General features: G+C 38.5%; 5 protein-coding genes across 10 annotated transcripts; 2 read left to right on the top strand and 3 right to left on the bottom strand.

Annotated features, from left to right (window-relative positions):
- Positions 1-24,766: 24,766 nt before the first annotated feature.
- rgma (repulsive guidance molecule BMP co-receptor a) lies at positions 24,767-37,820 on the top strand. The gene is made up of 4 exons (XM_067502151.1): positions 24,767-25,445; positions 30,953-31,068; positions 33,084-33,601; positions 35,727-37,820. Exons 1-4 carry the CDS (start codon positions 25,432-25,434, stop codon positions 36,429-36,431), a joined length of 1,353 nt encoding a protein of 450 aa, XP_067358252.1. The 5' UTR covers positions 24,767-25,431; the 3' UTR covers positions 36,432-37,820.
- A 2,200-nt stretch (positions 37,821-40,020) lies between these two features.
- On the bottom strand, positions 40,021-65,103 carry chd2 (chromodomain helicase DNA binding protein 2). Of its 5 annotated transcripts, XM_067502297.1 has the most exons (41): positions 64,922-65,102; positions 63,529-63,595; positions 63,321-63,384; positions 60,547-60,592; positions 57,028-58,925; positions 53,611-53,845; positions 52,867-52,953; positions 52,656-52,717; positions 52,102-52,218; positions 51,633-51,809; positions 51,321-51,460; positions 50,991-51,216; positions 50,805-50,905; positions 50,654-50,695; positions 50,340-50,518; positions 50,039-50,163; positions 49,713-49,929; positions 49,534-49,623; positions 49,214-49,404; positions 48,913-49,101; positions 48,362-48,524; positions 48,044-48,196; positions 47,178-47,249; positions 46,618-46,767; positions 46,373-46,521; positions 46,190-46,286; positions 46,009-46,101; positions 45,528-45,701; positions 45,198-45,367; positions 45,004-45,045; positions 44,727-44,866; positions 44,496-44,634; positions 44,238-44,388; positions 43,992-44,114; positions 43,751-43,873; positions 43,173-43,313; positions 42,886-43,002; positions 42,430-42,708; positions 42,157-42,340; positions 41,766-42,012; positions 40,021-41,656 (listed from the first exon to the last, which is right to left on the bottom strand). In XM_067502297.1, exons 5-41 carry the CDS (start codon positions 57,171-57,173, stop codon positions 41,374-41,376), a joined length of 5,514 nt encoding a protein of 1,837 aa, XP_067358398.1. In that variant the 5' UTR covers positions 57,174-58,925; positions 60,547-60,592; positions 63,321-63,384; positions 63,529-63,595; positions 64,922-65,102; the 3' UTR covers positions 40,021-41,373. The 5 variants fall into 5 exon arrangements, with proteins under 5 accessions (XP_067358398.1, XP_067358399.1, XP_067358400.1 ...); XM_067502298.1 differs by lacking the exon at positions 60,547-60,592 and having other exon boundaries at positions 64,922-65,103; XM_067502299.1 differs by lacking the exons at positions 57,028-58,925; positions 60,547-60,592; positions 63,321-63,384; positions 63,529-63,595; positions 64,922-65,102 and having other exon boundaries at positions 53,586-53,718.
- Positions 65,104-73,636: 8,533 nt separating this feature from the next.
- st8sia2 (ST8 alpha-N-acetyl-neuraminide alpha-2,8-sialyltransferase 2) lies at positions 73,637-85,891 on the bottom strand. 2 transcript variants are annotated; one of them, XM_067502303.1, is made up of 5 exons: positions 85,352-85,891; positions 82,519-82,659; positions 82,180-82,335; positions 79,562-79,855; positions 73,637-76,686 (listed from the first exon to the last, which is right to left on the bottom strand). In XM_067502303.1, the coding sequence occupies exons 1-5, from the start codon at positions 85,444-85,446 to the stop codon at positions 76,374-76,376; spliced, it is 999 nt and encodes a 332-aa protein (XP_067358404.1). In that variant the 5' UTR covers positions 85,447-85,891; the 3' UTR covers positions 73,637-76,373. The 2 variants fall into 2 exon arrangements, with proteins under 2 accessions (XP_067358404.1, XP_067358403.1); XM_067502302.1 differs by having other exon boundaries at positions 82,180-82,437; positions 85,352-85,889.
- A 3,676-nt stretch (positions 85,892-89,567) lies between these two features.
- On the bottom strand, positions 89,568-121,768 carry slco3a1a (solute carrier organic anion transporter family member 3A1a). Its single transcript, XM_067501943.1, has 10 exons — positions 120,852-121,768; positions 115,132-115,588; positions 97,027-97,125; positions 96,668-96,940; positions 96,172-96,336; positions 95,883-96,081; positions 93,815-93,983; positions 93,134-93,306; positions 92,978-93,042; positions 89,568-92,003 (listed from the first exon to the last, which is right to left on the bottom strand). Exons 1-10 carry the CDS (start codon positions 121,008-121,010, stop codon positions 91,651-91,653), a joined length of 2,112 nt encoding a protein of 703 aa, XP_067358044.1. The 5' UTR covers positions 121,011-121,768; the 3' UTR covers positions 89,568-91,650.
- A 14,726-nt stretch (positions 121,769-136,494) lies between these two features.
- Positions 136,495-138,354, top strand: si:dkeyp-59c12.1 (Ras-related and estrogen-regulated growth inhibitor-like protein). The gene is made up of 4 exons (XM_067502915.1): positions 136,495-136,631; positions 136,749-136,802; positions 136,880-136,956; positions 137,297-138,354. Exons 1-4 carry the CDS (start codon positions 136,583-136,585, stop codon positions 137,720-137,722), a joined length of 606 nt encoding a protein of 201 aa, XP_067359016.1. The 5' UTR covers positions 136,495-136,582; the 3' UTR covers positions 137,723-138,354.
- Positions 138,355-144,179: the final 5,825 nt, after the last annotated feature.

Genomic DNA, 144,179 nt, shown 5'->3' with positions numbered 1-144,179 from the left:
AAAAAGTCAGCGTGGGAATAAATTCAAAAGCACAATCTTTGGACAACATAAACATGATGCAAATTTTGCCGTCATCATCACAAGCCTTCCTTTTCCTCAAATCCTGTAATGATATTCGGTCCTAGAAGCTATTTACTCCAGCCAGCCAAGCTGCACACTGAAGTCACCCAAATACTTGCCGGCGCCCCAGCTCTGCTTTTCCAAATGAGTTTTCATTAGCATAATGGTGCGTGCGGCTGCTTGGTGATTTCTTTTAATCAACCCCAGAGTCACTGGTAATTAGTAACAGACGACTAATGGATTCTGATGGACATTCTAGGCATCCTCTGACTTATCATTGGCTGATTGGATGCTAAGGGAAATACCAATGGAAGCAGCAACTGGCAAAGGTATTTATTTCATGGGATTGTAGGTGACTTAAAATAGGTCAGCATCCATTTTACAACAACTGAGTGTCAGCACATTTTCACATTTTCTTCAACCTCGGTCATTTTCGCTCAGCACCGGTTGTCTTTATCACACATTTTGCTCATTGGATCTCAGATTTGACATACACATAATCTTTCTCCATAAAAAAAAAAAAAAAACCTCCTCTGATCCAATTGGAGGAAATTGACATTCCTTTCACAGTTTCTATCTTTGACTGTGTCACACAGCTTTGTTTCTCCACAGGACATGTGGTGACTGGAGATCTGAGAGGTAATCGGAAGAATAATACCCAGCAGTGCAGGGATGCAGAGCAAAACACTCAATGCTTCTGTAGAGGGGAGGGGTGTGTTAAAATTCATAGGATGAAAAAAGGAATCAAGCACAGAATACATTACACAGCATCAACTGTTCCAAGGACAGGAAAGGTCAGTCTGCTTGTCTGGAACACTGTCTAGCAGTCAGTGGGACTGGTGAGACCATTGTCCAAGAAAAATCAGGGATTAAAGTGACAAGCTCCAAATCCATTCACATAATCTGTGATGGCTTCACTGCATCACCATCCACATATGTAGTATGTATCTGTCCCCTGACAGCATGTGTGGGCTTGTACATACAGTATGTAGCACAAGTGAGCTACTGACCAATTATTCCTTTCAAAATTACAAGCCGAGCTACACACCCGTGCTCCTCTTCAATCGGCTGCTCTGACCTTTGGTTGACAGAGATCATGTACCCTGCAAACAGGGAGCTTGTCTCCAAACTAATCTTTCCTGAGGCTGAGATTGATGCCGTCCAGGACTTAGTGAAGACATATTCTCAATACAGACGTGTTCTCTCAGCAGAAATTTAACAGGATGTGTCGCAGCAGGATTGCAAGTTACCAAAGTTGTTTAATCACGGATTGATAAGAACAATAGTTTCCCTGGAGACGAGACTACTACGCATTTAGCTCCCAGACATGCAACCACCCAAACATCATTCTCTGTCATTGTGTTTGCTTATGGGCCTACTGTTTCTTAAATATACAAAGATCACTAACACCTACGCACATAGAAACACACATATAAACACACACAGAGTGCCCAAACTTGACTGAAAAATTGTAAAGCCTTTGGGTTTGCCCTCCATCTGTCGCCCTCTAACCCTCAACTCCAAACATACAACTTTTTTTTACTTCCTCAAAGTGTCTTGTTCCAAGTTATGGCAAAGAGAGATTAATTTCACACTGAAACCCCACCCAGCACATTTCTCCCTCCTTCCCAGGGACTCAGTATTTCAACACAGGCCGGGAGGCTGGGTGTAAACGTGAGTGAGAGCCACACCCCGCAGCTGTGCACCTGGAACTGCTCCCATTCCAGCATGGCAGTGAACCCGCACACCTGTTCACACCTGAGGCCTGCACCTCTGGACTGCCACCTCTGTGCCTGCTTTTGTTTCATCCATCAACTCTAACACAAGCCTGACACAAGTTGAGCGAGCAGGTGGTGAAAAAAAAGGTGTCAGAGATATTCATGTCTTATAATAATGTCTGGTATGTGTGGTAAGTGCTATGAACCAAACATCATATGAAGCTGTCAATGTCAGGTTTCCTTCACTCACTGTACAAACTATTATTGGTCTCACCCAGCCAGTTAAGCCAGTACTGAACATAACATGGTAAGGATTTTATAAAAATGGTTTAATTAATTTCTGCCTTTTAGAGCCATTCAGAATAAAACAGGCTATTACTTTTCGGCAATGCATTATCGTGTGTGAGCTATTTTATCAAGAGCGCTTAGGAGGAGCTGAAGTCAAAGCCTTGGGTGATGTGTTGGCTTTAACAGAGAGGCAGAGAAGTACATTTAAGAATTTAGTTCTACATTTTGGCATCAGATTTCTAATAAGACATCTTTGCAGAGTAATTATTTGATATTTGATTTTGATATTTCGTTGTATGTGTATCTATTACACCATAATCACAGCATTTTGATTTATTCTTAATTTAGGGAAAAAATATCTATGGTAAAATATCCTAAAATCATCTTTATTTACTTGGTTTTTAAGTCATTATAGATATTCCAGGGCCTCTCTCAGGTCTTATCATATGGTTAGGAGCTTAAACTTGAAATTCTGGTTTAACTTTTTCCATTAGAAGATACAACTCAAATAATGCTTGGTCATAAAGTGGTAATAGTTTCAACAATTGCAAACTCTGCTAGAGTGCGTCGTCATGACTATCTGGTTGGTTGGATTAAATATGACTGAAAGAGGCATTTCGCTGTCAACACAAACAAACAACGCAACAGCCTTTATCAGATTTGGATTTAGAGTCTTATAAATTTTGATTGCATAAAACACCTGACATGACACTTTTTGCAGCACCACCCTCCTCCAACCAGTGAGACGTTGAAACAGAAGAACAGACCTTCTGTATGTTATGTGAAATAAGTTAATATGCAATGAATGTTTACTAGCAATACTAAAAATACTAATGTATAAAATATATTTTGTTAGCACGTTTTTTTGTTTCTGTTTGTTATGAATCCTTTTGGCCACCTGTCAGTAACACATAGGGGTGACAGTGACACTTTGAAAAAACATCACAAACACACTTTACTAATGACTTCACTACTCCAAACAAATCTGGGAGGTCTGAGTGTGCTCAGTTGCTCCACAGCAGGGCTCCCTGCTCTCCCTCATGCCTCCTGACAGGTATCACATCAGACCATCTGTTGTGTTCTCTCACTAGTGTTTTACTTTAACAAACTAGATGAAATTAACAGGGGAATTGGCTGCATCTGAAAAGGATGACCTCCAACATGCACACACACCACAGAGAAACACTAGAATAACACAACTGTGCATACACATTTTTTTGTTTATTTCTTTCAACTTGCAGCCAGTTCTTTAATGTTGCAGGAAAAAAAAGAAAAAACAAAAAACACCCAGACAAGAAGCGTAAACTTTTCCTGTTCCTTTGTTCCACATTTCATTTTTGTGGGGGATTTTATTTAATTATTTGTTTGATTGTTTTATCAGTGAAAATACAAGTAAACTTTGTTACAATTCAATATATTGTTACAATACTATACATTTAAAAAATGTTTTAGCATGTCCTCAAAGTCTGGCTTATGGTTGCATTACATCTCTCTTCTGCTTTTAATCATAAAAATGTTTCACCACTGTGGTTTTACATGTTTGATCTTAGTGCCTGATCAGGGGAAAATAAATATATAATATTTCACTTTGCTCCAGTTTCTAGTTTCAGGACTTTGCCTTGAACTCCAGTTACTGACGGGGACAGAACTTGGAATAAATATCTAAACAATGTCCAAAATGGAATTTAGGGAAATATAGTCAGTTTTCACATGGAATTTGAATGTAATAAGGCTCCTGTTCAATATTATTGACATTTCAGGGTCAATAATAAACTTAATAAGTCACTGCTTTTTAAAAAATATTCAAACATGCCCATTTATGCATATGTAACTTAATTTGATGTTCCTCCAGTATTATGCTGATCATTTTGTGACAGCTTTTCTAAAAAAAAATTGTATAGCTTGTTGCGCCGTTTTTATGTGTTTAAAATTGAATTAATTGTTGTGATTGCAACATTGCGAATTCCTGAAGGGACTGAATTCTTTATGAATAATAGACATTGTACTAGACACATCTGGAATCATATAACTATACAAACAATAAATAATGAGATATACTTTTTAGTATTGTTTAATAAATTTAGCCTGCAGTTAAAACCCCACATTAGCTCTGTTGCTGTATTTTCCCCTGAAGGGCAATACAATATTTCAAAACACTGTATTTACTTTAATGCAAGCAGTGGTTGATTATTTTAGGTTTTTAGAGAAAAAAGTTGACTCTGTATTTTTGCCTAGTGCATAATTTCACTATACATTATTACAGACCTGTAAAATTGTATCTCCCTTTCTTCTTTTAAACTCTACTGTTGCTGCTTAAAAAATATTGTGACAGCTTTGATTGTTGTCCATCATGTGAAAAAGTTCAAAAGTTAATTATCCCCAAACAAAATACATGCAAATAATGAAGGTACATCGCCAATATCTGTTTTTAGTTATTCCTTATTTTCTCAAAAGGGCATATTGGTTTGATTATCTTTTTGATCTAAGTTTATTAGAGAATAAAGCTGAGAAAAAAGCAAAAAAACAATAACGTCAACAACTCTGGAATGTCTCAACAATGAGCGCTGTTGTCAGTTTGAACGTCAGCCATGCGACTCTGCTGGGAACGGATGTATCTTTCCAGAATGGCACAATTCCTGCCGAGGTACCTCCAAAAGGAGGCCACCTTTCATTCTCCCCAGTCTCTAAGAATAACAAACATTCTCTCTCCATTCTGTTTGTATCTGACCAGTGCTCAGTGTTAGCCAAGGCTGTCACTGGTGAGAGCCTAATTAGAGGTCTGAGACTGCCCTGAGGGCTTATTTTCTACTCCATGTTTTGGGGGGCCAGTTGCCAAGCACTGCCATGTGCATTGAAATCATTAGCAACTTTCTGGCACTGTCACTCTGAGACTCTAAATACTTTAATTCTCCATGGTTGTCTCTGAATTGATTAGTTGGTCATCCACAAATAACAGGTTTTTTTTATCTAAGCAAGCATCAAATGCCAATATCTAGCTAAGTTTTACTGTTTATGCGGATGTCATGTTAAAACTTCAGCTGCTCAGGTATATTTAGCAGAAGCAGCAATTTTATTATTCAATTTATTTTTATTAGACATTTTGAAAGATGCCTCTAAATCTGGCTTTAAACAGCTAAACATGTTTTACCTTTATTTGCATGAGCTGAATTCAGAAACGTAACCAAATGCACATACATGCTGGAATGTTTGTATTATCATGTAATCCACTTTGAAAGATTTATTAGTTTACTCTTTGCCAGATTTAGGTTATCTTATTCGAAGCTGCTAAAGTAAGGGGATATTTCACAAGGAAAATTTGTCTCAATAATATTCTAAACATTTGTACTTTATATGGCACACATCTGCTAAAAACATTACTGAAATACAATATAAACACAATAATAATAATAATCATGATGATGATAGCAATATAAACCAACACAAATAAAACATCACTGACTGACGTCAACCACAGATACTTGACAATCTACATCATTATATCAGTGAGTAGCAGTGAGCAGAAGACAACTGGAAAGTTCAAAATAGACACAAAACAGTAGTGGTCTCCTGCAACAAGTGGTCATAGTGAGAGACCACCCTCATAGTCAACACAATGACAAAATCGCACTTGTTTTCCACCAGTATAAAATATTGAAAAATTCCACCTAAAGCCTGTGCTGCTTCAGCTGCTTCAAGATACACATACAGATGCTTGCAACATACCATTGTGTTTCCAATGTTCTAACCCATTCCAGACCTCAATTGCTTATTGATTTAAAGATTTTAGCTTCTGAGGTCAGTAATTATGATGAATGCAGTGTTTTACTGTAGCTAGGGATTGTAAATCAAAGCTACTTGTAACCTTAAATTGCCAGATTATCATGACAAAATTGGACATTCCTGCAGTGTTGATAAACACCAAGCAAACCTAACTACATTTTCTGCAATTAGTTTTTTCTAGATGACGTAAAATTAAACAAAACATAAACAACAAAAAAACTCAATTCGATTAAGTGACGCAACATACCCAAACTAAATATTGAACCTTTCTATAACATATTCAAAATTACAATGTGTGCATTAGAAAATGTAGTTTTGTCAGTGTTATTTTATTGCAATTTGGCTGTTTAAAGCATCATTTCATGTCCTTTCAAAAGGTATTTTGCTTTTGGACAAATTCTTCTGCCAAACAAACACATGCAAATGTGAATGTACCTGGAACCAGCTATATCTTTGCAACACTCACTTATTAGGGATACACTGGGGTCAAAATGTGGGGTTGACTCATGTTCAGTACATTTGAGGTCTCTATTTCCAGTCTGACATAGCCTCCTGGATTTCACTGTGAATTTTCAACTGCCAAAACCTGAAACATGTAGAGGATGTGGATGTGGATTGTGTTAATCTAACAACATCAAATAGGTTCAGCACCATGTAGATAATCAATATTCCACCCAACTGTCATATGAATGATTAGACATAAACATTAAATGCCAGTCACTCAGATGAAATGTAGGCTAAATGAAACACCACTGAGATAAATAGAAGGACTGCGAGCTTCCAGAAAACAAAAGATTAATTTGATCTTAAACATGACTTCTTTTAAAACCACCAGCTAAGTGTTCAATATAATAAAAAATTAAGGGAATTCTGCTGAGAGAGGTGAATGTTATTGTCAACACAATTTGAAAAAGTGTGATCAAAATCATATACACTTTTAAATAATGAATTGTTATTACGTATTAGGCATTAACCAGCCCATATAAAGGACATATGGAAGCACGACCTCGATATTGTAACATCAAACAGGCAGAAAATGGACAAAGGCTACGTTCACATGACATGCTAAAGTGGCCCATATTCCATGTTTTTGCCTTTAAGTGAAGCACATCTCATTCCTCCATAGAGGTGTGGACAAATTTTTGTTTCAAATCAGATCTATGGCCACTTTTGTAAATGGTCCTAGGTCTGATTTACATCCGATCTTTTAAACGTGATCACAATCAGAATAGTCACATTGCAATTCATGCGTCTTTTTAGCTTCTAACCTCAGTTAACATGTGTACATTGCCCGTCATCATCAGTAAGCACGTGATAGAGATATTACTTTACCTGTTATATTATATTACTGTTATTCATTATGTTTATGCACCAGCCTTCAGTCTACATACTGTAAAGAGGTGGAATTAAAGTCAAGTGTTACAGTTTTTATATAAACATTTGTAAATTAATGCATTACAAAAATGTTTGTATTAATAGCATTTAACAGATAACAACATGGAGGTCTTCTAAGTGCAAATGTACGATATGGGTTGAACAATAAAACCCCACACTCTGACAGAGAGGGGGGCTTTGGAAGAAAAGCCCTGACCTTTGGCTGTCTACAAAGCATTCCCTAAACTATGGACCCATTCAAGTGAGGTTCTTCAGAGGTTTTATATGTGACCGCCATGCAGAACTCACCGCAAATACTAATATCACCCAGGAAACTAATTCTCTGTGCGACTGCCAACGAGCTGTCGTTACTCTTCAACTGGACTGCAAGACGAGTCTGGAGCATTCACTGCCTTGTTGTTTAGGTGCTTTGTTCATATGTAAAACATGTGCTCTGTATTTTTCTGTCCTTGTTACATACACACATACACACATATGAAACTCAAATGTCATATCCCCATCAGTGTAGTTTGTAAATCCAGTTGGTATTCTTGGCTTCACTCCTCTGAGCGTATCTGTCTCCAGTACAACATCTGTTTAACAGTCCTGTCAGCTGGAACAGTGGATAATCTCTAATTCTTCCAAATGTGGCACAAGCCGTGCATGACGCTGGCTTCGAGTCAGGGAGTATAAGAAAATACATGCACATCCAAGCAGCTCTGCCAGGGTATAGATTAACTGCATCTAGCTTTTATTTATGCATTTGGATGGTACTATCTGAATTTAACATTATCAGTGTTCCTTTGGTGGTTCAAAACATAAACAGTGAAGTTCATATTTAATTTATTGGCCAAAATGTTATTTTTAGTGTAGACCATATTTTATTTTTTGAGGTCAGTCTAGGCTGTCAGTTACCTCAGATCTTGTGGAAATGGCTGTTAGAAATGATCAACACGTTTACAACTCTTATCTGCTCATTGTGTTTGTTCAACCTGCATACTACACCTAGGATCTTGGATTTAGTTGGTGTTTTTATGATCCTTATCAGGTGTGACAGCTCTTTGTCGTGATGACCTTTATGCTTCACAAAGTCTTCAATTTAATCTACTGCAAACCCAAAAAATGTATAAAGACAAAAATATTGGCAAATAAGTGAGAACACAGGAGGATGTGCCACCCATGCCTCTAGTGAACAGCTTGATTAAGATCTAGCAACAGCGCATTTGCTCACTTGAGGCCAAGATTTATGTTATTATTTCTTTGCTCCACTGGGAAGGCAGAGGAGGGCTTGGTGTAAACACCTAGAGAGGGCTTTCACTCTCATTCTGTGCAGGTGAGAAGCACTGGCACCACTCACTCCACAATGCACCTCTGCATGAAGAGCCCCCACCACTTCTCACTGGGTTCGAGGGTCACTATTTTCCCACCAGGCAAACTCTTTTTCAGCTCATATAAGATGGCTGCATTATGGCCTCTGAATGAGAATTGTAACTTTCAATGTGCATTCCACTGGGTATCTGTTATTACAGAGGGCTAGTGAATAAGAAATCAGCATCTCTATAAAACGCTTTTTTGGCACACAATCTCCCCTCCCTCCTCCTAACCCCATCTGCCTTCCCCCCACTGCCATTCTGTGAAGTTAGGAATCCATAGGAGGTTTATTTCAGATGCAAGCACAAGTGTGAGAACACTAGGGCTTGGGAAAAAAAATCTTGCCTTTGGCCTGAATAGGGGCATTTCAAAAACCGGACGTTTTTTCAGGAACTCCTTCAGCAACAGGCCTTGTCCTCTGTCAGCTGAACAAAACATTGCTGCCATTCAAGGAATAAAGCTTCATTACTGACTAATTTGATTGAATGTTATTGTTGCAAAACATTTGCCTCATGTAAAGTCTTTTCCCCTCTGATATTTATGTTCCATCATATCAGGATAATAATTGTAACAACCCTATCCTACCCAATCTATTAAATATGTTTCAGGCTTGACAATGTTTGAGGGCACAGATCAGAAGCCGTGTCCATAGCTGAAGCTCTGCTTAGTTACTGGTGCTCAGAAATGAAAAGAGAAGTCAGTCAAACAGCGATACCCAGCCGTTTCATTCAACTCTGCTCCCATTTACAAATTCTACAAAACATCAAAGACGGTCACTGTCAGAGTTTAATCAGAGAAAGGAACACAGAAAATGAAAAAAAATTGGAAAAGTCCCTTTAAACTCAACATAAATTTGGCTTTCATGAGGAATAGTTCAACTGTCACACACATGAATAGTGCATTGCATTCAAAGGTTCTTGGGTTACCTTGTTATTTTTCATTTTAATACTTAATATTTAATGGGACTTTTCTATACATGAAGTAGAGAACATATAAAAGTTTCCTTCAACCTTATTTACATGCAATCTTTCTGCTAGTAGAGTCCATATTTCTCTCTCATAAAAAGCCCACTTCACCTTATAAGCAAAAAGAAAATTTTGTGCTGACACCCTGATGGTATTTTCAGAAAGGAATTAGCAGTAAGCAATGGATCAAAGGCTGTTATTTGCAGAGGCATTGCCAGTGCAGCATAATGAGACGAATTCCATAACCTTTTTGTAAAAAACAGTCTATAATGTCAACCAATGCAGAGATGAAGATTACAGCAAAAAAAAATCTTTGGTCTATTTTTGCCTGGTGGCTTTTGCTCATTTGTGTTCTGTACCCAAATTTAAAGACTTCTAATTAGACCATTCAGACTTCAATGATAGAAAGGAGGCTTTCAGTAAGCCTGTTGCATAATCACCTACAGACTTTACATTTTAATGTTGCTGATGATAAAAAAATAACAAAATAACCTAATCTAAGAGAATCCTGGACAAATTAACTTTACCAAGATCATCTGGAGTAACGAATGAATTTGAAAATGAAATACAAAAAACATGCTTGTGTTAATTTCCAGATGAGCCTTTAGTTTCTCGATGAATTGAATCAATGCATTGTAACTGATGTTGTCTTATTGTGCTGAGTATTACAACTTTCCGGGAACAAAAGTCCCCGGAGATAAAGCTGACAGAACTCCAAGAGTGCAGGGAACATCGTACATTTGTGTTTCATGCTGTCTACTTTGTCTGATTTGTGTCTGTCATCTGGAGCTTCAGCATGTTGGAGTAAACACCACAAAAAAAGCATGTGAATCTTTTCCCCATTTAAAAACAATGTACTTCCACAACTAAGGGTGGTGTTTGTCAATGAAATACTAAATATTTTAGGTTAGAAATTCCCAAAGTGCCCAAACAAATTTAACTAATAAGCAATAATTATTTTCATTCCTGGTTAATGGAATAAATCATTTATGATGTAGATATAGTTAAAGCTGCCGGTTCTAATTTTTTCAGTGCCCCAAGGTGATTTCAAAGGTCTTTTTTATTGCAGTCAAAAAGCTAAAGTTGACTAAAGTTGCTAAAGTTCACATTTGAAACTAAGCCAGCTTAAAAGGGTGACTTTACAATCTTCCGTTTGCTTTCCCTATAATATACAGCACTATTACTGTTTCTACAGTAGCTAAAAAACTCTAGATGACGTGACAAACTTTTGCAGCTAGAAGAAAAACTCCAGTTTGTGTAATCTGGTGGATTCCTGAAGAATCAGATTAACCAAGGTTACAACAAATGTAGTATGAAAAAACAAATAAAATCATCAGAAATGAAAAAGCTAGAACATTTTGATCTAGGGTAGAGAGAGGGAAATGTAATACCATTCAAATACAGCAATGCTTTAAAATGTTGCAGTTGTAGTTTCTCTTTTTCTGCATTAAAATGATCCAAAATGTGGCTTGACTTTCACACAAATCATAAAACTAATAATAGTGACCCATTTAAACAATCCATCAATTATCTGTAACTGCTTATCCGGTTTAGGGTCAGGGGCCGACTGGAGCCTACTGTACAGCTGGACAGGTCTCCAGTCTATCTCAGGGCCAACACAGAGAGACATAACGAGAAAGACAACCATTCACAGTCACATTCACACCTCTGAACAATTTAGAGTCACCAATTAACATACAAGCATTTGTACATTTGTATATACATTTATTTATTGTAGAAAAATGATCCAATCCTACTTGTTTGTGTGCCACAATTCTTTGAACCTGTGCCAGTGTGGCCACTTTTTGGAGCAGTAAATTCAACAATACTTTTGGTGATTGTTTATCAGATCTTCACCTCAGCTTAGAGGGATTTTGGTGCATTCCTTCTAACAGCTTTAACTGCCCAATGATATTTTCTTGTAGGAACACCTTTTACAATTTAGAATTCATAGGTCCAATTAATGATGGCAAGTCCCAGGCCCAGGGACAGCAAGTCATAAAACTGATACCATCAGCAGTATTATGCCAATATCCACTTTAGTTTCTTAGATATTACTCTTTGGCCCAATTACAATTCATAGTTTACACCCCTAATTTACAACCCTAATTTAGTTAGATAACTTTAGACATTTGATCCCTAACTGGCTTACTGAGATACTACAGATTTTAGGTAATCAAGTGGTTAATATATATTTTTATTGACCAGTTAAAAGAGAAATACTGACTTAATAAATAAGAAGTTGAATATTGTTAGCTGAATATTAACTAATTAACAATTAAGCTGACTCAAAGGTATTCAAAACATAGCTGTTAAATTTAATTTGTAAATAATCCAGATCTGATTTTTATTTTATTTTTTTACAGAAATGGTTCCTATGGATTCTCTCATTTGAGCACTCACATTTTCACTACCACTACGAGTTTTATGTCTCATGAAGCTGCAAATACCCCTTAGCTTTCAGAAGCAAAAGCCCCCAAGGATCAACAATAGAGGACTGAAAACATGGAAATTTTGTTATTTCGCTTTCAAGAGGATGAAACCAGTGACTGTTTAAACTATTTAACTTGATAAATGCCTAAAAGAATCTAATACAATAATCCCCATTATTGTTATTTTTCACTTGATCAACGTTATCTCACCTTTAAAATCTTACACTTCACACATACTATCTCTGAACTGTTGTCAACTGAAATCAATCTCTATGGCAAAGTACAAATAAATCCATCAGAAACAAATTCTACAGCATTTACTGTCTCTACACTTCACATTCTTGCTGTTATGGGCTCAGCTTTAAAACACCAAGCTAATGGCATAAACAGCGTTTTGGGAGGTCTATCACTTTAATTAACAGCGAGGGTGAACATGACAGCTGTGATGGCAAGGAGTAAGCCAATCACAGGTGCTGTGTAGGGCACAGGGAGGAATGTGAGGGAGTGTTTGACAAAGAGGCCATGTGCAGAAATAAGATGACAGGTGGTTGGCCTGATCCAGCTCCAGGCTGCCAAAATGACTGCCTCTGGGAGATCCAGAGGAACACGGCAGAGTTAATATAAATTTTAACATTTAAACATTTAAATGTGTTACCCTCTGCATGTCCAAGTTTAAAAAAGTAGAAAAGGTTGTGTTAAAATTCATGAACAGAGGGCACCAGGTGACCTGTGACCTTAAACTTTTCTGGAAATACAGTAATATAAATTTCTTCATACAGCTTTCACCTAACTGCATTCGTAGACAGTTTCATGAATGCAAAGTCATATATTGTTAGCTGAATATTAACTAATTACCAATTAAGTTGACTTAAAGGTTTCATCAGGCATTCTAGAAATAACTTACAAACTTAATCCGATTTTATTTTTTAGCATACCTAGACATATAATTTTAACATTCAAATTTTCACTACCACTATGTTTTTTTATGTTGGAAGGAGCTGCAAATACCCTATAGCTTTCAAAAGTAGAAGCCCACAAGGTCCAACAATACGAGACTGACCTGTAGCCATGAAAACATTTTTTGAAAGGAATGTGTGTCTCTGAGTATAGGACCATTTGATTCTAAACACACTGTAGACAATCAGTTGTTTAAGTCATAACAAAAAAGTGAAAAGATTCATTCAAACTGTTACACTAGCCTCTATGGTATAAAGAAATGCTTACACAGAAAACTGGCGCCTGTGACTTGCACACAATAATAAATGATATAAATACATTGTTAATTCTAATTAGTTTTGTCTGTTTTTGGAATTATTGGGACACATTTTTCTAAAAAGAAAAGCCACTTAAGTTAATAGATAGAACATAATAGTGAAATGTAACAACCAGATAAATTAAGTAAAAGCATATTTCTCTATGAAATTTTGTTAAGCACAGTAAAAAGTAGCAGAAAACAGGAAATCTCAAATAAAGTGTTTGTACCTTAAAATTGTAGTTACTAGGTAAAGTATTTTACTTGTACTTTGTACATTATATCACTGCAGAGCATCGTTATTTCCTTAACCTGCCAGTAACACCAAACTAAATACAGTTTAAAATGAAAGCATGGGGGCAACATTAACATTCATGCAAGGGCTTTACCTAAATTTCACTCACTATTCCATATACATATGTGTGTGTGTGTGTGTGTGTGTGTGTGTATATATATATATATATATATATATAGTCACCCATAGTGAATCAGCAATTTCCATTGTTATATACCAAACAAATGTTTCATTCTAAGTTTATTGTCGGTGATAAATTTGATCAGTGTTTGAATCGTGGATTACATTAACTCCCTGGAAACCTACCAGATACCTGCTAAGCATGTACTTAAAAAAAATCCCAGGGGTGAACAGATGATACGAGTTTTTCTTGTGGGGATGCATTTATGTGTACATGTGGTTGTGTTCTCATCCCTACCAGCATTGTTCCTCCATATCACTGTAGATGTTCTCAGTATCAACTAAGTTTCCACAGCATTGCTGCTCTCTGAGGAGCCGTGCATGCTGGGGCCTGTTGCTTCAGCCGACCGTTCTGACACATACAAAGGTGCAGCTCATCCAGGCTTTATGTTGAGGATTAAGAGAGCAGATACACTGCAGCCACAGAGAGAGGCATTCAAAAGTGGTGCTTCCGTTTTCTCACACAGCCTAACATTTGAAACGGCTGGTGAATTCCTGATAATATGACACAGGATTGTCCCACGTGAGGAAGTGAAAGTATCAGCAGAATCATGTCAGAGAGCCTAAAAAGTGAAATCTAACTACAGTACATGTAATAAGAGAGTCACCATGAGGGAAAATAGTTCAGCTAATCCGGAGTGTCATTAGCAAACAAAGTAGAGGGTTGGAAAATAATTTAACTAGCCTGACAAGTAAAGGGTTTTATCACTGAGTTCACAGCTGTGCACAAAGGGTGTCCAGTTGTTTCTAGCTGGTTTTTGACCAAAGAACAGCATGAGCCATCAAGTCCAATAAGTTTTGCACACTTTTATGTCACAACCCAGAGGTTAAGAGAACTGAGCTGAGAGCAGGAAAGGATTAATGGCCTCTGAACCATGCTAAGGTAAAAAAAAATACTGCAGAAATGGCCTAAATTGCAACCTAAACCTCCTTTATTCTGAACCCAACTTTGTTTAGAAACTGAACTGCATTTGGGCTTTGGTCTCTGCTTAAAAGGCTTTATTTGTTCACTAAATGTTTGCAACTGTCTTCACAGTTTTATTGACGATGCATTATTCTCGGCTTGATCGTATATCATTCTGCAAAGTGTGTAACCAAGAGAAGCTTGAGAAAAGAGAACTTAAAAAAAAAAGTGGCATGAAAGGACCGATTAAGCAACAATAAAGACTGATGTTGTCACTGCATGCATGGCTGTCATTATAATGGATGATTTCTAATGTCTACACCAAATAAACCTTTTTCTCCAGTGTATTTACTTTGCTTTACTTTGTGTGGATAAAAGCAAGAATCCAGCTACTTGGATGGCAGTGGCACTGTAGATCACTGTGAGGCCTGTCTATGCTCATCTGTCGATCCTACAGCTCCCTTTTCATACACTCTTCATGCTTTCGCTATCTGTCTTAGTCTTTTCTGCCTGCTTTTATTTGAGGCGTTCGCCTGCGTGGTTCCATTTGGACACCATAGACAAAATTTTTTCTACACTCCATTGTGTACAAACTATACTGGCTGACAGTTGCCCCTAAGGAACCAGGGCTTTCGCTCTTTTTCAGTCTGCTGCATTGTGACAGATGATTTGCAGGTGCAAAAAGAAGGACAATGTTGAAAAGGTATGTGTCTAAGTGCACGTGCAAAAGGAAGATCCTGAGAAACAGGTAGAAAGCAGAAGGAAGTAAAATACTCTGTAACTCGGGATGTTTTAGAATAATGTACATGGGTATTTTACTGGATGTATGTGTGTCATATGTCAGCGACTTGAGAAAAACAGAATACAGGAAAAGTGAGAATTCTGACAATAAACTGAGGTTTTCATTCTTGAACAGCTTCTCTCACTGTGACTGCTTTAAATCTTAGAAAAGTAGTCAATACTGTCAATCACTACTGTTATAAAGCAACAGAAGACAAGTATGGGCAAATCCTCCACTGAAGAATTCTTGGCTCTGGGATCTGAAAGAAATTGTTTCTTATCTAAAATGGCAGAGTGATTTCAGATTTCCTATGCGTAGGCTGCACTGACTGGTTCAGAGTTCTCGATTTACTTCCAGTTTTCCACATACTGATGGTAATGCCAACGTGTCACAAACAAACCCGAAAAGGCTACAATATATTCAGAATTTACTATAGGTAAAATATAATCTCATTAGATATTAATCTGCTCTTGTCTCATCTTGTTTATTTGTGAATCATGCACAAATATCTTTCTTAACCCCACTGTGTTGGGAGTGGCAGTGTTCTTCATTAGTGTGAAGCTGAGTCTTGAACAAAAGACGCTGAGTGTCTGACTGCTGTTACCTCTGAATCTGCTGCAAAGATACAGCTGGGATCACAAGCGCAGATCACCTTACTGTGAAAAAGAGACTGATAGCAGCTGGAAAGCAAAAGAACATGTGTCAGCCATCTGGAAAAGTAACCCAAAACATTATGCATCCTCTGTGCTGAGACAAAGGACTCATTTTGCTTTATGAAAAAATCTTTCCACTGCAGCTAAAGCAGAAACCTGGTTTGTAGTTAGTTACAATACTACTGTTATCAATACAACAAATTTTAGTTGTATTGCTCCCTCAAGTCTGCTTCAAATCACATCATAAATGTATATTCCCACGTTTGTTGTGCCTAAGCTTGTACCCTCCAACTTGGCTACAGACTGTACTGCACACTGAATAGTCTGCAGTCAGCACAATCCAGCTGCTACTAGCCGCCATCTAAAAATTTGAATCTGGCAGTTTCTAAGAGCTTGCTTGCTAGTGAAGCTAATGCATTTTCCCAGTCAAAATTGAAACCAGTTTTAAAAATCTTCAAGGCTGTCCTGTTTATTATGACTGTGTGGAAGGAGATGGAAGGAACTAAATGATAAAACATGTTATTCATTCACCTGTGGGGTGAAATGTAACAGCTGTAGCTAATTTAATGCTGTCACCTATTATTTACAAGCAGAAATGTTTGTAAGGAGGAGCTGGGGTGGATGGATGGGTCACAAAGCAATGGAGTTTGAGACCACTGTAAAACTTTCTGTTGCTTATTGCAACCAGTCATGTAACTTTCACCAAACATTTTAACTAAACCTAAACATGCGTATTTAGTTCCTAAACCTAACCCTGATGTCTTTGTGTCTTCAGCAACCAAACCACCGGCTGCCATTTTGGCACCATTTTAGGAGACAGCATCTGGAAATTTGTGACCCGGTGCCAAGAGCAGTGCAATATCAACAGGTGGACGGGTTCTTTCAACAAATGCTTCTGGGGGTCATTTTAGAGGGTAGGGACAAACAATGTACAGGGCCATTAAGACAAAAGAATTTGATTCTTCGATGATCCTTCTCTAAACAAATTGTTTAGTCCTGAGCTCAAACACAAACACCACATTTTTGTGTCTTTTAATCCAAACGCGGTCTTCCAAAGCCAACATGCTGATTTCAAGTGGGACATGAAACAAACTAGCTGGTATAATGTGCTGGCGAAATGTGTCTGAAGGCAAAAATATTTAGAGTTCTTTATAATAGCTCATTACTCAAATGTTTGTTTGTGTAATAAACCGATTGTTTCATTTCATTTCATTGTTTCTTTATTTTTTATTTTTTGCAATTTATACAAAAATTCAAAATGTAAAAATAAGGCTGGGTAGGAAGGCCATACAAAATACAGAAAGAGCTAAATGTTTTTATAGTTGGCTTTCTTTCCACTCAAAAGACAGATCCAGATGTGGCACAATAAGGTGATGTTCTCAAACTAACATGAATTAATACATAATGCATTTCCATCACATTTTGTTTTGTAGATGGTATCATTTTGCTGCAGCATCCTTGCAGTAATTTAATTGGCACCCGGCTGGAATATCAAATTGACCAAGTACTTATTTTTATGTTGGCATGTTAGTAAAACAGTTGTACCAAGACTGATTTATTCTTTTTTTAAGGCAAGTTACAATGACAATCCCTTCGAGTGATTCCTCCATCTTTAAGAAAGACATGAACAACAAATGTTAACATGGCTTAACCCAAAGTCAGTCCTTAGACAAGGTGCACAGGCTGCTGATGTAATTCCTGGCAATAATTTGTTTCAGTCAGCGGACAACTGAAGCTGAATGTTAATTTCCTCTGAAATAGCAGGACAATGCTTCAGCATAATGGCAAAAGATGCTGTAGTGGTGTTGTTGAGGTACTGCAGGGTAGTAGTTGAAGATGAAGTCTGGACCTAAGAGTCAGGATTTAAGGTCTATTTAATGCCAAGACACTTCATGGCAGTTTAAAATCCTTTCATGTCGAATGGTACAACATGGAAGAGTTCATCAGAGCAGTAATCATTTGCAATCAATATTTAACCTTATGTAGAAATTTAAAGGCTATTTATTTTCATATTTTTCATTTGGTAGTGCAAAGAAAACCACTTCCTTGTTTCCTTATCTGCAGCCGAAACTGCAAAGAGACAATTTTCAGATCTCCATGGATCCTCACACCTTCACTGAAGTCTGCTTCGGCTCCTATTAGGTGGCTGGACATGATAGATATGTGCTAAGTGGATGGCTGGGAGCTTCCAGCTGACAAACTAGAGGCAACGGTACAGCCTTTGTCTCTCCTGCTGGCAAAGACAATGCCAACTGTGTTCACTGGAAATTTTACTTCCTTATCAAGAAGTTTAGAATCTGTGAACTTGATCTTAAAAAACAACATTTAATTAGTAATATTTACTCCCTGCTAGTTATGCAATCATCATTTAATGTGGATGCACTTCTTTATTCTCTTTAAACATGCAAGATGTGTGATAGCAGTTTCCTGTCATGGATATTGTCAGTTACTGTACCTACTTGCCTTTTTAGATTCCTCTTCTAACCTTAAAGCTAATTTGGAAGCTCAGTGTCTCAGTGGTTGCACAGGTCAGGAAGAGTGCATTTTGTTTAAGAGCATCACAGGACTTTTGGCTAATAGTATTTGTTGTTGCACATTACACAGTATAGCATAACCGTTTTAACAATTGGATTAATTTTATTGGAAGTGCTTTTTGTCAAGATTAGTCTGCTTTCTTTTTCCAGCAAACGTTTTAGGTGATTTACATGTCCTAACAGTTACAGTAAGTGTCTGTCAGGACATGTGATAGCTCTTCATAAAAGGCAACCTATTTTATGTATTATGTCATTTGTCATATTGTGGAATTCAAAGGTATGTTTCTTTTTCAGTTTGCTTTGATTGGCACAAATGAAAGGAAATGTAGACAATATGTGGGCAAGTAGAGGCATACAGGCTAAATCAGACACTTGCTACATTAGCTATGAAAAAAGCTTTACCATCTTAAGATTCCTACTCTTTTTCTGACAAAATGAAGTTTTACTGCAATCTCACAGGCTGTAAATAATTTGCTAATATAATTTCAACTGTACTGCATTTTAAGTGCGCCATAATATAAGTCTCAACATATCATAACAACTCTTTAAACGAGAAACTTTGGATCACAAAGGAAGTCAAAGACTGGATTTTGGTTTTCAATTTTTTAAAACTGTACCGTTACAAAGACATAACAATGAGGATAAAAAGGTAGCTACTCCTACCCTCGTTTTAATTAAGGTTAGCGATGAGAGGATCAGCCTGCATGTTGAGACAGAGGAGATAAAGTTAACGTAGCCCGAAGGCAACTATGACTCACTGATGTTATTTTGGCTCTGACATTGGGATTTTTTTTGTTTTGTTTTTTTGAAGGGGTTCGAGTCTCCTTCTGTTTCACAACTTTTCAGGAGATTCATGCTGTGTGAGGGGTTAGTTGTCAGTAAAATATCAACAGCATCCATCATCGTTCCACTGTTCAATAAACACCTGAGCAAACACCATCTCCTCTCTCCATTGCAGGACTCCATAAACTATAAGGGCAGTGCCATTCTGCAGGGCTCCACACCGCTGAACTTACTGTTAATTAACCTCAATGCATATTAAACACTATCCTCAAGCTAACAAATCAACCCTTTATGGCTTATTCAGTGTTTTTCTTTTTTCACTTTTAAGGTCTGATCCAATTAACCTGCTTCTACTGCAACAGTCGAGACAGAAAAATTACAGTATCATTATACATTTAACGATCAATAAGAGAATCATTTAGCCCTTGGGAAAGGTCTACTATCTACTGTCTATTGAAAGCGTGGGGGAGTAACTCTTTTTTGTCTGTAATTAGACGTCCATGGGCTCTTCAATTAATCTGAACCCAAAGCGCTGACATTTCCACAGCTCATTAATGAACCACAGCACACTTTGTAAAGATAGAGTGGACTACAAGGCTAAGCAGTTATGAACATGACGACGACATTCAACAATGAGGCCTTGCATCTTACAGCACAAGAAGCATTTCCAGATGCCTGGGAGCATCTAATTGGAAATAGCTCCATCTTTGGCCTGCTAGGGAGATACATCTTAATGAGCTTCAAAAGAATAATTTCTAGCTGCTACCTCTGAATTCCACTCTTCAACAATTTTAAGGAGACTATAAATGTTTCACCATGGAAATTATCTTTTTCCAGGCCCTAGAATTGCAAATTCATTTCCCTTCACTGGCTGAGGATACAATTATGCTTTTGGGGGATTCTCCTAAACTTTTATCAAGCAATTGAACTGGGAATTGTGCCTTAGATAAGGCTGCCAATTTACATTGCAAGCAAAATCTACTTTACTGCACAGATATAGGAATGACTCCAACCTTTAATGTTCAGTAATAGCCATATTTGGGGAATTAGTGTAATAATGAATGTAAAATGGACTAAGATGTGGTAAGCACCTATCTCAGCTGCAAAACTTTAATATCAGCATGTGTGGTCAAAGTAATAGAGAGGGAGAACTCAAAGCAGCTGGGGCTAATGGTGACCCATGAAAAACATGTGAGCCAACAGAACTTTATATTTATTGTATAGACTTGTTAGGAATTCATTTTAGATTATGCATTACAGGATTTGAGTTGTGATATTTCCTCCAAGCAACATACATGCAGATTCATACTAAATAATAGACATTACAGTAAATACCAAACACTACAGCACGTTCTTATTCCCACTCTGAGGAATCAGCCCGATTCCAGTTTCACAGAATCCCCGGTGAATAAAGGCTGCAAGATGATTTTGGGCTGCCGATAAGTTGCTTGCACCTGCAAAAACTTGAGCTTTTCACTGCAGCTATTATGACGAGACAGGACAAAAGCAGGGTGAAGCCCCTGCAGCTGTACACACAGGACAGCACTGCAGGACGCTAACAAAGTTCAACAACCAAGCAGTAGAAGCTGGGACATAAAAGAGCTGCAAAAAAATGAAGATTTGCTGTTTATTTTCCAACACAATATCCCCAGGTGGTGATGGTAGCATTCACCTTTAAATGCACATAATACAAATAGCTGGACTGACACTGTGAATGAGCTTGTTTTTGTTATCATCACCCTGCATTTACACAGGTCAAGGGCGGATAACTAGAGATGAAGGGAAATATTGGTTCTGGTAGCTTGTTGTGTTGTATCTCTGCAGCATAGAGATACAACAGTTGCAAACACTGTGTTGAAAAAGATGAATGTAATGAGTTTCCTGAGACAGAAGTCTCCGTTTAAAATTAAAATGTAATCCCTGTATTTTAAGAACGAGCGATTCACATCACCTAATGTTTCTAATTTGGTTTACTTACAGTTAAACATGGTGCCCCTATTTTCATTGTTTATGTAAAATGGAAAACAAAAAAAAAATGCAGTAATTGTCTTTATGACAGTGATGACAAATGTAGACATTATGCCAATATTTTTGATTAGATTAAAGAGTAATTAGTTGGGACTTCCTATATATGAAATTGCCAGAAACTGTGAACCATATCCAATTTTATATTCATAAACTTAAAATTCTGATATTCCTTTGGTTTTGCATAGAATTTTAGAAGCAGAAAAATAAAAAAGGCAGCTGTATTACTGAGATAAGCCTCTTTTTTGCATGCATTTACGGCATCTTGCATGATAATGGAGTCATGGCCGTTCACCAGCATAATTTTTAAACCCTGTCAGGTGCAAAATTGTGATGATCATTCATGGTCTAAAACTGTTATTCATTCACTAATGTTCCTCCCTAAAATTTGGCTTGATGTGTTGTGTCTTTCATTGAGATTGGTTCTGTTTAGCGCGGAGCTAATTGTTTGTCTCACAGTCTCTACACACTGTCTACTTCAGTTGATGTCTGGAATTAAGCAGTGTGCATAATTTGTCACTGGACTGCAGTCTGGGTTTTAAAAAGGAAAAAAAGTAATTCACCTTCTCTGCTTAAAATGAAAAAAGAGATTCTATAATGAGGACTTACACATTCAAACAGGCCAATGTGAAAGCTTCCCCTATTCATATCGTTACTGACTGTGGCAGCAATTCCACACAGTGTCTGACCCCCACATATCACCTACTAATAGATTATTTTGAATTCATGCTCACACCTTATTATCAAAGACAGTGCTGCTGGATACACCATCTGCATTTTAAATGCCAATCGTGTACATGAAACATACATCTTAGTCTATTTGTATTTTTCAATGAATAGAGTCTCTCAGGTTTCTTTTACATTAAATAGGATTTTTAAAGAAGAGAAACCTAACAGGGCTTCAATTTTAATACCAAACACTGCTCTTAAGGCATAAGCGGTGGAGAAGTCTACAAGATGTGCTTCAGTTTAAAATTCAAAACAAAACATTTCTGAAATAAATCTTACACGCTCCAAAATATTAAATATATTTGGAACAGTAACAAAAGAGAATTAACCTTTTTGAATCAAAACCAATAACAGTTTATGTGGAACATAAAAAAAAATCGGAACTATCCCTTTAAATTTTTTTCATTTAGGTCATTATAACTTTGACCTGTTATTGGGAAACCACTTGTTTTCATTTACAGCAAAATTTCTTAAAATCCGGTATGTTGACATCAAGGTCTTTTCTTATCTGACCAAAAGTTAAAATGTTTTAGACACATAAGACAACTTCACAACTAAGAAAACCCACCCAAGTGCAATTAGCGACGAAATCAACACCAACATCTCTCAAGTGATACAAAAATCACAGACGGTGGTTTGTGTTCATGTCAAACTGTCAAATGTTCCTGAGCTTTCCAAAGCCAATGCAGTTCACAAGCTAATTGTTTTGCTGCAGGAGCTCAGGAGGCAACTGGAAGGTCAGTAAGTACATATGATGTTTACTAATCCATGTCTCAGAAATACTCCCGCTGACCACTGACCAGTTCACCACATGTTTTGGATAATAACATCCACTCCCCACAGCTGTTAAGCCATCTCCTTAGGGATGTCGGGAGAAAAAATTATCTAGTGCCACATAATCATTATTTTCTAACAAACCTGAACTGAGCTGAGCTACAAAATGTTCACTATAAAAACAAAATAGGTATTAAAACCTGGTCCGTGCCCCTGAAATCATTATTATCCTCCAACAAGAAAACAGTGAACTCTCAATACTACAGAGGGGAAGTACAGCATGTGATGATCTAAAGAAATCTCCAGATGGTGAGGTAAGATTTGAATGACTCTTCTGCATCTGTTGAACTAACCATTTGTGGTTTATGATACATCACCTTACAGGAAGGTTTGAGTGAGTCTGTGTTTTCCAAATATATTTCGATATCTATTTCTATATGACAAGGTTTAAAACAACAAATTCTTTGTACCATTGTTCTTAAAGGAATTTTCTGCACTCTGGCAGATTTTCTCCTTCTGTCTCTCTATAGCTTGTGTTTTATTTGCTGAGGCAGTCTGACCTTAACAGATTTTCATAATGGACTAAAAAACAGGCTACTAAAGGAAATCACAGAGACCCCCAAGAGTAGGCATTACTGGATGTTTCTCTCATTTGTTACTAAAATAGTTAGCTGACTGTCACTGTTTAAATGAAGCACAAGCAGCACAAAGCAAAGAAACTGCAGCAAAAAGCTAATCTGTTTTATTAAACCAGTGATATGTAAAGATGCTTTGTTGCGTTAACTCCCCATAATACATGTACCTCCGCAAGTCACTGTGTGCACCAGCTGTGTTTGAGATGGGGCCAGCATCCGGCACCTCTGAAACCATTATTTTCACACTGGGGTGTCACTCCTTTATGTTCTTCTGTTACATCACTGTAAAATACGCTGCCTCTCAGTGGCCATCTGGAGAGGGCAGGTCCGGGCTGTGATAGTAAACGAGTGGATTACAGGGGTCAGTTTCGTGCGGGATGCACAAAGGTATGATGTAATATGAAAGCTCTGCGCACCAGCTTCAGGCAATACAAAAATACAGCTACTGGATTACTGTTAATAGAAGGTAAATTTAGAGGCTTATAAAACAAGGTTTTAACCATTAGCTCTGTATTTCTGCTCTATTGTGTAGGCTAGTTATCAGCCTGGCACACAATAAGAACAAGGAACTGGTCATTCTGCTGCTTCACTCAGATACTGTAAGTCTCTGCTCTCCCTGGTGTGATGGATTTTCCTGAACAGAGAGAAAGTAGAGCAGAGAGCAGCAGTTATGTTGTAAGGAGTGGAGACTTGAAAACTGGAGAGGAAGGGGGTGGGGGTGCTGTGATGGTATTTTCCTGCATGCAGTCTGATCCTAAAACACAGGTGCAGTCTCCATGCAGCCCTCTCTGCCTGTGAGCATACCCCACCCCCTCCTTTTGACTGGAAAGTGTTTGTCCATCTGATCCTCCGATAAATCCTGATTATTATGGATTTGTCTTTTTCCAGCCTGTGATTTGCAAAGATGAGGGACTGCTAATGGTTGTCTGTTCAGAGTGTGCGTCTGACAATGGGGCTATTAGCTGGCAGTCAATGTTACAGTTGAACAAATTAACATCTATACGAAGTAGTACTTCGACTGTTAAACACTTTATTTCTGCAGTCAAAAGTTCGGAGTTTGCATCCAATTGCTATAGAAACACGACTCAGAAGGGCAAATTTTCTCACTTCCTGTCAAGAAAATGACATTTGATTAAGTTAAAGCAATGCTGACAAAGCAGGAGTTTCGTTTCACTTGCTGTAAAAAAAAATAATAACACTGTACTATTTTACTCTGGCTGGTGTTCAGTGCAGCTGTGACCTGTTCGGACTCCTCTCCTCGTCTCTGAAAAGTGAGAGCAAAAAGTAGCAAGAGGGGGTTCACAGCTGAGGTTTGGGGCTCCCAGCGGCGTCATGCAGAGTCGATCATTGTCTCCCTAACACTTTCTAACTAGCCAGTTCACAACATCCAGAGAGCGGATCGGTCCGTACGCAGCAGCAGCAGCAACAGCAACAGCAACAGCAGCAGCAGCAGAAAATTTGCCCTCAGGGTTTTTTCTCCCTGACGTCGACCTCAACTAACAATTTGGATTTAATGCGCGGATATGAGCAATTACTGGACTTAATCTATCATAATGTCTCCCTTCCGATCGATTGATAGTCCAATGAGTTAAGCAATGGCTCATGAGATCTGAGTCCACCGGGTGCGAGAAATGTCTGTTTAAACGAACTAAAGAGAAAAAGAGGCACTTTCGTTTCACTGCAGAGCAGCGTTGGAGAACCTGGTCGGTGGACATCATGTACAGCTTGGCGGATTGTACGCACAGAAAGCCACTGAATGCGTTTGATTTCGGATTACTGTGACACACAGGACGCGTGTTTCTTTTTTAAGAGGCTGGGATTTTTTTGGAGTCTGCTTCTTCACGCTCCTGTTCGCTGTCCTCCGGGTTCCTGCAGGACTCCAGAGTCGCGGAGAGCCCATGCAGTCGCTAAGGTTGGTTTGTCTCGTTTGAACGGGGCTTACTTTGAATTTTAACCAGATTATCTAAGTTTCTTTTTCAGCAGGAGTTCTGTCAGTTTTTTGCATCGCTTGCTGGGTTTCCAACCATATCTCTGTTTCTTGAAATATGTTTTTCAACCAGGGGAGCTGCAGTATTAAGAACTTGATCCATTTGCTAGTGTCACGAGAAACTGATCGAAAACTCTAATTGCAAATGCAATTGGTCACAAAAAAAGGCAGTGGATCACTTCGTTGCTTTTAAATATTGGAGGATACAATTCATATCGTGCAGCAATATTACATTTTTCACTACATTGTTAACATTTATTATATGAAGCCTATTTTCAGCCAAAAGTACCGCTCAAGCCAGTTTTCATGAAATAACGGAGGAGTGCAAACGAGCAAATGCCTGCTGGCTGCAGATTTTCACCTTTTAAATCCTAATTGCTTGACAGCTGTAATTAGACCAATAACTGAGCTGTCTACAAAGCTCAAATTTAATGACAGGTTTGGGTGTCCTCATAATGCCATGTGCGTTTGTGACATGATTTGAGGTCTCGTATCAGAGCTCCTAACAAGCGCCATCTGTTGGAATAGACGATCAGTCCGCTGTGACTGTCAAAACAGATGCTAAGAAAAATGTTGAGGCAATGGTGCATGGTTTAACACTGCACACGAGACATGATCAAAACTATATTACTTACATTTTGCCATATATCATGCCGACACTATGTCTGCTGTAATTCCTTCAACAACAGTTTTGACAGGTGATAGCAGACATTTACAGCAGCACATCATAAAACCTGATTGGATTATACCTGCTGGATTTATGGGGAGATTTTATTGTTATATGATGTCACCTTTACCTGTTACAACAAGTAGAACACATTGCCTGTAAGATGTCTCTGTACATATTTCCTCATTTGTAAATGGTTTGTGATTTCAATACATGGCAAAGTAAAAATCAGTCAAGCCGTAATAATACTGATATTCAAAAAGCCAAAGTATAGGTCACAGCAAAGGACATGTAATTTATATGATTATATTGCCGCCTTAATTTAGAAATAAGGGCTGCAGCCAATGCTCATTTTTATTGGTGATTAACCTACCTCTATAAAACTCAAGAAAATAGTTTTAAAAAATACACAAAAGATGTGATATCATTGTGTTTTGACCTGAAGAGATAAAAAGATCCATTTAACAGTGATATAAAACAGAAATAAAATCGGTGCTTGCATTTGAGAGGCTTCAACCAGACAATCTTTGGCATATTTCCGGGATAAATTATTAATTATAAACAAAACAGCTGGTGCATAATTATAGGTCTGTCCACTAATCTATTAATCAACCAATTGTGTAACTACATGTGACGGTGATTAGATATTTTGAATGCAGAAAATGAAATAAATAGCACTGTTCTAACTAAATAATGTATTTTATACTTATGCATGTACTGTATTTTGTCATTGTCCATTTGTCCAAATGAGTGCAGTCATGCTCAAACTTATATGTCACTGACATTTAATAACAGATTATAAGCCATTTACCATTTCCCTATAAACATCCCATAAAAGTGACAAATCAATTAAATGAACAGTTAACCAAATATCTTTGGTTTGCTGATTGCTGATAACTTGTTAGCTGATTCACTGATTTAATGGGGGCAAACCCAGTGAAAGACATGCACATTAACATCTTTGATTTGATTTTATTGTACGTCTGTCTGTAGTCACTGTGGCTTACATCTTGGTCTGTCTGCACTATCTGGAGCTGATGTACGCATTTATTCTTTCTTATGCTTTTCTAACCAACGCTTGAATCAATCATATATAGGGATACATCAAAGCTCTTACAGTGTTAGTAGGACCTGACTAGGATTTTAAAGTCCTAACATTCACAGTATTGCTGCTAAATCCCCAAAATGTTCAGCCGCTGTCACTCATTTCAGATGTGAATGCCTGATATTATTAGAGCTGGGAATCGGTCTCCAAAGGGCCACCCCTGTTGAAAGTATGTGTAGGCTCAGACCTCATTGTACATGAACAAATCCATCATCCACGAGGGGGACAGCAATCACAAAGACGTTCACGCTCTATGGAAAAATACTGTAAAGCCAGCTAAAACCTGTGTATGCAGTCATCAGTCTGAGAGTAGTATTGCTTAAATGGCAGTAGCTATGTGTCATCTGACAGTTGAAATCAAAAGAGGGTGTATTATGCCTTTTAGAGGAAGTCATCATTTCCTCCTCTATTGGTCAGCAGTGAAATGTATTCAAATCATTTAAAGCAACATGTAATTAATACTCTTGAATGTCCAACAGCCTTAATTTGGCTGAATTTGAATTTGAAGTGAGGAAATAGACTGATAAAATGTACCTGTCCTCACATTTACTCAAAACACCCCTACCTATCTATTGTAATACACTTCACATGTAAGCACAGACTTTTAGATGTGACAATTTCATGTTTTGCTTTGGGATTTAAACTACTGCCAGTCATTGTATTACGGTGCATCCAGAAAGTATTCACAACCTTATTTCAAAATGGATCAAATTCATTATTTTCCTCACAATTCTTCAAGCAATACCCCATAATAACAACGTGAAAGAAGTTTTTTTTGAAAATTTTTGAAAATTCTTTGCAAATTTATGAAAAAAGGAATCACATGTACATAAGTATTCACTACCTTTGCTTAATACTTTGTTAAAGCACCTTTAGCACCAATCACAGCCTCAAGTCTTTTTGAGTATGATGCTACAATTTTAGGCAGTTCTCCCATTCTTCTTTGCAGTACCCCTCAAGTTCCATCAGGTTGGATGGGGAGTGTCGGTGCACAGCCATTTTGAGATCTCTCCAGAGAATGCTCAAGTACATTTAAAGACTTGTCCTGTAGCCACTTCTTTGTTATGTTGGCTGTGTGCTTAGGGTTGTTCTCTTGTTGAAAGATGAACCATTGCCCCAGTCTGAGGTCCAGAGCACTCTGCAATGGGTTGTCATCAAGGAGGTCACTGTACATTGCTGCATTCATCTTTCCCTCAATCCTGACTCGTCTCCCAGTTCCTGTCGCTGAAAAACATCCCCACAGCATGATTGTGCCACCACCATGCTTTACTGTAGGGATGGTATTGGCCAGGTGGTGAGTGGACATGACACTTTGCCTGCAGGCCAAAGAGTTCAAATAGTTTTGTTTCTCATAGTCAGGTGGGCTGTCATGTGCCTTTTACTGAGAAGTGATTTATATCTGGCCACTCTACCATACTGGCCTTATTGGTGGAGTGCTGCAGAGATGTTTGTTCTTCTGGAAGGTTCTCCCCTCTCCACAGAGAAACACTGGAGCTCTTTCAGAATGGCCATCCGGTTCTTGGTCATCTCCCTGACTAAGGTCCTTCTCTCTCAATCGCTCAGTTTGGCCGGCTGGCTCGCTCTAGTATGAGTCCTAGTGGTTCCAAACTTTTTCCATATACAGGCCACTATGTCCATTGGGACCTTCAATGCTGCAAAGATTTTTCTGTACCCTTCCTCAGATCTTTGCCTCGATACAATCCTGTCTCAGAAGGCTACAGAGAATTCCTTGACTTCACAGCTTGGTTTCTCCTTTGAGATGCACTGTTATCTGTGGGACCTTATATAGACAGGTCTATCCTTTTCAATCTCATGTCCAATTAACTGAATTTCCCCCAGGTGGACTTGTAGAAACATCTCAAGGATGATCAGTAGAATTAGGATGTGCCAGAGCTCAATTTTGAGTGTCATGACAAAGGCCATGAATACTTATGTACATGTGATTTATTTCATTTTTTATTTTCAATAAATTTGCAAATATTTCAAACAATCTTCTTTCATGGTATCATTATGATGCAATGTTTATAGAATTTTGAGGATGATAATGAATTTGATCAATTTTGGAATAAGGCTGTGACATAACAAAATTTGGAAAAAGTTAAGCGCTGTGAATACTTTCTGGATGCACATATAATAATGTATATGTATATAAGTGAATTGTCTGTTTTGCAAGTGACGTTTTTCAGAAGTGACGAGGACTGAATCTCCATCCAGGGCTGTGGCTAGTGACTATTAGTGACAAATTAATTTCTCAATCAACCGTAGTTTTGACACAAAATAATTGCGTCAACACTATGGTAATGGATGTAATGATGCAATCACTTGTTAGGCAAAAATTTCAAAACATTTCCTTTTTACCATTGTGATTTGATGCTATTTTTATTTGTCTTGTGCCTCACTTTGTAGGCCTCTACATTGATCCAATATTAAGACTGACATATCTGGTATCACTGGAAACCTCCACTCTGAGATATAAAAACAATTTGGATTTAAATGGTGGTGCGCTGGCTGCACAGCACCATCAGCGGTTCTGTGGGGTTTACAAAGTTCTCTTGGCATGCAGCCACCATTTTAGTTTGATGTAAATATGACCTAGCTTCACAGGTTTGTGACAATTGTTCCATTTTGAGATAAGCAGGAAATTGGCCTCTCTGTTTACGACAAAAAGCCACAACATTAAAACCGCCGGCCCGACGTTGTATAGGTCTCCCTCTGCTGCCAAAACAGCTCTGTCCCATGAGGCACAGACCTCTGAAGGTGTCCTGTATTGTGCGGCATCAAAATGGCACCAGCATATCCTTTTGTGGCAATTGTGCGTCCTGGAGCCATTTCTTCACTAGGTAAACCACCTGGGGAAAAAACCTGGCTGTTCGCATAATTTAAAAGAAATGTGAGCCTTCAGGGACCCATGACCCTGTTGCTATTACACCTTTCTGGGGCCACTGATACTCTGGTCTACTCCTCTAGCCATCAAACTGGATCCTTACACTTGCCGATTTTAGTTGTATGCAACACATCATCTGCAACTGTCAGCTGACTAACAGGTGCCATTGTATTGAGAAAATCAATGCTATTCACTTGAACAGTGAGCGGTTTTAATGTTGTGGCTAATTGGGCTTGTTTTCCTTCTCTGCATGCTCTGCGGGGTGGAGGACACACTGTTTTCCCTTCAGGTTCGCACCTCCACGGTGTTGGGATTCGGTTGTTTGCAGCAAATCAAACCTTGCTAACATGGTAGTTGTGGACTAACTTACCACTTTTGTAGGTCGGGAAAGACTCAGTCGAACAAGTCTGCACATTGAGATGTAATTTGAAACTAGAGGAGAGAGGGTTTAAGGGCAGAGCAGGCGGTCGTGATTGGTTCAGTGTGTCCGCTGGCTCTCGGAGGCTGCACCTTCTCGACACTCCCTAAAAGGAAGACAGAGCGCCGGGCTGCTCTCAGCCGTTGGTCCCGCACTCAGCGTTAGCTAGCTATGCTAACTGTGCTCCGGCGGTTCACTCATACAGAAGAGAGCAAAACAAAAAACTGCTTCATACTTGAAAGTGATGAGACGACGGGACCGACCTCACACTTCTTTTATGGACTTTATGTGTCTTCCCGACGAGGAATTAGCGACCCTAACTTTTCTCTTCTGTCATTTCTTCACCCGGTTTGACCAGGGAGAGGAGTGAAGTGCGACCCCGAGCTGGATGGATTGTTATGGGGAAAAGAGGAAGACCCTCGGCCCTTGAAGTGTGCAGAGTCCTTGCCGTGTTTCTGTCACTCTTCCCCTCCGGTAAGAAAGAAGTGATTTTCTAACTAAATAACTTCTAAAACAGCGGATAACTCCTGAAAACTATGAGAATATAGAGAAATAAAACTTTTGACAAGCGACAGAGGTCCCCCGCTCGGTTCTGGGACCGTGGACGGTAACGGTTTGCCCACCGGGCGCCTCAACAGACCTTACAGCGATACTCATGTTTTAGCAGGTTGTTCTTTTTTATAAAATGATAAATCAACATTAGCCTCCATTAGTGAGCTACGCAGCGCAAAAATCAGGTCACTTCTATTTGTTCCCCTGATACATGGCGATTTCCTTAAGAGTTTTTCATCTTTGGTACCGAAGTTGCCAGTTTGAGTCCATGTTCATACATACAAGTGTTTTAATGATTTCTACTTTACGTAGAGCTAACTAGTATATGTGACATGACGGAAATTGTTTTAAAAAAAACAAGCTAAATGTCTATAATACGCCGTGGCAGTAAGTCGGAATCCCACCAAACTCTATGTTTAAAAAAAAAAAAAAAAAAAAAAAAAAAAAAAAACGATTCAAATCTTCCAAATCACAGAAATGTAGGTCGAAGCTCTTCCGTGCAGACTTGTGGAAGAAGTATTAAGTATTGGAAAATGTTACGCCAGGCTTAAATTTGAACACGCTTGCCGTTCAAGTGCATAATTGGCTTGGTTTCAGTAGTTGAAATTGGTTTTATTTTATTTGATCGAAGAAAGACAAAACGGAATGTTCTTCTGCTCCTGCTGCAGCCCCCAGACCCTGTTTTTGTTGGGGGGGGGGGTGCATGCCTCAGCCTCAGCCTCAGCCTTTCGCACGCACTGCTTAAATGCAAGTATTTTGGGTTTGACTAAGAAAAAAAATCAAAAAAATCGTGTTACCCTCAATAAAACATAAAGAACATATTTAGTAAATCCGTAGTCTCGTTTTAAAGCCCACCAAAATTTTCCAATCATTTCAATTGGAAAAATGTAGGATTACTATAACAGTATCCTAATATATTAGAAACTATTTTTTATTTTATTGACTATAGGGTGACTTTTGCAGTGGAGACACCACGTTCACCTTGCATGTTTACCAAACCCTTATCAATTTCCCTCTTAAGTCACTTACCATCAAACAACACAGTGATAATGCACTGATAGTTGAGATCAGAGATTAGTTTAGTGCGCTCTATTAAAAGTGTGTGTGTGTGTGTGTGTGTCTGTGTGTCTGTGTGCCTGTGGTGGGGGGTGGTAGGATATTGTTTCTGAAGTGCGACTTCAAAGTGTTGATATGACCTCCCACCGTGAGACACATTGGGTGAAACCTTTCACAAGCCCATTCAGATAGATGCTTTATTAGCTTTATTAGTTGAAGGTAATACTAGTTAAACATGGTGTTGCAACAGGGCATCCTGAGAAATGTTTGAAGAACATTTGTGGAAAGAGTTGGCCGGATGTGCTGTTAACACCAGAGACAACAATCTACAGTCAAGCCGCATTTGTTATCACTAAAGGTGTAGATCAAGATACCAAATGGTATTTTTAATTGTGCATAAACCTAAAACCACGGAGTGTGACAGGGAAGTACACTTCTCCCCGTTAAACAGAGTGGCTGCCTTATCTACATTGACCTAAGGGAGGTGCAGAACTGGTTACTAAATACTAAAATACATTGTTACATAAGTGCAGTGTGTAGATTTTTATAGATATAAGTTGTTATTTCAAAGTGTAAAATTTAATGTAGACTATTCAAGAAGGGTAAGACCTTATTTGGTGCTGCAGCCAAACAACCATGCTTTTGTAGGCATTAGACATTAGTTGGCATTTATTAATTTATCATTCTTAGGTGGCAGTTTTTTATAGTTCTTGATAACTCTAATTTTAGACTGAGCTTTATGTAAATTTGCGGGTTTCACTTTCATAACAGTCAGTGTCAAGTCTATATATAGCTTTGTCTGTAGGCTGTCATGTTTCTAAATGATGTGGTGGCCCTGGTTTTATTTTTTGTTTCAATGGTGTGTGTTCCCTCCCTGACAGTGAGCCTGCAGTGCAAGATCCTCAAGTGTAACTCCGAATTTTGGGCCTCTACTTCGAACTCTGGACCGGAGGAGGAGTTTTGCACAGCGCTGCGTGCGTATAACAGTTGTGTACGCCGTACTGCACGTACCTGCAGAGGTGACCTGGCATACCACTCTGCCCAACATGGCATAGAGGATCTAATGAGCCAACACAATTGCTCCAAGGAGGGGCCAACATCCCAACCACGTGCGCGGACTCCACTTCCTCCTCCACCCCCACCGCTCCTCCCTGACAGTCAGCAACGCTCTGATGGCCCAGAATTGTGTCATTATGAGCGCAGTCTTCCACGCAACGCATCACCACCAAACTATACCCACTGTGGCTTCTTTGGAGACCCACACCTCCGAACCTTTGGTGATGACTTCCAGACGTGTAAGGTGGAAGGAGCCTGGCCGCTCATCCACAACAAATACCTGTCTGTTCAGGTGACCAACAGTCCAGTGGTTCCGGGGTCTCCGGCCACTGCCACAAGCAAGGTGGGGGATCTGCATTGCATGCATGTTTGTCATATTAAATGTTTTGGTTTTAAATGTTCAAAAGGCAAAAACATTTACTATTGCATAAAAAAGCAAATAGAAATTCCAATAATTTAGATTTAAACTTGACTAAGTTAGTCGAAGACTAATTTCCTTTTGATTGCCCAATCAGTTAACCAACCAGTCAGCTAACCAATTATTTCAACTCTAATTTAACGTAAAATTGTTCTGCGTCAGTGTGGATTGATAAATTGATTCATGGGTCTCAACCTGTTTTGCGCCATTTGATATTGTGTATGTGTGAGTTTGGACTGGCTGCCAGATAAATCAATAGCAGTTGGAACTTGGACTTAGCTCTTCTTGATAAAGTTTGTGGAAATTGGCATTTTTAACCTTTTTTATTTTTAAGCTAAAAATTGAAAAAAATTATAAAAGTATTTGTAACAAAAATAATCTTTAGTTGGTGTCCAAGTTGTAGTGATGTTACATGTAGTTGCTGTTACAGTGTTTTCTGTTTATTTCTTTAGTTGATTGTCATTGTGACAGCAGAACATCAAGCTGCTTTTACATGTCTCCTCATTTTCATGTGGTCAGACTGTGAGCTGTGTATGGGAGCTGTTTTTCTGTCAGGCTGTGGATTCTGGTTAGTGTTTGGATGAGTTCCACAAGAACAGAAGAAGCCCAACCTAGAACAATTGCTAAGATCTTGATAAGCTTTATAAATGATATGTCAGTATAATAACAGTAGTGCTACATCAAACAGGGCTCCATTTTCACTTTTCACAGTGAACAGATCAGGCTGGTGCTTGGCCTACTTAGAGACTAGTCCATACTGAGCATAGTAAAATGTCTGTGCAGGACTAGATATTTTCTCTTTAATATGAGATATTTTCTTTACATAGCTTTATTAGCAGTGCATGCCTCATTATTTTAATGATTGTCCTTGAAATGGCTTTCACTAGAAATGTAGGTTATGAACAGAGGTAGGAAAACTTTTCTAGTTTGGAAATTCACTTTGAGTTGTTCCAGAGAGCAAACTTTTGACTATGTCACTAGACTATCCTAACTGAAATATTTAGACTGAGGTATAAGTGGACTTTGTCCTTAATCACATTAGTAGAAAGTGTAATTTGCTGTAATCTAGGCTTCTTAATGATACTCTATTAGGCATTTGTGGATTTTTTCCCCCCCTGGCTTTTAAAGTAATGCCATTTTTATATTGCTGCTCTTGGAAGCAAAGAAGACAGCTTTTTTAAAGATCTTGATTTAGAACAAAGGGAAAACAAGGCAGCAGTCAGTGCCACCTGTGCAAACAAGGCCCTTCTGGTAAAAAATCTGCATTAGCAGAGCTCTGTGTTAGTACATTGCTCTGGCTACAGCAAATAGATCTGTCTGGTTATTTCCATCTTTATTCTCATGGAGGGATAATGGAGGCATTTTTCATTTTGTTTGTTTTCATTAAAAGCTTAAGACATGAATCAGGCGAAAAACAGAAGTTAATGTAGGTGGGGAAATGTTAGTTGTGGGTGAGGGGATTTGAAACAGAACTGGTGCAGCAGATGAATTGTCTAGCTCATAGAGTATTCTCTAGACTTCCTCTGTCCCAAACGAGCAGACCTTAGTCCCCAGGCTGTCCTAGTATCATGCTCTCACAATGGCTCATTGGTGTCCCTATGAAACCAAGCTTGCAGAGTCCTGACGAGTCTCACTTAATTAGCTGCAGAGTATATCGCTCTGTCCTGGCCCCACGCCACTCCCTGGAGCATAGTTCTGGGGTTCACAGGCAGGTTTTTCAGCACTATGAATGGATCGTCTTTGTGTCTGCAAACTGAGGCCTGATTTTACATGGCCCAGACTCATGTTTTTTGAGGGAGTTTACCTTGGCCTCCCCCATGTTGGGCCAGTGCTGAAATGTGACACTTAAGTGGGGTGGTGTGGCAGATGGCACATATTGCACAAACGTGTCCTTAATGCAAAAGTATAAACACATCCGTTTTTAAATATGTTTGCTGCAGTTTACTAGAATCAGAAAAATGCAGGGGGTACCATCAGTGTACGTGCATTTCAAAGAGATGGTCAAGTGTGCAAAATGTTCATGATATATTTCTTGTCTTTCATCCTATAGCTGACGATCATCTTTAAGAATTTCCAGGAATGTGTGGACCAGAAGATGTATCATGCTGAGACAGATGAACTGCCAGCTGCATTTGCTGATGGCTCAAAGAATGGAGGGGATAGGCATGGAGCGAACAACCTGCGTGTGGTGGAAAAGGTACCTGGGCAGCACGTGGAGATTCAGGCCAGGTACATTGGAACAACCATAGTGGTTCGGCAGGTAGGCCGCTACCTTACCTTTGCGGTGCGCATGCCGGAGGAAGTTGTGAACTCTGTGGAAGAAGGCGATAACCAGGACTTGTACTTATGCCTTCACGGCTGTCCTGCCAACCAGCGTATTGACTTCAGGAACTTCAAGGCTCGAGCAGCAGAGCCCCACGGTGCAAGCAGGACCAGAAGTAGCCCCGGGACACATGGCTTTACCTACCAGTCCGCAAAGGCCAAGTGCAAAGAGAGGCTCCCGGTAGAGGATCTGTATTTTCAGTCCTGTGTGTTTGACCTCCTCTCATCTGGAGACATTAACTTCACCATGGCAGCCTACTATGCCTTTGAGGATGTAAAAATGCTCCACTCAAATAGCAAAAGATACCACATCTTTGAAAAGGATGCTTTGATAAATAATGCCGCACGGGGAGGCAGAGATTTACTTTCTCTTTTTTTCTTCAATCTCCTTACTGTCTTACTGTGGATTGAATGTTGCACAGTTCTCCAATAGTCCCTTCACGACAATATCCTGTTGGTAGATCTGTCAGTGAGTGTTAGAGTTCCATCGCTGTGTCGCACATTGGCTCCTCTCTCCTTCTTTGGTTATGTGATGTGACTGGTGGCTTACCAAAAGGGTTATTCGAACCCTGAAACTCATTTCAGTCATGTTGTCATGTCTTCAGTCTAATGACAAGGTGAGGTTCAACCACCTATCATCACATGTATTTAGCTGGTTCTTAGGTCTAGTCTTTGAAGAGAACAGCGGTGAGAGAGCTCAGCTACTCCAGAGCTCAGGGTATCCACCTGGGATTAAATCCCACATTCTTACTGGGACTGCATGCCTATGGGAAGCCGGACAAGATGATCTTTTGCAGAAAGAGGGGTTTGCTGATCTTCCCTCCCCTGATCCCCTCATTGGTGCCAAGCCAGTGAAACTCTCTGTGGCTCATGTGGCAAAGCGAGAGGACCTGACAGGGGCTTTTGTTAACCTAAGGCCAGAAGCAGCTCTATGTTTGATTAGTTTCCAGCTTTGGAAAAGCCTGAGCCTTCTGGAGGAAGCACTCAGCCAAAAGGACGTCAGAGCAGCGTCTCCAGTTGTCTGCAGTGGAGATTAATGGGTCATATTGTTAGAGTGTGTGTGTGTGTGTGTGTGTGCGTGCGTGCGTGCGTGCATTAGTACAATATGTGTGCAAAATTCAGCGTCTGTGGTTAATTTAGTGTGTTTGTGGGTGCAGGAGTTCCCAGAACGTGAGATAACAAATCTCCAGTGGGAGCAATGTTTCCCATGTCTTTATGTTGTACCCAAACTTTCAGAAATAGAAAAGACAAGGCGCTCCACAGTCTGGTCAGATGGACTCTCTCAGCCAAGTAATAATTCCCAAAAGGGAATTGATAAAAATAATCTTTCATCTGTACATCATTTTCAGTGTCAGAGATTCTTTCCCTACATTGTTCGAGCTGACCCAGTGATCAGACAGTGTTTGTATTGTAGGTCTGTAATGTGAATGTATCTAACAAGGAAGCAAAAGAACAAACTTCTTTAAGGGCACCTCAGCCTTTACAGAATGTAGATCAACCCATCAAACTATGTCACCTTGTCAAGAGCACTCTGAATTTCAATCTCACTTCAAGTAACAGTGGTGTAGATACTGTTGGTACAAGTTGTAAAGACATCAGCTCCAGTCAGTTCAGTGTTTTACCAGTGTGCTGACCTGACTCTAGCGTACTGACTAAATGATAAGCATATGTGTGTAGATGTGATTTCATGGCTTAAGTCATTGCCAAAGAACAAGCCCCTGTGCCAACATTTCTTCCACCAGCTGAATTGTCATTATTCAGCTTTAAACAGTTCACTTTAGGGGGATGATTAATTTAAAAAAAAAAAAAAATAATAAAATAAAAAAATAAATAAATAAATATATATATAAATATATATAAATATATAAATATAAATATATAAATATATATAAATATATAAATATAAATATATAAATATATATATATATATATATATATATATATATATATATATATATATATATATATATATATATATATATATATATATATATATATATATATATATATATATATATCTCTTGTGTTTGTGGAGTGCAGAAAAACTACAGTAGCACACTGTAAAGGCAGCATTTGTCTCTGTCTTTGCAGACTCGACTTTGCTTTTCTTGAGTTTCATGATGACGCTCCTCGCTAGGAGAGGTTTCCATTTAAACGTTGGCTCTCACCTGTAGTATCTGGTAATGTGGAAGTCATTTGTGTAGATACTGTTAGTACTCGGGCACCAATCTACAGTCATTCATTCTTTACACTGAAGTATTTGGCAGGCCTTACTACTGCTATTTGGAAGTGTATTGTTGCAGTTTGAGAGCAACAAAAAAACATACAAATGATTGTAATGTGGAATCTTGTGTTAATAGATGTAATTTGTATTGTGAGTTTTACAGTATATGGTTCTATGTGTGTAATTTGAGATTGTACACATGTTTTGTGAGTTGTTGAGTTGTATATTACCAGTTGTGTTTTGAATTTATCACTCCAGTTTTTTGACATAAGATTATTTGGTGAATGTGAATGTTTTTTTGTTGTTTTTTTTTTTTAAAGGGATTTTGCAAAATACATGAACAGCACAGAACTAAATAGTCTAACACAGCATAAACAGACTTTGAGGAGATGTTGGTTTTCATCACTTGTTGCTTACTTGGTCCAAGATCAAGTAAAACATCCTGAATGTGGTCCACCTTATCTACAAAAGGGAATGTGTTCTGGGGTGTTTATGTTTTTGAGTTTAAAGCACTTTATGTTTTATTTCATTTAGCTCTTATTTTGTTTGAAATTCTGTCAGACATGTTAATAACAAAAGACAGAAAGAAATAGCTGAATGGGAAATTTCAGAAAGATCAAACTGTTTTGTGTGTAAAACAAATGTGGTGCCACAGGTCAGCTGTTTATATTGTAAATTATTTATTGAATAAAAGAAAATGTCTTGTTAATGAGGTGCTCTCTTGTCTTATTTGCTCACTGAGGGCATTTAAAAGGTCTTTTGGGAAAATTGCCTTATCTTGATATAATATGCAGTGTGTGACTGCCCCCTGCTGTAAATACAGTGAGATAACTAACAAATGGACTTCGTCAAAGTTCTGGACCTTTTCTAAGTCAAAGGTTTTAAAAACTTGTAGTACTTAAAAATTTTAGCTAAGTTCAAATAATAAAACTGTGACTAATCAGTGTTGGGAAAACAAGGACTAGAGTCACGGCTACTAACCGTGTCCTTTCTGAAACAGCCAGGCTCAGACTTCTAAAGATGTTGTCTTTACAGCTTAATGCATTCCTTGCCATGATTATAGCCATGTATGTTTATGCTTCATTATATTGAAGCAAACTAGGAAATATTTGCTCTACGTGTTTAGATGTCATCGATGTGTCTGCGATTTGAAATATCAACATTCAGTAAATTTAAAGAACATAACCTTTGAGAATTGTATCCTTACATGATTCATGCTGAATCAATTGTACCATTGTAATTTTTTTTCCCCCAATTGCATAGGAGTGTTAATATTAGGATCTGATCTATTGTCAAGTTACAAAATGAGTGAAGCAGCTGCTTCTGTTATCTCTTAAGACCTTTGGGGCAGTTAAGATGCGTGTATGAACATTTGCATCATTTACTGTATAATTTTTACATAAGCAGCCATGAGTTTGAAAATGTTTTTGCAGAAATAATTTGGAAAATGTTAAATATGCTTATCAGACAATTTACTATATTAGATGAGGGTTGACCAACTTCCATTGTGTAACAAAGTTTATTACATATGTACAGCACAGTTCTCATGAAGAGTGGCTATCACAAATATAAATTTAGACTCTTTAAGAACATTTGATACAGGAACTGGAGCTTGCTTAATGTGGAAGAAAATATGTGCTGGCTGTAACAGGTCAGCTAAGTGCCCCAGACAAAACACAAATTCTTGATATTAAGGTTTGTATTTTTCCCCTCAAATCACAGAACCACCTGACAAATTACCAGAATTTGTGGTCCCTTTACCGATTTTCACTCAAATATGATTTAGCAAGTCGGAGCGTTTTCCTTAAAATGTTGACTGTTTAATACTACATCCTGCATGAGTTAGACTGCAGACTGTTCATGAACCAATATACAGTATGATTATAATACATACATAAATAAGGCACAAATGGAGAAGCAAAACAAAGGAGGGTCAAAGTGAGACCACATTTGGCACAGGAAAAGGGTGAACAAAGGTGAAACATATTGAAATGTGATCAGCAACTTCCTTAAACTTTTACAACGTACCAGCAACAAAACAACTGAAGTATTGCTAAATCACAGATTAGGAAGGAAAAATGTTTTAATCACATAGTATATTCAGACATAATTTATTACTTACAAAGATGGAACGTAGGCATATTCATGAAAGGACACTGGAATACTATTCTTAACCATTATAATACTTAAAGGCAAAAAATAAAGGATTGCTCCAAGTCGTAGTGTAATGAACCTTCACACAAGTTGTTACATAGAATACTGTTGTTAAGCTTCCATTTCATCGAGACTACTCAGAAGACAGTGGTTAAAGTGAACAAAGCAAAAAGACTGCAATGATTTATACAACTACACAATGACAGAAGCGATTATTTGTACATTTGAGAATGTGAATTTATTAAAACCATTTTTGAACTTACTGTGGACTGTTGTAGAGGAAACATACTGGCTTGAGTGATCATTCAACTTTCATTTCAAAAGATCCAAACCGTCCCATCATGCCACCATTTAAACCCACATGGTGGTTCTCTTTAATTCCGTTCAGCTACATGTTCATGATAAACATTTTAAAGGTGCAGATTATAACACATTACACATTCTTCTGTACGGAAATCTTCCAATGACATCATTTGCATGACTTAAAGCTAAACACACAAAAAAGTAATCATAGTAATAATAATAGTGTCCATGTCATGGTTCCTTTGGGAATAATCCCATACATTTACCATTCAAAAGGCCAAAACCTTCAGGCACTTTTAGGATTGAAATCAGTCATCAGTTTATGTATCCTAGGTTCTCCTTAGAAAATAGTCCATGGGACTAAGCATCAGTAAAGCATTCCACTAAGTCTTACCATGACTGATCAAGTCAGTTCATTTAAATAAAGATGCTTCTTTTTGTTTAGTTTCATTTTGAAGATGACAAGAGGAAAAAACCTCTTCCTTCAGGAGACACATTAGTCACAGCCACAGTCACTGGGTAAAGAAAAAAAAAAAAGAGCAAATAGTTTGGTTTTGCTGGTAAAGAGGGTACATGTTGATTCCCTTTCCAACTGTGAGCTTATGACTGGCAACACCAGACTTGTCCATCAGCAGCAGCATGTGGCTTTGACTCTGGAGAAAATACCTAGACTAATTTCTGGTTGTGCTGGACTTTACGTTTTTCTGTTCCAGCTCGGGTCTACTACAGCGTTTGGATCTACAGGTCGCTCAAGCGGAGAGCGGGAGTCCTGGGGAGATTTCTGTGCCTGCGGTGAGCGAGGGTCCAATAGTGGAGGAGGATTGTCAGGGTGGAAGGGCCTGCTGTAGTGGTCTGGCCCAGGTGGAACTGCTGGCCTGTGCTCTGGCATCCTCCTGAAGTCCTGAAGAGGGCCTTCTCGTCCCTGGTGGTAGGTGGGACAAAATTCATCAGGTCGTCTTCTTTTTGGGTCCGGATGTCTGAAATATCAATAACGGCAAGGTTTCAAAGCAAAGTTTTGACAGCATGAATGTTGTTTTGTTTAACCATAAGTACCAAAACATATCTGCAAGTTTGACCAGCTCTCACCTGTCGTAGTAGGGTCTGTGGCCCCTGTGGTCCCGATCGTTACTGTACTGTTCATATGGCCTTTTTCGAGGGGAAGTGTTGTTGCGATAATTGCCTAAACTGCGATACCCATCTCCATGTGAACGTCGATCACCATAGTGATCCTTGTAACGATGACTATCATATGGATGATGTCGGTCTCCCTGCCACGACTGGTTGCTGTTGCCGGGGTAACCATATTTTCGGTCCCTCTGCCAGTCTCCTCGTTCTGTAATGAAATAAGAAATGTATTAATTAAATGACCAATATTTCTTTTTCCATAATGAAAAGTGTGCTACCAGTATTTGCATAATTGTATGTCCTATATTCCCCTGCTGGAAGAGATTTCTGTGCCTTACAAGCAATAACATACCATCGTTCCCGAAGTGCCGCTTGTTAACTGCATTGTAAGGTTCTCTGTGATGTCCATGGGAGCCCACATGAGACGCGGGCTTAGAGGACATTTGTGTACCCGAAGAGTCTCTGCTTGAGCCCGAAGGTTCTGGTCTGAAAGGTTTTACCTTCCCTGCAGAATCGTCCCTCTTCTTCTGCTCCTTCTGGAAATGTCACAGGATAATTTTAGTGTTGTATACATATGAGAGACCATGTTCATTAGAAAACCTGGTCAACAACTCGAGCAACTTGCCTCTTCTTCATGTGATCGCTTCTTCTGGGCCATTTTGTAAAGCTTATGGAGCTTCCGCGCACTGAACTCTGTAAACTTTGATACAAAAATCCAGAGGTTTCTTCGCCAGTTTTTGACATGTTCAGGGTCACTGTAGGATTTAAGGCACTCTGTGATTCGATCTCCAATCTTCAGTAGGCATGTGCGTGTGTGTTGGAGCTGCTCCTGGTCAGACAGTCCCTCGTCTGGTTTATCCAGCTGCTTCAAGGCCTTTTTTACTGGCCTCATGCGCTCCTTACACTAGGCACATTCACAGTTCGCTAGGTTAGGTTAGGTTGGGATGACGATTTAAGAAAACATTTTAAAACTTCAACACAGACATAAGTGTGCAGCCAATGTCTTCTTACACATTACAGATAAAAGTCCACTGGCTTAATCCTTGCCCATAAATAAAAGTAGGGAGTGATAGAAACTCACAATACTGAAAGTGTCCTGGTCAAGTTCATCATCCTCCTTCCCTTCAATGGGAATCGGCTCCGACCCTGCTGTAATGTGAACGGGGCCTTGAGTCTTCTTCCCTTTTGCTCCTTTTGCCTGAAAGACAAAATACTAGACATTAAGGCAACAGTCACTTTCTTTTAAGTGCAATGCAAACATTTTGTGTATTGTTACAAAGAAAAGCTTCATTTGTTTTAACCATGCAAAAATTTTAAAACACTGAGAAAAGCACAACTGTTATGGCTAAGAATACATCTGTGAAATACCTTCTCTTTTCTTGGCTTTGTACCCTTCTTTTCCTTGTCCCCATCCTTCTCCTTCTTAGGAGTTCCCTGTTTTTCTTTGTTCTCTTTGTTATCCTTTTTCCTTTGTCTCTTCTTGGAGGGGGACTTCTCTGTTCCATCATCCTGCTCAAACACAAGATAATAAAATAAGCAATATAATACATGCTGCCCATACATCTACTAGTTCTCCGAATTATACTTCTATTAAGAGGCAATTTTGAATAGGGTTCATAATCTCCCTTTCACCTTTATGGTATTTAGCTGCAGGTCCGCAACTGCAAAGGCTACTACTAAATCGAATTTTGACAAGGTTTACAAATAATTACAAAAATACTTAGTTTAGCATGTGTGTAGTTGTTCTTGTTAAACACTACTACTCTGGAAGCTGCCAAGAGGGGGAAAAAAGCAGTCTTCACCTAGCCCCTGTTTGTGTTACACATCAGTATCCTAAACACAACCTACAGAGAAAACCCATGTATTTTAAGAACTGCAAAACCTGCATACAGCATTACAACTCAGCCTGGGCACAACAGGTCACACTGCATCATCTAACAGCTGACCTTGACTTCCCCCTCCTCAGATGGGTTGTCAGACAAGCGTGGGGAGGAGATGTCATTGCCTTGCTCATCCTTAAAGATTTTGTTCTCCTTTTTCATCCGAGGCTTCCTCTTCTTCACTTTGACCTTTAGAGGAAGATATTGCATGAGGGATGTGATTGGGGGGTTTTTGTGTGTGTCAAAGGCAAATGTCATGTTATGAAAACAGTACGCATGAGTTACTCTGTGATTAATAGCAGCATACCTCCTCCCCTGTTTTAGACAAGTCAGTATTGTCTTGTTCTTTTTTCAAAAGCTTAAGAAGGTACTCAGCTCTCGCCTGCAGCTGCTTAGCCTGAGGCTTCTTGCTTGGGTCATCTGGGAGAATCTGTTTGAAAATGATGCAAATGTTGGTGTTATCTTCGGATAGACAAACCAGTTTTAAAGAAGTGCTGATGAAGGTCTGAATGCTATCAAAGGCAAATGGTAAATTTACTGCTTTTTTATTTACCTTGTCGGCCAGTTTAAGGTCAGGATCTGTCTTGATCAGATCCCAATTGCCAAAGCCATGTTCATATATGCCAAGTAAGAGCTGAATGTCATCTTGCACCTCCCACTCTACATCAAAGTGGGCAACCTTCACTCTGCACGTCAGCTTGAACCTGTGGGAAGCAGTGTTGTCAGATTAAATCTACAACACAGATGCACATTTTCTGAACATCTTGAACATAAGACAAAGCACTTCCATATATTTGCAGTGGTATCTTACTTATTCCTTTCAGCCGGGTTGGAGGGCACTGCTTTGTGCAGAGGCTCAAACTCCTCCTCATGCTGGATGATTGACTTGGCATTGACCTGCACTCCTGAGATCTTGATATTGATTCCTCTCCGTTTCCCAGGACCTTTGGCTGGAATAATAATAATAATAATAATAATAATAACCACCAATATATTTTTGTCCTGGGAAAAAAAAAACTCCAAACAAATAAAAGCAAAATACCTTCAACTGGGTTCTCTTTAAGGTGTTCCTCATGCTCCTGCACTGCAGCCACACAGCTAGTATGAATGAGTTCACCAAGTCTCTTCAGGTCTGCTATGGATTTGTCCACTAGCTCTGAGTCTCGAGCGATTGCTTCTAACCTGGTTGCAGAAAAGAGCACTTGACTAAATGGTACATCAGATAACTTGTTTGCTCATATGTCTGCAAATGATTTAAGACTATTAATAAATGACCGACTGAAATGATAAAATCACTATTAAAATCACAGTATGCATACCTTTCAAGTGGAGATCCAAATTTCTTGTATGCCTTAATGAACCTGTAAATGATATTGTCAATACATTATTAACTGTGACCCTAAAAATACAAACAAACAAACACTAACTAATACAATTATGCTTTACTGCACAATACGGACAATATTAAAACTAAGCCAAAAAAAAAAAAAAAAGGCTCAATGAATATTTTTACCTCCGGATCTCAGCATCTGTGAAACCCTCCACATTGTTTTTGCGAGCTCTGGGTCTGCCTCTCTTCTTTGGCTTCTTGTCATCGTCACTATCATCTGTCTCGCTCTCAGAGCCCGAGGAGCGGTGCTTCAGCTTGGAACCCACATCACTGTCACTGTCATTAGCCTGAGCCTAAATGACACAAAAAGAGGCAAATGCAAAGTAGCAGTTAAAAATACATCATACTAAATCAAAAATGTCTCAATATGTAGGTAGGGCTGGAATAAATAACAGGGATTAGGTCATCAGTGCTAGAAAAAGGGAAAATGTGTCATTATCAAATAAATCTTACCCTCTTATTGGAACTTCTGCTTCTAGGCAGCATGAAGATATCCTCCATCTCCCGCTGTTTCTCCTCCTCCTCAATTTTGCGTCGTTGTTCCTCTGGGATAATATCATCCCATTCTCGCACTGGCTTCTCCTCAAACTCTGGTGTGGTCTCTTCCATGCTAGAGAAGTTAGCCACCTGAGGCACCGAGAGAAAAATAAATAAATAAATAAAAGGGCAAGTTGAAGAATAGGCCTGATACTGGCTTTAGTTTAGGTTCTTTAAAGGTGATACTGAAATATAATTGCCATGATATTTATTTCAAAAGAACTGTCTGAATGCATAGTACCGGTAGGGACGCACTGCTCACAACATTAGACATTAAGGTGACATGTTGAAATTCTACAACCTGCTCCGTGTATATGTGTATGTGTGTGTGTGTGTGTGTGTGTGTGAGTGAGTGAGAGAACTATAATTTAACAACACAAAATTGTAGATACAGTACTTTGAACTGAGACAGAAGTTCATCTGTTGCACTTGAGCCCGGGTCACTTTCTCTTGTTTCAGCCAACCTCAGGATCTCTTCAATATCCATCTCCTACGAAAAAAGAAACTGTTATATAATGGTGGATATTTTGAAAAATTAAGCCAAATTTTAATGTAAGACTATTAACTTATTATGGTACCTGTGGTTCAGACTCCTCTCCTTCTGCCTCTTTAAAAAGATCCTCTGCACCAAACTTAAGAATAGCTGTCAATTCTTCTTTATTGAATGGGTTTGAACTGTGAAAAAAGTGGAAATGTTGACTACACAAGATTTCAGTACGTCAACGTTAAAATTCATTTAGCAAAAAGCGGTGGCATATTACTTTGTGTTTCCTGAGTTACTGTCCAATACAGTTCGACCAGTGGTGTCCATTCTCTGAATGACAAGATGGTCCAAAACCATCTTTTTCTTTGCCCTTTCTATGATGTCCTCCTCCACTGTTGCTTTGGTGACCAGTCGATATATATTCACCTTTGAAAGAAATGTACAGATATGTTTTATAAAATAACTCTACAAATCATGCAGCATGAATAGAATGGCAGCCATAACCTGAGTCAGTGAGTTTACCTGTTTCTTCTGGCCAATCCTGTGAGCCCTGGCTTGTGCTTGCAGGTCATTTTGAGGATTCCAGTCGGAGTCAAAGATGACTACTGTGTCTGCTGAGGCCAAGTTAATTCCTAAACCTCCAGCTCTAGTAGACAACAGGAAGCAGAAGTCCTAGAAAACAGATTAAACCAACTATAAATCTCATGAAGCGAAACACCATACCAATTTATAGTAAATATACCATGAACTCTGGGTACTAATAAGAACAAACAAAATAGGTGAATGGAAGTACAAAATGTAACTGAACAATACAACCTACTTCCTCCAAGAAATCACAAAATCAAATTTTTTACATCATTACTTAAAATAGCTGCTTCTGTTTTCAAATAACATAATCCGAAAAAACTAAAACAATTAAAAATGTAGTATCATCCCGTTCCCTTGAATGATATTGATAACATCTGAAACATCACGTAACATAAATATATTATTTATTTAGTGCAGCATGAACAGATGTTTAGGGGCTAATCAAAATTCCACACCCTGTTAGTATCAGCAGTATTAGGTTATGATATACATACCTCTGAGCCTTCTGCATTAAAGTGGTCAAGTGCTTGCTTTCGGATTTCTCCCTTTATGGAGCCGTCCAAACGCTGGAGAAGAGAGTGTCAAAGAGAGAGATTTAACCTTTCATTTCCTAGGAAGCTACTTGCTCTAACTTGGCATCACTCTGCGATTGTACCTCGTCGACATGCTCAGAGAGATCAAAACAGTCTACTGCAAAGATTAGGTCAGCAAAAAACAACGAAAGTCGGGTGACTTGCAGGACCTGGTCTTCAGCAGAAAATAACTTGATATAAATAACCACATGAACTCTCAGCTTGGCAGAGTACATGTGCACAAACACTGACATCTGATCCTCGTCGGAGTCAAACCAGCCCAACACAACCACCCTAAATGCCCCTTCACTGTAAGCACCAATAAGGACGCCAGTCAAAAACTGAAGTCTGCCTCCATTATCAGTCTGGTTATGCAGTACACCCTTTCTGGAAATACTGATGCAGTTGGGTCCACTTGTTCTTAAAGGTTAATGGAACCCAGTGGACTCGTAAATGTCAAACATTACAAGGGTGACAAGCACCACACAGTATGTATGCAGTGAAGATATTGTTGACTATGTTTCTAAAAGAGTTAGTGTTCAGATACTTCCTTTGTGTGTTTGAACTGTCATAACTACATCACAGATCATAAGCAGAAATTTGTGTCCATCTCACAGAGGTACATCACTGCTTACCCTAAAGCAACCACAAACTCTTATGAGGATTGATTTTTTTCAGACTGATTGGAATGATTTTTAATTGTTGATGCAAATTATCACTCAAAATAGTTACAATGACACTGACATGTAGTTGAATATGAATTTGACCTAAAACTGTGCAAATCTTACCTGGAATGGGTAACGTTTCTTAGTGAGGTATTCAGCCAGAATATCTAACATCCTGACCATCTGGGAGAAAATCAGGACTCTGTTGCCTCTTTCTCTGAGTCTGGTCAGAAGCTTGTCCAGCAGCACCAGCTTCCCGCTGCCCTTCACTAGACACTGTGACAAACAAAGTTAAGTTGTTAGCACTAAAAATCAGAAACATTAAGTGAGACTGAGGTGTCTGTTGGGGATATCATGTTCTTTTGTTACAACTTAGCAAAGCCAAGCAGAATTGACCTGAGGTGTTGCTTCGAGCAAAAGAAGGTTCATGAGGAGACTTACCTGCAGGTTTTCCTGCTGTGAGTCAGTCTCTCCCTCCTCAGGCTGTTTGATGAGAAAACTATGGTTGCAGCACTTTTTCAGTTCCATAACGATGTTCAGGAAGCCGTTGGAGCTGCCTCTGGTGCCTTTAGAAAGTGCTTTGTAATTTCTTGTTAAAATCCACCTGGAAACATTCAGGAACAAATTCAAGTGAGAAAATTCAACTTAAACTAGTGCTGGTATGAGACTGCCGTCTCCTCTGCCCAGCCCTCCTGCTCTGCTACACGCTCCATATTTAGTGCTTTAGGTGGTTATAAAATTATAATAAATATGAATGTTCCAAAACTTACTAATGAAGCAGAAATAATTGAACAATTCTCTAAATCTTTAGAACCAATACTTCTGCACTGGTGCCACTACTGTTCAATGTGCCTGGATCACAGGAGGCTTTATAGCACCTCTCCGCATACTTAAAGATACGCGTTAGTTAAAGGGAAGAAGAAATGCAGCTACTGTACAAATATTTATTTGGAAGACAAATGCAATAAATAGGTAATATTAATAAGACATACTTGTAAAATTGTTTCTGTTGTGCGGTCATGTCAACACGAAGGATCTGCTCCACCTTTGCAGGCAGAGATTTTTCCACATCTTTCTTGACACGTCGGAGAAGGAACGGCTCGAGGACTTTGTGAAGGCTTTGATAGCCATTGTCCCTCCCTTTCCCGTGCTCATCTTCAAAATCCTCCCAGGAGTCAAACCTGCAGTGCATATCAAAAATGTCACTTGTGTCACTTATAATTCTAGTTTTCCCTGCTCTTTCTATAGAATCTTTTTTTTTTTTTTTTTACTATTTATAAAATCAGGACATACTTGTCAGGCATGAGAAAGTGCAACAGCGACCAGAGCTCTTTGAGAGAGTTCTGCAGAGGAGTGCCAGTAATAAGGAGTCTGTGGTTGGACCTGAACTCCATTAATGATTTATACAGCAGGGAGTCATCATTCTTCAGCCTGTGGGCTTCATCCACACCCAGGAATGCCCAATTAATGTTGCCAAGCACACCCTTGGGGACGAATTGGTAAGACAACCTAAGTGACTGATTCTCTTCAGGCATGAAATAATTCTTTAATAAAAAATATTATTATATTGTACGGCACTATTGTAAAGAAATGTGATTTATATTTGGACCTACCTTATCTTTAAGAAGAATCTCATAAGTGGTTAAAAGTGCATTGAAACGGATTCTTTTCGTTTGATGATTCACCCACTCATAGTCACGGATCTACACAAAAGAAAAGTATGTTTATGTACCCAACTCTAGAAATACAACAACAACAGATAAAAAAAACCCTCCAGACTAATTCAACATACAGTTTTCCTGCTCATGACATCACCAAGGTAGACCACCACATTCATGTCTGGTGCCCAGATGGCAAACTCCCTTTGCCAGGAGGTGAGCGTGGACAGAGGCACGACCAGTAAGAAAGGTCCGTACAGCTGATGCTGGTGGAACAAGTAGGACAGGAAGGAGATGGTCTGGATGGTTTTCCCCAGTCCCATTTCATCAGCGAGGATAACACTATTGCACCTGAGGAGGACAAGGGAGATAATGGGAAGTTTTTCCTTTGTAATCACACTTTGTTCCCCACATGAGGCAACTAAAACCAACATAATTATTAGATTTTATCATATTGTACCTGCACCAGGAGTGAGCCAACCAGTTCAACCCATCCAGCTGATAATCTCTTAGCTCTAAATTCTCATCGCCAATATATGATGGTTGTTTCTTCAGAGCAACAAACCTCGGTCTTTGCTTTAACACCTGAAATCCAGTTAACAAACAGCATTGTGATGCAGTTGGCAACATGATTCTGGGTTCAACCTTGTCAGACAGCTGGGTCTTTTTCTGTGTAGCATCTGTGTGTTCAAACTGTCACATCACATAACAGATTTACATTTTTAGAAACTCTGTTTTAAAAGTGAAGATAAGATGGCTACCTTGCACTCTTTAGAGGGGACGGTTTTGCTGGAGTTTCGGTTTATAAAACTGTCTATGCAGTGCTGAAACTTCTTTCTAATCAAGGCTCCGTCTTCCCAGCTGCACTCAGAATAGGGTAACCCCATCCACTTGCATAGATATTCCGGCTCATTGGAGGATGGTGTCTTGTGACTATGAGCTAATCAAAACACACAATTAATAAAAAAGTTAATAGGAAATCAACTGTCCTTTTCAAGAAAAGCACAGAACAAGAAGCTTCTAAAATAATGCAGCCAACAGAGACATTGTTGAAAAAAAAGGGAGGGGGGCTTACAGGGAAAGTCAGAGGATCCTGGTGTCTTTCCTGTTTTTGTAGCTGTTAATTATAAAATACATTTTAGAAAAACTATGACGCCAATTTGCAGTTGCATAGTAATATATCTGCAGCAATAACAGATATCAGCAAATACAAAATATCTTCTTACCAATGACCCGCTCAATGATTTGAAACTGCTTGCTTAAGTCAGAAGTTAGCTCCTGTTGGCAGTTATGAAATTCTACATCCTCAGGAGATGCCCTCCTCAACCTAAAAAAAGGGTAGTGTCAACTGAAAAATCATGGAAAAATGAATATTTATAGAAAAACTGTTAAAGCAAGACAAAGATTTTCACCATGAATTGAGTTCTTCACTTTTCTTTTTGTAGTTGTCTAGTTTCTTTAGTCCCTTGACCTTCTGCTGTGTCAGAGAATCCATACTCTCCCATGTGTTGTGGATGTAGGACCAGCCTTTCCACTTGATCAGATACTGAGTCTCCCCCTCATCATTTTCAGGGTCAAAGCCTTCACATGGGTCACCATTTTCCTCTACAGTATATACAGTAGTTGAAGCCCCAGTGGCTAGATGGGAAAAAATGTGATTATATACATGCATCTTGATGTATTTTCATTAAGAAAAACAATATTGTCTTCAGAAAATGAAGAGATGAGAGAAAATGTATCACCTCCTTTTTTGCTTATTCTGGTGTCCATGACCTTCTCAATTGTTTCACTGTCATCGTCCTGCTGTTCCTCGCCTGCATCCCCCGTCATTTCAATCAGGTCATCCGAGTCTGTTTCAAAGTCATGTTGGTCCTCTTTATAACTTTAACACAAGAGAAAGACAGCGGTGGTGGTGATGTATGAGTTAAGAAGCTTCGTACTACTTGTTGAGATGGTACAATCTGGAGTCCTGATGAAACTAAAACATGGAAATATGTACTAAAAATAAATCTGAAACTCTGAAGAGAAAAAATACTTTGGGATAAGAAATGCACCTTTCGACTTTTGTTGCACCCCTTCTTCGAGTCTGTCTTTTTGGAGTGTCTTCCTCATCATCATCATCATCGTCATCATCATCCTCGTCATCTTCCTCAACTGAAGAGTCCTGTTTTCTGGACTTTTTTCCTTTTTGAGACAGCTGCTTTTTGACAGACGATGATTTAGCCTGAGGTCTGTAAAACGCATAGTTAGGCACACAAAAATGCAAACAACTTAAGGGTTTGTGAAGCAAATTCCTAGACATGTCATTTTTTGATCTCTGGCCATTTGGTAAATGGCAGCCAACAGCCAGCGTGGCCTTGCTTATTGAACATAATAAATTGAAATTTAAAACTATTTTACACTGCATTCTGTCACCAAATGAAGCACAAAATGTGTAATCAATGAACTATTCATACATTATGGAATGATTTTTAGATGACCAGTGGGTAGCTGTCTGATGGCCAGGTTTTACTACGCTCTTACCTTCTAGCAGGAAGTCGTCTGGATCTAACTTTTTTCTCTTCCTGCTCACTGTCTGTACTGTCGGTAGCCTCCTCCTCCTCCTCTTCATCATTTGAGTCATCATCTTTCCAGATATTTCTTACAACAAAGAAATGCCACAAGTTCACCCTCAAGGCCAATCATTGCTATAACCAATTATAATTTTATAAAATACAGGCCATAGGGTATTCAACACAACCCAATCTGATCAGGGATAAGCATCTGGTTCTGACCAATCAAATTTGACATAAATTTGACAAAAACCTGGCTGCCTGAAACTAATTTAGCCAAACAGATACCCATTTACAAAAGACAGCATTATATGACAAGAATCACAATATGAACACACGTTCAACAAAATGACAACGACGAACTGTGGAAACTACTGTAAAAATCAAGCAAATAAATGAGGTGTTTTAATATGGCAAAATTCAAAATGATTTGAATAAATATGATGCCGTGAAAAAGGAAGATAAAACAGTAAGCATAAAATAATAACACAAATCCACAAAGATGTCCACAATCCTCGTACTTACTCCTTTTTCTTAGACCGAGATGTCCTTCTCTTAGGACTTTCGCTCTCAGACTCACTGCTGCCCTGTAAATACCGTCAACACAGCCAATGAAATGCAGCAGCACTAACAAAGAATATCCACTAGATGGCACAAGTAGCTTTTTTACAAAGCAGGACTACATGCATGCGGCATATTGTCTTTGTTTAGAAGTTCTTCATTTACACTGACTTACCCCAGCTCCAATGTTTAACCGAGCCGGCTCTTGTCTACTGCGATTGGACCTTCTCACCCCGTACACATCTGGATGCTCTTCCCACATCTATGAACATAACATATCCCAATTCAGTTCTACATTTAACTAATTTGTTAGTATGTATTATGCATGTGCTACAGCTAAAGATTATTTCACCATTGATCCACCTCACTTATTTGTTTACACTACAAAACACCAAATAATAGTAACATATATAGTACTTCCCAGTTTCACAGAGCCTGAAAAACACTGTCCAAAATTGACATTAAAATTGATTATATTAAAATTGTTTATTTTCCTGTTAGTTGCCTTCTAAGATTTGCTTCACTGCCTGTTAACGTTTACATTTGTGTACTGCACTATGGGACAGAAGTGTACTTCAACTACACATAAAAAACAAAACAAAAACTTTGTTTAGTATGTATACTAGTTTTTCATTCAACCTTTACTCCTCCAGTGAGAACATGCAGAATGCAGAAATTTGAATTAGGATAAACTATGAATAAGCAACATAGAGTTCCATTAGGTCTAAAGTAAAACATGCGTAACTGAGGATGCACTTGCAGAGAACACTGAACCTTTCTTTCCCCAGAACTACACCTGATTACACAAAAAAGGTAATAGCAATCTCCATTATAAGAGAAATGGAACCTTAAAGTACTTTATGAACAATTAGTCACCCCAGAAAATGTTAATACCTCTCTTCAGTTAATTGGCCATTACCTTCTTCACGTCTGCCAGACGCTCCTTCTTTCTAACTGGCTTGTCTTTGACTTCTGCAGTTGTCTGCCGTGATTTGGACTCAGCAGACTCGCTCTCTGACTCTGAGTGACTCTCCGACTCTGATGAACTGTTTGACTCAGAGTTGTGGGATCTTCTCCTCTCGCTGCCATGATCACTCTCCGATTGACTTCCGGACTCAGACGCTGAGTGGTTTGATTCTTCTGACGCTGAATTACTACAGGAACAAAAACATTTTCACCATACAACATGGCAAAAAGTGTAAGTAGATGTTCTAAAATTTAAGTGCACACTCTGAATGGGATATGCAAGCTTGATGGCATGAGTAAGTTGAGCCAAGCGAAAAAAGGAACCTCATTACATCATGCACCAATGTTCCTTACTCAGCTAAACATTTAAGTACATAGACCAGTTTTCAACACAAAAAATTATTTCTATTATGAAAAAGGACTGAAGGGCAATTAAATTGAAAAACAAAACCACATTAAAATTTCCAATGTGATTATTAAATAAAAACGTAACACGTCTAATTTAAAATAACTAAATTACTGCAATATTGTTTTTTGATTGGTTAAATCATGACAGGTTACACCAAAAGCTGACAATAACTTGTGAAGAACAAGTTTTGATTGTTTTTCTAACAGTTTTATTTAAAGGATGTTTAGAAGCCGCAAAAAATAAAGTATTTAAAAAAAATTTAATCTGAAAATTAGGTTTTTGTTAAAACATTTTATTCTTCTTATACCCCTGTAAGTTTAAACATGGGTCTCCTTAAGAGATCTGACCCTTATACACTGTTAAGCACTGGTTTATGGATTTTATTTTGAACACATGCCACAGGAAACAAGGATACCTTTGAAATAATGATCCTACTTCAACTTTATACTACAGTCAAAATTATACAAATAAGTTATTTTCTATGCATTTTAGAAACATAAAAGTAAAAAAAAAAGGCTTGTTGACCATGCTGACCTCTCATGTCTGGCTTTTTCAGCATGGTGTATCTCGTCTGGCCACATGGTGGCGCCACACTTTCAGAATAAATAACCCACTCACTGCCTCAAAACGAATTGTTTAACACATGGGCTTGTCTTAGAAACATTAAAATATACATACAAGCCTAATCAGCACTTCATATATAGGTTTTTATTAAGAAGAGCACACTTATTAGCTGTGAATTAATTTATATTCATCTTACTAAATCTGTAAATAATACAGATATGGGTATTTCTTAACTACACAGCTGCTAAAACACTGTAAAGTGTTACCATCACTTGTGGGAGCTATATAGTGACAGCAGAACTGGCGTGGAATCCTTGCTTTCGTTCGACTTTTGCCTTCCACTGCCTCAATGACCAAACTCGGAAGTACAAAGCTTGTTCCGCTTTAAGAGGTCAAAAGTGGGTGGGAAGGACTTATACGCGAATTTCTATTGGCTGGCGTGTTGCTAGGTGGAAAACTGGCCTATAGTAACAAAATGTGCAGGCTTTCCAAGGTCTGAACTCTTCCTGTTCCTCCTCCATGTAGTTCTGAGCTAAGTTTTACCACAGATAAGTAAGCAAGCTGGGCACACAAAGCAAGGGCCATTTTGTGACCCAGTAGAGCAGGTGTACAGTTTTTTAGTAAGACATTGCGTTTCATAGAGTCAGCAGAAAATATGTTGTTCAGTCTGATGCTCTGCATGCCTACAGAGACAATTTACTACTATGAAATAGTTGGGCTGTCATCAGTAGCAGAAGATATTTTACTGAAAGCTGAAATACTAAAATGGCTGCCACAAGATCACACAAAAACTACAAGTGTGATGTAACTTCTGCAGTGTAGTCAGTAAATTGCTGTGGGTGATTAAATGCATTAAGCATCCAAACACCCTCTGATAATTTGAAATCAGGATCTATTAAGAGCAGGCTGCACTTATTGGTTATAAAACATGGCAGTAACCCTTTATACTAAGAACCTAAACTGTTACACAGCACGGATACAACAAATACATCATATTTGAATAATGGCTACCTACTTGCAGTACTTCTGCATTGTCCTGACACCATGCAAACCATCCTGATATTAGTTTTTAAAACCATCTTTATTGAGCAAAATGTGTTTCCATAGATTTTAATATAAAGATTTGGATACCTCTGAATAACATAACAGACTTGAATATGTTAAACACTTCGGAATAAAAGCAGACAATACTATAATTAAAAAACAAAAAACTTTAATATATTAAAAGTTCGGACTTCTGACTATAGGCCCTTCCCTACCTCACATGTAATACAAATTCAGTCAAATTGAAATAGACATTGTTTACCTAACATTCATAAGCATCAGACATGTTCAAAACCGATGCGCCAATTAACACTATGCAATAAGTACTGCCAATTTTAATGATCACAAAGTGAATATTAATCTGACACTACAAAATATAACAGTTTTATGTGATAGGTGCTGCTAATGAATGAAAGATGTTGCCTTAATTGTGAAAGCAACTATTCAGTAAGAATCACTGTGCAAGAAATATTGTCACCATTCAATGCCAAAAAAACCCCCTCAAATCCCAAGTAAGGTAACCTTCCGTGAAAGATAATGTAAAGCTTAAAATGTTACATAAGTATGTGAACACTGACATAATAACACAGTAGACAACAGTAAAGTGTGTTTAAGTGTATGCTATCCATATTGGGAAAACACACACAAAAAAAAAAAACGAAAACAAAAGAAAATGATTTACAAGACATTTAATTGTTGAGGATTACAAGCTGCTGAGATGCACAACTAACCATAATCAAACTTGCATTTCATGTGACCTGGTCAAAACTTTACGTACAGTTTCAAATAAAAAAAGTTAAGATTTATATAAAATTAAAACTGTAGCCACATGCAAGTTGGTTTTATGTTGAATATGCATGACAAAGTGTGTTACATTAGACACATCTAAAGCCTGAATTTGTTTGACCATTAGAAACATAAAAAGCAATAAATGGTTTCTGAAATAAATACAAATCAAACAACAGCAACGTTGATAAAATGGTGCAATGCAGCACCAACTAATAAGACAAGGGGCATATTACATTATAAAGATAAGACATAAGCATCTGTGACAAATCATTTGCAATGTAATACACAACAAAATGTGTCTTCCTGTGGTCAAGCATCTTGCGGGCAATAATCTTTTAACATAGGCCTGATACCTCCGTTTATGAATGTAAGAAATGGTAGGAAAAAAAAAATCAGGGTGTGGCTATTAAACAATAGCAAGGTCATCCATGACATTTGTGCATTTCTTAAAACCCACGTCGGAAATGTATACACAGGTGATCAACCATGCTTGACAACGTAAACAATCAAAGCAGCTATGAAAAAGGTAAAAAAAAAAAAAAAAAAAAAGTATAACACTCATACCTTGAGGCATTGCTTTGAGTCGATCCTTCATCCTCTTGTTTTTTACTTTTATTCTTCATCATCGTAGTATCCTGAAAATCTTTGATAAGATGGTGTTTTGTCCAGGTATTTACTGTCAAAAAGTTAGAGGAAGCATGAACTATCATACAAGTCCCACTAGATTGCCTTTGCTCAGGTGGCAGCTTAAACACAGGCGGTGCGACACGAGTAAAGAAAAAGACATTAAATCGAACGATTTGGATTCGCTATTTACATCGCTAACTTAAATATTATAAACAAAGACCATGAATGTTAATACTGCAAGTTAAACATCCACATGTCTTTCAATATAGTCCTCGGATGTAGCCGCATGCAATTAATTCTAACTGCGTCATCAGATGAAGGATAAGAAAAATAAGATTTAAGGTTGAGAAATCCAGAAAATTATAGAATACACAATGTAAACATATAAATTCAATGAGAAGAAAGGTGGGCAGCCTATAAATGGACTATTAGATTCACGTTCGCTCTATCACGGAGGTTTAAACTATTATCCGACTCGAATAAAAATAAGACTGTGTAGAAATAATAACTTAATAAATTACAAAAAAAAAAGAAAAAATAAGTTGTTTCAAAACGCTTGTAGGCCTTTACAGTCTTCACCACTGTCAGACCCTGCGCGACAGAGGCGAGCTGCACACTAAAAATGGAGGCGCGCCATGGCTGCCAGAGCACAGTATGGAAAACAACGACAAGCACTCCTCCAGCACAGGCGGCTGCTACGGCTCGAAAAGTCAGCTCAAAAGCACGCCAAACGCCTAAATTTTTGTTAAAACACCGATCGTACGACGACAGCTGTTAATTTTTCACCAGAATCAAGCGGTCTTAGTCGAAAAACAAACGATAGAAACGGTCTGACGAAGCCCATGGCACCCTTCCCAAGGCTCAGCCGCCATCTAGAGCTCCTTCCTAGCTCTGAAAGCTTTGCCTTTGATTGACGTTATTTCCATTTACCCCACACTCAGGTGATCTGTAAGTCCCACCCCTTTTATTATGTTTAAGTTTTGCTTTTATATAAACTTACATATAATCTCAGCCACAGGACACACGCCTGATATTGAAAGCTATCATCACACTTAATAAAAATGTAAAAATAGTGGAAGGCTGTAGAACTGTGTATATATGTTTTTGCATCAATTGCATCACTTCCTGCTCAGAGAGGAAGGAGGACAACCAGGAGCCATTTTACAGCCTTTGGAAACCATTTCTGTTCTGATTGAAGTCATTTGATAATTACACGAATGTGGTTTCTAAACAGTGGTCTGCCAACCATTTTCTTTATCCTAAAAATTGAATTGAATATTTCCTATAAAGACACCAGGAAATTACCATTTCTTCAGAAAATCTTTTCACCAGCACAAAGCTTAAAAGGTTGCACTAGCTTATACGTGAACACGCTTTTATGGTTCGTTACAAAGTCAGTGCTAATCAAATCAATTTATGCTACGGACAAACGTATTTAAAAAAAACAAACGTCCGAGCTAAATAAAAAAAAAAAAAAAAAAAAAAAAAAAGAAAAAGTCAGCGCTACTAAAATATTGCGCCAGATTTTGTTCGCCACCTAGCTAATAAAACAAAGTCAGGAAAAAAATATATTGACATACACTTTATTTAAAAACAACATTTGGGTATTAAAAGGTACAATGACGGGTTTTCTTTTTCTCAAAAACACTGTAAGTGAGAGTCCATTATACAGCCAGCAACAGTGTTCCAGTGTCCATGTTGTTGTAAAAAAAAATTGAAATCCAAATGTCAAAAGTCCAGTCAGAATCCTCATCGTCAAAATTTGGCTAAACCGCTTGCCATCTTCATGTTAAATAACGCAGTCTCCACTTCACCAATTTCCACTTGAATGGGGTCTTGATAGGATAAAAAAAAAGAAGGAAAGGTTGTAAGCCCACAGTGCAGCTGAAATGAGTAATGATTTACTGTGTGTTAAAGAAGGCATGCTAAACTAGACCAAACGGAAGACAGGTTTAACAATTGTGTTTAGCTTTCAACTGCGTTAGCTAGCATTGCACGACTGCAAGGTAATCTGAATGAAATATAAAACGTTTGTAAGAATACAGAAATTAAAAAATTGTTCGTTTTAATAATTTTATTTAATGCGTAGATCTCATTGTCTTTAGACAGTTATTGTCTTATTGTCTTTAGACAATGATATATGCAATACAACTTGTATGCCTCTACAATACATAAATAGATTTAAAGCCCACACAGGGGAACGGCTAGCATTCAGCTAGTTATTCAGCGAGAAGTGTAATAAACTTTACTCAAAGCAAGTTTTGAAATTAAGCAGGGCTCTGAATTGACACTTTTTTGTTAATTTTAAAGTAACCTGCAAAATGAAGTCTGTGTTATGAAAATGTCGCAACAATTAAAAAATAAACCTTGAACAAACCAAACAAATTCATCAGCTGACCACTAGGGGTATAATGAAGCTACAGTTAGCTCAATTCACGTTAAGCGTTAAGGCGTGTTCACATTATCACTGAAAAAATAAGGGTCTGTTGCTGCATGTGACGCACTGGTTGATGCATACCTCAAACTCCCAGGGGTGCTGTACTTAACAGCTTTACCTTAACTACAATGCTAATGTAGCTACTAGTTGATTGCCAAGTTCCAGGTAGACTAAGAGAGACCCTGCTCTTCAACAGTCTTTGTAGGTGTATCCGTTTTCGTGTGATTTCAATAAGGGTAATGTGTACAGTGTAATAGATCATGCACTTCGGGCAGCACCCACAAATCTCAGCGCAGTGCGGGTCAAAGTTCAACAAATCAGAACATTAGCCGTGGTTCCGCTCTGCGCAACAAAGTTTTGTACAGAGCTGGCGCTGTGCACCACATAAAGCACCAATAAAGAGGTGTTGCAACCATTTTCCACTCTAATGTGAATACGCCTTAATCCCTACTACTGAATTACACAACAGTGTTGATCAAACAAATTAAGATGAAAACAACTACAAACTGTCATGCAAGCACATAATATTGTACTTAAAAGTAGGTGCACAGCCTTATAAAAAAAAAAAAAAAAAACACCACTCAAAGCAAAGATTTGACATATAACAAGCCAATAATTATTAAAGCAACCCTTTAAACAATTGTAATTTTCTTTCATCAAAAAAAAAATCCCCCTTATAACTTCGAATACAACATCAAATAAAACTACCTACTGATATTTGAATAAAATGGAGAACGTAAATGCTAAGAGAAATTAAGTGCTAACACAAGGCAACACTTGTGAGGTTCTCATATTGCCCAATTAAATATATCTTATATTTGATCAATAATGTTACGCACCCACATGTAGTCAAACAGATCTACAGAAATGTTGTGTAATGTCTACATAAAATTGGGGGAGGTATAATAACTTTAGAAATCCAATTAGCATATATGAAAAAACTTGTTACTTGTGTTAAGATTTCTATTCAGCTTATTAAGCATATTATTAAGAACTCAGGTCAAACATGAGAAACTTACAGAGCTGTCTTCTTTTTGTTCAAAATCACACCTGTCCATGTCTCCACTGTGGAAGAAAAAAGTAACACTCAATGAATGTGATGTGAACACACATTAGATTGAGAAAATACACGATTCTCTTCAAACTAAACAACTGTACAATAACAAAATATGATTAATGGCTCAACTTCTATACAGCAGATGTGGAAAACTAATCACTGGCCACCTATGTAAAACTTTTACCTATCCATAGTTATGTTGTTAAAACAATATTTAGGTAAATATTTTAAATGTTTCGCTTGTTGGTTCTAATCTATCAAGGCTAGGGCCAAGTTTAACCAAAGCCTAAATGCCATGCGTCTTTGACTTTATTAAAATAGTCAATAGAGCACTCTTATTAATAAGATTTTTGTTTAACAAACTTTTTATTGTACATTGTACTGTATATGATAATGGGGACCAAATACAAAAAATTCTTTCTGTCCAATTTGTTTCACCAACGGAATCTAATTATAACAGATTATGTCTTGTAGTAATTTGAAGTGGCGTTGTAACAATCCACATAGTACACTTGTTTTGTTTTGTTTTTTTAGGGCAGAAAAAATGCTGGGTCTTTTGATTACAGTGGACCACAGGCATTGTTTTTTTGAAACTATGGCACATGAACACAACATACTGTACATGACTCTAGGTAGGCTTTACAGTTTTGGTGCCACATGGGGCATTTTTGGGCTCTTGGGAAACTCGGGAATCACTGTCTTCAACTGACCATAGAGTGTTTTTACTATAAACATCCACCAAATGCACATATGCCATTTAAGCAATAAGTATTGCTTGACGTATGGATTTGCCTCTTTGTTCTTTTCGCCAAATTGTCTGTTTATAAGAGCAACTACCTAGAGTTAGGATTTAAAAGTATGGGGAAACTAATTTTTGTTATATTCACAGCAACTTATTAATTTAATTGGGTTCAATAATGTCAGTGCACTTCAATGATATTGACCCTTTATTATTAACTAAAGAATTGTGATGATGCTAAAGGCTCACAAGATTGGCTTTATGGATTGATCAGTATCAAGTGCACAGGTAATGTTCAATGTCATTCTTCCAATAAATAAATATTGGTGCACTCAAAATCTCAGAAGCAGTTGTTGCAATTTACATTTTGCTACACGCACATATTCTCAAAGTCGTGTTTGTGGCAGTGATGACTTCACACCCAACAATGAAAACAGGCGCTTCCACGTCCATGTAGATGAAATTTAGGTTTTTGAGAAATATAACCAAAGTGTCACAAAAACAAAGTAGGGACACAAGGACACTTAGATCAATGTAGATCAAAAGCAACACTCAATATTCCACTTTTGTAAAACAAATGAATTATTGATTTAATTCGATTGATTGAAATAATTTTGACGAGACTGTCGCCATGTCTTCGACAGGCCAGGTCTTTGTCTCAAGTGCACCGCCATATCCAAAATGAGCCAAAAGTCCTTTTACCGTACCCTCACAAAACATTACCAGTTGGATAATCTAAATGACTTAACAAAATATTTAAGTTTTTCCAAACTTGAAATGTATACATTATCAAACTACGGACAGATATATCAGTTTTAGTGAAAAATGTGCTCCATGTGACTCAAGTTCTGTTTCTCGTTATAAAACATGGCAAGTTAGTGGTTGCATCATCCAGGGATGAATGTCAAAAGTTGAAATTTGTCTAGCAAGTCGTTTCACATTATAAAAACTAGTATAATCTGACAAATCTTTTTCCTTTTATGTTGATGAGCCACAAATTGTGTGATAACATGTTACTGATTAAAATATATGTTTGATATGAGTATAATGAATATTAAATTTAAGTGCTTTTGTTACGTAGGATGCAAAAACAATAAATGAACATTCCAAGTGCTTCAGAAGCCATCATGACCATATTACGTAAAAATATATACGGTTTTAACGGATAGTACAGGTGTTGCTTTGACTGGCAAGCAGGCTAGCAAGGTCCTGAATCCAACATTATCCTAGCGTACTTAGCATAAAGGTGGGCAAGAAGAGATTGAGGATGGCCATGTTCAGCTGCAGAAGAAAACTGGGGGAGAAGCGGAATTTCCAAATGGAAAAGGTTGGTTGTCTTGACGCGTAGTTTTCTGGCATGTCATAACAACTAACGCTACTATCCCATGGACAGAGTGTAGAGAGGGAGTACCGAGCAGAGCAAAGCCAGTTGATTTCATGTCTCGCGCTACCACTAGCTTGACTCCTAAAGATCTCCTGTTGTAGCAGTATACTATAATATTATTATTTTTTAAAAACCTGGACAATGACATGCTGACAATGAAAACAACTTCATGGTGCACACTTTTAATTTAATTAGCGGTATTATTAGCGGTATGCTTCAATGTCAAACCCTGTTATATTTTACTGTCATAAGTCCCTATTTAAGTCCGGGGAAACTAGGTGTGTCCTGCAAATTCCCATATGTGATCGCTTGCAATTTTTTTTTATTGAAGTGTACATTCTCACACATACACTAGGGGGCACTACTATAACTATAAGCCTCAATGTCATTCAATATACAACGACTTAATTAGAAAAAACTGCAAAATTAATGTCTAGCCATAATGGTTATACTTATACTATTACGATAAATATGTACAGATGATTGGGCTTTATACGCACTTATGTTTGAATGGTTAATTAAAAGATTTAGCTTGATCAACACATTTGAAGAGCCCAAGATAAAACATAAGCAATATTCTGCACATTTAATCAGTCTGAAAAATAATACTTACAAATCCCTATGGCGAATCACCCGAATCCTTCAGATCACGACGCCATAGTGGCTAAATATCGGCCCTTAAAACAGAAAAACAAACTTTCAGATAGAAAACGTGACAGCGGCACACCCTACTGGTTACAGGTATGTGGCAGTAAAGAGACTGAAGCTTCTGAGATTGTGAAAGACAATGAAAGTCTAGGCTTGGAAAAAGAAAAACCTACCATTTAGCTGGGGTCAGGTGATCACCTTTCTTCTTTGACGCAATTTGTGAAACATCAAGGGGAATCCCTGAAATGTACAAAATCTTTATCAGTTTTTGTAGACACAATTAATAAAATTGCAATTTGCGTAAACTTATTTGAGAATATTTTACAGCTCATTAAGTTAAGATAATCACAAAAGTTGTTGCATATATAGTAGCGAAAATGTCTCGTCTTCGTATATCTTGGTGGCGCAAAATGCAACTAAATGTGCCTTGAACAGTAGCATCCTATTGAGAATAGCTTAGAGGACATTTTGTTTTGTGCAGGGTCGTACTAATCCTTTTGATTTAACTTTATAGCTTCTGATGATCTATTAGAAAATGTTGCACATAATCTAATTTGTTATGTGTAGTATTTGTCTTCATATGTAAATAAATCAACAACCCAGTGGGTGAGAGTGAGATTGAGATTATTTGATTTCTTTATTTAATTTTAAATGCAGTATTTGGTGTTTTTTCATAATCATACTTAGTAAAGTTTCTAACATAAAAGGAAATCTTGAACGGTCTTGTAGGTCTAATATAATATAGACTAACTCAATTTATCTACACATTTAAATGACTTCTCCATTCAGTTCCTCAAAGGGTTAAAAGCCAACACCCTATTTTGTATTTCGAAGTATGTCTAAGGTTTTATAACATATAGAACCTTTATTTGACTAAGAAATCATGTAAAGTGTAGGAATATTGTCCACAATGTGAAAAGTGTTGTTAATAGTCATATGTTAAATATCTGATAACTTGCCATAATGTATTTAAACATTTTTAAAATACGTTTTAGAGCATGTAACACTTAAATCTTGTTACAAACTACACGTGTACACTCTGTGGTCAAGAAAACGAAAAATTAAAAAAATTAAAATATTTTTTTATTTTGCAATGTGCTAAAAAAACATCAAAAAACAAATATACTCAAAATAAACAAAAATATGCCCAAACCTGTTGTGGTGATGATGATCAGCGTTAATAAAGCATTTAAAAAACGAAACGTTTGCTATTTTTATTGTTTTCGTCGAGTAAATTCAGACGAGGGCATTTGCCCTTTCAAGGACAAAGCACATTTTAAAATGCGTAGGTTGAAATAACACCAAACAGGTCGAGAACAAATGTGCTTGTCCAAACATGAACTAGGTAAACTCGACACAGAGTTAGCAAACATGCAAATTCCATCACCAAAAATACTATTACACGCATTAGACACTGTACAGACCGTTGTCTTATTCTTCGCTGACAACACACCATGGCCATTTTTACAACACTGCGTCTAACTGTCGTTCTCTCCACCATATTGCCAAACGCCCCCTGACTCGTATTTTACAGCTTTAAATGTATGATTAGTCTGAAGTTCTTACCCATTATTCAGGCCGTGACTATCCCCCGTCGTCTGTATCGGTCAGTGTCGCCTTTTTGGGCGATTTTCGTCGTTTTGCTCGCCCTTTCGGTCGCATCGTTCCGCCCTTCCTCCTCTCCGTCCTCGACGCCTTGCTCCTCTGTTGTGTGCGTCCCCTCTGCCTCTGCCTGAGCTGATATCCTTCAGCGGCTCTGCCCACTTCGCTCTCAACGTAAGCCAAACTCCACTTCCTCTCCAGCTCCATCTAGCTAGTGCTAGCAGCCCACTGAATCCGAACGCCGTTCTAACTTGGGGTTCACAGCCCCGGCAGCACGTTTGACACGTTTTCTTTCGCACAATAAGTAAACATAATGTTTTCACTTGTGTGGTAAAACATATCTGTGTGTAACGGCGTCACAGTCAGCTAACTGTTAGCTAGGCCACATTAAATCCTGCTACAATTGGACTTTAGGACTTATGAACGGTTGCTGTAAACATGTCGTCACTGTATATCCAAGGCCATATAGTGGTTCTATTTTAGCGTAAATAAGAACTTTTGTGACGTTATTTATGGTAATCAAAAAAGAACAACCAGCAATGGGACAGTGTCTTTTTTCTCATCAGCTACACAGGACAACTTTGTGCATCACAGATGTAGGTACACTTATTGTGTAACAACTTGTATCTTGCCAAAAACAATTCTTAATAACTGTCTGGAATCTTTAGGCCCTTTACCCTAAGAAGTCTTGACAGGCCTGGTGTTTTATGTGCTGGGCTTTTAATAAATGAGCAACAACATGTTTATTCAATGTTTAAGCACAGCATAGTTGGGATATTGGACTTGTTTTTTTGTTTTTTTTTTAATGTAGGCAACGTCATTACTGTTGTTTTACACTAATGAAGCAATGGAGGTGGGACTGAGGTCATACATAACAACATTTTACAGTGAGATGTGCCATACATAGAATGATCGTGTTTTTAGGTTTCTTTTTAACAACATGTTCATATTAAGGATATGACTTGTGAAAGAGTTATTTCAAAGGGAAAAAAACCTGTGTAAAATTCTTGTAGCAGATGTATAACGCCATAAAGGCCACATCAGATGCTGTACAGAGTCTGGCCTAGTCAGTGGCAAAACAACACTGTCAATTAAATTAATCATACTACATATTTAGTCTGAAAAGAGCCGAACAAATAGACTCAGAAATCTAATCAGGATAGCAAAACTTTGCAAAATTTCCCAGTTCAGTCAATGCAGCCTTTGTTGGACATTCTGTGGAGTCTGTGGTATGCATGCCTCCCCCATCACTGGCCAATGAGGTGTGTGGCACAACAGCGCATGCGCTCTACTGTGGAAGATTTCTTTAAAAAGATCTTCAGCCTAGCAACAGGAGTACCCAGCAAGTGCATACATTTTCAGACATTACAAGTGAAGTGAACATAGCCTCATACCGACTCGTCGCTTGGATGGGTTTAAATAGGGCAGCGATTACCCACTAAATATGTTGAGCATCTATGTTAAGAATCTGAAATGTTTCTTTTGGCTGTATCAGTTTGGTTGCAACTTATCTAAATGTTGCAAATTGTGCTTGTGTAAGAAATTGAACATTGGAAATGTACTCATACTTGACCATGCCCTTTCAGCAATACATTCCCCTCTTAAATTCTGCATTTTTGTTTCAACTATGGCATGATGTTTATTGTGTAGAGCAAATCATTGCAAATCAATGAATAACAGGAAATGTACATGTTTAACATTTACATTTACTTATTTAGCAGACGCTTTTATCCAAAGTGACTTACAAGTGTGGAACAAGGCAAGCAAAGATCTAAATCAAGAGGAAAACATCAAAGTCCTATCAGAAAAGTCTTTAGTGATCTGGATAGTTCAGAGAACGTTTCTAACTATGCTTCATACAGTGTTGTTATTTGAGTACTTTATAGTAGTTGCTGTAAGAAAATGTATAGTTACCTACAGGTACATGAAAATTCAGGCTTAAGTTAGGGTTAAGCACTTCATTGCAACCCCAAACCGCAACCCTATTGCAAGAATATGCTTTAAATTGCACTAACTCATATTCTCACAAGATTTAAAACAACAAATACCACTCTACACATTTGCACACATCTTTTGTAGTTTAGGCTCTGTGTGACACACAGAGCCTAAACTAACCCTAACCCACACCATAAAGACACACTAACCTGCAGTTGGGATAAATATGTCTCATTTTCAACATTTATTTGCCATTATATGAATATAACCATCTATATTATGTAGGGAGAAAAGTAAGCAGAGTTGTTGCACAAGGAAGTGCGTTAACACATTGCAAAACCAGCACCAATTACAGGCTGGATTGCATTTTGAACTAACTATGATAACATGCACACACATAATGTCATGTGACAGTTGACATCAGAACAGGAAGGATATGTTCCTATGTGAAAACAATGCTTTTCACGTAGCATGGCAGTTTATTCTGTGATAGGTTAATTTTAACAAACAACTTCTAAGAGTTTGACAGGTATGGAGATTATTGGTTCAGTGTGTCTTTATATTTTCTGAAGGAGCAAGAGTCATTAAATCCTCAACATGAATGAATTCTGGGATTTTTAGTCCACACAAGGTCTAATAAGCATGCTTGCTGGTTAAATTGAGATGAAAGCATAGGAAAACCCACAAACTGTGCTGTAAAACAATTTCAAACAATGCAACATGAACTCTGTAGTCACAGTCCAAACTGTTTCTCTCAAAGTCCAGGCTGTGCAAACACAATGTGAAAACCCCCTTCAGTTAAACATGTGTATCTTTCCTACTCTTCAAAGAGGTAACACTTCTTTAGTGAGCAAAACCAACATGTATCTGTTGCACACGCTTTTAAACCATATCATGTGTCTTTATGGTACCTGTTAGGAGACAGTACAAGGCAAGTTTCAGATTCACAAAGGCCTCTTTTCACAGTCCGTTGAATTATAGCGTAGGTACTGATAGCAAATACAGGCCCTGTTGTTATTTAGTGCCTCCATCTGCTGGTGGGCTGTAAGAGCACAGGTGGCCAGCACTCAGTAGTAGATGCACAGAAATACGAATAGTCATAAAAAAAAAACAGACAAAAGTAAGCGGTTGTCAAATTTGGTAATGTTTACAGGTTTACAATTTACAATACTTTCTGAATGGGGCTTCTTTTTAGATAAGAGGTTCCTATAGGTTTGCACACTGTAAGAAATGTTACAGTACAGTAGTTTTAAATGCCCCGCTAGTCCACCTATACTTACAAGCCATTAGAGGGGTTATTTTCATAATAAATCCAAGTGTTGGCGTACTTTTTCAATAGAAGTATTAAGATTGTGGTTGCTGAATGATTTTAATGTTAATGTCAGTTTATTGTTAATTGCTTTCTTGTCTGCCAAAGACTTTCCCTGGAATCGCTGGTCCCGACTCGGGAATATGCTGCCCTAGGAAAGATTGTGTCTGCTACCGGCCCATGGGGAAATGCTGCATTCACATGCTGTAGGAAGTCTGTCAGCTGCTGAACCAGCTGCCTCCATTGGCGCCAAAGTGGTTAGCAAGATTAGAATAGTTTGTGACACCAGAGTCCCGAAGATGTGATAATGTACTGTCAAGATGTCGTTCAACCTACACACCAAATGTTTGTAAACAGTAGTGCTGACGCATGCATCAAAGCACCTAATATTCAATAATGCTACAGGATGTGTTGATAAGCCATTTTCTATTGTATATACAAAATTAGCAATGATATGTAAGCAGTCCTAACATAAAGCCCACTCTAAAACCTTTCACACACCTACAGTAATAGTGCATCAGCTAATTGTAATACATAAAACTGATAATTAGTGTGGGCAGCAAGGTGGTGCAGCTAGAAAGTCCCAAGTTCAAATCTACCTGCTGGCTGTGTCCTTTCTGTGTGGAGCCCGCATGTTCTGTACGTGTTTGTGTGTGTTTTCTCTGGGTCCTCCGGTTTCCTCCCACAGCCCAAAGACATGCATTTTAGGTTAATTGGTATCTCTAAATTGCCTGTAGGTTTGAATTGTTGTCTGTCAGTGTATTGCCTTATTCAGAACTGCACTACCTCACTTTTTATTGCCTTATTAAGAACTGCACTACCTCACCTTTATTGCTCTTAATTTTTTGCTCTTATTTTTATTTTTTTGTATTTTATTTTATTTCTATTTTTCTTTCTTTTTTTATTTAACTTTACTGTATGACATTTAGTGTGGACGGCAAAGTAAGAATTTCATTTGGCAGGGAAACATGTTTTCTGTCTGTGCATATGACAATGAACAATTTGAATCTTTGAATCTTGAATCTTTGAATCTTGAGTATGTCTCTCTGTTTTGGCCATGAGATAGACTGGCAGCCTCTCCAGTGTGTACCCCAGCTTTTGCCCAATGACAGCTGAAATAGTCTTCAGTCCCCCCCCCCCCCCCCCCCCCCCCCCCCCCGACCCTGAATAGGAAAAGCAGTGAAAGATAATGGATGGACGGATGGATAATTTGTGATAATATGGACATTTTGTTTTGTAATCATCATTAATTGTGTTCCTAGTGGGCTTATGGAAAAAATGACTATCAAGCACGATGATAATATATTTAACATAAAAACAGAGGTACTTAACGGGCCTAAAAAGAAAACACACACTTTCCCTAAAAACATGCTTTCAACACCCTCTTTAATGACAACAGGTCTGTAGACACTAGAAAGTACGATGCGTCCTTGAAGGCAGCACAAGCCCACATAATACTCCTCTTCAGCACCAGGAACAGCAGGCCAGTCTGGAGAGCTCTTCCGGAGGCGGATAATCCCCATCTCTTCACGAAGTCTTAATGCAATCAGAAACGAATTGCTATAACTCACCTCAAGAAAAACTCATTCTGGAAGAAAATGCAAGAGACGACCGACAAGACGTCCACCCTTAGGAAAAGCCAGGACGAGTAGAGAGAGATTAATTCTGCTTTCCACATGGTTTTTATTGTGTAAAAAGCAACCTCTGACACTGATAAGAGAAGAATGTGACAGCTGCTTTCGCATTTCATCCACTTTGGGGTAACTACGTTATTGATCACCAACCCGCTTGCATTTTATTATTTTCAGCACCATGGCGGCATTCAGTCTGGCTTTAACTTTTATTATTGTGGCTCTTTGGCGGGTCAGTGGCGAACCACAAACTATTTCTTCACCCGCGACGCAGTTTAATTCTACATCATTATCATCATCATCTATCAGCAGCGAAGATGACCTGAGAAATAATGGCACAGATGCTACCGTGGGATCCAGGATTTCATCTCTAATGACGCATCTTCCAACACTGCAAAACATTGTTATTTTCATCTGCGTGTTAACAGCTGCTCTCATCACATGCCTGGTCATCAAAGTGATCAGGTGGGCAGGTTGAAACTAATATTTCTCTTAGATGGCTATAGATTATACACAATAACAATGTGATTTACAGCCATGCAGTCACATTATGATCACGGTATAAATGTAATCTTGAAATCTCTGTAGTGTTCTGCTAATTTAATCGATCAGGAGCATGTGATTGTGTTAGGCCCCATGTGACGCTGGAGGCCAAGAGGAAACGTCTGGGCCTATTTATAATGTTCCTTCAGGGAATTAAAGTGTGGGGTCACTTAGCATCAGCCTAACATGATAGCCATGTATGTGTAGGAAGTATAATTATTACATTTATGTTTAGTACCATGTTTGCATTGACATTGCTCAGTGCCATTTAACCTTTATTGTATAGTGAGATTTTCTGTGTTTGGAAATGCCAAATGTGCTGTCACCTTGGATTACAGTAATATAAAACAAAAAAACAGCAAATTTTTCACATAAAAGAAACCAAAAATAGAGAATGTTTGGTTAAAAGGTGATTAATTGATTCTCACATTTTTTTAACTAAACATTTTCTGGTTTCATCAACATATGCCCTCTGGTAAAACAAAAATAGGTTTACAGATAATGCTGTAGGCACAGTTAGCCAAACAGTTTCTCTGTTTGTTTTGTTTTAATGTGCTCCTCTCTTTTTTTGGCACCGTTTTCATTCTCACAGATCTGGCAGACGAATCAGAAAAACACGAAAATATGATATCATAACAACACCTGCAGAGCGAGTTGAGATGGCCCCTCTTAATGAGGAAAACGATGATGAAGAAGATTCAACCCTCTTTGATGTCAAATACAGGTTTGTTCTTTTTAAATTATTTAAACATCAAGGCTGCTTTTAGCAAGTATCCACAATATTCAAGGACCAAACACAGTCGCTTTTTTCTGTTAAAACCAATGCCGATATATTTCCATTCTTGTTCAACAGACATCACAGAATTGAGGTCTATTGGTACAGTGGACATACTGTAACGGTGAAGATGTTCACCACTGTAAAGTGTCCACACTGTAGCCCTTTATTTCTGCACAAATGTATGTGTGACCCTGTCAAACATATTAAACTTAAAAGACAGTGGTTCTAAACAGGTTTTGTATTCCCTGTTTTTTTTCCCTGTTTGACTTTTTTTTTCTCAGTGCCCTCACTTATCTCTCGTGTAACCGTAGTAATCGTGAAACTGTTTAACCTTGATTTGCCTATTTAAAGCAACTTGTAACTTTGTTTGGACTATGAAACTTTGCAGGGTGGCAACACAGTTGTGGGAAAGAAGAAGCTGTGGCTCTTCCTACTTTTAATAAATATTTTATTAAACTTTTAAGCCCAAATTCTGAGCACAAAACTAAACCACACTAGCATAACATGGATATCCGAATTGTATTATAGTATGCGCTTTAAACATGTATTTGAAAAGCTTTTTCCTCTTTACCAAACGCATTATTTTAAAGTAAGATTGTTTTAGTTCAAATCCACTGTTGACATAAGGTTTCACCCTTCCGTCCTTTCAATTGTTCTTTAACACACAACCATTTCCTCAAAGGAAGATATGACGTCCTGTTTACCTGACATTCTTGACTTCGAAGTCAGACAGGATTCTGTGAGCATTTTTCTTCCTCACCACATAGACAAGTAACTGTGAATTTTCCTTGTTTTTTTCAGGTGAATCCCAAAATGGATATCTGGATTTGAAAACTCCTGTTTTGTCCGGGACAACTGAAGATTAGCTTATTTTTGTTTGTTTGTTTTTTGTCAAGTTTTACAAAATCAGCAACTGCTGCTTGTGCATGGCTTTCATCTGTGTTTAAAAGACTGGATCTGCCTGGGTATCATTACTTGCTGCTTTACTGTTGCATTTATCACCTCGCTCAAATAATCTGCTCGGTTCTCTTTTAAAAATTAGGATGTTGTGACTTTTAAAAAGTCTAAGGTGTTTGCTGCTTGGGGGATCGTTCATTTCCATAATAATTAATTATATAAAAATAATTTTATTTTTTTAACATTTTCTCACTGTTGTCATTTACCTTTTAATTTTTACACTTAAACTACAGTGTATAGCTGGGCTGAAGTGCTTTAGTGGAATATGTCTCATTAAAGACATGGGTTATAATACAGGGTTCATCGTACCTTTTTCTGATTTAATATTCTATTTCTACATACATATCTGGTGGCCAGTAAACACCACCAGTATATGCACAAAAATGTTAACATTCTTCAAATAATGTGCAGAGGAAACTTTATTCCAATGTAAAATTTGCACACTACAAAGAATCTAGTTATTTACAGAGTAATACATATTTTAACTAGCCTAAACTTTAATACCAAATATATCTACTAACCACTATTGTGCATGTATACTGTCAAAGGCTTTTGTCCTTATGTTTAAATATATCTTTTGTTATTGTGTGCAGTTTGAGATACTTCCATTTTGCTGCTATCTCACTAAAGTTTTACATTTTCTAAATTGATAAATAGCTCAAACTGTCAGGATATATTTGTGAAATATTTATTGAACACATCCATTTGCTGTGAATGTGAAGGCACAAGTTCTTTGTGATCAGCCGCGTTCAGTCATGTGACAGTTTCAAGTAACCACAAAACAATGTCTACAACAGGTTTGAAGACTGCTGTGATGTAATTATAAAAAACGTCTTATTTTCCAAATAACAACAAATTTATGCTAACAAATAATTACTAGTTACTTAGTAAAAAAGAACTTACATCTAGTCACTCTTGCCTGTGGTAATAATGCTGCTGGGGAACATGTAGTCCAGTATAAAAAAAAAATAAAAAATATATATATAGATCTATATATATCTATATATATATAGATCTATATATATAACTTGACTGCAGCCATTTTCTCAAAAACTTTCTTCAAACTAGTAATGGGTGCAGTACACTGACAAAATGGAAGTCATTTTTCATAAATGAGTCACAAACCTTCCTTGTCTACGCCGTACCGTAACTGCAGTAGACAAACAACAATGCAGAGTAGATTAACTTTAGTAACTCTAGCAAATGGGATTGTGGGTGTAAGGGGTGACCTTTTTGTTTAAGCCAGACTTCTTTGAGTGCACTGTGGCTACAGGTGCAGCTGTGTCGAGGTGACTTTCATGCCTGGTTAAATAAGAGGAGATTTTGTTGTGGCCAATTTTGTACAACATATTCATCAATTTCCTCTCCCGGACAAGGAGCATTGTGTATTCCTTCTTTACTTAAAACTATTTTTTTTATGAATGTCTGACAAGATCCATTCACTGAATCACATATGGATGAAATGTTAAAATGTATTTTTTTTTGTACTGTTCTTTACTACAGTGGACTGCTTTTTCATTACACGCTAAGACCGATGTTTAGTTCAGCATTGTGTCATGTTTAGTTTTAGTCTTTCACTGTATGTGCTGAAAACTGCAAATCCATGTTTGTGTCTGCTGACATTGTCTAGACAAGAATGTTGACCTAGTAATATTATTCTCTACCATCCTGGCAACATCTTCTATTTTCTGTCATTGTGTGAATCTGTGGAAAAACCCTGCTCATTAAAGGTTGCTATTTCTGAAGTTTTATTAGAATGTTCCTCTTGTAAAACGAATGAAAGTCATTGTGGTAGCTATTTGGAGACTGCAGCTAATTTCCCTGATTCCACAATAAAACCAAAAAAAAAAACAGCAAAAAGTTCAAACTATTTTGGAAGTTTATTGAAAACAAGAACCCTGGTTTCTGTCACATGAATGTGTGTACCCACAGCTGTTTCCTCTCTTTCCATGTCTTTGAAACACTACTGAAATAAAACTGTTTCCTTTGAAGTATTAAGGGAGGGGACCGAAGTGTTATTTTTCCATCAAAGTGTTTTGTACATCCTCCACCACAGAAAAGTACATTCAGTTTGTCATAACTGCACATTCCAAGTGTCCTTAAATATCATACTGGATATTTTTTAGAACACAAATTAAAATATACTTATGTTTTATGCATTTAAGAGAAAACGAACATGCAAAAGCTAACATCTTTTCTCTGGAATCTGGGTGTATGGTAATATACAGCATAGATGAGAAATGATAAAAAAAAAACTATACAACACAATTCCACAGTTTCACAGCAGAAACTACTGTACATGTCAGTAGAAAGTTTTCTAAACTGTGGCCGATTCTATTTTCTGGGTTTATTACCTCAATAGTCTCGGTCACAAAATGTTTCTATTTTTGCAGAGCTCAGATGAGCTTTCACAAACAAAGCTTTCATTGTTGCAGACGGCTGAGATGTCTAGTAAAACTTTAATGGCTAATTTAATTGACAGCATAGCAAGGCTAACATGGAAGTCGACACTCTATCAACGCTTTTAAGGACAAATCACATGGCAAGTGACAAATAAAAAGGCTACTTGTTAGCTGCAGAACCCTTGGAACATTTTGAATACCTTTGCTGAATTCTATTAACAGAGGTATTTTCCTACAGGGTTTGTGCTCCTAAAAAAAACATTCAGCAGTTGAACTGTGAGACTTTTTCTGGGGTGGAGCTTGAGAACAAAAAAAATAATAATCCAAAATGTTTTGTTTGAAAAATCAGTCTGATATTGGAGCAGCTTCCCTGACCACAGTAACATAAAAACAAGTCTGCAGACCTGCAGTCACTTTTTTGCACATTGTGTCAAGTTTTTTATATCTGTTCAATTCTGAGTTTCAGATATGAATAGCACTATTAATAAAACCATGTTACCCCCACGTTTCCCAACCTGTCAATAATAAACCTGGAATAATTTTGTATTTCCTGGCATGCGATTGGTCCATTTCTAAATGGTCAGGTTTAGTGATTACAGGCACAAAATACTTGCAGCTTCATCAAATCCACAAATGTCTGTATCAACCTACATTGTTTGATTATGCTACACTATACAAGTATCATACATACAGCATTTCAAATAAATAAAGGCAAACATGTTATCAGCTCTTCCTCCTCTGAGTGTTATAGCACTGAAAGCATTTCTAACTGACTAGGAATGAATTTAAAGCACATCATGGGACTCATTTCTTACAGCATTTCTGAGAATATTATCAATACATTCATTAAAAAAGAAAAGCCTTTCTTTGTACCACTATACAAACTGCAGTCTGGCCCTAATCGTGGCATTTTCAGTGTAGAAACAGGGCTGGTGCTCTTTAAGAAAAGTTAACAAAGTGTGTTTACCATAGGCCAGGTCTGTGTAAACATTCATATGTGAACAGCTGGTACACTCCTTCTTTACCCTCACACAAGTTTAACAGGGTTTAACATGCCACTAGTTCTTAGTTTGACTCTCGAGGTAACCTAATACTATTACACAGCAGTTGTAGGGAATTTTTGCTTATGGATGACCTGTTTTAAATGTGAGCACCAATTCAGGTACTTTGTAAGAAGCTAGAAAAGCATGCATCTTAAATGCTATCAGAGGAAAAGGTATCACAAGTTGAATATCATATCAAGTATTTTTAAATATCCTAATCAAAAGGACCATTGTATTAAAAACAAATAGTGAACCACATTGTATTTCTTTCACTCCCATTCTCAATCAGAATTAAGTGCTTCCATCTTGTGGTTAAATCAATGACTCACAAAAGCCATTAATTCAACAGCTTTTCACGGTGACAACATGCTGGGCAAATTACAATACATACTTAATGGAGCCCTATTATATTATAAAGTAGGAATAATAATTCATGGCATCTAATAATTCATTTAGAAACAGAAATACATGTCAGAATCCTTGATTAATAACTGGGAGCTTACTTTGAAATTGCCTGTTTAAGGAAAGTAAGGGGTCAACAGACAGATGTGACAACAGCTCCATTATTAGTGAGTTACACCAGCAGAAAGGGGCTGGACAAAATGAGCTCTCATTAGTTTAAAGGTTGCCATAGAAATCTCTTTAAAGGTGAAACACTTCAGTGGAATGAGTCACTAAGAGAGCTTCAGATAGAAAAAGTACATTCCAGTTACTGAAAACAAGTTGGTTCAAGTTTCATAAAACTACGGTCACAAGAAAATGCTTTTACAAAGTCTCCTCAGCCAAGATGCTGGTTTCCATGGAGATCATCCATCCAGCTAGTTGCTCTGGATCTCCTTTTGTGGTTTCTTCTCAACATCACAGGCCCCAGTGTGGAGCCTGAGCGCCCCCTGTCTGTGCAGTGCACTCAGGGTCCTGAACTCTAAAGGCATGGTGTGAGGACTAGAGCTGGAAGTGTACTCATATTTTAGAGTATCGTAGTAGTGGTATTTCACCGCTTTGCCCTGTGGGTCGAGTGGAAAGGGCCAGAAGCCATAGAGATGGATCTCCTCACAGAAGCGAGTGGCCATTGTGTACATGAGGAGGCCGGTGGTCGGACGCTTGATGTGGACATTGTTAGTCAGCCAGTACCTGTTGACAAAGACATAAGATAAGAGTCATAAGAGGAATTCAGTGACTAAATAACTTTCACCAAGATTATGATTACAGTAAAAGAAAGAATATATTTGAGGCTTTCAGAGCTCTTTTGTAGTAGAACAATGGGGTCAGTAAGAGAGATGGGAAGTAACTAAGTACATGTACTCAGGTAGTGTACTGTAAAACTGTTTTGAGAAACTTTTACATTTTGCTACTTTTACCAGCTGGTAGGTTAAAATGAGCCTTTACCAGCTGCTGTTTTTAATCACTAGAAAAGTTTCTTCGGCATGTTCTTTCAAATAAAATGTGTAGTCACTAACGTTCTCTTTTTGCATAGCTGCTATACCCCCATCAGTTTGTTAAGAAATGTTGTTGATTTTTCAAATGAAATTCTCAAAAATTAGGTTTTTGACATTGTTCTTTCCTTGAATAAAGAACGTGTACTTTAATTTGTAACTAAGTGGAGGGCTACCTATACAAAGAATTATTTTAGGCAAGAACTTGCATGTACTTACAGTAAGTACTGAGTTTGTGTACCTTGAACACTTTATTTAAAAAAAAAAGTTCTGTAAGAAAAGAAAATCTGTCATATGAAATGAACCAAATCTTCTCTTGTTGCAGCTTCGGAAATCTGAGGATTTTCTACTTTCTACTTTCCTACTACTGCACAAAGTGAGTATCTTTAAGCAATGCATTACTTATTAGAAAAATTAGCATTTCAGCAGTTATATTTGTAATTATTAGTGTGTATTCTTCACATAGTAAAACTACATTATTCCACATTTTTCTAGTGGATTGTCCTTCGTATGACTGCAACCATCTGCACAGGACACAAGCTGTGTTAATCTGTCTAGTTCCACCACAAATAAATGCCTCAAATGATGGAAACTGTACTGTGAAATAGTATATTTTACTTGCCACATTAGAAAAGCTTTTCCAGTAAAAGTAAATAACCGAAGGCTTAATTTAAGATTAAATTACTTGTTTGGATGAGTATTTTCTTCTGTCGTTGAGTTTTTTCTGAGCACATGTTAATTTACTGTGGCAGACTTAAACCTGCACACAGTACACACAAGCTGCTCAGCACAATTACTTTCTTCTTGGCTCTCACAGCAGTGAGATGCCACATGCTGCCCTCAGGAGCAGCTACAGGGACAGGTGGCCAGACGTTCACATGTCCCAGCTTCATTTTCTTTTTCAGTCTCTAGTTCATTTCTGCAGCCTTGAAGCTGTAGCTACCTCCCCTGGCTTTTGTTGCAATCTCCGCAGTGAGTGTGGAAGGTTGTGTTGAGATGCAGAGCTGTGCTGTTTGAAACACTTTGCCATGAAGGTCAAACGGTGGGCAGTCCAGCCAAACCCCACAGCAGGTGATAAGCATCAAGGACGATTGTATAACTATCCGAAATGATCTGTTTTGGCATTTGGTTAAAATTAATAATAATAATAATAGCCCAGCCTTTTTCCCACACTGTAAGTAAAGCTTCATCCTAAATAGGGAAAAGATAAAGCTGTGAGAGCATTTATGAGACACTACTATAAAAAACAGAAAAGTTCAGGCAACTCTTTTTCTTTTGTAAAACAATAATAAGACAAATTATTAACTATAAAAATTATGACCTAGTTCTAACCCTGTTCAATACCAAATGTTAGCTGAGGCGTACAAAATGGCCTTTTTTTTTATTTGGTAACTGACTGAGTGTGGCTGTGATGAGAGAGAGGCAAGGACAGAAAAAATAAGGAGAGGAATTTTACAAAAGCCTGAAGTCAGCAAAGGCTATATTTGAAATGTGCAAATAAAAAAAACACTCCTAAAACTGATCCTTAATAATGTTATGAATGTAAATGATACTGTAGATAACAACAATTTCAAAAATACACACTCTAAACGTACTCTTGGCTTAATGGCTTTCCTTATTATCTGTGTTATTCCTGAGACCCTGCGGAGGACTGTCAACAAGAGAATATCAATAACACAACTTGAAACTAACGAATGAAGCCTTTTGGAAATGTTAATCAATGTCCACATCAGTAAAAGTTTGAGGATGAACCCCTGGTAAACAATGTAGAAGTAGAGCAGTTTATCAATCTGTCAAAATAAATTTAAAAAGCACATGTGTGCACCAGGTGCAAACACGTATTAGAGTTATGTTTAGTCACTAGTGCTGTGAATCTAAAGTCCACCACTTCGGTTCTGCCTCACTTACTTCAACAGTGACCTCATGAATTTCACAAAAATTTTCTAGAGACATTTATGCCCCACAAAGGATATATCACATGGAATTAGGCAATAATAACCTTTCCAAAAGAACCATCATGAGGTTCACATTTATGTTTTGAGTGAAGTATGTCAAAACAAAATTTAAATATTTAAATTCCCATCACCCATCTGTTGAAAACTTTACATGTGCCAGACGTTCTGATGTTAGAATTTAAAACTTGACCACTTAAATTTAACTTAAATTTTTGCGGATTCAACAAACAAGATACAACCCGGTAATAGTGAGCTTTAGAGGTGTTTCCTGTGCTTTGAACAGAGCCAGGCTATGGCTTTTCAGGTTTTAGACAAAGCTATGGGAGTTGTGTTGATCCTCTCATCCAACTAACTGCAAGTAGGGAACGTTTCTAGTTTACAAATGAAATCTACGGCCATATGAATCCAAACACAAACATACATTTCACACAACTCGAGACAACTCAAGTGACGAGAGTAAATTGCTTTTCTACACTCACTGGTGCTGGAGATCAGCTAGTGTTCTGTGTTCTGCACCTGGGCTGCATATTAGAGTTTGCCAGCCTCTTGATTATACTGCTCACAGGTGTCGTTATCAGACTCAGTACACAGCAGCTGTGAGCCTGAGCTGCGTCTTACCCTCTGACAGCGTGGAGAAGGCGCAGCGACGGAAAAGCGGTGCGTACGTCCACTGTGTGCAGCAAGATGAGACGCAGCACCCACTCTACACGCTCCTCGCCCCCCTTGGCCATGAACGCCGGGATCCATAGCACACTCCCACTGAGGCTTTGAAGCCGCTGCAAGAAGCGATCCCTCCACTCTTCACTGACCAAGTCCTGGAAGGCTCGCTGCACCACTGAGGGGTTCATGGTCACCAAGTTGGTCCGCCACCCCACATCCCGAGAATATTCCTCCACTGGTGCCAGGTTGCACCTTAGCACAAGCAAGCATTGGTCACACAATATCAGTGCCAAGAAATATATAAATATAATTTTAATTACCGTATCTACCGTATTACCGTAACCATGCCATTTGATCACAATCTCTCTACTATGCATAACAGTGATAAGAAAGGGAGTGAAGAAACATGAATGCAGAACACAGGAAACACAGTTCTGATGAAATTAGGAAACTCATGCAGTACATATGCTGTGTATTTCATTGACCAGACTAGTGAAGTTAAATAAAAGCCAAGAATATACACTCGTGGTTGAATTAATGAATGACAGGGGCCAGAAGCTTTTAATTTACTTCATACTGTACCTACTGTTTGAAAGACACAAAACAACTAAAGTAGATACAAAATGAGCACATGTGGACACAAAACGACATGAAATGACCAAAAACAGGCACAAAGCATCACAAAATACACATCAAATGACTACAAAAAGAAATCAAATGACCATTAGCACGCACGCACACAGACACACACACACAAAATTCCTAATATCAAATGTACACACAGACGGACTCAATGACCAAAAGAGTGGGCGCCCTGCCTGTTTCCACGCGCTCATTTTCACATGATCTGTCCATGTGTACACATTATAATGATACCAGTCATAGAACAGTAAATAATTAATAAGTACCCTTAAAGTGAGATTATTGTGTTGGATCATTAACTTCACTGTCATCATCAGTTTGTCGAGCTGGGTATGGACTGCAGACTATGCCAAGGACTTGTTCTGATGGCATATGGTGGTCCAACAAATTAGGTAGATAGTTATTTTCATTTTTCTGTATTGTCCCCTGTCTTTGCCCTATGCTAGTCAAAGTATCTGGCCTGCAGAAATTTCATTGACAACAGAAATACAAGTGAAATTCTGCACAAAAACAGGACGGCATTTACAGTCTCTACATAAATGCGTGAAATCATCATGCTGATGCATCTCTATCCTTCTTAAGCATGGCAGGAAACCATAATTGGTGTGTGGTGTAAAGTGTTGCTGTATGTGACCCATACTCAAGTCTAATTCCTAGCAACCTTTGTTGTAATGGCAATAAAGTTACCTTAAATAATCTCTGGGGAAAAAAATTCAATTACAAGCAATGGAAATAGTTTGCACTTTTACCAGCTGTACACATTAAAGTGATGCTTATAACGTAATCCATTATTAGACGTTATTGTGAAATGCTGACATGCAGCTGCAGCTGAGTCTTATTTGAATTCAAACACTCCAATTAAACTCTTCCGCCTCAAACTATCAAAACGCCTGAGCTGAAGACAGTGTAAAACTAGTACCCCAAACACTGTCAACCTACTTTGTGGAAACCCAGCAGAGGGCAGAGAACTATATTTAGCTGAGACTTTATCTGCCTATCTGAAACGTTGAATGCCAGACCAAATTCCTCACCTTCTCAAAATGCCACATTGTCTGTTGTCTGACTCCAGCCGACCATTACACTCATGCCCTGGCATTATTATCATGCTGCTGGAGTCTAGAAATCATGACCTCTGCGCATCAGCGTAAAATTGCATCACTTAAAGAAGACATGATACAAAGACAATAGAATGGATCTCAAAATATAAAAAAGGACATCGAGGGATTTTGGAGCCTATTCAGCTATCAAACAGTGCAGAGTGTTACTTCCTGCTCCACTGATACAATATTCATATGGTAAATTATGAGACTTATGTTTTCCACAATAGGTACCTCTGCATGTGCTTTTTGTTAGATTGTTCCTAGTTGCACACAGAATCCCACCTTTGTCTGCGTCTTCGATTATAATATAAGCCTATAGACAGATTTATTTTTCTTTCAGTGACGAGGATGAATAGAGATAAATAACCCACTCAGCAACTCCATTATTTACACCTAAACTCTCCGGTAAATGAGAGCAGGACCCCTGAGAGTGTTTCTCTGAAAAAGCACAATGTGTTTCTGCATCATGGAGGAGCTTTTCAAAATGTCAATTTCACATATAATCATGCATTTAATTGCCCTCAGTCTGGCAGTTTGTTTCCAACTTTAAATCATTAAAAAGCTTTGACGGCATTTTCAAAAGTGCAATTAATATGTTTCCAGCTGTGTGAGCACCAGCTCTAAACCTGAATTAAACTGAAAACTGGAGAAAGTGATTATTCTTCCAATGTGAATTATACTCTCAGTAAAAGTGAGATAAACTTAAACTGAAACAAATTTTTTAATCCATTTCAATTAAAGTCCGCTTTAACTTGCAGGATTTATGACTTATTTCAAGTGGAAGACTGACGCCCTGAAATCTTTTATGCTGTTTCTGTGCGGCAAAAAAATTACCTGATAACAAAGTCGTGCAAGTCAATCTCAGGTCCACAGCTGCTGTTCAGCATGATCCCAGAGTTTCCCACGATGGCACAGCGCCTGTGGTGTTGGTTCTTCATGGGGGATACGGTTGGCAAAAGACGGTAGAGATTTTCTGAGATGTTTGTGGTGCTGTGGCGATCAAAAACATAGTGGATGATATCTCCTGGTTTCAGAGTGCCCTTCAGAATCGAAATGTCTCTCTCTGGATCGAGGAATCTTAGAATATTCTTCCTGTAAATATACTCCAGCTATGAAAGGCTGCTTAGTCAAATACAACCTTGCAGAGGTATTTCTAGAGACTGTTGATCATACCTGATGAGATTGGAGAGGGTTTTGTTAAAAGTCCAGGTCTTTGATGAGAGCTTGCCACTGTTATTGTAGCTCGCACTGTGACGGTTTATATCTATGCCCAGTCGAACCAGTGAAGTGGGGTTCACGTGTGCTGCAGCCTTTCTAAATGAGAACAGACAATCATGACACACAATGCTAATCTTTAAGCGGGCATATTTCAGCATTTAAATTTTAATTACAGTAAGGGTATTTCAGTGTTCTACTTACATAGGGATACATTTAATTTACCATATTAAAGTTTATAACTCTTCTCCAGTACATGTACAGGTAAATGTTGTGCTTTCCTGAACTACACTAACTTCAAATCTTTAGTTATCGTTGACATTGTAAATTAACGACAAACACAAAGATAAACCTAACATGTAATAACAACTTAAAGTATAATGTGTTGCTGTAGATGAATAGTAATAAAAATCAGTTTATATTAGCTGCACCTCAGCCCAACAATTAAATGCTATTCACACATTCATGCATTGTGAATACTGTTCCAATAATAAAATCTGTGGTAAAAGATCTCTCAGAGGAACTATTATTTTGAAAGAGAAAAAAAAGAGTAGGTTCTCTTTGATTCTTTGAAAATATTTAAACCACAATTCCTTTGTACTTTGTGTATCTTAATGTAGAGAGATGCTGTCAAAGGCTTCTGTGACGCAGATTCACTGTACAGTACTGGCAGCAGTGCAGTGATATTCCTTTCTATTGGTTTTCTAGTGAGACTGACCCAGCTAACCAATCAGAGAAAAGCCATTTTTTTCTGTTTGACTGCTACGTATTGCTGTTTCTTATGTAGTGGATTGATTTTGAGTCTCCTGCTACCACTGGTTTGAGTCCCAAAAGTTGCATATTGTAGTAAAAAAAAACAGGACTTACTGTAGGATTAGGTATCTAAATCTTCCTCCACCTTTTACGGTTTACAAACACAACTTCCCTGGACATGCCTCCATGAGGTCTGGACTCATTTAAATAGAAGTAATGTTACTTGACATGCAGAATTATTGTTTAAAGTTTAATTCAGCTTCATTCTTATAGTAGATGTTCTCCTTATCACATGGATGTCAGCACAGTGGTGAGTATTTATAGCAGCTGCCGTCTTGCTGTAAAATGTAAAGAGATGCTCTCTGTGAATGACTCACTGTGTTATCAAGGCAGCATGAGAATCAAATGACCAAGTACCGAGTGAAAATTACAGCCCATAGAAAGACCCGTTCACGGCCCACTGGTGGTCTACAGCTAATGTATATGTGTTGTGTGACAGTAATTGCATTCCAGACCTGTCTGGTTTAGGGGTGAGCTGCTGCAAGGTTATCCATTTTGTATGTCCAGTAAGGATTCAGATTGAATTAGGAATCACTGCATCTAAGTTCTTGGTTGATAATGCACAGACACTTCACTTCCTTCCTTCCTGTTATCGTATCTTGTAGCAATAATGCTCCTACTGTATTCAGTATCAGGTGTAGTGTACGTCCTTCTTTTCAGAGAGAATCAAGGTGAAAGACACACATCAAGGTATTTTTAGAGCAAACTACTGTGGGCCCATTTGCTGATGTAATGAGGAGAAATGTGGCCCTAATGGAGCCCCATTATGCTGAAAGGAGGTTTTCTTTTCACAGGAAAGTGAGCAATCTTTTTACAGGCGTGTTAAATATGCCGGCAAAGATCCATTTACACTAAAAACGTTGTGTATATGTGTGGATTTATAAGCAGCTGTCTACTTTGCAATCATGACCTTGGTCATATCTGATAAAATCGCGACAAGATACCAGCTGCTGACTGAATGTAGGAGTGAAACAGCGGAGTGCTGTTCTGGCATACAGGTTCTTACTCGTTTTATAAACCTGGTGGTCTTTAAATATATTGCCATTATCATATCAAACTGCATTTATGCAAAAGTGCAATTGGTTCTGGTTCTTCCCCTAAGGCGAATCACAAACCAATATGACCTCATTAAAACGTGAGCCACAGCCGGGTAATTGCATTCAAAACAAAATGTTTTTGCTGAAAGGGAAATGTGAGGATCCAAAAGCTTCAGTGAGAGAAAAATAAAAAATAAAAGTAATTTTTGCTGTTCAGGTAGCACAACGGTTTTGTAGCCGTGATGAAAACGACGAGAACAGGAGGAGGACGTTGCACTGTTGAGATCCGGTTTGATTTTACATGATACACAAGTATTTGGATGCTACATTGAGTATAATGTGTTTCCTTACAGGTCAAATGCAAGTGGGGCATGTGCGTGTTTGGAAGGTTTCTGCAGCACTGTTTGACATGTCAAATTAATAAGAAAAAAATATTATTAATAATAAAAAAAAAGGAATAGCCTCTTTTGTTTCCAACCCCCCTTTATTTCCCTCTGCCTGTCTGCCTGTCTCTGTCTCACTCTGCATGTGTGTGTGTGTGTGTGTGTGTGTGTGTCTCTCTCTCTCTGTCACACACACACACACTCGCACACGCTTCTCTCTCTTATAGTGCAAATGTATCCTATCCCGCATGCAGGCTGCTGCAAGACAAACAGCCTAATCCTTGGAGACCCGGGCAGTCTGCTGTCGGAACAGCTGCTACTGCTGCACTCAAGTGTTGCAAATTTTGGAACCAACCTCTCACACTCCGCATTTAACTCCGAACTTCCATTCAGTTCAAATAAACTCATTTATTTCACTCATTATCCCTCCGCGTCCCCCATCCTCATTTCGTGCATTCAATCCACAGAAGCCCCCTGAAGGTAATAACCTGCTGGATAAGCAAAACAATAGACCAAATTCACACACAACACCAGGATAAATCACGGTGAGCTACTCACGCAGTTTCTTCCTCCACTTCTGCAATATCATCAATTATCAAGAGCACAACGAGCAGCGTAACAAAGCCGAGCAGCGTGCGGAACACGAGCGGCATGGCTGTGGGACAGGCTTCAGCCCGGGAGTCGCTCCTTCCACCAAGCGCTGGGTTACATTAACCTTCTTGTGTTTTCCATTCACAAATCGAAAATCCGCTTTGTCATCTCCCCCTTTGTTCTTATCGCAGAAGTCGGACACTCCCAGGCGAGCCGCGGTCCTCTCCTGGCCCCGGTTCAGATGACGCGTGCCCTCTGTCTTCTGTCTCCCGCTGGGGCGCCGCTGCCGCCCTCTCCACTGTTTCCCTCTATTCCCCAGTCAAACTTTGAACGCGTGCACCACAGAGGCTGCCGGGGGAGCAGCGAGATGTAGAACACATGCAGCCTTAAAGGCGCAGGGGGCATCTCGCCGTCTTCACCTCAGCTTGTTTGGTTTCCCTCTCTAGGTGCGAGACACTGCAGCGCACAGACACACAGACCCAGGTGTGTGAGGCAGGTTCCCAGCAACCACACTCATCCAAACACAGCGTGTTCTGCTTCTGTTTCTCTTTAAATGACAGGTCAGAGCTCCAAAGTAATGGGGACATCTTTATATAGCTCTGGTCACCAGTGATGCAAAGTACTTTACATTAATGTCGGTGTACTTTTACTTTATCTAAATATATGTATGTAGTAGCAAAAGCCATATGACAAAAATACATTAGTAAATGTATTTTAGATGATTATGCTTTTGTCTTACAAAAAGCTAAATCATCTAAATGTGTCCCTTTGTCACAAGTCTGAGTCTGTGTGTTGAAAGCGGATCAAACGAAGAGTTGTAAAAGTTCCCAGACGGTTCCATTTTTGTCATTTTTGTCCCAAACAGGTAAAACCAGCCAATAGTTCACAAAACAACAGTTTAAGGAGTCAATAATATACAATTTTGTGTTTTTTTCCTTCTTCAGCTACATCCAATATGTAATTACTGCACAACCCATTTAATTTATCAAGTGAAACTTTGGAGGCAGGCTTGTCCACAACCAGTGGACTGTAAAGTACATAACACTTGCAGTGTTCACAGTTTTAAAATGACATGTACAAAAAATATTTAAATCCCAAGGTCCATTTTCCTTCCCTTACTGTATAATACTCATACAGAGCTGTTACTATAAAAGATGACCTGTCATCCTCAGTAGTACATTACCCTTTTTTCCATTCGGGGTAAAATATTTCCTCAAAGTGATCAACCATGTTGAACACTGCTACCGTCTCAAAATGTTTTTGAAGCTCACATCTATCAGTTTGTTTGTTTTTTGCATTGCTCAGGGAAATGGGGTTCTTTCATGTTTAAAATTGCAGGACTGCGGATCTTTTGAAAAATAAAGGCATCAGCTCATACATCTCTGCTTTACTCTTACCACCAAAGCCCATGATTGTCGGGAAAAAAAGGCTAGCTGGGCACGTTTGCTCCTTCCTGCATTTTGCTGCTGAATTGTTTGCTACACCTCAAGCAGAAAACAAATTGGAGTTAGACCTACTTCACCTTAAGCAACTGTTTAAATTACAGATCACTAATTGCTGTTTCATTAACTAGTAATTAATCACTGAGTAAACATGATAAAATTTAATTATAAGTTACAATTGCAGAATGTGGGAACATTTTAACCACAGTTTGATTTGCTGTGCCTCCTTTGTAAAGAAGTTGAAAGTAAAATATTATAAGCACATCATAATTTATGTAACCACAGTTCACACTTGCCATTTTCTGAGGATCATCTTTCAGAACTTTTCCTTAGCTCAGTGATGAACATTTCCAGCCCTACTCATCAGATGCTGTAGTGCCATGGTTTATTATCAACTGTTTGCTGTTCCATTGATAACGGAACTCGGAGCGAAAATGTTAGCTGTCCCGCTGTTTCATGCATGTATTATCTACACAGCTATAGACATGGAGAAAGAGATAATTTACAGAAAAGGGAAAGTGCAGCTGAAGGTTTGACAGTGCACATAGAGCCTCATAATCATATTTGCCCCAGTAACACTACCTACTGTTGAATCATTCCTAAATCTTTCTATGTGCTGTGACACGTTTGCTAAAGCATATTTTCTAATTCTTACATACAGCTACAGCTAACACTTGCATTAACATAAAAAAAAAACATTGTTTGTTGTCAGTGCTTAAAAAAATCTGCATCCAAGCATGAAATTATAAATGTGAGCAGATGCCACTAGATGAATGATCACTGAAATATATACTGTATATCTCTCACCTGTATAAAAATTAAATAAGTCAGTGCTGTCTGTTGAGGATTTACTGCTTTATTTCTTTCTGCCGGAGTTGTTGTGTAACAGTTCATCTTACTAAAGCACCCATTAGGCTAATTGATGTCTCTCAACTAAAAGAGAAAACTCTTGCCTGCAGCAGTTTCTATTGCCAGATTGGAGGCTTTTTGGAGTGTGTGTGTGTTTGCGTGTGTGCAATTTGACTTTCAACAAGGACACTTTCCTGGAGACTTGCAGTGCATGTTGTGGTTCTTTGATGTGACAAGCATCAGGAGCAGAGGTGTGTATCAGAGAGTTTGTTAACTGACACAGATGTCGCTGTTATTCGAGCTGTTGTCGAACACAAGCTTTTTGTCTTCTTGGGGCCTGTCTTCCTGCTATTATTAGACTTTAAACCACAGAAACACACTGAGACACAAAAACAGACATTTTCAGAGCTTTGAAAATGTAACTATTTACACAAGTGCTTAGAAATTAGAATTATGACATCTAGTTATTATAAGAGACAGAACATAAACCAAACATTTTCAGTAGTTGTTTATTATTTGTTGCTTTCCATGTTATCAATTATTATTTCAGGGCAGTGGGATATATAACTTAATGCGATTCACTCCAGTCCAGCAGACAGAGACTGGGACATGTTGCATTTACAAATGCAACTATTCCTTTGTGGGAACTGCAGAAACAATTTTGCCGGCCGCATTTTGGTCATTATTTTCATTCAAGCACAAGTTTCTCTGATCAGTCCTGGCTACACACAGGAAACCAAACCACCCCGTGACACTCTGCTGCAATTAGAGACACAGGTCAGCGGCTAATTGGCTCTGTGAAGGTGCGACAGGTTATTTGTTGAGACCTGGAGGAAGACCTTTTGAAATATTTATGGATCCGATCGTTAGCTAAAATGTCATCTCCTATTTCTTGTTAAAATTAGAATATTGCGAGTGTGGCCAAAATGTTTCAGGTGAGACTCGAATTTAAAAGGATCACAAAAATTCCGTTTTGGCTTTTCAAAGTTAAAGGAATTCAGAAATTCTCTTTCAATTCATCAAAATGCTTTGATCAGCTGCTGTTCATGGCTTTTTTTGTGTATATTTCCTGTTAGGAACTTTGATAAATGTACAGTTTCAGTTCCATCCCTCAGAAATGTTTTATTTTAAAGAATCTGGGATATACTGTATCAATAAGTATCATTGTGTCAATATTAGTAATTATCTTGTTCTAATTTGCAAGCTGATGAAAGTACTGCTTTATATCTCTGTCTAGGATAACTTTAAAACCACATCAGTGGATGAAGAGCCTTTGCTTGGTTTAAATGAGAATGTGCTCAGGGAATTATTCTTACAGCTTTCCAAATTATCCGAGAGTCCTTTGTACTTACCAATAATAAGCGACTGTTAAAATCTAAAAGCCAAACTAGAAGCTCTGAATGTGCTGCGCGAATTAAAATATGAGAAGTCTTTGTGCCGGTGCAGTCCATTAATTCCTCAGGTCAATACTATATCTTACTGAGTGAACACTTAGTGCAACAGCGAGGATTCTGATGAGCCGTGAAGTGAAAATGAAAGCAGAAGAGTTCCTTTAAGGGAATTTGGTACTTAGGAAAAAGGTTAAGGACTTAAAGAGAGTTTTTCATTGAAAATAATGTAACACAAGTAAGGACACATTTGATGATGAGTCCTTATATGATTCATACAGAACATCATTACACATTTATATGCACAAATTTACATTAACATTATTTTCATCACAAATCATTCTGTTTCATGCAAATGTGTTATACATTATCTACAAGTCTTTTGTATTTCATTGAAAAAATCTAATTAGTTTTTTGCTTTCATATAATTTGTCAAAATTAAACCATATGTGTAACCATGAAAGTCTGCTGCTCCTTAAAGCATATTTATAAAAATAAATCAAGTTTGTTTTTTTTAAAAAGCTTTATTTTCAGAATAAAATGAATGATATGTTGCCATACAAAAAGTGTAAGAAAAGGGACAAACTGTGAAAACAGTAACTGCAGAGAGATCAGCAGAGTCACAGGTCATATTTGGAATTAAGTCAGTTTTGTTGACTTTGTCAGACCTTGCACACGCAGCCTCCTGTAACATTTCTGCAATGTTTATCCCAAGTATGACAGGCATCTTAAATATATCAGGTTTTAGTTTTACCCGATATTCTCAGCGCTACAAATTATCCCAAATCTTTTGTGATATCAGACACGTACATACATCTCGGAGAATTACAATAAATATAAATTTATACTGTATTTTCAGACACAATCTAATAAAACATTCTGGACCTACTGAAACAGGCAGGCGGGTGACAAAGGGAAAACATGAAAAATATGAGTAGACACAATGAATGCAGGTGCATGCAAACATTGTACAGCTGAGTAGTTAACGTGGAATCATGCATGTGGTATGTTTAAAAATGTTGAAAAGCCCCGGTTGTTCCAGGATTTAGAAGAAGATAGTGAGAAGAAATAGCTATGTGACTATTAACTGCATGTGTTTCAACAGGAACTGTGACTAAGTGTTTGCATTCACGGGGTGGTGGGTGCATTTTGCTGACACAGTTGGGCGCTACTTGTCCCTTTAGATAGAAATGTCACTGCAAATCGCTATGAAGTTGTTCTTAAGGATCAAATGAAAGTCAATGCTGAAACATTTCTATCCTGATGGCAGTGGTCTCTTCCTGGATGAGAGTGCCTCTGTCCTCACAGCACAAAGGGTCATTGAATGGTTGGATGAGTTTGAAAATGATGTGAATATTATATTATGGCATTTGCAGTCACCGGATCTCACCCCAATTAAACACTTAAGGGAGATTTTTGACTGACATGTCGGGCAGCAATCTCCACAAACCATCGTGAAACCACAAAAAGAGGAGGAGTGGTATGTGAACCCTCCAGTGGAGTTTAAAAGATTTGATTATTACCAAGATCGACCTGCTGTGGTGACATGTGTTGACCCATCACACTTTATGTTGTTTTATTTGTCACCCGTCTGTGTTGTTTACCTCCTAATCTCTTTTAGTTGAATGTCGAAACACATAAAAATATTACTTTTGATTTATTTCTTTGCTTTTCCGCTAGGTGGAGAAATAAAAAAAAATATTAACTTTCTTTTATTAATAATCCCTTATTAAGACATATTAGGCTGAATAAACTCTGCAGATGTAAAAACAAACTTGAAAATGACACAAGACTAGTAATAAACACAGACATATCAGAAATGAATTGCACATTTGCGCCTATGTGACAAGACTTGACAGTCTAGTCTAAGCAGTATCAAAAACAGTGCCTATGATCCAGCAAGAGAACAACAAACTGGAGAGTGCACGATGACATGAAAACAATATCTGGACTTGATTTTCCGACATTTAAAACATCTACCAGGCCACCAATAACACCCCCTTCAGGGTGTTTCTGTTCTCTTTTTATAAGAAACCTTCCTGCATTACAATAAAATACATGAACTGAGGAAAGTTTGTAAACACTTGGCAACTTTTTAAAATAATAACAGAAGAACCATCCAAAAATGTTATTTTTTAAGTTATCATCATAAAAATCTCATTTTTTTAGAGGGTGACAGACAGAACACACAGTGCACTGACTGACCGCAAACTCATTTTTTACACCGATCACTGGAATCATGACAAGCCTAAAATAATATGGCAACTATAGTAGTAGTAGCATCATGTCCACCCACTAATGATCAACTAGGACTGAGCCAGGCAGTACTGTAAAGGTCTCCTACCAACACAGGAATTCACCTGTAACACTGGATGACACCTGATACATAAATGATTACAATGGACCCTTTTAAAAGTTTAGAGGGGATGTGGAGTGAAGTAAGGGAGCCACGCTTCCTGTGACCTGAACAGGATTTTAAATAGATTGCTTTTATCAAAAAAAGTAAAGGGAAAAAAAAAAGAAAGAAATCATAAAATATTCCTTAGTGAGGATGTGAATGTCCACATTGTCATTCTTGCATAACAAACTATAAAACGGACTCCATATTTTCACAAAACTCGTGGTCCTCTAGGTTATATATAAACTTTGTCCGGTCAACTAGTTTTGGGCCATCACTTAGAGAGGGGTAAAACTCAGCTGGCGTCAAATGGTCTTCGTGACTTTTAATGTATTTCTTGTAGTTCCTGCGTAAGCAATACCATGTGGTGGTGTACAGGAGGAAGGCGACACCCTTGAGGATGATGGCAAGGCTCACATAGAGATGCCGGTAAGATACGTTGTCATAAAGCAGACAAGCACCTTTACTGCCGCAGTCCGAACTCCAGAAAAGGCAAGTGGAGTCGATCCCAGCACCAAAAATGAGAGGGGGAGGGATGAATCCTGTAAAACACAAACACTGACTGAGCCCATAAACTTTCTTTTGGCATAAAAACAAGAACAACTACTTCATATGCTTTATGAGTCATTTTTCTTTCACAGATTTTTCTTGACATAAGTATACACTACTCAAACAAGGCCCACTTGTGTTAACTGCCTCTGTACACACACACACACACACACACACAAACGAACACACAACTACTCCTCAAGTAAATACTGACCTTGAGAAGACTGCTTTACTCTTCTTTACTCGTTATAAATATATAGTTTTAATTTTTCACTGAATTTATTTAGTGATATCTGTAGTTGTCACTGATTCTGTGTGTGATTGTTATGTTCAGCTATGTGTCAGTTTCTTTCCCCTGCTGTTCTCAGGCCTTCTGCTCTTGATCTCAAATGAGACCATCACACATAAAGTTTAAGGCTTTAATGGTCAAATCATTGGAATACGCTCACATTTTGGCACTTGCTTAATTTTCTTCTATGATGCTAAGCTAAGCTAACTAGCCCAGAAACCCTACATACAGTACAAACATACATACATACAGTACATACACACATACATACATACAGAGCTGTTTCAATTAAACTATTCCACTAATAAATACAAAAGTGACTTGAAAAAGATGAGGAAAGCAGGACAGTTAGAGCCTTCCTCAAAAACAAACAACATGAAGAAGTTTATGACAGTAATGAAAATATTTATAAATCCAAAGTTCAAACCATACACATTTAGCAGAATTTTAACAACTGGTTATTGGTTAACGTCTAAAATCAATTCTTTATCCCTATCCCTTCATCCTGCCTGTGTCACTGTAATGCTGTATGGCTAAACCAACAACTGAGGTCGACTGAGCCATGCATTTGTGTGATTGATGTGATGGCTTCCTTAACCAAGTTTGAGCCAGTGATATCTGGTAAACCTCCGCATGCTTTTTAAAATGAAGACGTTATGGGATACAAATTGTTCTTACCGAGGAGCCGCAGCAAGAGAAACAACACTCCAAGAGCGTATGATTTCAGCTCAGGGCTCACGGTCCTTCAGGAGAAGCAGACAAAATAAATTACCATGCTTTATTTCCCAACTCAAATACTGCACCTTCATACCCTTTTATATCTGCAAAACACACCTGATTAGGATGATGACAGAGGGAGTCTGTGCCATGGCTCCAACCAGGCTGCAGGCACAGATCACACACAGGAAGGTGAGGAACGCCTCCTGGCAGCCTGGCATCGGACATTTCCCTGGAACCGCTGTGGCGGATTCATTCTCAGCGGATATGCAAGAACATCCTGTCAGGTTCTGTGAAAGGAAAAAGACAAGAGGGTTCATCTAAAAACCAACCGAACAATAACGTGTAAATGGAATTACAGGAGAAACATATTATGTCTGCTGCATGCTAATTTCGTTTTTTGGAGGAAAGCCTGGTGACGACACAGTGGAACAAAATGATCTGCACAGTATAAAACAAAACATAACTACTATAACTGCTAAGGTAAAACAGCAGAAACAGTGATAATTTACACCAGTGAGCTGAGAACACTTCTCTCTGCATGTGATTTAAATATAAAAGACATTAATCTGCATTTGGCATCCGATCACAGCCACAGTGCCACTTGATTGATCAGCATGTGCCAGTTGACAACAAAGCTATCAAATACTGGGACTGCTTTTTTTACTTTTATCTTTCAAAAGCACACAGCATATGACATTTTTTATCAGTATCATTTGATAGTCTGTGCTATGACTATGTCAGGTTTTCTCATGGGAGCTACTGATCACTGTCACAAGACAATCACTGGGCAAAGACCTGAGAAACAGACGATGTGGTCTGAGAGGACCCTCTTCGGGTGCAGCCGGCAAAGCACGCTGACAGGTAGGTGACACCATTGGAGCCACAGACAGGGCTGATGGAGGAGGTGAAGCAGTTGCAGTGACTGATGCACTGAGCTTCTGGTTTCTCGCCAACCCGTAGTGTCCTGAAGATAGACACAGACAAATGTGAGCATCCTCTTGCACTGTAAGTACTAACTTTATATGTACAAGTCACAAACAAAATCGAAGAAACACTCTCAGTCCTTTATTAGTAATACTGTACTATGGGTCTGTGGTTCACTTTTAACATCTCCATGGAAACTGACTGCACAGTTAACCTGCTTTGGAGGAGGCTGAGTTCAACTCACCAAACTGAAAAGTAGTAAAAGCATAAAGTCACTGTAGGAAAACCATACAGACTAATTTCAGGCTGTAGTAATACGAACTAAAGGCAAAGATAGCCCTTGCTATCAAGCATATATACTTCCTTGGTACAGACAAAAATGTGCCTGCATACAAATCAAATGAGTCATTTACAGGAGAAACCTTGGACTCATGCTGATTTAAAGTGCAGGAAAAATGTCTTCTTCGTGGGAAAAAAATACTATTCAAGTGTAACCATGAAAACCTCAAACTCATGACACAACAGTACACCTGGGAGAGGTCGCCAGTCTATCTCAGGGCCAACACAGAGAGACACACACAGAATGACAATCCTTCCCAATCACGGCCTATTTAGAGTAACTAATTAACTTAACATGCATGTTTTTGTGCTGTTTGAGGAAACCAAAGTACCTGGTGGAAATTCACGCAAGCACAGGGAGAACATGTAAAACTGCACACAGACATTAGGTGAACTGGTTACCTTGTGAGGCGGCAGCGCTACGCACTCCACTTTCTAAAAATACATTTTTCTTTTTTAATACTATTTTATTCCTTTAACAGTTTTTATGTTTTAAACTGTTTAATTTCATTCTTGTCTTACATTAAACATTATCCATAATTATATCAGTTATATATTCAGTGTTTGAATTATGTTATAACATGCAATGACTTAACTAATGTTAATGGTCGAGCGGGTTTGATCCATCTTAACTTATAAAATCAGAAATATGACAAATGTCTCCACATATAAAACATAAATTCTAACAGGTAGCCAGTAGCTGCAGTTGACTGATTGATTGATATAATACTGAATGAAATGTCCAGCAGCATAACAATTTGGCTGTGAATTGTTTTAACCTCTGTTTTGACTGCTTCAGTGACGTGTGTAGCATTTACATTCCGTGTGTGCAGCCCTGAGGAACCCGAGGCCATTTTCTGAATAGAAAATGTTTTTAGAGACTCCATGAGGTGAAACAAAGAATATCTGAATAAAAAGTATGCCCAAAGTGCCTTGATGACTGGCAGTGCTAAGAATTTTTATTTACACATTTGGACGTCTGGGTCTTGGTTCTTATGATAAGACACAAATGTTAACATTGTAATTTTTCGAAACCTACAATATGAAAACAAAGTTAAATAGCCAAGCATTTATTACAACACAATTACGCATATTTATTTTAATCTAAAGTTTGACGTTCTCTGGTTTTGACACTCAACTGAAAAAACATTTTTTTCCCTGGGATTCAATACCTTCATATTTTCTTGCATAAAGTAATCTGTGCTGATCTGATGATTGTGCACGGGATTAGTTAGTTGTTAGTATAACAGTGTTTTTGATTAAAATGAAGTCTTAGCAAAACCAAAAATAACCTTGAGCAGACAGAGCTTTTTCAAGAAGTTTAAACTTCTTAAAAAACACAGAAAATTCAAAAAAGCCATATTATGTTGAACCTCATGGCAGCCGCCCCTTAAAACCCCTTAAAACAAAATGCAATTCTTAAATAGAGTGTTTGTTTCTTTCTTGCATTCGTATAATTTCAGCATCCTAAAAAATGAGACATTAAGTAAATATTTTTTAAAGAGTAAGCCTTTGGAGCAAATACATATGTCCTAACAAGTTTACAAATTACTGCACTAACCTGTATTCAGCCTAAATACATATAAATGCAGTTTCTTACTCGTTGCCATATGAGACCGTCACTCCTGCGACAGGACCTGTGTCGCAGCCTAAGAAAAGAAAGGAGATGTAGCAGGCAGTGGAGATCAAATTGACCAGCATGGCCATGCGGATAGCTCCCAGCGCCGATAGGTTCAATTTCTTCACCAGCAGACCACCCATGAAGATCCCCAGACACGCACATGGAATGGCTGTCATACCTTAAAATGACAATGTCTGATTTATTATACTGCCATACAAAAGTGTGTGTGACCATGCATATTATGTCTCCTTTAGGTTTAAATACAGACCTAACAGCTGGTTTGCTGAGGTGGTGGTGAGGTTGAACTGCTGCTCGAGGTACTTCCCCAGAAATGCTGCAAAACCGGCCACGACAGCGATCTCCATACAGGCTGCCAGGATGATGCAGGTGAACACTGGGTTTGATAGGAGGTGCTTGGTCACCTTGGGGATCACTAGTGATAAAGAAATAAAGAGGAAAAAAATTTTTTATCCTCACATACCTATTAGCAGAAGAGACAACACTCACTTATGCTAAAGTTTTTGTTCAAAGATCACAAATAATAACCCAGTCCTAAAACGTGCATTCTTCCCCATCTGAGCTCATTTCAGTAACCGACAACTGCAGCTGCAGTAAGCCTTTACTAAAGTACACTTTGCAGGTACTTGTATTTAATTTAAGTAGTCCTCCTAAGTCCTATTATGTATTAAATGTTGTAGATGTAAATAATGTGGATTTGTCTTTCATAATATCACTGCAGTACTGCTAGGATCCTGCACACTCACCCCTGAGTTGCTGACAGCAGGTGGGGCTGTTGGCAGGCTCGTGGTTGAGCACAACCCCATTGCTAGGCTTTGGAGTCTCGTAGTCCTGACTAAGAGAGGGAGGCAGCATAACCTGCTCGCTGTCTGCCAACTCCTCTCCCTCCTTCGTCGGCAGCGACTGAGGGAAGCCAAACATCAAAAGAGCCGAGGAAAAGAGTAAGGCACCACACAGGAGAAAGCCTGCCCACCAGGCCCCGATCCACCGTGGGTCATCTGGAGTGATGCCCAGCTTACCTGTGGAGAGGCAAGCACAAGTTAATAAGCCATATACACAGAGAAACACATGGAATAATGCAACACTGGAGAAACACTGAACTCACTGGTGTCAATGAAGATAGCATCCACATAGAATTTAGTGCAGATAGAGCCAAGGATGAAGCCACACGCAGGCCCGAACACCAGCGTAGAAAAGAGGATTCCTGCACAGAAACAAATATCAAGTTTAGTGTTTGCTGTGATCTAATTTGAACCACCTGACACATTAAGAAAAACACAATTCAAAAACCTGGAGATGCTCTGCATAATACTAGAATATATGGGAATGTCCCCTCTCTACTCCTAAGGTGAGTTAGTGCCTTCTTACTGTAATTGTGTTATAAAAATATATATATATATATATATATATATATATATATATATATATATATATATATATATATATATATATATATATATATATATATATATACACATAAAAGTTATTCTGTATCTACAATCAGTATTGAAACAAAAAGCTACTTTGTTCTTTTGAACAATGTTATTTCCTATTTTAAAAACATGAAACAATGTTAAATGAAAATAATCAAAACTTTGGAATGCAAAACTGTGCCAACATCAAGAAAGGCCTTTTGAAGGTCTGCACTGTAGGTCCTGAAAGTTATGGTCACTTATGTCCTACATACCGTAGCATATAAACATAAAAGAGATATTTTTATTTAAATTAATTTTTTTTACAAATAAATCTAGAAAATGACATGTCAAAAAATGTGTTAAGTGCAATTCAAAAGTTCCAAGAGGCCAAAGCCTCAAATGTCAATCAGCCCCTTGTCTAGACCCTAAAATGTTGAATTAAAAATAAGTCAATCGAAAGTATAGACATGACAGCAAACAGGGAAATATTTTGGCTCTCATGAGATCAAATCAGCCAGTTAAAACCACAAGACGATTGACGGCAGCACACACACAGAATGACTGTGCTCATTAAGATCTCTCAGCTCAGTCTTCTCACCATATGAGGAGAACACACTGAACAAACAGATACAAGACAGAAACGGTAAGGAAGACACCTGACGACAGAAAGCGGTCCTTTTGTCCCAGTCTGCTCTAGCGGGCAGCTGGAGATAAAAATGTGGAGCTTGATCCAAAATCCTCATTAGAGGGCTGTCAGCAGGGTGAGAGTCTGGCACTGTGACTCAGACTGCAGGCAGATAATGAAGACTCAAAGCTCAATCTGGGAGACAAATTTCTCCCTGTCTGTATGTCCTGTGATCTCTGTTATTATTAGATCGCAGTATGGAGTGCACACGGTGACAAACCAGATCTTATTCCAGGTTTGAGAACTCAACAACAACAATACTAATATCAAAGTGCGATCAAAATAAAATGAAAGCATCCCTCCAACTTCTGCTTTGCAACATCCCAAACATCCCCATCTGCAGCTTGTATCAACACCAACAGCAGAGCATCTTCACCGAAATGTTGCTCCAATGGCAGGAGCAGCCAGTTAATGAAGAAGCGTGGAAACAGTGACTAACTATGAACATCACTGCTAGGGCTCAGTGTGAATGCACGAGTCTGCTTCCTGCCATGACCACCCACATAGGAAGGGAGTCAACACATTCACATAATTGCAACCTCATTCACACACAGTTTATTTTTTACACAAAGGAAACGGCTTACAGATTCATTGGGTGGGGCTCCAACTTTGTATAAACAGGCTCGTTTGGACAAGGTGGGGATTTCAAACACAAGAAAACGGGCGAGAAAAAACCTTTTTTTAGTTTTGATATATCTGAAATCTCTTTGTGGTTGACAGTCAGATCAGCATAGAAATTGTGAAGCAACAGCTGTGCATCCATTAGGGCATCAGAGCATGGCAAGTTTTGCCTCTTCTGTCTGCTCACGTCTAGGGTTTAGTGATATGTAAAAAGGGGGGATTGCTGGCTGAGGATTATGAAGGGAGTTTGAAGGAAGTTTAAAGCAACTCAGATTAAATAATAGCATTAACCACCTTGAATGCACAAAATCAAGGGGATTCACACCCACAAACACATCTCGAGAACACAGGAAAAGGTTCTTGTGGCACATCAGGGAGCGTTTACAAAACACCAATGAAACTGCAGTTTAACTGAAGGAGGGCTGTGTTTGCTATGTTACTAGTAAATTTGCCTGTGGTGTCACAAATGAGGCCTGTGCACTCTCTGTTTCGAGTGTTTCCTTAGAAACTGAGTGTTGTCTTCTCATAGCAACAACATTACAATTGCCTTCACCACAGGAAACCACAAAAAGGAAATTCAGTTAGTGAAATCAGCTTCCAGGCGATGATGGGTAAGTTAGCTCACGTGTCCATGACCAGCGAGGGGATAAATGTTTCCACAGAGATCCATGCTTACCCCGGTTGCTTTAAAAAACGCTGTCTCCTTGATGATAACATTGTACCACAGCATGAGCTTTGCATGTGGAAAATATTCATCTAAGTCTGTGCCTCCTTATCAATCTGCTGCTTCTGAACAAGAAATAACAGGCATGCAAGTTAGAAGTTGGTGCCAACGGCCTCCTGAAAGATTTCTTTTTATTGTGTGTGTGTGTGTGTGTGTGTGTGTGTGTGTGTGTGTGTGTGTGTGTGTGTGTCAAAATCAAAGTCTTTGGAGGAAAACATGCTGTATGTTGAGTCTTCAACTGTGGGGTTAAGCTGGCAGGAACATGAACAGGAAACCTGTAGGCCAGAATAAAGTGCCACATTACAATAAAGCTGCTACGAGCAAGACAAATCTTAAATAGCACAGTATGCTTTAATTACCCAGTTTACAATTTATAGTGTGCAACATTTTTCAGATATATCTTTATAGAAATATGCTTCAATACATATCTAAATGTGGAGAGGTGTGCACTTAACAGCAATGACAGCAGTGCAGAGATATTTGTTATGACAGAGGCTCACCCTTCTGTCCAATCAGAGAAGACCTTGATATCAGCATTTAAGTATGTGTATTAGCTTCTTATTTATTGCAATATGGTATTTATGACTACCTGATGGGCTTTGAAAAGTGTGGGGGAGTGTGAGGAGCAAAGCAATGCTAACCTGTAATTAGCCTAGCTTGGCACAAAAGTGTACTTTGGGTTACTGTAGTCGCGCTCTGTGACCGTGCAACCCCGCTGTTCACCAACAAAGTGAGTGAGTCTAGGTGAACAACCGTCATCTGGGCTAGTTTCCCTCTGCTTAAAGCCTTTATGCTAAGCTAAGCTAATTGGCTAATGAAGTCAAAGCTAACAACTGGTGGCTTAGCTCAGCGCAAAGATTGTATTCTTGGCTAAAAATCAGGTCTGGATCTGTCTAAAGGCTTTCAAAGTATTTGAAATTGACAAGCTAACAAGTGAGATATAAAGTGCTAATTGCTAGGTTTATTTTGTCGCCCCGGGCAGAAGCTCTTTGTTTATCTCTATTTTCCAGACTTCGTGCTAAGCTTACTCAACAGGCAGAGAGTGGTATCAATTTTCTCACTTAACTTAAGACAGTGAATACGTGTGCAAGGAACTGTGCCTGCATGAGCTAAAATGTAAAATATGCTTCACGTTTTTTCACAACAAGATTAAACAGAAAAAGGGAAACCTAAGTTAAGCATATTAATTCTCTATGAAGGACAGCCATGGGTAATCTTTGTAATACACTGCTATTCCAAACTAACCCCAAATCCATTCCCCTTCCAACAGTCCCTTTACGAGATAAGTACAAAGCAAACTAATTTGTTTATGCTGTAGTTTGGTTGAGCCTTTTAGTATCCTGTGAATTATACTCTCAGGGGAGCATGTCAGCTGTAATTCAATAACAACGCTGGGGTCTAGTGTTTTTGTCTGCCTCTCAAATTTGTTTAGAGACCAATAGGAAATGCTGGGAACGCTAATGCACACGAGGCTCATCCTTTTCCGGCTATTAGCTGACCTACAAGTGCATCTCATAACCTGCATGCTACATTTGAAAAGTTGACTTGAAAAAAAAGTAGTCAATATACAAATACCTATGTATTATCTTCCAAGAATAAAGAGCGCTGTTTCCATAACTGCAAGAGGTAGATTTGAATCAGTTCTTCCCTGTATAGCACGTGTGGTTAAATAAAAATGCAATTGTGTAATCTTCACACTTGGACAGCATTTCTAGAAACTTTAGGTACAATATGTGGCCGCATACTTGCACTTCCATCTTGCACATTTTTTTAATGGCAAAGTCAAAATATTATGGAAAGATTAAGCCATAAAAAGAGGGGATAAGAGCAACAGGCTGTCATGCACTCTTCATAAAATCCTTCGTGAGGTTAATGTGGATTCAGGTGTAACTTAGTCAGAGGCCAAGTTTAGTTTTAGACCATCATGAAGTTAAACAGAAAGGCTCATTTTAATCGATGTTGGTGTACAAATGGAATTCCTTCTCCTTCTCCTCCTCCTCCATTAATCCAGCTCAAGGTAGCTCCAGTAATCCTCACGGCTAAACAGGAGCAGAAAGACTCTGGGATGGGGGAGGACAAACAGCAGCTTGTGCCAACTTCACAAGTGGCCACGCTCCCAATGAGAATGAGCTAATGACAGCCAATGATAAAGCCAAGAGCAAGTGTCTCCGGTCTCCAACTTTCTGGCCTAAAGGCTTTCTCTCAGAAGGTCAAGCGATAGCACGAGCAAAAAGAGACTGGGAACAGAAAAGCAACATAAAGCTGATTAAAAAAAAATCTAAAAGGTCCCCTTACACTTGGCTGTTACATTTTACGACTATGAGATTTGCAGAGCTGTCGAACAAACAAAAAAATCTTTCTTCCTCTTCTTCTGTACATCAGTTTGTTATCATGACACAAGTGTTTCTCAGGAACAGGCCAGATACAGGCTGAGAACAAGTAATTTCCTGCATGCTGACTAAAAGAAGCTGTCGTCACGCACCACAACTAACATCCAGTGATCTGCTTCCTCTTCTCTTGTCATTACCAACATACATACATGCATACAAACACACACACACACACACACACACATACGTGCTTTACACCACTGTGACTCCTTCCAGAATGCACTTCCTGATGCAACGCTCCCAAATTTCGACCGGCACCAAGGTGGTCTTTGGTGGCTAGATAGTGCCTAGATAGTGGAATTCGAACCCACAGCCTTCTGCATTCCGACCCAATGCTCTACCGCTGAGCTATCAAGCCCTCTCGCATGCATTTTAAAGTAAAATTGATTATTGATTATTTAAAAGGATGTTAGCATGGATAAATTAAGAAGCAGGATATTGTCTCATCAACATTACTCAGAGAGAGCTTGTTTTTACCAGTTGTGACCAACAATGACACAGCCATTAAAAAATCTCTAAAATAATTATCTTCAATCATATTAGAAAAAAGTTTTTGTCCTTTTATCTATTTAAGTAGATGTGTTATTTTATTACCAATATGTAAAGGTTTCCATTAAGCAAATTATCCTAATTATATTATTGTGATGTAATATAGGAACAAAAAATATTATTTAAAACATTATAAAAGAATAATATAATTATAGAAAAATGTTTATAACTACTCTTTGTATCATGACCTGTTATATCATTACAGTTTTATTTATATTGTATTTGTAAAAACTTTCCTAGAGCTTATAAAGAGCTCTTTTTACTTGCATGCCATCCTACCAGTATAAAGTCTATGGGCAGAGTATTAACACAAGGACTGCGCAAGTGGAGAGAGACATCCTGGGTGGTAAGCAGCTGGGGGTTTTAAAATCAACATGTTTTCACCTGGTGATGTTAGACCGAAATGTATGCTTTGCTGGTTCTAACGGTGGGATAGCTGAGGAAGACTGTTTATTTGGTGGGCTAGACTGCATGCTGCCAATTAAGACAATATAGTAGTTAGATATGCATGTTGTTGGTTACTTGGTGGGTATTGGCAGGCTTAAATCATCCAGTGAGGTGGCACACAAATGTGGATTTAGCTTTCTTTGGATGACTGTGTTCAGCTCAGCTGATTTCTACAACATAACAGATTAAAAAAAATTATTTTAGAAATTTAGTTAATGTTATCTTCTTATTACTTGCTAAACATGGACAAGCTGTTAAATGTGCATTGGTCTCCTTTTTCATGATTCACAACTATTTGTGCATTTAGATATGAGGATGTCATTCATAAAAAGTCATTTAAAGGAGTTATAACGTAATCTCTCTGGATCTCAATTTCTGCCTGTTACAATAAATCTGCTAATAATACAATATACCTGGAGGAAATTATCAGCTGTAGCCACAGTCATGCAGTACCAATTATAATGAATACATGGATTAAAAAGTAAAATGCTCTGGGAATCTGTAAAATGATTATTTTATCTGCTTGACCCGTCTCTGTAAAGTTTTTCTTCTTCTCATTTCTATTTTGTACTTTTTTTGCTGTCACAACTGATCTATATCTCACAGTCATTTGTCTTCAGGCACTCAGAGGGGAACTGACACAATTCCTATCTTACATTTCTCAAAGAATATCCATCTGAAGCACCACTTCCCCATCTATTTTTGGACAATACTACTGACACTCTAATCCTGCAGACTCTTGCTCTGTGACCTTTCAGTGGCACCTAAGATGTGAACTTGTGAACGACAACAAAATTTAAGTAGCTACACAGGAAACAAGGCAATATAGAAAGAAATAAAAATCTTTTCACTGAGATGTAATAGGATTTAATTCTGTGAACTTTTAGCATGAGACGCGAGACACGTCAGACAAGATTGGAGCATGAACAGTTTATGTGGTTAACTGCTATGTAAAATCAGCCGACAGGATTGATAACAAACAGGTACAAGACATGCAAACGACACTTCTTAAGTGAGGTCTATTTTGATGAGGTGCAGAGGAGATTAATGGCTACAAAATCTTCAGTGAGCCATACACCTAACAGCATTAGACAGCAGCTTTTACCACAGGAAGTGAAGCCTTACCCCACCTGAGTGGCTTTTGGTATCAACGTCAACTTCAGTTGTCAAGAAAAACGTTATTTATCCTGAAAGTAGTACAGTAAGTGTAACTGTGTACTTTAAAACATCCTATTAGATAAAGAGTAAATGCTTGCACCTTGGTAGCTACATATTATTTGATCTATTAATATACAGTAGCTTCTCCATCGTTTGGAAATGTCAGGTTTGCTAATAATGTTTCAGACAAGGCAACAGGTTGAGTAGTTATTTATTTATTTATCTAATCTATCTATCTATCTATCTATCTATCTATCTATTTATTTAAATAAACACTTCAGCAAATCAACCAAAAGTGTGATTGGTTGAGATATGTTTTAAAATATTCCCCTATATGCTCTGAAGTCCAGAGATCTTGTGCAAATGCAGTTGAGTTGGATACTTCAGACTGTTTTACAAAGTTAAGCAAATCAAAGCATTTAAGACAATATTTGTTAAAAGAATTTTTGACCAAGCATTTTGGGATAAAAAACTAAACAAAACATACCACCCAGTGGAGCAGTATATCAATTAAGCTAATCCAGGTTGTACACAAATATGCAATATGTGTGATTGGAGGCAAATTATGGTTTATTTTTGTGTTGTTAAATCTGTTAAAAATGTATCCATAAAATGATTCAAAACAATTTCTGATAATATATCTATAGATTGACTATCTGAAAACTCATTCTAAGAGCCGTAAATGAATGTGAAAGTTCTGGTTTGTTGGTCAGTTGTAGCCTATAGTAACTCAGCAACCATGACCTAAATAACAAGCCACAGCTTAAAGTAGGCTCACAACTCACATTCAAATGCCATTAGATCAGGATCATCCTACTTTAACTTCTGCTTACGTCAAAACCGCTCTAAAATTTGAAACCAGCCATCCTCACACATCAGGTCTCTCCTCTATTAAACTTCTAACTCGCATTGGGGCAAATGACTGTTGATGAGTGAGTGGTTGCTATATAAAAAGTGAAGCTAAAGGATACATTTGAAACTATCAACTTTGTCACATTAAATCAAGCTCTTGCTCAATCTAAGCCTCAGAGAGGTCACAGCCTAAAACGGGATGACAGAGTCTGGCCTCACCTCATATCAACAGGTTTAAAGAGACAAGAGGCTATTTTAAGTATAAACGCACATGAAGGTAACTTTTACTAAGCCTACAGTACATGCACATTTTGCTGTATTATATCTAACACATAATTGTTTAGACAGATGCCTGCATCACCACTGTCTGACATGCTAAGGTCACATATATTAAGCTTATTGCTATAAGTAATTCACTCAAACCTGTCACCTTGTTCTCTACAATCTTTTAACCTTTAATAATTTGTAGTTAATTAATGATTCCATAAAACTCAAAGTTTTATATAAGAGTGTAGAAAAGCTGTAAAAGCTGAATGGAGATCTGCTGTTGCCAACAGATGGGCAATACAGAGAAAAATCACTAAAGAATTACACGTTACACCAGGATGGGGAAAACAAAAAAATTTTATCTAGTGAAATACAAGATAGAGCTGAAACACTGAAGCCCTGTCATGGAAATAAATGCTTTTTTTAATTTAAAGGAAAAAGCTGGCCTTTTCAAATTATGTAAGGCAGAGTGAACCCATCATATTAGGAAAAGAAAAAAAAAAAACACTATCATAGGATTCCTAGGATCATATCCTGCCTCCTTATAAATAAAATGTGGACGCTGATAAGAAATATAGTGATAAGGAAAAGTCAACAAATTGGGAGTGGGACAGACTGTTTAAAAAGCATCTATTAAATTTAGTCTAACCAAACATAGACCCCCTTTTGTGGAGGAAGACTTTTCAATTTGTTGTGATGCACAAAGTATTTGATATATTACAATAAAAGATATTTTTTCAATGTAAAATGAAATCTACAAGACACTAAAGTGGGCAAAGAATACTTTCTATGACCACCGTATGCCTGCCTGCAGTTTCTTCATTTACTTAGGCATTAGGCTACTTTAACCTAACATGAGGTAAATTTAATCTTTGAGTCCAATTAACCTTATGTCACAGTTCAACTATTCCAGGAAGCAGTGAAAGTTCACATTAACCTGAAGGACACCAGTATTAGTTTAATCTAACTGGAGTTGGTATTTTGTGTCTTACAGAATCTACACTTGTAATTAATGGGGTGATCTTAAGTGTTTGTCACACGAGAGTAAACTGCACACATCAAAACAATAAAAGACCTTTTAAATGGCTGTTTTTTGGATTAGTTCTGCCAGGTCATCTTTGAAGGCCTAGCAAGTTTTTCAAATATTACAGTAATGTAAGCTTTGGCTGCTGTAACAATAATAATGATGGTCTTTCTGCGGCATTAGATTACATAAACACACCGGGCATGTTTTCAAATGGGGAACTGATGTGATGCTGGAATCTCAGAGGACTTGGTCAGACTGCCAACTGTGTGTTCACCGGGTCAGCAAAGTCGAGAGAGACACTGGTAACAGAGCTCTGTCACTTTGCCCAGCTACAGTGATCTGCTGTGATTCTGCTTCAGAGGTTTTCTCAGAGCCGAGATGGAGCCAAACACAGTCTCCATTGTTGGGGAGTTGGGTGGTAGGATGAAGGCATGGAGGAGAAAGGGCATAAATCCAGATTGTATATGTCTCTCTGCTGAAGAGCCACAGCTGCGCTATTGAAGACAAGGAGCACGAAGAGGTTTGGGACTGTTTGACAGCAGCTGGTAACAGCTTCTTCAGCAGGTGGCTTGGCCTAATTGTAAGGATAGAGATGCCAACAGCCTGTTTCCTGTTTCTCCAGGAACGTGTGAAAAGCAGGCCCACAATATACAGCAGACTGAACAACACGATGTATTCCACCAATTATAACAGAGCTCTAATTGTGGTCACGGCAGAATCTATTGGGAAGACTGAAGGTGTGAGGTGTTGTGAGTAGGAAAAACAGAGTCAAATGACTAATAATACTTTAAATAATAAGTATAATTACTAAATATTAATAATTTGGCAAAACTGCGGCCAGGATAACAGTAATATTTTAGTTGATACTGATTTAATCTACATATAAAAACATCCTAGTATGCTGCAATCTTAATTACTCTTGCAGAGAGCATATTACCATAAGCCAAGATTTTTATTTTGTCCTTTTAACAATTCATCAACAGAATTCTCATTATTCAGTTGCAGCTAATGGTTTTTATTTCAGCAGGTGAAGAAGTCAGTCAGCAATAGATAAAACAAGAAGCTTGAACATTAGGTAAATATGTGATAATAAGAAAGAGAACAGCTTGTTAAAGACGTCCAATGAGATATTTGTTTGCCTCAGATCTTAGATACATTTTGTCACATTGGAACTGGAGCTGAAATGAAAACAATCTTTGGGAACCCAACCATTTTCGATTTTTAAACACAATAACGTGGTATGATTGCATTATCATGTCAATCCATTAAAAGTTAATTTAGAATAACACTGAATACTCTGCCTTCATACACCAAAAAGATTCTACCCACTTTGATTGAAAGTGGCAAACAAATGCTTTTGTATCAGTCTGAATCAATCAATGGCAGGAAATACAGTGCCATTGTCTTATTGGTTTTCAAATGGAGCTGAACAAGGATGGATTATAAACAAAGCCAGAAAAAAACAGACTCACTTCCCACAGAGTAAATAACAGTTGTTTGAATTAAACAGTTTTTAATTATAATTACTGCCCACCTATTGATCAGAGTCCATTTAATTAGGCATGGTTATCCCTCACTCACCACCATCAGTGATATGGGGATTAAGTGCTGAACATGTTTCTGAGTAATCCTAGGAGCCCACAGAGCAACCACTTACACACCACTCAATCAATGAAGCTTAGGATTTGTGGTAAAGCCACTAGCACTGTGTGAATCTGTCTTTCCTGAGCAAAGTCCTCGTCAGGACATGCCACACGCTTAACACTTAATTTTTCAGATGAGCAGTTATTGCAAATCCAAGCCGGGAGCTGACCAGCAGCCGGCGTCTCTGCATCGTCTGTGTGTGGTAACAGCTGCATCGTCCAAAGAAGAAGCAGTGAAGGACTGAGCATCTCAATCCAGGGGTGGCTAAAAAAAACTGACAACCATCCGTTTCTGTGGCAACCGCTTGCGATATGACTGTGTTTATGATTTGTCTCCTCCCACCTCTTATCCCCTTCTCCTCCCACAACACAGGACCAAAAAAAAAAAAAAAAAAAAATCCCCCTTTTTAATCAGCAGTGACAGAGCCTGACCCAGTTAGCCATGAGAAGGCTGCATGCTGGTGTGGCCGGGTTTACTGTGGCCAAACGGATTCAGTAAGAGGAAAAGGTGCCACAAGCATTTTCAGGCCCAAATACAGCAGGATACTACTCTGAGCACCTGAGCCTCATCTGAACTGCTGCAGATTGCAATTTGGTGAGAAAATAAAAATAACTCACTTACGGAAACAGCTAGAAGCTGCTTCCACCAACTGCTCTGCAGGCTCTGGTGACACAACCCGCGGGGTCTCATACTGTATGTACTATCCAGTGCTGATCCATTTCACACACAGGTCTGACCTATTTTGCCATCCAACCCCACAGCTTCTATGTTTGTCACAACTGTAGAACATGAACTTTGTGTGTTCTTTCTCTCGTCGTTGTCTTTCTCTCTGTCTCCAGCTCTCTTTCCCTTTCTGCAGGTGTCCCTGGCTCTCTACCTGTGTGTTTTCTAATGCACAGCTACTGGTCCTACCAACCTGCACAATGTTTTGTTGTTGCCTTTTGTTGCTCTTTTCTTTTCTCTCTCCAGCCTGAGCCTAGTTCTGCTGGCGATTTCTTCCGTTAAAGGGAGTTTTTCCTCTCCACTGTTGCCTAGGGCGTGCTCAAGGGGGATATTCTCTGTACATCTTTATAGTCTTGTCTTTAATCTGTGAAGTGCGAGAGATTACTTTGTTGTGAATTTGCACTGTATCGTTTGATAGTGGGTTAATGGATGGACAAGCAGCTTCTTCACCAGGCAGGAGAAGTTGGCCCCACCGTCAGTGGAATTATGGAAAAGGTCTTTGAAGGATCCAACTCTGCATAGGTGCAACAATAAAATTACTTGTGCACGTCTAATTAAGGCATATTAACGCATACATCGCCAAAGCTCTGCCTACCTAAAAAGGAGGTTAACCTTCTCTCACTCTAATGACCCATGTTTCCATGGTAAATGTTAGTTACGCCTACTGACATTTAATTAACACCGAATGACAACAAATAACCATTACTCATTACATTTTGTGGTTTGCTAACACATAGTAACATAGTTTAGAGTGCAATTGGAAAAAGTTAAAAGAAATACTGAACCTCACCACATGGAGAAGCCACAACAACTTAACTCTGCTACAACTCTGCTCTGAGGTTTCTGGCTACTTTGAGTTGTTGATATTGCTTTAATTTAAAATGCTGCGACTATAAAGAACTAATGTATAAAAATATACAGTGTAAATGCCTTTACTAATACCCTCAGCAACAATACAAAACAACAGCAGCACCTCTAAAATCAGAACAAGATCTATGTGAATAACATTTATATACTGTATGTTATTATGTTAAAACACAAAGTTGAAATAATATTTTTTATTTGCTGTAAGTTTGCTTTATTACATTAAAGAGGAAAATGTGGCTCATTTAATCAGCTGTTTTTCTCAACACTGTCAGACAAAACAAAATGGGGAATTTAGTAAAACCTCTGAAGATTTCCATCTGACCCAACCTTCCAGACACCCAACAAACACGAGTGGACAGACTGTAGCCAAACATGCACTGCAGTAATTATAGCTTTGCTGTAATAGTTTTCCACAAAAACATAAGATTGACTGAGGGAGGTGACTCACTTCAAATGAGCAGCCAGGCGACGAGTCCTTAAAAGGCTACTACATGGCCTGCTGAATGTGGGAATATAAGAGGCCACCTTGTCCACACCCATGTGAGGTTAGTTTAACATTATCAGATAGAACAAATGGGTGTACAAAAATAAACTTTCCTACAGCAACTACTGAAAAAATATTTACAGTGGACAATGTGCTCTGGATGTTTTGCTTTATCACGGCACCAGACTGAGAAATGACCTTATTAGATTCAGGGAAGAATAGCAGACTCAAATCAAATCAACTCCCTCTGTTTAAATTTAATGAGACTTTCACTTTGGGCAGTCACTAATCAATCACTATGACTTCCCATTTATCAAATCAGAAGTGGAGCATGCAGGCTCCCTCTGCTCAGTGTTATGTGGACTTATGAGTTTCTTTCTGCCTCCTTCACATGATGCGATACTCAGAGTGTTTGGGGATAATTACTAATTAGCTTTGAAACGGCTGCAGCATGTTGCTGACAAGTTACACCACAATCTCATGCTGACTGCCCTCTGTACCATGTCAGACCAGCCTGAAAGTAACCGATAAGGGAGCAGTCGTCGCAGCTGGGCCTGCAGCACATTGTAAAAGTGTGTGGATCATTCAGCTTGTAATGTAGAAGCAGCAGCAGCAGAATGCTGAGCATTCTGTCACACACGACGGGAAGACAAGCCCACACAGTTCATTACAGCGATGCAGGGGAGCAGCGGCTGCTTGATGAATGTTTACTGCAACACTGTTTATCATCTTGAGATAAAACTAACTGGTGTTGCTAGGCAAACTCAGAATACAGCTTATGCCAGGGACGGAAAAACCCATTTAGAATCTAATCCTTCAAGATGATATTAACATGCGCCGAGTTTAAGTAGCTTATATAAATGCCCAACTGCAGCAACTACTTGGAGTCAGAGAATTTTAGAAGGAACGTTGACAAGTCTCTCGAGGATCCCTGTCAAGACCTTTGTCACCGTTACTACTGCCATCAGTTTTCCCAACAAACCCCTAGCTCAACATATCCCTGTAGATCGTATTATGTTCAAATGACAGAATTCATCATAACATATTGAATTTTATCATGAAAAAAACTGTTCTAATTTCAAAGTTTGAAGAAAGACAGTGCTGAGGCCAGAAAATAAATTATAAACACTTGGTTGGCAGCAAAATACCAAGATATGATTTTTTACTCTCAGTGTTACCCCACAGCTTGTCCTGTCATTGCAGACTTGTGCTTGCCAATAAATTGCAATTGTTGCAGTGCTGCCCACTGCTGTCCTTCAATGGTGGATGAGATTATAAAGTCCAACTAAAATCCCAATTAGTCACCCCTTTTTTGAAAGTGGAATGTGCTATGAATGGTTATTCTCCAGGTTAAAGGGTCTTATATCAGAAATCCTCCTTTAGCATTCGACCCTCTGAGTGCTTGGCCTGGTGCACGTGTTTGACTGACAGCAATGCTGACAGTAGGTTACTAAATGGATTTGATAACTAGAGGTACTGAAGTATGAAGGTCTGCACAGTCGAGCATTTAAACTAACCATTTTGACATGTATGTTTAATGTGTTATAGATGGTAAACTAATCAGGGGGGGCTGGGTGGCTCAATGGGCAGGGCATGAGGTTTGGTTACAGTATGCCGCAGACTCAAATCCCAGCCCACCAGGTGCGGCCCTGCCCAGCCATCAAGGGCCACCTTGATGCTAGCCCCGAGCCTGGATAGAAAAAGATGGGAGGGTTGACAGGAAGGGCATCCAGCATAAAAACTCATGCCAATCAACTAGCGTTCTGCTGTGGCGACCCCTGAAGGGACAAGCCAAAACCTGTTGAGATGATAAACTAATTAGGCAACCTGCAAAGGCTGATGTGGGTTGTTCAAGTCTTTGGCTCGTTTGTTTCCCTGTGTAGATATTGTAGATAATGTCTGGCACTGTTTGAAACAAATTCTGCTTTTGCAAATTAACCTATGTGCTATGAAATTTCAAATATTTTGAAAAATATCTTGAATATTTTTGTGAACATGGTAACATATTAAACAGTGCAATTCAGACTTTAAGCCATTTCATCAAAACTGTGCTATTTAGTCCAGTAAGAGAAGCTGCCCTGGTAAAAAGCATTTTAAGCCTCCATTGTGAATTTGATCACATCTTATTTTTATTATGCTACAAGAAAAGCTCGCGTACAAATCTATGGAATTTATATGAAAAGACGCATAAAAATTATGAATTATTAAATGTCATATTTCCCGAGACCCACCCTATTAATTTATTTCCTCTGTTGTGGACATTCGTCTTTGATCTATATCTTTTGACTCATTTGAGCTACACTATTAAGCCTTTGCAATGATCTCTCATGTGTTTGGGTGGGAAGAGGGGTACTTTGTTTTCATGCTGAGATCAAATGGAGACTGCAGCAAAATGCACTTTTTCCCTCGGTTCTCAAGAGGTTAAACTCCCTGGTTTATGTACATTACTCTATATTACAGTTTAATGAAGACATCCCAGGCAGTTAAAAAGCTTCTGAAACTTTGAGACAGCTGGGTTGAGATTGTGTGGTACAAATAATACACAACATCAGCTCACACACTTATGTGTGTGTTCTGTACAGTATATTTATGCAGTCAGGGGTCCTGTGGGAAGAGCCAGAATTAGCACTGGATAGTGAAAGGTCATAGAGCAGTGGGAATGGAGATCCTGTTGACGCAATCTATCCAATCACATTTTGTTTCGTTTGGCCAGAAACTAGTGCCTACGTTTCCACACGGGAAACAAACCAAAACAACACGATGCCATACAATACATATGTTTATGTTTGACTTTTAAAGTTTGACAGTGTTTGTGATTACATTCAAACTGGTTCCTTGAGAATACTCAAGGTATTTCCTTGTAGAACACACAGCACTCAGCAGCACAAGAAAAAAATCTTAACATATCTTAAGAAGTAAGAGATGAACAGCTCTCTTTAGTGTCAGAGCAGACTGTGATTTACAGGTGTTTAGAAGGCAATAGGCTAAGCCTGCACTTATATGCACTTTAAAACCAGGCAGTCAGAGCTTCTGGAGGAGTTGTTTTTCACAGGCTTATGTGGTATGCATGTGTGCCCGGGCCCACTCAGTCCTACCTCATGGCTGGCTGGTTGGCATTCCTGCTTCACTCTGTAATTATGGCTCTTCTCCAAGCCTCTGCTCTGCTTCCCATCCACCAGTGTCCTGTTACAGGGCAAGCCCCGCCTCTGTCAAACGCACCAACTTTTCACCTGTCCATTCAGCTCAACCTCTAATTTTAACAATAGCAGATCACCAGGCAAAAATGTGCTTGACAATAGTGACAGGCAGCAGCTGTGGTCTGAAAATAAATAAATAAATAAATACTCTTTTTAAGAGTCGACATGGCAAACAGCAGATTAATACACACTTTTAATCCAGAAGTGTGAATATGAGAGCAAAGCGGGAGCAGAGGAGGTTTTATTCTACATGTCTATGCAGGCATATCTGTCTATTAAATGGGCTGTGAGATACGAGTCAGGACGAAATCTCGCTTTTAAAAAGTTGTTAATTTAAGTTTTTCATGAATTCTATAGGCCCTCCTAAACGTCCCATCGGCCTTTCTGCAAACCTTCCCGCAGCGTCAAAATAACCTGAGAAATGATGGATTGATTTACTTTCATGTTTTGAAAGTCCCACAATACAGCAGCATTCATCTTATCTAAAATGATACAATCTTTTGATATTAATATTATTCAGTGATGTGTTTGGCAGAGTGAAACCAAAGCTTATTCAACTTGTATAAACCCTCCAGGAAATCGGCAAATATTTCTCAGCTACAGTGTTTTCAAACTTTCTCTCACCACAGTGAGAATGTGAAGTTGTTGACGTAAACTGATGAATAATCCAAATGCATTATCAGTATGTGAAAGGAAATCTCACAGAATTTCAGACAATCTACTCCATTCATGCAGCTGAGGGCACATGACAGCAGCAGAAGGATTAGGACGATCAGCTGAGTGTGTCTCAATACCACATTGTTCCTTGCTGCTCACCGGTTGTTTTCCTCTAACTCTCCTTGCAGCTTATCTGGAACAGGGCAGAAGCAAATCTCTCTCTCCTACCGCAGCCAAACCTGCATCATTGGCAGCCTACTTCCCATCGTCCATTGCAAACAGCCTAAAAGCCTCCTACTTTTTCTGGATCTTTTCTGTTTTAAATAAAAAGCACATTGAGCTGCTTGGCAATTAAGAAAACCAGCTTTAGGTTTGAGATTACAGATGGCCACACTGCTGCCTTTGTTCGCAGGTCACATTTGTATTTGGGTGACAAAAGGCAGCCACACAGCATGGTGCAGTAAGAATGGATCTGAAAGGGTGTGTGCCACCCTGAACTCATCTTGGTTTCAGACTCTCATTGTCTCTGCTCCATGCTGACAACAAACAGTACACACTATGCAGACACATCTCATCCACTCTATCAATGGCTAAAGTGGCAGCCTGGAAAACAAATTACAGAGAGGTCACAGTCAAAGAAAAGAACCATGCTATTACATGGATTTGTGGCTGTGCTTTGCAGGTAACTTCTGTCAGCTTCATCTGCTGATGAGCAACTCAAAAGTGGAAAGTTTAAAGATACAGGCATCATGGCCTCTGATGGTTACAGTTTGTAACACTAAACATTTAAATGAGACAGCTGATATCCCTCCTATGTCAGCATGGCCCATAGAAGTAGCCAGCAGCAAACAGAGAAAACCTTTATATACAGAAAAAATGTTTATTTGCATAGTACCATTAAGTGGATATGTCTCACTGTAAAGCATTAGTAGATTTGATATTGGAAAAAAGCTACAGATTTGACAATCCTCTATCTTACTGAAAGCTACTTTCTGAGTACCAAAACAACACATACCACAGCAAATCCATTTTCCTAAACGGCCATTGTGAATTGAGCATTTCGCACAGACAGCACTTTGAATGCACCTTTTAAATCTCAAAGAGCCACATCAGCAGCCTCTCGCCTTGAGAAAGAGGATTGAAGCACAGACATTTAACTCATGTCAGGCCTCTTCACCACTGAAACTGCTGTAATGGAGATTAAAGAACTCCAAGATTTGCTCACCTGGCACTCACGTGAACAGACCTGTGCTTGGAACAAAGGGGTGATGGTGTACAGCAGAGCACAGCACAATGGACTTGCCTACGCAAAAACTGCGCCTGATGGCTATGAACAAATATGCTCATGGCTGGCTTTACATTGTACCATGTTTAGTTGCCTTGGGAGCTCAATCTGTGGCAACAGATTTTTAATTTTCACTGCTCATCGTAAACAATGTCTCAAAACATCATTCATAGTGGCAGATTAGATTTAACTTCCTAAGTTTTATGAAGATGGCTCACCTATATAGAGGGACGAGTCTTTCTTTTTCACGTGATCATCGATGTAGGAAACTCCTAGAGGCTGGACCGGTGTAGCTCCAATCCCCAGTAGGACCTGGGCTCCAATGAGCAGCAGGTACATCATGTTGGTGTTGGCCTTGTTTGCGCACACATTGTCCTCACCCAGCTGGGTGTCCACGCTGCTGCTGTTGGAACAAACATCCCGACCAGCATCAGTCCTCCCCATGTCACCTATTTCATACTGATTTGTTAGAAACTCTGGGAGAGCAGAGAGAAGGGCGCCAAGTGCCATGACAATGCCCCCGCAGCCTATCAGACGCGGACGATGTGCTTTGGCTCCGAAGTAGCTGACGAACAGGATCAGTGCCAGATTTCCTATCTCAAAGCTGCTAGCTATCACTCCGACATCAGCACTTTGCAGGTTGAACCGCCGCTCCAATGTGGTCAGCACACTCACCTGAAAACAACAATGGAACACAAAAACCAGTCAGGGTCATAGGGCAATGCTGATAATGCTGAATGAAGCATAAACACAAAATCAAGCAAAATCCTCATATGACTCATTAGTACTAGGAATTATCTTGGATTTGGATATTAGGGATGTAAAATTACAGGTCAATCCATGTTTGCTGATGGATCACAGTACGTTGCAATCTGATTTTGATTTGCATCATATTATAGATGTGGCTGGATGGCATGACGGTGTGCACCTTTAAAATAACATATACATCAGTGACCATGGATCATAGGTTATTTAGTCAGTGCAACAATGTACAGTGTCTAGATACGGTACATTGTTGCACTGACTAAATAACAAATTTGCTTCAGGGCACTTTACAACAAGACATCTCCTGTCCTTAGTTCCTCGAATCAGGTCAGGAAAAACTCCCTAAAATGAAGGAAGACTGAGGAGGAGAAACAGAGAAGTCAGACGTTTTCAAGGAAGGACAAATAAAAAAATGCTGCTTCAGTCTGTGCCTTTTCCATTGGAATATCCTGAATGACAATCTATTCACATGCGGCTCCTCCCTGCCAACGGGCCTCTGTTTCTGATTAGTCGGGAACAGCAACATTTACTCCCTGGCTTTAGTTAGAACTGCTTGACGAGAGATTCTCTCTCTTTTACCATCTGCCATCCAGACAAGAGTTAGAGCGTACCAGTAACTTCCAGCTGGAGCAAACAGCACAATGGTCATTTGTTTGCACTACAGTTTGTCAGAAGTGATTCAGAGGTCAGTGATCAAATACTATAAGGCTGTTGTTTATTATCAGCCACTGAGCATACATGCTTTGATAGACACAGACGTTTAATCATCATGTTTCAAAGGCAGCATAATGAATCTGACGGAAAGCTGAGCAAAGATGTGCTTGCATATGATGTGTGGGAACAGTCTCTCTGTGCGACGTGAACCACAGTGTCACATTTAAAAAGTTATTATGCTATTTTCAGATCTGTCCCAAACTGCCCTTGAAACAACATCACAATTCTCCATTTCCCAACTTGATTGAGCTCTCAAAATAGAATCCTGCCAACATCTCAATATTTGAAAGTGGGACTTCACTGCAAGATAAATCAATTTGTAGGTTTGCTGTTGGAATATTTTTTCAATCATATTTTCTATTATGCTAATTTAAAATACACTGACTTGAATTGGAGCAGAAGTTGGCTAAACAGAAAAATGTCCTAGAGATTCGGTGCTTTAGGGACAAATAAATAATTTTCTGTGCTTGAATTGACTTTATTTTGTTCTCTATTATACAGTACCTAACTATGTGTAAATGTACTTCAAAGTATGGAGCTTGTTTTTTTTGGGAGAATCAAGTATAATGCTGTCCACAATTTAGAAATGATGTGTAAAATGTCACGAATTGAGAAGTTCACTCTTTCTTGATAATGAGGTCTTTTTCCCCCACTTCCTGTTGCGTTAAGCACTTACTAGTTTCTGGCTGCAGTTTATATGCTGTGTCTTCTTATACACAAGTACAGTATAGTATACACAACTCTGCATACCAGATGCTGCTGAATAGGAAATAAACAAAGCACTGAGGTTCAGAGGGTCGTTCTTTCAGCTGCTCTGCACACGGCTGCAGTGATTCCTTCACTACAGATCAAGGCACGTGGAGGATGATCGTTGGGAGCAGTTTGTACCGAAGTCCTTCAGTGAAGTTGAGAGGATGGAAAACTGAAGAATGAGTCACAATATTTCCACCCCTTTGGCGGTTCCTTCTCACAAACGCTAACACGCTGAACGAGCTGGATTTACGCCCAGCTGGCTCCACCCCAGCTGAGATCCCATCGCAATGGTGTCTCATCCTGTTCTTAGAAACAATGCCAAGGCTAAACAACCTGTTGACATTGCAGCTTTAGCTCTGAACAAACAGTATCACTGCAGAGACGTACAACAGAGGGAGTGAAGCCATCATCTAATCCGAGACTGATGCCTCGAGAGGCCTGAGTGAGCATCTCTGATTGACAGCTTCTGCAGTGGAAACGCTGTGGATGAGTTAAGCTCCCATCTCCAGGTTCAGCATGCTTGTGCACTTCCAGTCTGAGTTAAACAGGCATCATTCCCCAAGGATTAAAACCATAATAAATTATATGGGAAAAACCAAGTGGATAGCAGACTTTTCAGTGGTCACAGTCACATTTTGTCTGAATAACAGCCTCAGACTGTGGAAATGTTGCGCGGCAACAAAACAAACCTCGTCATGCTGTGTGACATCCTGTCACCTCACAGAAGAACCAGTCTTGTCTGAGCACAAGGAATCCCTGGTTCAACAGACCATTTTCTTTAGCATGTACTCACAGGGTCTGTATTATCCGCAGTCAGGAAAAATAACTGCTCGACGCTGACAGTCACTTCAACACACTATGGTTTAACACTTACGTGAAAGTGTTGAAACGGTGCCATTTGTGAAGGCGCAGCAGCTGTTTATACCCCAAGTATCGGATGCTAATTTTATTTCCACATGGATTTATGAGGTGTAACCCTCTGAAGGTCAAATGAAGGTTAGCTGAATGTACTTTAACTATTCTGAATGAGCTATAGTATTAGCCACTGGCATATTGACATGGTTTTCATTCCAAGCGTGTTTGTGCACCATATAGTACACCATATATTACAGTAGCTCTTGAAATGGGATATTTATTTTTTTGTTATAACATTAAAATACTGCTTAAGTTTATATATATATTTTTTTTTTAAGAAAAACATGTCACTTTGGATTTTTCTCAAGGGTAACTGAAACCAGGGACCACATTAATGGCTACACCTGTGCACTATTTAATGAAAAAGGCCCAAGGCGGACTCACTAATAATGCATTTCTTGAGTGACATTTTGATTAATGTCTGTATATTAACTTGAAATATAACAGAAAAGTCACATTTCAGCACAGATTTAGTTAATGAATAAAGAAAATTACTAAAGTAATATCTGGACAAATACATATTCTGTACTTCAACACAACTATGAATACTGTGAAGTTTTCCTCTCCTTGCAACATTCAGCTGGTTGAATCTGACCACACTTTTACATGTTTGCTCAACTAAGAGAGTTCAGCTTCAGGCGTGAGTTGCATTTTGTAGCTTGTGGTCTAAAGTGTGAGAAGTGATTCTTATCCGGGAGCTGTTGCTGACCTGGGGTTTTGTAACCTGTACTCACAGAAGTCACAAATATATTGACAATAAGTAACAGCTAATAATGTTTTACAGTGTTTGGATGTACAGACTCTTTTAGCAGGTTTGAGACATAAATATTTATAAATAACGTGTTCCCGTAGTTATTATTACCTAGACCGGTGAACCTAATGACTGTAAATTGAGCAAAGCTTGAACTCATCAAATTATTATGTAATTATTTTAAGTTTATGATAGTAGAGGTGTCAGTAAAACTGTCTGTAAATAAAACTCAGGAGTACTTAAAGTTCAGTGTTCTATTTACCTTATTATTATTTTGAATATAACTTTTCAAACTGATTTATTGTCCAATCATCTCACTTTTACGAGAGACGATTTACAGCTATAATGTGCTTACATGAGACTGTCTGCTCTTTGAAGTCGCAGTCCTTCTCTCTGCTCCACCATGTTCTGCCCACCCAATACAGACACAAGTTTCATAAAAGTACAATAAATGAGAAGCTACAAAACGCACTTCCATCAGAGATAAGTGACCTACTCTGATTGGTTAGAAGGGCGAGCCTCGCTCAAAACCCATTGGAAGCAAATATCTGTGCACTGGTGCCTGTGCTGAGTCAAGTTCAGCAAAACCATTTCCCTTTTAGATACGTTTGGCGCATATTTCAACCAAAAATAGAAGAATACATTTACACCATTTATGATATTTCCCTGTGCATGTTGTCTGTTCAGTAACAGTCAGAGTGCTAAATCAGGGCGCAGCGTGTTGCTAAGTGTCTTGTACTATAAGCAGCTCACAGAAAGCAAAGGTTGCCATAATAGCTGAGTTTTGTCCTTTCGCTCCCAGCTCTTAAGTCCCGTCGTCCATTTAGTGATGCTGGTTTGGCACCACTTCACCAGAGGACCTTTGTCCTGCCCATGTAAATGTAACTTAGTGTAAATAAGCAGGCCAGACTGCCTCCTGTGTTTGTGTAGGTTAATGGCTATAAACCTCTTGTGAAGCTTAAGGTTTTTTGTGTGCAGACTGTTTGAACAAGTGTCCAAAGCTAACAGGCCATAAAAATGCTTAACGCTGATGAATGATTTATCAGAAATAAACAGGAAAGAGGAAGAACATCCACTTTAGGAAATCATCCTAACTGACTGCGAGTGGCACTGGGGTGCTGTCACTGCTCAGAACTGCAGGATGTCTGATGCTCAGCAGGTCCACAAACAGAGAAGATAAGATGTTCCACTCCAAATATGGCCAAGGCATTTAGGGTTTAGTCTATTAATTGTGACTTAGCTGGGGAAAGTGGTGTTGTTCTTGGAGAATAAACATAGCTAATGTTGAAACTAAAGGTTCACAGTTGATGCCTAAGGCTCTGGAGCTCCTCTGGGAGGCTTTGGGGAATATTTTGGAGCCCTTCAGGGAGCTTTGTCCCAAAAATCTATATTAAAGTCTCTGCTGCTTGCTTTCAGATTTTTTTGTGTTTTTCGCTTTAACAAAACACACATCTTTAGGTACAAAGATAACCATATTTAAAGGTTCCTTTGTCAACTCAGTTGTTTTGCTTTCTCTATGCGCAAGGGTAAAAGTGAAAGAGTAAAAGTAAATAAATAAAAAAAATGAAATGGGATGGGAGGGTGGGGTGCTCGACCTTGAATGACATTTTGGTTAAAGTCTGCCAATTACTGCCTCCACCAAATATATGCTAACCAGAGCTTTGAGGTCACCCTGTAGGTAGTGCTACGTGATTGACTGGAAACAGGCTCAATTTGAGTTGCGATACATTAAAGAGGAATTAGGCCTAATGGCACATACAAGCAGCAGGATGCTTTCTAACAGTAACAACCAAACAAGGTGCAGTTGAGCAGCATGAAATCTGTACTGCATCCTGCACTGGACCGACACGGAGACAGGTTTACATCTCCTGTCTTTGCTCTGCACCATGTTTCCTTAGACCGGGGCATGTAGAGCAGCTGTAAACCCACATGCACAGGATAAGACCCGGATAAGAACGGGCGGTGTGTGAATGTGACCCGCAGCAGCAGGGACTCACTTCACAGTCAGGCAGAGTGGGTCCTGTTAAGGGTTGTACTCACCAGGTATGCTCCCACGGTGCCCTGAGCCAACATCAGGGCGCATTCCGATATCAAGAATATCTTGATATTTGAAAAGCATGAGGTGTTTTTGCGGAGGCCGTCTCCTTCCAGCATATCCCCGCTGCTCCGGTCCGAGTCCCGTTTTTTCTTCACCTGCATCCTCCTTCACTTTACCCGCACAGTCGTGCGGAAAGCCCGGACGCTGTGTGATGACCGCGGGAAAACACCGGCAGGGTACAGTCTTTCGTTTTCTCCCTGAAGACTACATTCGCGGCGTGCTGCAAGTTGCTAAGTCTCCTAGTCCTAAACAAATGCTGTCCTCTTTCATTTCACAGGCTACCAAAGACACATCCAAACTCCGCGGGGCTCTGCCGGCCGCCTGTTCCTAAACATTGCGTCCACGTCGACGCGCAGGAACAGACGAACTCCCTAAAGGTGTTTGCAAAGGCACAAGTTAACCAGAGGAGAGCAAATCTCTGTCAACTCGCATGTTTCCGTCGTGGTGTTTAGCGGGTTTGAGCTGCAGCTGGAGGTTTAGATTACACACTTCTTCTTCTTCTCTCCTAACTCATGCAGCCGCTCCGGGCTGCCGTGGTTCTTTGACTGCTCTCTGTCTCTGCGCTTCCTCCCTTCTCTCTGCTGCTGTCCTCCTCCGTAGCACATACACGACCCTAGAGGCGCTGCGCGGTAGCCGCTCAAAGTCAGCTGAGTTTGCCTCTGACTTGAAAAACCATTGCAATTGTCCACAAGGGCCCCGTGTATGTGTTTGTCTGTTTTACAGCGTGTGTAGTCATCTGTTTTTTTCTCATATGTAATTTCCTTTGGAGAAATAAGCAGGGATGTGTGGTGAGATAATAACCAAACAGCATCCGCAGTACTTGGTAGGAAACCTCCACCCTTAACTTTCCATTACTACCTTGTTGCTCGCTTTCCAAAACGGCCCAAACAAAACATCGTTTTCCTGACAACCGGCAGACTTCAAAGGTAAACATTTCGCAGGCATTTATGTGACGTCATTGATGACATAATCGAAACGCTTATACACACGCCTCTTAATTTACCCAACCTTTCAAAACACAGTGACTACAGAAAAAACAGAAGTAAAACCGTCACAGAAAACTCTCGTTGGCTTGTCCATGGACATTTATTAATCTGCTGATTGTTCTCTTAAACGTGCTTTATAAAAAAGTCAGTAATAAATAATGTTTGCCCTTGTTATCAACCCCTAAAAAAGTCCAGTTTTGCAACTGGTAACAATTTCTGGTAACAACAATTTCTCAACGCACAGGTCAAAACAAAGCAGCTTGAATGACTCTGTTGGAATCATGACATTTTTTGCAATTTGAGTGAGACATTTCGGTAAATGGGGCAGCTGGAGTAAGATCAGTACCACATTCTTGACGTAAAGCAACAACCGACAGCAGGTTGGCGTAAGACTAAAGTTGCCACACTTTGTGTGAATGATGTGATGATGTGGTGTTTCCCATCTTTGTGCTTAGCTAAGCAACAGCTCTACATGGGAGTGGCATCGATCTTCTATAACTGTCAGCTAGAGATCAGATCACTAGTTTATCGAAACAGTTGATCAAGTACCAAAATAGTTGCTGATTAAATCTGCATCTACATTATAAATTACTTAATGGATTATTGAAACTTTTGCTTTTTGCTTTGGAGAATCAGAAGCTGTGATGTTGGACAGAATGTTTTCCAAAAGTTGTTAGTGGATCACCGTGTTTTCAACATGTCAGGGATGAGCTATTGCAGTGGCTATGATGTAACGTGACCACATAATGTGATGGTGACGGGTTAGGAACTAAACAGATTGATAAACAAAAGTAGAGTCTCAGAGGGGTTAGTGCACAGCTGTTCACACAGGTCGAGATATTGCAACAGCAGCATGAGCACATGTTAAAGGTCAGGGAGATGAGCTGCTAATTGGTGAACTGTGAAATGTTTTCTTTGCACCAAACTAAACATTTAAAAACAGGGCAAAACACCAAAGTGAAATCCACAGAGTTTATACGTAGATATTGTAGAATAATGCTAGTAGAGCCAAACTGGTTAGATTAACAAACAAAGGACAGTTGAAGACATCTTCTTTGACACTGTACAGAGGAGAGATTTTTCTCTGGTAAAACACTACAGCATGAAGATAAACTTAACATTTAAACACTCAGAGTCCAAACTGATCACTTCAAAAAATCCTCTGTGATATTTCTAACAAAATTATTTTGGTTATTTGACCCACACTTCCAGAGGACCTGAAACTGACTCTGTCTCACTTCCTTCGAACAAAAGATGAACCAGTTCACAATGAAACCTACAAATCAACCCTGCAGGATTTCACAGTCGATTGTGATTCACTGCGACACCCTCTTTCTCAGACGGTTTCTGGCTGTTCTCCAATGCAAAATGCCCATCAGTCGGAGACGCTCCCTCACTCCGGACCAGCGCACTCCCACACACAGATCCTTCCTACACTTCTCCATGTTGACTCCTACGTTCAGCCTGCTGGGAAATGCAAAACGTAGACATTGGAGCTGACAGTTTTGGTGTTAGAACACAACAAAATGTGTGTTACAATGTTAAAACCCCATTCAGGGCTGATAAGATAGAAGTGAGACGAGTATGTAAATACCGAAAGCTAAAAGAACAATGATACGAGAAATGTAAATCTAGAATACAGCATGTGGGGACACATGTTAGTTTTCAGAGGTCTGAAACCTGCACAGCTGCAACAAGATTCTTTTTTAGATTATTTTTGGCATTTTGCCTTTATTTAATAATTCAGAGTGAAAAAGCAGACAGGAAGAAGAGAGAGAGATTTGAAGAGAGAAAGCGAGGGGGTATGACATGAGATAAAGGTCCTGCACTCGACCCGGGACGCTGGGCGATCCAGGAGCAGTGACTCCACTTCAGTAAATCCTAACCCTCTGGTGCTACGGTGGAGCTGTTTGTGATGTGCTTATCAGTTAATCAAGCAACACCCCCCTACACACTGAAAATACTTGCAACCTTTTTAAACTGGTAATACAAGATTTACTCTGAGGAAGTTAGCAGGATCTGAACTTTCCTCACAGGGCCCACTGTTCCTTTTCTGACAAAACCTTTTCTGATGCATGTATCACTCATTATTTGTTTTGTAACCAAAACGTTTTTGCACACCATCACACATGCTTTCATTATGTATTAACATGAAGTTAGGTGGACCGGTACTAACTAAATACCCAACAACAGTGTTAAGTCAAAGGGCGGTCACACTGTGCTTTTATTTTTTACTGGGTTACGAATTCAAAAGATAATAAAAATACACATTTTGAGATTTTATAGGAAGAGAGAACATATATTTGTTTTCATTGTTGCCCATTGACATGACACTTAAGAAATCAGCTTCCCAGAGACACCCAACTGTAACTCGGTTATTTAACTCCATGTTAACGCACTCATAGCGAAAATGAAAGGGGGAGTAAAACTAAAGGAGGAACAATTGAGGGCTGTGGGGGGGTTTTATTTACCTTGGATGACAATCTGGGAAAAGTTTGGGTAAAAACTCGTTTTTGGCTCATTGTTTCTATGTGTGTGTCTGCACCACTGTTTACATACGGTGGATGTGCAGGGCCATGAGTCAGGGAGTAACAGGCAGTGGGTGGAGGTGCCTTGGAGTCGGTCCAGGAATGCATGAATGGAAAAGTCTGCAGAGTATTGTTCTGTCCTCTAAAACAGCTGCTATTATTAGAATTTGGAGAGGGGTGGACCATGGGAAAGGAGCCCAGCCTTTCTGCAAGGAGATGAGAGGTATGAAGAAAATGACTTTTTTGTTGTATTTTTACTTTATTATGTAATTTAACCCATTATGAACATCAGAGTCCAAGGTATGTAATCGATGCTCTGTGTTACTGACTGATGTTTGACTAATATTGTAATGCACTGATTTCATATGTTCTGTTTCCACATGTTTCAAAAATGATGCTATTTGTGCTTCTGTCATTTTCAAAAGAAGATTTTGTATAGATTTGTAAGATCTTTGTAACAAGAAATACACATAGTAATTGAGTAACTGAGTACAACATCAAAGCATGAAGTGGTGGGAGAGCTGAGCAACAGCTGTCGCTTATTGTATATCATTATATATATATATATGTATATATATGTATATCATGTATTTTAATATCCCCCTCTTTTTTCTTTCTTATTTACTTCTACCTCACTTGTTGTAGACAACAAGTTCCAAGTCTTCATTCCACTAAATGTAGGTCTTCTTTTGACTCAGTGTGCTATTATTATCTGTATTCAGTTTTGTATTTTTTTATTTGATTCAACTTTTTTTTAAAAAAAACTCTCTTTTATTCTTTTTTCTGTTTAACTTTCCATCCACTTTCCTCTTTTGATCGATTAGATCAGCTTCCTGTAACATCACACTTTGGCTAAGAAACATAAAGTCGAGACATTTTCAGCTTTTCCCTTGAAGTTCATCTTCTTCATGTCTTTTACACTTTTTGAGTTTTGGCAGGTTTTGTAAGGCAGTTTTTGGGTGATTTTTGAACTTCTCCGCTGGTCGGAATGCGTGACATCTGAAATATTACTTGTAAGACTGTATCATTATGAGCTATACTATTTGATTCAAGGTGTAATTTGGAGTCTGTGTGTGATGACGCAGCATCTATTCTTTGTTCTCTCTGTTGGTGATGAAAACCTCACACAAACACCTGTAAGTTTACTTTTCCTATAAAGATATTTTAAAAGTTACTCTGATTTAGGCCCATGCTGTGAAGAAGTTTGCTTCCAGCTCCTTTGTTTGTCTGACATTGTCTCTTCTCTCTCTTTACCAACACACAGTGTTTATTTTAATGATAATCTGCTTAGCTGCTTATTCTACAACATTCTTAATATTATGATTACTATATCTTTAATTACCAGTAATTAGCATTACTCCCCCCATCCCCCGCCCAGACCCATCTCATTGGAAACTGTGTTATGATTAACCAATTTCTTTTTTCATTCTTCTCTTAATTTTAGCTGAATCTTTAATCACACACATGCACGTACACCCACCTGCCTTCACCTTGTGAATTTAACTTCACATAAAAGTCTTTTATTTAAAATGAAAAGCCCTTTTGACTTCAAAATAAAAGCACGAGTTACGGAGAGGAGAACGTCAAAATGCTATGCGAGATTTTCAAAATAAAAGCACAGTGAAGTCAAAACACTCTAAGCTTTTTCTTTTTTAAACTTCTTTTCATTTAACTTTTTACTTTTCTACCGTGTTCTTTCATCTTTGTCAATCTTTTACTCTTCTTCGTTTTAATTGCCTCTTTTGGTCTTTAATATCATTTAACTGTAACTAATCCATTTTCTTTATTTCTTTATTATTTATTTCTTCTTCTCACATCTTTCTCTTCTTTGCTTATAGCTCTTTCATCCTGTTGTGTTTCTGTTAATCTTTTTTTCCATTTTTCACTTTTAAATCCTCACAGTACTCAGCACCTTCCAAGTGATCTATGTGTTTTCTGCAGTCTATCAGCTCTCCCATGTAATTTCCTCCAAAATTGCTTTTTCTAGTTTCAAATAGTAATTCCCTTTTAGTTATAATGTTTTATTCCTGTGTCTGTTTAAGTTATACATTTTATGAGATTATGATTTCATATCTGCTTCTATATAACATGAAATCAAAAGGGAAGCCTCTCATTAAAAGCTACAAGAGGTAGGTAAAGACATTTGTTTGACACCTTTATAAGGTAAATATCCAGCTGCAATAACCCAGTCCTGACAAATTGAATTAAATTGTCAAGCATAAAAACACAATAAAGCTAATCTTATTTGCACATTACAACAATAATTTAGATATGGAACTTATAATATAAAAATCTAAAACACAAAGAATAAATGTGTTTAACATTTGTAACATATATAAAATATTCACACTTTAACACAGTAAATGTGCATAGATATTGACTGTTTCTATAGACATTGTTGTTACTATTTTATTATTTTTTATACACAGTGACCTTGTAAAATAAGCCATAATTCATTACTTTGACTGTCTCTGACCTTTCATGGTTCACTGCAATTCTAGTCCCAAACAGGTTTCACCTCCAGTAAAAGACAATCTCTCCTTGACTGTGTGTAACCTGCAGTTGTCAAGCTGAGTTTTTGTCTCTGTGCGAATACTGAAAACTCAAATTTATACATGACTTGCACATGGAAAACATCTGAAACTCTCCTATTTTATTCAACTTAGTTTTGATTCAATACTGCAGTTAAAGAGTTGTGTGTGTATTTGCACTGTCCTCACCTCATCTGTCATTAGATCTCAGCATCCAACCAAAAACTGCCAGCCATTGCCACAATGGTTGCCATGGAAGCAGGTTAAGTAGGATATGAGCAGCAGGAACAGTACAGAGGGACTTTGTGCTCATCTTGTGAACTTATAAACACAGTTACCCTTATATCCGAAGTTCACTTATTTAGTTTTTACATCTTATTGATTAAATACATACAAACTGCAAAAATCTAAAGTTGATGTCATAGGGAGTTATGTCCATCAATTTTTCATCTCTAAATCCTTATCCTTTTCAGGGTCACGAGGGGCTGGACCCTCTCCCAACAGACAGACAACTATCTACACTTACATTCACACCTACAGGTTATTTAGAGTCACCAATGAACCTAGCATGTATTATGTCTTTAGACTCGGATGAAACTCATGCAAGTACAATAAGAACATGCAAACTCCACACAGAAGGGCCACAACTGGCAGATAGATTCAAACAGGGGACCTTCTAGCTGTGAGACAGCAGCACTAAGCACTCCAACACTGTGCTGCATAAGGAGTAATGTGCTGTAAACCTTTCTTGATGAACAGCTGTGCAAGTACAATGACTTCCTTATTTTTCACACCATCACACTTTATTTTGTTGTTTTACCAAACAATTCATGGTACAGGTCAAACTAATACAATACAGCGTGTAAACGTATTAGAGTTGAGAAGCTGGGAGTCAAATGTTAATCTGCAATATTTGCAATATATTTAAAGTTCACAATTGTGTGTGTTAGCCTACCACCAAAAACAAAGCAAACATGTTTCAGCAGTACCTATGATTGTCATTGTTTTACAAACTTAAAATAGTAAAACTGTGGTCAAACTGTGACTGCTTCCTGCTTCTTTTTGTTTTCAGAGTTGTCCTTTTACACAGACTGATGCCCAGCCAGTCTAGCCTCTGGTGCTGCATCATCCAAGCATGTAGCAAGCAAAGCGTCTTCAGCCCTTTTCAGTTTCATTGTGTGCCAATAAAGATAAAAGCACAGCTGCAAAGATACAGGATAAGCATCTGTGTTACAGTAGATGTTACTACTAAACGTACCACTTTAAAGACTTTATAACAAACTCTGATTGTTGCTCTTGGTTTTCACCTCATCTCCTACCACTTAGAAGGGAGAGAGTAACTGAGGGTTAGACTCAAACAGTACCGTTGCCTGCAGTCAATGCAGATTCAACGGTGAGTTTGTGAAATGTCACGAGGCACTTTTTGTGATTGTGTCCTCTTTAAATATAGCGCGCTGTGTCTGTTCTACATTTTAAACCATTTCATGCTGCTACTTTGCTGTCTATTTTTACTCCAGTATCAATAGAGAGTGCAGTGTGTGTGCTTTTAAAACAGATTAATATTGTCTGCCCTGCTGGGGCCTCAAACATAGCAGCATGCTCCAGTTTCCTCCACAAGGTAAATAAAGCAAAAGGCAAACATTCCAGATGCCGCCTCACACCATAATGCTGAAGAACCTGCTTTTCACACATCTTTATTCCAAATTATTTTTCCTGGAAAGTGATGTTAAAAACACACAGGATTCACAGAACAGTTCCTCCACCTCTGCAGCGGTGGTTGATTCAATTGTATCAGAACAAGCATCTGATGAGGGAATTTTATACACCAGCCCGACCTGTTTCATAGGAATGACACAGGTAGGTTTGCTGTTGAACATGAATGCATTCCTAAAGAGAAAACATGCACTGTGGCCGGAACCTGACAGACAGGTCAAATGGCATTCATATGAAGAAGAAGCACTGGGAGTTAGCTGAACAAGACAGAACAACACATGCAAAAAGATAAACAAGAGGTAAATGAGAGGTGAGATGGAATCATTAAAAAGACAAGGAGCTGCATTTGTCTGTCAAAATAATATTTGCATGAACACAAACATGCCAAAGACAGAAACCACATGTACAACATGTTCTACCAAAACTGGGACATTGTTGATGGATGTTTTAACTTCCAATGACCTTAAAAGCCTAATTTTATAGCTTTATAGTTTTAGATATTTTCATATGATGTGAACCAGAAACATACAAATTTTCCCAACTGCATTTTGATTGTAGTAAGAGAATCTTATCTCTTGTGTATCTTATGGTAAGTGATTTAGAAAAGCAACTCCTGTAATCTTAACCTGTAGTAACAGGTTACCAAGCAGAGTGTGCTATAGTTGAACAAAAAATGATTTTGCAATACTGACGAGTGCATGTGGTATTTGTACAGAAATAATCAAATGATTGTTTATTTATAATATGCATTAAAATATGAGCCAAATCTTTTCAGCTGTCATACTTTTGTAAATCATACACTGTTCAAATGATACAAAATTCTCAGTATTATATTTGCTCTCTGTAAAATTGACACAACTACACTAATGACACACTGAATATCAACACAATGTGTGTCGGTGCATATGTGCCCTCATTGGTAGGAATAACTCACTGCCCTGTAGAAAGAATTTAGTATAAGAAATATATGTTTCGTCATGTGACTTTTGAATTGTGAGCTACCACAAGCCAATAATTCCTTTAATTAAAGCCTTCTTGCTGCAGCTCGACTACAACTCCCAACTATGGAGGAACAGACTCATAAATCTGGTGTCGCCATTCTAGAATTAAAGGCAAAGCGTTGTTTAGGATGGGTGGGGCTATCCACATGGGATTTGACTGCAACTCTCATGGGAAACAGAAAGCAGCATCACCTCTGCAAAATGATCTTAAGCAGGAAACAGTCCATAGTCACAGCGAAGCAGTTTTGTACAATTCCTTTCTTTCACTCAGCAGATTTCATCGTTCCTTCTGCACGGGAGATATTTTAGTCAGTGACATTTTGATTGTCCATGTTTGGCACATGGTGAGCTGACAATTCACAGTGGAATGCTGACTAATTGGGCACCACATCCAAAAAGCTCTCTGTCACTGGAGGCTGTCCAGAGTTAAGATGATTTCATGCAACTGTGGGGATAATTCACTTACAAATTTTGCACAACATAGCACAAAATGTGCATGTGACTTCTTGCTCTAATAGTTTTCCTGTTGTGTCAGTTTAAATCAGTCTCACTGTTTCAATGAAGCTATTTTTTATATTGTTATTGCAACATCTGACATAATTCACGCTGATCTTTATCACAGTTGTTTTTTTAAAGACTTTTAAAGATAATAACAGTAATTATTTTCTACTTTTTTGCCACAAAAAGCAAAAAGCTTTTTGAACAAAAAGCAACAATGTGGAAGTCATCTGTGATTTTTTTTTTAAATCATGAACTTGTAGCCCCAGTCTGTTTCAAGTCCATTTACATGGACTAAACCTATGCAAATAAATACAAAGCTGCCCAGTGTGTGAACGTACCTCACTCTTACAGCATTTCAGGCGCACTCCGATTGTCCTTCCTTTTGTTATGGCATGCTGGAGGCTCCACAGATTGTAAACCTTCTCCTTATCTCCACATAGATCTTTAAAACCCAAACAGGGTCAGAAAAAAAGGATATGTTTATAATGTCATGTCTGTCTAAAACAATAGTTAGGTTCCGGTATAAACATGGACACAGATTTTATTTGTTATGATAAGTCCTCCTGCCCTTTAAGAGAGTAAGTACTGAAGTTTTAAATTAGTTTTAGTCTCAGCAGTATGCATTTCCTCTTCTTGTTACTCTCCATCCACTGAAAGACAATGAGGGGGTTTTAAACTAAAGATTCCACTACAGTTTAATAACTTAAACTACTGAAGTTTCAAATTAGTTTTAGTCTTACAATTAAAAACATTTTTGTTTGGACTCCTATCACTTCTATTACAATAATTTTGGGAAGTACTCTTCAAGTACATTTATATTACGAACAGGAAGAATGTTTATCCAAAGGTATGTAATATATATAAAGTTTAGTATAAAGACATAATTTGGTGTCCAAATGGGCACCTGTTTTTTTAAGACACACTTTTGTAAATTTGTAAACCAAACCTACAAGAAGGTCCTGATAAGGAGGAAATATTTGGATTTGGGGCTGCTAGTGTGTGTATGAATGTGCAGTATATTTAAACCTGCATGAGTTCATTTTTGTTAGCAAACAGTGGCCTCACTGGTCACCCAAAAGCCTTAGAACACTACTAAAATTAATTTGTAGCTGTATTGTGTCACCACACAAACAAACATCCAACACAAACCTTTTTTATGTCTCTGTCTTAGTCTCCATTAAGAACAATAGGAAGTATTTGACTACTTAAAAGCTAAATGCTTGCTCTACTTGCCAGCTGCTAACAGTGTGGTTTAATAGTTTAGTGCTGGGTACAGTATGAGTCATTTGGACACGTTTGGACTCTGTTTGGTGTGTTCAAAGTGAGTGGTGTGCAGTGGGTTTATCAGCAATTGTATTGGAGCTGCACACTGCTGGAAATTGATAATAAGCTTGATAAGACCAAGAAAAATAAACCAGAACTGTCCAAGAACTAACATTAAAACAAAAAACTGAAAGCTGGTTGCCACTAAGCATGACCCATTTCACATGAAAGGGTGTTTTTTCCATTGTTTGTCACATGTCACATTATTGATTATTGCAGTAGTACACAAGATACACAAAACGATTTCATTTGTTAAAAAAGTGGTGTAGTTATGGAAACATTCAGTGGCTCATGTTGTGGCACAAACTGAGAGGAAACATGGGACTGATGGAGAGGACATCTAAAGAGCATCCAGGGACCAGTACAAACCACTTACCATATTTATATCATGAAATATTCAGGCAGAACTTTTCCCTGCACACTGCTATTCTTAAAGTCAAATGCAACCACACCATATGGTCACTTAAAACTCAGCCACAGAGGGACTGCAAGCTGGAAATCAAGTGTTTCCAGTGAGGACATTTGCAAAGTGGAGTCAGCGCTGTATGTGGCCTTAAGTTAAAGGGATTAAATATGATAAGATCTGCAGGAATGTTCCAAACATGTATAGATATTTACACATCTATAGCCCACACTGTAAATGTTTACAGTCTCCGTATTTGCTAGATTATGCTCAGACAGGCCTTCTCCTCCTATATTTCTGCCACTGCTGGCAAAGATAGAAAAGGAATTATTTCAGTCTCTGTATATAAAAAGTAAGCCGGTCTTTTTTCCTCATCCTGTAATTCTGATGATGTGAGTCTGAGAGCTTCCTTCCTGTCTTGGAAATGACTTGCTAATGGCCTGCTCTTCCCTCTTCTCTAGTCCTGTATCACAGCTATCTAATGAGAGCATCAGCGCATAAGTGGCTGCTGATGATGGATGCCTTCAGTTTTAACAGCTGAAAGCAACTGATACAAGTGGTCCTGAATGAAGACTCTGTTGGCTTTGGACCGAAATGCTCCATCTGTCTTTGTCGACAGATGTCCAAATTTAAATCTTTGTTCAGCTTCTTTTGGCGATGTAAATATTCTCATTTAAAATCTTGGTGTTTTACAAATCACAGACTAAAAAAATAGAAACTTCCAGTTATTAACATTACTGCTAAGGGGGTGTTCAAAATGTCTTTAAAGCTGCTGTAATCAGCTTATTATTAACCGAGACTTTAGCCTCAGCAGACAGCAGGTTTTAGCAGCAAAGCTCTAAAAACCCACAGTTACATTACCTGATCAGCATCAGGCAGCAGATAGAGAAAGAATCACTGGGATTTTTGGCAGCTAAAGAGGAGATGTGTACCTCAGGAGAGAGTTGGAGAGTAAATCAGTGCTAAAAGGAGAATGATTATTGAACGCAAGAACAAAACACAACTCCTAATGAATGCTAACGTTGCCCTTTATCTGCTGGATGTGGGCATAGCAACTGTTTGCTGATACATTTGACAACTTTTGATACTGTATCAGGGTTGTGTTGACACATTGTACTTAGTGAGCACATGAAGGCCCTGTGATGTAATTTTGAACCAACAGTGACCTCATGGGTAGAAATCAGCTACCAGCTGCAACCAGTTTATGTATAGATATATTAATGCCTTATGTGTAGCACTCAGTTAACCCAAATGTCACTGTTCATCTGCAGCTCTGTTAACCTAAATGTTTACTGTTCATCTGCACAATTTGCATTGCCTGAACCTTATAAAGTTTATAAGTACACATCATGCATATACACTTCCTCTAACATCCCACAACATACATGTATGGCACAATAATACAATCATTAACTGAACTGGAATGCAAATTTTTATGTGCACACATTTCTGATGCGATAAGCTTTGTACCTCTGCATCACTTGGTTCAGTTTTATCCTTCACCATAACAGCATTGCAAATTGACTGTAAATTAAAATAAGGCCTGCCATCAAATGTCTTTAATTGAGGGATAGTTTTGAGTTTATTTTCTTATCACGGCTCGGAAACAGGGAAAAGTTGAATTATCACACACATGAGGTGAGTGTAAGTTAAGTCCATAAGAAGATTTATTTGCATAAGCACACACAGCTGCAGCAGTTTCCAGTGAAACAGCTTTTGATGAGAAGTCCTCGTTGATGCTAAGGTACATAACTACTGCACCAGTGAATATTGAGGAAGTCTTTATTCCTCCACTTTCTGATGGAAAATTATGAATTTTAATATTTAAATAAAACCTCTGGTATTAATCCAAAATACCTGCAGCAATCCCTGCTCCTTTAGAAATGTTTAGCCTCCTTTCCCCCTTAAAAAATGCTTCCTTTTTAAATTAAACACTGAGGAAAGCAAATGATTATGGAACATGCAAGATAAAGATGCCTCATTTCATTAAACCCACTTCTCTGACGCTGGAACATTAACTTAGTTCTACAGTACATTGACAGTTATATGTCAAATACTGGAAACGGTCACACAGGACTTTCAGTTTTACAGTTAAATAAAGTTCGGTTTTCTTTAGTCATCGCTGAACAGTCCTGACACACAATCAGAAAGTGACTAAATGAAACATCTTGGGAAGTTTCCTATTTCCTTACTCTTTAACATCTATAATCTTGACTGAAGTGAAGAGAAGCAAAGGGTGGCAACAAACATTGAAGCTTCTGAGTTTTAAAGACATGAATAAATGGAATAAATTGCACATGGATTTATTTAATTCCCTGTGTTTGGTTGCATATTAATTTGTTTTTTTATTTCTTTTATGCCTTGGGACTGAAAACATTTCTCACTGCTGTAATATCTTTGCAAATGAATTTTCATGAATGTGACACCTTCACTGGCACGGCAATTCGGTGCCTATGATAAATTTCACACTGATGTGTTATAGTGATAAAGGTCATTGATGCTGACAGCCTGGGAAATGTGATGACTGGTTTATTAAAAGCATTTACACACAACTGGACTTATGTTAATTGTTTTAACTGTGAATAGTTTCTCACGATTTTTCCATTTTGGGGTTGGGCACATACTTTTTAAATAACACAACCATGGTAATTATGATGTATATAATATAACCAATATGTATATATATTTCTCAATCGCAAGCATTATGGACTTATTTGTCTTTTAGATTTGAGTTAGTGCAGTTCTCATTGGCAGCTCTCATTATGACACAGACATTCAAAGAGATTTTGAAACACTCGATTACGCTCGAGTCCCTGTTATACCTACTGGGCACTCACGGTTAATGCACCATTAACGAAGGATAAAGCACAACCACAAATACAGACATTTAGAATTTACATACTGCATTGGTTACATAAATAATGCAGGTAATAAACAAATGCATTCCGAAAAGCATCAAACCTGTTTGCCGAGGTCTATTGAGAATTTTTTTTCCTGAAGTTTTGCATTCATTCCACATTTATGCAATGAAATCAGCAATACCCAGTAAATATACAATACAATTGATACACATATTTCAATGCCCAATGTGCTGGTGCTTTCACCTTTAGAATAATCTTGATATGAGATAAAATAGAGGAAATGATTAAAGATAAAGGGTTTCTGTGAGCTAGCTTTCACTGCTGCAGATTAAATAAGAAGATGGGGTGGAAAATGTCAGAGGTACATTCAATAAAACATGTTGAAGTACAAGGTTATTACACAATGAAACCTGACTTAATCGTGTGTGAGATGTACAGTTTGTGCACTATGTTTATGTTTACCGGGAGAAGTCAGATTAAAGTAGAATATTGTAGTACATAGTGGAGTAAGCAAAGCTGGATAATGAAGAGAAATCCGACACACACACACACACACACAAACACACACACTCACACACACACACACACACACACACACACAGATAGACTGCATTCTCAAGCCCCCTATTGAAACATTAACCATCACAATTAAACCTAAACTAACTCTAACCTTAACCCAACAAACAAGTCTTGACCTTTAAAATGTCATACGTAGTTGTGGGGACAGGCCAAAAGATCCTCCCCATGATGGTATGAAACAACACAAACAGAAACACAAAAAGGAGCTGTCACGGTCCAGCTGTGACAAGAGCCAGTTGTTCGAGGTCTGCTCTTCCAGTCAAGTGTCTTTTCTAAATGCAGAAGGACATGTCTTAAAATCTACTTCCCTCCTGTGGTTACTCTTCATATTGCAGCAGCAAAAAGAAAAATATCTACTATACTGGGAGAAAGAGTAAAGAATTTATGCTTGCATACAACTATAGATTAAAAAAGCCAATGAGGCAAAATCTGGAACAGACTGGCAGAGTCACATTAATAGCAAGCATTTTATTGTTTTGTTAAACGTTTCTTTACAACAGTGAATAAACACTGCTATAATTGATAATATAAACAAGATATTGACAACTATGTGGTATATAGTAACACAGTATTCACCACAGTATGTTTGACTAAACCTGCAATTTATATGGTTACAAAACCTTATTCTGACTTTAGACCACACTTTACCAACAAACTTCAAGACCCGGTTTTTAGCAAACTGAATTAATCTTTTTTTGTAGTAAAACAAGTATTCCGTTTCTGAAGTACCACACTGTGGAAATACGTAAGCACAAGTAAAAGGCACATTTAAAATGTTATTTAATTAAAAATTTGACAGCAAAAAACAGAATCAAGTAGTATCATAAATGAGTAAAACTCATTGTAGAATTTAATAACCTATGACATAATGTAACATTGTACTGTAATCTACAACAATCTGCATTCTGTTCTTTAAATCAGATATCAAAAGCCTTTCATTTGTTTTCCTTAAGTAAAGTTTGTCATTTTAAAGTTTCTTTAATGTGACTAAAAAGTGACATGTATTCTGCATAAAATCAAGCGTGCGGTAAATTAAAAAGAGTTAGAAATCAGTGCGCGTTTGCGTGTTTTTTTTTTTTTTGTGGTCCCTCTGGAGACATCATTAAATTACCGCTGCTGTTATTGTTGGTGGTGGCTGCTTTGTTCACCCCGCCCACCTGTCTGCGCTATAATACCCGCCCTCAGCAGACAGCAGCGGCACAGCAGCAGCTTCCTCCGCCTCACATGGAGCCACTGGTGAAGTGAACATGGATGTGAACATTGTTGTTATGGGGACAGAGAGCGTCGGAAAGTCAGGTAAAAGTCAAATTTATATCAAACAAAAACAGCAAAACATTTAGACGAGACACATGTCTACCTTCTGTGTGTCTCTGTGCTACACGCTGAGTTAAATATGCTGCTGTTGTTTTTTAGCGCTGACTGTGCGTCTCCTGACCCGCAGATTCATCGGAGAGTATGGAGACATTGGTAAGAATCCAGTCTGCGTCACTACAGCGGCTTCCAGCCATTTTAACTTCATCTAACATTTCAAAAATGTCTTGCAGAGTCCATCTACAGCCACAGTTTTATGGTGGATGGGAGAGAGATCACTCTTAATATTTGGGATTCACCTTATTCTGAGGCAAGTGGAACCTTTTACTGATAGTTTTTAAATAATAATAATAATAATAATATTCAGTAGTGAAAGGAAGTGTAGATATACTGTACTGCAAATTGTAAGACCTGCAAAAGTATTAAAAGTAAAACCAATAATTATAAATTTGTACAATGGCTTATTTCACAACCATATATTGGATGTATTAATTAAGATTTAATTTGTCTATTGCTTGATGCCTTAATCTACAATCCATCATAGTTCATTAGTTGTTTTTTATTTTGTAGTTGTATCCTCAACATAATTAATAACAAGAGCTGTTCAATGATATAGAGCTGTGGATGAACTTTAATATCTGTTTTCACAGCATTTTTCTGCGGAGACATCTCTCTTAGAAAAGAAGGTCCAGTGGGCAGATGGCTACATCCTCGTCTACAGCATCTGTGACAGGGCCAGTTTCAACAGCGTCAGCAGGTTTATTCAGACCATCAAGTCCACCAAAGACTACCTGAACACAGACAAAGTGCCCATAGTGATTGTAGGTAACAAGAGGGACCTGCACCACAGGCGGACGGTCCTGAGCGAGGAGGGAAGGCTGCTGGCTCTCAACACCAACTGCCACTTCTACGAGGTGTCAGCGGCTGAGAACTACCACAGTGTGCTCATGGCCTTTCACGGGCTGGTGGACAGAATGAAGGACATTAAGGTGACCACAAAAAAGCCGATGAGATTCAAGGGCATAGTGAAAAGCATGTCTGCAGTGTTTGCAAGGAAAAGGACAGACTCGTTTTAGTAAGAGAAGCTGATGGAGTTTTATCCAGTATGAATCCACATTTTGTGTGCTCAACTGGATGGATATTAATCAGTGTGTGTCAAATGTTCCTGTGCCAAGTAATGGTGAAGCCTCTGCAGGCAGAGACACAACAGAGATGGGAGCTTCTTCTCACAAACAAACTGTGGAAACATTGCAGAGAAGAAAAAGCCATGAAGCTAACATGGACACAATGCAATGTGACAGAAATTACAGATGTTTTTACTTGATAGGTTCAATCAAGCTACACAGACACTTACATTTGACATCCTTATGTGCATCAAAGAGTGCAGCATGTTTCATCCAGCTGTGGCTTCAATTTGGAATAAATTCTATGCACAAATTACAGCAAACGTGCCTTTACATATGATATATACACCAAAGATTAAAATAAAACAAACAAACTCTTTAATCTACAAGAGAAACGTTTGTATTGCTACAAAACAAGTCTGGAAGTGTCCTTAGTCAATTCTTTAAGTTAAAATGTCCATATTTGTATTTATTGTTGTTTCTAAGTCCAAACATTGTAAAGCAAATGAACAAACTATAACATTTCTATATTTATGAGCTTTCCCATGTGTATTTTATTGTGTGTCATATTCCTAAATGTAAGTTTGTTTTAAAGATGATAAATAAATAAATAAATATAAGTATAAAATGTGTTGTGAATTATGATTCTCAGCCGTGTCAGTTCTAAAATTCAAACGGTTGTTTTTAAGTGCTCTAATTGTTTAATGATCTTGTGAAATAACATCCCATGTCCTAATTATAAAAGGGACATTTTCAGCAATACACTAGGGGCTTATTGCCTTGAAATGAGGTCCGGATGAAGATCGGTCTCCTTTCTGACTAGATCATCTTTCAATCCTAAAATATCCCTCCACGACAGCACATCAGTGTGTGCATCACGACAGAACACAGCCTCAAAGTCTGGTTTTGGATTAATGCATTAGCCCAGAAGAAGTTTGTATCCAACATTGCAATGGTCCTGTGACAGTGACCTAGTTCTTAATTCTTAACATGTTACGAGAAGCAGGTAAAATCATCCCCATCTGTCTGAATATGTGGAATCTTATTAGTCTAATGGATTCAGGAAGCTCAGGTTTGCGAGTCAACCAGGAAGCTTTCAACAAACCAGTCTCCTCTCAGTCTCAGAGCAGGGCACACAATGTAAAAGGCCCAAATTTAAAATAAATACGAATGCAAAGCTAATCAGGACAATGTAGATGGTAAAGGCAAAAAATAGTCCTATTTGCACCGATTCCCTTTACTTTAACAGTTATTATATTATATCAGTAGATTATTATTACTCATGCATAAAGCAGCATTTTACTAATGTTATCGTCTGAGCCTCGGTGATGTTTATTAAAGGTTTTACAGCTGTTTGGTCCAAGATCACAGATGAGGTAAAAAATTATAAAAACTATATTAGTAGCAGCTCTTTCCTTTACTGTTTCAGTTGTTTTCAGCCACACAATGGTTGCAAGCTGCTCAGCTCCAAACAATAAACAGAACTAGTCAGAAAGTACTTGCTGTATGGATGAGTAAAAGCAAGACAGTGCCCCGAAGAATTGGTAAAGACTAAAATCAGAGCTCAAGAGAGACTATTGGACTTTTGGCTTTGAGTCAACACCAAATGTAATGTAATGATTGGTGTGACTATGACAGTGTAGGTTAAAGATGCCTGCTAAAAGTGGGTGTGTGAAGAACAGGGTCTGACAAAGATGGGATTGTCCACACAGATTGTGTTGCTGTAAAACATCCAAATACTTGATCAAATCCTCTTACTTCTCTTCTGCCTATACATATTAAAAGATGCTCAATATCAGACCTGTAAAAGGTGATCATTTCCCCTGACAAGAAAATCATTTAATTTGTGTGACCTGCTCCAGTAAACCTCGTCTGACCCCCCAAAGAAGGTGACAGAAACATTTATTCTTCTTTTTCCTCGTTCAGCAGCATGAAGGAGAGAAAAGGTAATCTGGCAGGTGAGCTGGTGGCAGCTCCCCTTCCTTTCTTTTCTTCTGTATAAGACTCTGACAGGAACAAGGCAGGGGTCAACCAAGTAGGACTGAGGCAATCTGGCCCCTGCAGGTCCCTGTCACAGTCTCTGACTCTGCTGGGTCACTTCACAACAGGAACCAGACTAAACAGCAGCCCCAAAAAAGATGTTCTGCCTTTAAGTGCTGCCTGTGGCTTCACTGGAGCAGAAAAAGATGTGCAGCCACAATCGCAATGACACTTCCAGAGTCAGGACAAGATTTCTAATGAAAGTGTATTAAGAATATTTGCAAATCAGCTGTTGGACCTTTTTTGCTGCTGTATGATCAAAATGCATTTGAAATAGTTAAATGTGTTTACAATAATGCTGTAGCAAGCTATTTTCTGACACTTACCTTAAAGTCAAATGGAAAAAGTACCTAAGCATTTTTGTTGGGTATAAAGTGCTCACTAGTGCTGGTTCTTAGTAAATGCTGCTCTTCCCATAAAGTACTGCACATACCGCTTGTATCAGGCTGTACATTTCATGGCACAACACGCAGCATGTGAGACAAACTGTGCATCAGGTTCATCATCCAAAATAAACCTCTCTTATATAACTCCTGTCTTTAAAGAAAAACCCTTTGCTGCTGGTCTTCTGCACTTCCACACTTCAAAGCCTCAAATATTTATCCAGCCTCTTCACTCGAGGGTGAGGTCTAAATCGCTTAAGATTATTTATTGTTGTAGAAGAAAAACCTCAGCAAATTCTAAAGAAATTAAACATGCAGAGTGGTCGTAAAGTCCTCTGCAACCCACAATCCTATATACCCCCACTCCAATTCTAATTAAGAGCATGTATTAATGTGTACTTTTATTTGACACATAAAGCTTGTTAAATGGTTTTTACAGCCAAAAAGTGGAACTACTGACTTCAAAATGGAATAAACTGGGATAATTTCAAATCCAAGTTCAAACTGTATTTGAGACATGCAGAGTGATCCGGTGTCTTTGTTACACTGAAGTCAGTGTAACTTCTAACTTTTTTCCCTGTTTGGTGATTGTGTTTTGTAAAATTACATACTGTGTTTATTTTGTGGTACAAATACTATGATACTGGAAGGGCTTTATTCACTGAATATTCTACACGCTCTCACACTCCGTCCTTGGAAAAGCAAACAAAAACAATGTTTAAAAGTGCAGCTCCTCCACATGTTGCAGGCCCATGTTACCAGAACGTTCATATAACATAATGTATTAAAACACAGACGGAGGGTGCAGTGCTGAGTCAGAATTTAGAGACAGCTCAGTCTGTACTGCATATCTTAGCTGGATGTGGGTAATGCTTCATGGTATGGCACCTTGCCACCTTCCAGTATTTACTGGATAGAAAATTAGATGCTTTGTTTAGCAACAGCGGTTAGAAACTGCATTCAAACAAGCTCAAGGGCAAGAAACCATTCCTGTCATCACTATACTGCTCTCACTATTCTGTGCCATTGACCTTGGGTTAATGTTCACACCATGGTCTCAACATGCCAGTACGCTAACAATAACTTTGTTTTGTCACAATATGTAGATGTTTTTACACCCATCACATCACTGTAGGAGACCTAATCATTGTGGAGTCAACAGGTTCAAGGTTGAAGTTGTTCTGGGATGTCTTTCTTCACATCGCTGATACTTAGCAGAGGTCTTTGTGGCCTTTATGCTATTTTAAACCAAAGCAGTCTTGAACCACTTACATCTAAAAGTTTTTTTTCACCCACACGACTTCAAGGTGGATGTGTTTATTGCACTCTTTTAGCAAATTGTATCTCAGGAGTCTGGCAGCTCCCGAGTTGATGGTCTAAAGTTGTCTTGCACTGCACATGATGACTCTCACTGTATGATGACTCTAGCCACATTGTAACTAAACCACTGGACCCTGTCTGAATGCTTTGGGTCAAATTTATTCAAGTCACTCTTTGGAAGAACGAGATGAGTAAACAAGGCAATGCAGAATAAAGCATGGAGACCACGGTTCCTCAGAGAGTCCTCTAAATGTAATCCTCTGAAAAAAGACTGAAGAAGAAAACTGAGGTTTAAAGCAGTCAAATTAAATAGTTTGGACATAATTAGTTTTAAAATTATGGACAAAGACTCGAATTGTTTTCGGAGCTGAGTGGCATCATTAAAATGCTGAAAATTTGTGGAGCCTCGCTGTTCCTTCAAAGAAAAAACAAAACATGAAAGTAAATGATGCAACAAATCCTAATATATGGGAATGGTACATTTTTAACAAGAAATTAAAAAGCACACAAAGTTTTGTAAATTCTAGAGGGGCAAAGTTTAACTTCAGAGAAAATTACATCTGAAATGAAGATGTCACAAATCCCTTCATTTTTCTGAATAAGCAACAGAGATGGTCAATTACAACATCCTAGCTTCAGGTTACAGACCTCAGCTGAGTGCTGTTTCCCACCAGCCAGGCAGCACGTTTTCAAGAGACTGACTGGTCAATGCAGCAGCACAATGCAATTTTCCTTTACCTTATTAAATACAAGCAGGCCTTATTTCATTACTGGTAAGCAACTTAAATTGGATATACGGGCTAGGAGGTCAGCAGGTTCAGAGCCCTGGTAACCAAAGAAGAAAAAGAAACGAGCAGACAAAGTGAAACTTGCAGTGAGGATATCGAAATAAAAACCCTTCTGTTGCAAACAAGCAACTCTTTATGACAACACCGTACTGTGCAAACAGATTTTAGACTAATATGATCTTTTTATCATCATTTCTAATTCAATGTCAAATGTTCAAATGTCTCTGCAGCCTGTATTCAGATTGGAACTTATATTACAAAATGTTGAAACAATTTAATATATTTATGATTAAATGTGGTTTAAAAGTAGCTCAACCACAAAGAAAAGTCACAAGCTACTGTGTTCTAGGCTGGGAACAAGGTTTTCATCTAAGTCAGATGCAGGTCATTTAATTCTGAGCCATTGTCTTTATAATGTGTGTTTTCAAAATCATCTGTTGTCCTTGTTTGAAGAAGATTCCCTGTATATGAACAAAGCTCATTCTGATATGTAATTTCTGTTTTCCCAGCAGCACTGACTCAACTTCTAAAGAATGAAAATATGCAGAATTTCGTCATGCATGATCTTAATGTGTTAATTGTGCCTTGGGGACACCTGGGCTTTTACCTCGTGGCATTACACGCATTTTTTAAGTGACGCTGACTTTCAAATTCCTAATAAAGTATTTAGACAGGGGGTCTGGAATGTGAGAACTGCAAAACAAAGTACAGTGCTCAGTGAGCTCCTTTTTGGATTTAACAAGAAATGTAACTGTTCAGAAATGTCAACTATCCCTTTCCCTATGCCCTTTTGATCCCCCACAAAGACTTAAGGACCCCCTGCAGCGTTCTACAGCTCAGCAGGTTTCCAAATAAGGTACCAGTGTGTGTACACAGTAACTGCAATTCAACCCCCAGCGGTGAAAGTAGTGAAAGTTCAAAGTTCAATAGCTCTTTGTACATTTTATCATGTGAGGATTTAATGGTTTATCCGCCCTCTCAGAAACCCAACAGCACTTACAGGACATGGTCTGCAGCTTGCTGAACATGAAAACCTTTTGAATGCATGTGTTGTATCTTAATTGTGCAATTGTTTCCTTGTGTATAATTTCAAAATGATACTTAAGGCAACAAGACTGAGGTTTTTAGTCTTGTTAGTTATCAAGTGTACTTATTCAGTCAGTCTTACCTTTCACTTTTTATTTATCCAAGGAGGATTTGCATGAAATGTTTAGCGACAGTCACTTCTGTATGTTCCATCTACTGCACCATTGATACAGTACTGTATTTTTAATGAATAGCTCATTAAAAATAGTTTTGGTTGAAAAAAAAAGATAATTTTCAATATTTCTCCAGTAATTGAATGTTAAAATGCAGATTTTGCAGATTGCTCATTTGAGCCTTTATTAATGTGCTACTCTACTGAGTGTCTGGGGACAGAGCTGATAATGCTTTGATCTAATATAAAACTGGTGATTGAGTTGGGAAAACGTTTCCTCTCACATGAGGCATTTACATGGGAGGGAAGCAAGACAGATTTTCACACGTGGATCTGTAGATTAAATCACATTTGTGATAAGTGACTCATGATGCTGCAATAGGTGATGGGAGGTTGACCTGGTTTCCTCTCTGTGTCAGACACTGCACAGCAATGACAGAATGAACATGGTCCTAACAATGTCATAAAGAGAATCTCATATAATACTGGACATTACTGACATATTGTTAAAGCTCCATTTTGACATAATAATTGCAACAGCTATACAGTACAGTATCATTCCTTGTAATGAAACATACCTGAAAAAGGGAACTGAGCAGATCTTAAATGAGTTTGTTTATGGTCAATTTAACATTGATGTTCTCGTAGTGAATGTGCCAGCTAATGATTTTCTTGTAGTA

The sequence above is a fragment of the Channa argus genome, chromosome 4, assembly GCF_033026475.1.
Source record: "Channa argus isolate prfri chromosome 4, Channa argus male v1.0, whole genome shotgun sequence".
Lineage (NCBI taxonomy): Eukaryota > Metazoa > Chordata > Actinopteri > Anabantiformes > Channidae > Channa > Channa argus.
This window is presented reverse-complemented; position numbering and strand designations above follow the sequence as displayed.

Coding starts and splice junctions, on each gene's coding strand:
- rgma (XM_067502151.1), top strand. Junction 31,069..33,083: donor TCTGTCACTCTTCCCCTCCG/GTAAGAAAGAAG, acceptor CCTCCCTGACAG/TGAGCCTGCAGTGCAAGATC. Junction 33,602..35,726: donor CGGCCACTGCCACAAGCAAG/GTGGGGGATCTG, acceptor TTCATCCTATAG/CTGACGATCATCTTTAAGAA.
- chd2 (XM_067502298.1), bottom strand. CDS start 57,173: ATGATAGTTCATGCTTCCTCTAACTTTTTGACAGTAAATACCTGGACA. Junction 52,219..52,655: donor TCTCGGTCTAAGAAAAAGGA/GTAAGTACGAGG, acceptor CTTTGTTGTAAG/AAATATCTGGAAAGATGATG. Junction 42,341..42,429: donor AGCGATCACATGAAGAAGAG/GCAAGTTGCTCG, acceptor TGACATTTCCAG/AAGGAGCAGAAGAAGAGGGA.
- st8sia2 (XM_067502302.1), bottom strand. CDS start 85,446: ATGCCGCTCGTGTTCCGCACGCTGCTCGGCTTTGTTACGCTGCTCGTT. Junction 82,660..85,351: donor GAAGTGGAGGAAGAAACTGC/GTGAGTAGCTCA, acceptor GTTCTCATTTAG/AAAGGCTGCAGCACACGTGA. Junction 82,438..82,518: donor ACCCTCTCCAATCTCATCAG/GTATGATCAACA, acceptor GTATATTTACAG/GAAGAATATTCTAAGATTCC.
- slco3a1a (XM_067501943.1), bottom strand. CDS start 121,010: ATGCAGGTGAAGAAAAAACGGGACTCGGACCGGAGCAGCGGGGATATG. Junction 96,941..97,026: donor TGCTATCTTCATTGACACCA/GTGAGTTCAGTG, acceptor GCCTCTCCACAG/GTAAGCTGGGCATCACTCCA. Junction 96,082..96,171: donor CTCAGCAAACCAGCTGTTAG/GTCTGTATTTAA, acceptor TGTCATTTTAAG/GTATGACAGCCATTCCATGT.
- si:dkeyp-59c12.1 (XM_067502915.1), top strand. CDS start 136,583: ATGGATGTGAACATTGTTGTTATGGGGACAGAGAGCGTCGGAAAGTCA. Junction 136,803..136,879: donor CGGAGAGTATGGAGACATTG/GTAAGAATCCAG, acceptor AATGTCTTGCAG/AGTCCATCTACAGCCACAGT. Junction 136,957..137,296: donor GGGATTCACCTTATTCTGAG/GCAAGTGGAACC, acceptor CTGTTTTCACAG/CATTTTTCTGCGGAGACATC.